Below are 144,179 nucleotides of genomic sequence, written 5' to 3' on the forward strand. Positions count from 1 at the left end.
GGAAGAGCCGTCTGGGAGTACAGCAAGAGGGCAAGACATGTAGTCTGTCACCATCTGACGGAACCGTTGCCTCCTGCTGACTGGAGCCGTCTGTGATGGTGTAGACTTTTGTGGGGGGCACAGAAAACTGTGCCACAGTTGGGCCATACTGGTCTTGCCTTGGGCAGAGGCACTGCTTCTGCTCCCTCTTTGTGCAGAGCCTCCACCACTGCCTGGACGCACTGAGCTGCTTTGGAATGCACTAGCAGCACTTCTCTCAGTTGGAATGGAGAAGATGATGGAATTGACCAGTGTGTCTTGGTACTCCCGCATTTTTCGCTCACGGTTCAACGGTGTGATGAGGCTTTCTACGTTGTCCCGGTAGCGAGGATCGAGGAGGGTGAACACCCAATAATCAGACATGTTGAGAATGTGGGCGATGCGGCGGTCGTTTCTCAGGCACTGCAGCATGTAATCCACCATGTGCTGCAGACTGCCAACTGCCCAAGAAACGCTGTCCCCTGCTGGAGGCGTGATCTCTGCCCGCTCGTCATCACCCCACCCTCGCTGTACACACTGAGTACTGGACAATTCGGTAACTCCCTCCTCTGGACGGACGTCTTCCTCCTCCATTGACTCCTCCTCATCCTCCTCACAAACTGTCCCCTGCCTAAGCGTTTGTGAGGAACCACGTGGCGCTGACTGTCCAGAAGATGATGGAAATGGTGAATCCTCATCCTCCACCTCTTCCACAACATCATCCCTTAGCGCTTGCAGTGATTTTTCAAGCAGGCAGATAAGGGGGACAGTCATGCTGACTAGTGCATCATCTGCACTCGCCATCCGCGTGGAATAATCAAAGGGACGCAAAACCTGGCAGACGTCATTCATAGTGGCCCACTCTGTGGTTGTGAAGTCTGTACGGCGCTGAGTGCGACTTCTTTGCGCCTGAAGCAGCTGGTACTCCATTACAGCTTGCTGATGCTCACACAACCGCTCCAACATATGTAACGTGGAATTCCACCTGGTAGGTAGGTCACATATGATGCGATGTTCCGGCAGGCGGTGTCGGCGCTGCAGAGCCGCAATGCGCGCTTTTGCCGTGCTGGAACGCCGCAAGTGAGCACACTCTAGGCGGACCTTGTGCAGCAGTGCATCAAGATCCGGATAGTCCCTCAAAAAGCTCTGCACGACCAAATTGAGCACATGTGCCAGACATGGGATGTGAGTGAGGTTGCCGAGGCCCAGAGCTGCCACCAGATTTCGGCCATTATCACACACTACCATGCCTGGCTGGAGATTCGCTGGCACAAACCACACATCGCTCTCCTGCTTGATGGCATTCCAGAGCTCCTGCGCTGTGTGGCTACGATTCCCCAAAAAAATTAATTTCAACACGGCCTGTTGACGTTTGGCCACGGCTGTGCTCATGTCGGTCGTAACAGGTACACGTTCATCACGGGTCCATGTGGAGGTGGACTGTGACGGCTCCTGCAGCGATGATTCTGAGGAACTGGTGTAAGAGGAGGAGTCAATGCGTACAGAATGGATTCCTACAATCCTTGGAGTGGGCAGGACACGTCCTGCGCCACTCGCACGGTCTGTACCCGGCTCAATGACATTAACCCAATGGGCAGTGAGGGAAAGGTATCGCCCCTGTCCATGTTGACTGGTCCACGCATCGGTGGTGAGGTGGACCTTGCTACTGACGGCGTTCAGTAGCGCGTGTTTTATGTGTCCCTCCACATGCTTGTGCAGGGCAGGGACGGCTTGCCTGCTGAAGTAAAAGCGGCTGGGCACATTGTACTGTGGGACTGCCAATGACATCAAGTCACGGAAGCTGTCAGTCTCCACCAGCCTGAATGACAGCATTTCCAGTGACAGAAGTTTGGCAATGCCTGCAGTCAGAGCCTGTGCTCGTGGGTGGTTTGACGAGAAAGGCCGCCTTTTCTCCCATGCCTGTACTACCGATGGCTGTAGACTGGGCTGGGAGTGTGTGGATGACTGGGAAAGTGGCGCTGCGGGTGGAATTACAGCGGGTCTCTGGACAACAGGGCCAGAGGTTCTTCCACGGCGATCCTGGGAGGAAGCCGAACCAGCTGCGTGTGAGCTAGAGGAAGAGGCAACACGAGCTGAAGAGGTGGTAGCTGCCGCTGTTGGTTGGCCTACCTCTTCAGTGTGTTTTTCTAACAACGCCGGGTGCCTGGTGCGCACATGTTTCCACATGTTGGAGGTATTGAGGCTGCTGACATTTCGACCTCTTTTGACTTTGTGATGACACACGTTGCATCTGACATAGCAAATGTCATCTGCAACTGTGTCAAAAAAGGACCAGGCACTGCAAGTCTTGGGAGCGCCCTTTTTGGCTTTTGGAAGAGACATGCTCCTAACGGGTGCCAAAGCGGAGGCTGCAGGATCCGCAGTCTTCCCCCTCCCTCTCCCTCTTTGGGCCGTACGGGGAATCTCTTCCTCAGAGCTGCTCCCACCACCTTCCTGTCCCTCACGCCAAGATGGGTCGAGGACCTCATCATCTACACTACCCTCTGCCCCCAACTGCTCCTCCTGGGTAGTCTCAGCAGCAGAGCACGCACCAGTAAGTGGCACCTGAGTGTCATCATCAGCTGATGCGGCCTGCGATGTGGTGACCGGAGACACTGGCCCACCCGCCTCTTCAGAGGAAGACAGAAAAAGCTGTTGGGCATCACTGCACCCTGCCTCTTCTTCCATTTCTCCAATGCTGCTTGGCTGGCCCCCTGTTTCCAAGCCAAGAGATTCAGAGAACAGAAGTAGAGACGGCTCCTGTCCTGGGCTCTCTGTCTGCCTGGGCAATTTGGCAGGTGGTGAAGAGACAGATGGCTGCTCTCCAGTGCTCTGTGTCTGAGAGGATGTGGCACTAATGGAAGTTGATGCATTAGCTGCCATCCATCCGACAACGGCTTCAATTTGGTCTTCACGCAGCAGCGGTGTACGGCGCTCTGACACAAAGCTGCGCATGAACGACTGTTGCCTGGTGAAAGTGGGTGCTGATGAGTCACCGGTGCCCGCAGCAGGCACAGAATCCCCACGTCCCCTCCCTGCTCCGCGCCCACGCCCACGTGCCTTACTCACTGCCTTCTTCATCTTGGTTGACTGATAAAGATAAGCAGAAAAGTACTAACGGATTTGTGTGCTTATTCCTGAGCAACTCCTCCTAACAGGTATAAGAAACACTAATTTTCTAAAGTGTGGACTAGACTTTAATATGAGCTAATGTGGCCTACACAAATGTAAAGTGGTGTAACTGGTGTGTTTGGTGAACTTTATTATTTATTTCTTTTTTGGGGGCTGAACTGACAACAGATAGAGCTGCAGTCACACAGAGACCGTGCAGACAGACGTAAACGGCGCTGCAAGGCCCAAAAACCCTCCTCTACTTTATCCTATGTAGTGTTTTTCCACAAATTAGCTGGAGACGGGTGGAAAGACACTAATAGGATTTTTTTAAATTAATTAGCAGCAGACTACACTACTTGAAAAAAAATAAAAATTGATTTGGCGGTATGACGCAGTGAACAACCCTGAGCTGCAGACAACCAGGCTACGGCTGCTCACAGACTACAGGGCGAGCTGCAGTCACACGGAGACCGTGCAGACAGCCGTAAACGGCGCTGCAAGGCCCAAAAACCCTCCTCTACTTTATCCTATGTAGTGTTTTTCCACAAATTAGCTGGAGACGGGTGGAAAGACACTAATAGGATTTTTTTAAATTAATTAGCAGCAGACTACACTACTTGAAAAAAAATAAAAATTGATTTGGCGGTATGACGCAGTGAACAACCCTGAGCTGCAGACAACCAGGCTACGGCTGCTCACAGACTACAGGGCGAGCTGCAGTCACACGGAGACCGTGCAGACAGCCGTAAACGGCGCTGCAAGGCCCAAAAACCCTCCTCTACTTTATCCTATGTAGTGTTTTTCCACAAATTAGCTGGAGACGGGTGGAAAGACACTAATAGGATTTTTTTAAATTAATTAGCAGCAGACTACACTACTTGAAAAAAAATAAAAATTGATTTGGCGGTATGACGCAGTGAACAACCCTGAGCTGCAGACAACCAGGCTACGGCTGCTCACAGACTACAGGGCGAGCTGCAGTCACACGGAGACCGTGCAGACAGCCGTAAACGGCGCTGCAAGGCCCAAAAACCCTCCTCTACTTTATCCTATGTAGTGTTTTTCCACAAATTAGCTGGAGACGGGTGGAAAGACACTAATAGGATTTTTTAAAATTAATTAGCAGCAGACTACACTACTTGAAAAAAAATTAAAATTGATTTGGCGGTATGACGCAGTGAACAACCCTGAGCTGCAGACAACCAGGCTACGGCTGCTCACAGACTACAGGGCGAGCTGCAGTCACACGGAGACCGTGCAGACAGCCGTAAACGGCGCTGCAAGGCCCAAAAACCCTCCTCTACTTTATCCTATGTAGTGTTTTTCCACAAATTAGCTGGAGACGGGTGGAAAGACACTAATAGGATTTTTTTAAATTAATTAGCAGCAGACTACACTACTTGAAAAAAAATTAAAATTGATTTGGCGGTATGACGCAGTGAACAACCCTGAGCTGCAGACAACCAGGCTACGGCTGCTCACAGACTACAGGGCGAGCTGCAGTCACACGGAGACCGTGCAGACAGCCGTAAACGGCGCTGCAAGGCCCAAAAACCCTCCTCTACTTTATCCTATGTAGTGTTTTTCCACAAATTAGCTGGAGACGGGTGGAAAGACACTAATAGGATTTTTTTAAATTAATTAGCAGCAGACTACACTACTTGAAAAAAAATAAAAATTGATTTGGCGGTATGACGCAGTGAACAACCCTGAGCTGCAGACAACCAGGCTACGGCTGCTCACAGACTACAGGGCGAGCTGCAGTCACACGGAGACCGTGCAGACAGCCGTAAACGGCGCTGCAAGGCCCAAAAACCCTCCTCTACTTTATCCTATGTAGTGTTTTTCCACAAATTAGCTGGAGACGGGTGGAAAGACACTAATAGGATTTTTTTAAATTAATTAGCAGCAGACTACACTACTTGAAAAAAAATAAAAATTGATTTGGCGGTATGACGCAGTGAACAACCCTGAGCTGCAGACAACCAGGCTACGGCTGCTCACAGACTACAGGGCGAGCTGCAGTCACACGGAGACCGTGCAGACAGCCGTAAACGGCGCTGCAAGGCCCAAAAACCCTCCTCTACTTTATCCTATGTAGTGTTTTTCCACAAATTAGCTGGAGACGGGTGGAAAGACACTAATAGGATTTTTTTAAATTAATTAGCAGCAGACTACACTACTTGAAAAAAAATTAAAATTGATTTGGCGGTATGACGCAGTGAACAACCCTGAGCTGCAGACAACCAGGCTACGGCTGCTCACAGACTACAGGGCGAGCTGCAGTCACACGGAGACCGTGCAGACAGCCGTAAACGGCGCTGCAAGGCCCAAAAACCCTCCTCTACTTTATCCTATGTAGTGTTTTTCCACAAATTAGCTGGAGACGGGTGGAAAGACACTAATAGGATTTTTTTAAATTAATTAGCAGCAGACTACACTACTTGAAAAAAAATTAAAATTGATTTGGCGGTATGACGCAGTGAACAACCCTGAGCTGCAGACAACCAGGCTACGGCTGCTCACAGACTACAGGGCGAGCTGCAGTCACACGGAGACCGTGCAGACAGCCGTAAACGGCGCTGCAAGGCCCAAAAACCCTCCTCTACTTTATCCTATGTAGTGTTTTTCCACAAATTAGCTGGAGACGGGTGGAAAGACACTAATAGGATTTTTTTGAATAAATTAGCAGCAGACTACACTACTTGAAAAAAAAAAAAAAAAAAAGAACAGTATGAGGCAATGAACCGCCCTCCCTGAACTGAATACAACCAGCTATGGATGGCCTATGTGGCTGCACTCAGACTAGAGAGTGGGCTGCACTCACACACACACACACACACACACAGACCTTGCAGATCGCTGTGAAAACAGCGCTACAAGGCAAAAGCAAGGTGAATAGTAGGTGAACACAGCGGTTGCTAAATTAGCCTTTGGAAAGCACAAAGAAGCAAATCGCTATCTCTAAACTGGCCCTCAGTCAGCAAACAGCGTCCTGTCACTAACTGAATTCACAGCAGAGTGATCGGAAAATGGCGCCAGCGACTTTTAAACTGCATCATGACATCATTTCAGCAGCCAATCACAGCCTTGCCAGTAGTTTCATGCCCTCCATGCTAAACAGGATGTGCCCACACTTGGAATCATTCTCATTGGCTGAATTTCTGAATTTTGAATCTTGGAACTTCCGATTCCGGTATCCGATACGCGGCAAGTATCGGAATACCGGTATCGGAATTCCGATACCGCAAGTATCGGCCGATACCCGATACTTGCGGTATCGGAATGCTCAACACTAGTTAGAAGTGTTTGTGTGTAAAATTTGGGAGCTGTAAGCATTAAATTAAAGGGTTAATTCACGGAAAAAAACTGGCGTGGGTTCCCGTGCAATTTTCTCCACAAGAGAGGGTAAACCAGTGACTGAAGGCAGATATTAATAGCCTAGAGAGGGACCATGGTTATTTCCCCCTCCCTGGCTAAAAACATCTGCCCCCAGCCACCCCAAAAAAGGCGCATCTGTAAGATGCGCCTATTGTGGCACTTAGCCTCTCTCTTCCCATTGCCCTGTGGCATTGGCATATGGGGTAATAAGGGGTTAATGTCACCTTACTATTGTAAGGTGACATTAAGCCTGGTTAATAATGGAGAGGTGTCAATAAGACACCTATCCATTATTAATCCAATAGTAGGAAAGGGTTAAAAATACACACACATTAAGAATAAAGTATTTTAATGAAAGAAAGAAACACCGCTCCCAGCTGTAAAAGACTGGGGAATGAATGTAATGCACCGAAGCTCCACCCCCTGGCGGCATTAACTCATTTGAACTGTAGCGTGGGAAAATATTCTGAAACTTTCCCACGCTACAGTTCATGCCGCCAGGGGGCGGTGCTTCGGTGATGGCACCGCTAGTCACCGTAGCTCCGTTCCCTGCATTTCATTAATTCCCAAGTCGATTCTCGCCCGTGTAAAACAGACCGATTTTTTATACGTTGTGTGTGACGCCCGCCTAAGGGTATGTGCACACGTTGAGTAAAATTTCTGTACCATTTCTGCATTTCTTGGCAGAAAAAACACAGCTGCAAAAACGTGCCTGTGTTTTTTATTGATTTGATTGAAGTCAATGGTGAAAAATGCAGGGCAAAAAAGCACAGAGAACTGAAATTCAACAGATTATTTTCTGCACCAAATCTGCAAATCAAAAATACTGAACATGTGCATGATACTGTACGTCAGATTTGTCATCCACTTTGCTGGCATCAAGTTTTGTAAAAAAATCCACACAGAAAAACGTGACAAAAATGCACCAAATCTGCAATGTGTGCACACAGATTAAAATTTTTAAGATGTTTTTTGAAGGTTATATACCAAAGAAATGAACTCCAGACCACGGAATAGTGTTCTATTAAATCGCTCAAAAGTGCCATTTCCCTGTGAGTGATATGGTGTTATTCGGGACCTTCAATCCCATACATCTAATAGAGCCTTTCGATTACTTTTCCTCGAAAGCATGCCCCTTTGTCAGAGTGAATTGTGCTCGGACATTCGTATACCTGAATGAAATGTCTATACATGACCCTTGCTGCTGTCTCTGCAGCTTGGTAACTGGTTGGTACAGCTAAATGAAACTTTAAAAAGTGATCTGTCATTACTAAACAGTACTGTAGCCCTTCTGTGGCAGGCCTGACCAGAAATAATCAACCATCAAGTTCTCCAGGGGTGCAGTTGACCTGATGACTTGAGTCTGCACTCTCTGCTCTGGTGTCTTCGCCAGCTCGCAAGCTCTGCATTGCTGGCAGACTCCTCTGACGATCTGCTCCAACTGAGGACAGTAGACAAATTGATGAATCCATTTGTAAGTTTTCTCTGAACCGAAATTGCCCTCCTTAGCCACACACTAAGGTAGGTTTCTAGAAATCACGACTTACCACTTCTTTTCTTTCTCTGATGGCAAATACACTGTCCGGTACATTACGCTATCTTCAAAATGGAGTTTTTGCCACTGATGCAGAATCTTCCAGCCATCTAAGGAGAATTCAGCCATCAATGAAGGCCATTCCCCTTCTAGTAGCCAGCTCTTGACCATCCGGATTACAGGGTCATTATATTACTCATTCCTGCACCCTTGCTCCTGGGCCAGCACCGCTCCCACACCTTGAAGACTTTCATCCATATACACAATGAATGCACACTCATATTGAGCATATGCCAACACCGGGGCACCACGAAGACATCACGTGCCTTAGATATTCGATTTCTGTATTAAACAAATGACACTTTTTAGGCTTCAACTTCAGACCATAGGCCTGCAGTTGGATAAGCACTTGTTGCAGTCTTCTTCATAGATGTTGATACAAGGTGAACGCATAAACGGTGATAGATAGATCAAAATTGATTCAAAATTCAACTCTCCCAAACAGTGTTCCATTAACCTCTGAAATGTCCCAAGTGCATTGGTGAGTCCAAAATGTATTATATTGAACTTGTACAGGCCCTTTGGTAAAAGGAAAGCTGTCTTGGACTTGTCTCTTTCAGCCACCAGAACCAGCCAGTAACCACTTGCCAAATCTAAGGTGGAGAAATACTTGGCCTGTCGAAGCGCCATCAGGGACTCTTGCACACTAGGCAAAGAGTAAGCATCTCGTATGGTGGCACTTTTCAACATACGATAATCAACACTGAATTTCAAGCTTCCGTCCTTCTTGTGGGCGAGCAATATTGGTGCAACCCATGGACTCTGACTCTCTCACACTACTCCACTACTCAGCATCTGTGATAGGATGGCTTTTACTTCCTATTAAAGGTTGGTGGAATTTGTTGATATCACTCATGGATTAGAAATGCATCTGCCGCCGGACTCTCGTGTTTAATCCAGGTCGTACATTCAAAATCATCTTCATTTCTTGGGAAAGCACCTTGGAACTCCCATAACAGATCTTCTATCAGATGAATTTGTACAGTGGAGAAGAGACTGGTGTCCAGTTGTATTATTTTGAGGAACTTCCGGCCAATCCAGGTTCCTGACCGTGAATCTCAACCCACCAGCACAATCTCAGACATTGGGATATTTCGACTCATGTATCTACTAGACAGCGCACGGTCTTGTCTTCAATCAGTATGTCCATCACTGGATTTCAGGACACCAGGTTCTTAGGGCATTTCAGGCCTTGCCTACATGGGGCATTTACTCCAGTGTGCCCTACCACTGGAGGTGATCCTTTTTTTTTAATGTCCTGGCTTGCACTCTACCAACCATTGTCTGAAAGGGGGGCAGTTCCGAGAGACATGCCCTCTTTTTCGGCACCTGCAACATATTGGGCCCCAGGGTAGAAAGCGTTCAGGTGTAGAGATGGGCGAACATGAACACCTACTGTTCGGGCACGGGCACCGAACACGGACTTCACCAGGAAGTCGGTGTTACTGTTCGTGCTCTGTCCCACGAGTGCGGGGTGTTTGTGCATGACAGTGCAGCACACACTGCTTCTGATCGGTGGTAAAATCATTACTGCCAGTCAGATGGCCGTGATTCCCATGCTGTCAAATGACAGCGTGAGCCCGCAACTATGATTGGAGGTATAAAGTTTACCTCTGGTCACTTGCGTGGGCTGGTAGGACTCCTGGTCCCATCAGCCTATGCCTACTGTCGCTAATAACAGCAAGAACAGGAGCGGGTGATGGGAGTATTTATCAGCCGGTGCCTACCCTCTAAATAAATAATAAAACAAATACAGGTTCTCTGTTAGCGTTAGCAAGGTTGGTTATCAAGAATAGAGGGTCCTCACATTTTTTTTATTATTATTTCCAGGGTTTGCACTACAATAGCAAGGTTGGAAATCAGTGCATTAAAGGGAACCTGTCACCCCCAAAATCGAAGGTGAGCTAAGCCCACCGGCATCAGGGGCTTATCTACAGCATTCTGGAATGCTGTAGATAAGCCCCCGATGTATCCTGAAAGATGAGAAAAAGAGGTTATATTATACTCACCCAGGGGGGGTCCCGCTGCGGTCCAGTCCGATGGGTGTTGCTGTCCGGTCCAGCGCCTCCCATCTTCTTGCAATGACGTCCTCTTCTTGTCTTAACGCTGCGGCTCCGGCGCAGGCGTACTTTGTCTGCCCTATTGAAGGCAGAGCAAAGTACTGCAGTGTGCAGGCGCCGGGAAAGGTCAGAGAGGCAGACAAAGTACGCCAGAGCGGAGCCGCAGCGTGAAGACAAAAAGAGAACATCATCGTAAGAAGATGGGAGGCCCTGGACCGGACCGCGACGCCCATCGGACCGGACCGCCCGCCCAGGTGAGTATAATCTAACCTCTTTTTCTCCTCTTTCAGGATACATCAAGGGCTTATCTACAGCATTCCAGAATGCTGTAGATAAGCCCCTGATGCTGGTGGGCATAGCTCACCTTCGATGTTGGGGGTGACAGGCTCCTCTTAATCTATTTCAGAGTGAAATAAAAGTACAGAGATGGAATAAAAATTATGTTGAGAAGAAATTGTCCCTATAATTGCTGATTGTATGGTAATTATGAGAAAGTATCATATCCATATCCTGCAAGGAAACAAAATTGTTTCACTTCACTTCTGTAGGTTTGAAGGGTTACATGGGGGGGTTGTTTCTGCATTCCACAGATTTCTTCTAGTTCTGTAAATATAAGTGTTAATTGTCAGGATTATTTTTAGTAAAGTCACCTAAGCATTGGTGGTAAAGCTGAGAATGTGCCATTTATGAAAACTCCGACACGGATTATAAATGTATCACTTACAATTATAGTTCCTTCCTTACATAGTGACTGCTATATTTCTTGCAACATTTTAAAGGATTTTTCATAATGTTAATACAAGTGGGTACTCAACAGAAACAGGAATCGTCTTCTGTAGTGCATGTAGCATGGGCTTTCACAGAGTTTTCCCAGAACCCTTTTAGCATGCCAGCCAACATTGTTGGGCAAGATTGCGTTTGGCTCCTATGATTTTTTTAATGAGCTGCACATTTGCTCATTCTTTCACCTATTTCATGATGGCTGAGTCACATGAACATGCTGCTATACATTTTTGCTTAGTTTTAGAAAAAAAGCGTTGTAAAATGTTGTTATGCTACAAACAGGGTCTACTAGAAAGCTGTCATAAATTAAAAATACATTTATTAATGGTTCTCCTAGTTTAAATGAGATGAAATGTCATTGGATGATCAACCTTGTTCCACACATCCTTCAACCGCTCAAACTGATCAAAATGTGATGAAATTTCATTAAGACATTCTGGAAGATAACCACCGAGTCATTGATGACCTCATGGAATTGACTGGGATTTCATGGAATTCCTGACAGTGAATTTTAATGAAGGAATTGGGCATAGAATGAGTTGCAGCAAAATTTGTGAGTTGCAACAACAGTTTTGCGAAGCATTTTTTTCCTAAAAGGTAACAAAACTTCATAGTTTCACATTGTTCCTATGAATCAGCCATTACAAAACAAGTGAAAGATTGAACAACACATTGAAATAAAAATTCACTGGAACCAATGCAACCTTCCCCCAACAAGGTTGATTGGCATACTGGCTCATAAGGGTTTCTCAAACATTCATATAGCAACAGTAGCCCATACTACAAGCATCCCAAAATAGAGTATTCTTGTTTCTTCCGGTTACCCTCTAGTATAGGTCCATATTGAGGGTCAACTATGTGGTCAACTAATGGGACTAAATGCTTCTAATTTGTATTATACATGTAACCACGTTGAGTGACCGATCCTGTGTGACATAACCATACACAATGTATATGAAAGATCAGCAGAGTCTCATATGCATGCGTAAGGTTAAAGGTAAGTAGCATTCAAATGTTGGACACATTCATTCATGCATTGGTTTTCCTTGTTCTTATTGGAATATGGACATTCTTCTTCACGATTCATGAAATCTATACTGTTGTCTGATACGTCAAAAGTACAGACATTTGATGACAACCACCACGTCTTAGTTAGATGCAGAAAAGGTGAGAGGATGGTTTCTACGTGTGGCACCCTCCATGAGGAAGTGTGATTGTGTGGAGGTACATTGCTGGTGACACTGCGAGTTATCCAAATTCAAGACACACTTACCCAGTATGAATAACACATTATTCTACAACAACATGCCTTCTCATCTGAATTTCACTTAGTGGGACCATCATTTGTGTTACAAAATTTACCAACCTTCCCCAGGTCCGATGTTATTGTTTGCAATGCTGACGTCACATTGACGTCACTGCAGCCAATCAGTGAGCTCAGTGGCTTGTGCCGTCTACGCACTCAGGTCATTGTTTGACTATAGTGCTGTCACTGTGACGTCAGCACTGCTGCTGACAACAACAGACATTGGTAGCCGAGACTCAGCACTAGGCCCATGTGGGGTGCATAAATCAGAGCTTTTTTTTTAAACAAATTGCCCCTTGTGTCAAGAATTTTCTGAAAGTGATGTTCGGATAAGATAGAATTTTGCTTATTCATTGGTTGCGTCATGGGGTTACCACAACAGTGAGGAACCAGAAGACCACAGCATCTGATTGCTCCTACTCCTGCGCTGAAAAGAAGCACTCCTTTTTAAATGGTGTTAATTTCTTCTGGCAGAACAGGGGTTAAACATCTGCCATGCTAGGAGATCTGGGAGTCTAAGCTCTTAGCTGAGCTCAGTTAGCCACCCCTTTCCCCTATATAATCTGGGTCCTGATTGAAACCCACATCAGAGCTAGCTTTTTCTGTAAGGCTTTGAGGAGAGTTGATTACATGAGAAGGCATTTGGTGGGTTTATCTGTGACTGATGCATTGTTTGTAAGTGTGATAATTCTCTTCTCTCCTTTTACTTTGGTTATTCCCAGTCAACCAGTCTTACAGTAGGTGCATTCCTCTGTTATATGTGAGTGAATATTTGTATGCCTGGTATTTTCAGTTTACCCTTGTTTGTGTTGCCTTGTGCGTCGGGTTGGTGTACTGCAGTGTAAAGTAGCGCCCCTCTTCCCTGGGTTGGGAAGAGAACAGACTGAGGGCTGATTCAGGAGATAAGGCAAGTGTGGCGGCCCGGGCATCTTCACCTTCAGAACTATCCTGGGGAATAGTCCGAGCTATGGCGCCCCCTAGTGGTAGGGTCAGTGTTATGGACCTGGTGGTTAGGTGCACCTGGAATGACCTGATGGTTAAACTAGAAGACAGGACAAGCTCTGGGAAGTGGGAACTCTGCTGACCGCAAATCCTAATCCTATAACACACACACTAATAGCTGTGGAGCGTACCTAACTCTCCCTAGACGCCTCTTCACAGCCTAAGAGCTAACTACCCCTAAAGATAGGAAAATAAGCCTTACCTTGCTTCAGAGAAATTCCCCAAAGGTAAAGGCAGCCCCCCACATATATTAACTGTGAGTTAAGAGGAAAGTCACAAACACAGGGATGAAACAGGTTTCAGCAAAGGAGGCCAGACTTACTAGATAGACTGAGGATAGGAAAGGGATCTATGCGGTCAGCACAAAAAACTACAAAAAGCCACGCAGAGTGTGCAAAAAGACCCCCGCACCGACTCACGGTGCGGAGGTGCCACTCTGCAACCCAGAGCTTCCAGCTAGCAAGGCAATATCATATTAGCAAGCTGGACTAGAACTTAGCAAGTACTAAGAAATATATTCAGTACACAATGAACAACAAATGAACTAGCAGGGACTTAGCTTCTGCTGGAGTAGACAGGTCATCAGAAAGATCCGAGAGAGATCTGAACCAGTTCTGATACATTGACAGCTGGCATGGAGTAACGATCTGAGTGGAGTTAAATAGATAAGCCAGCCTAGCCGCAAACGAGGGCAGCTGAGGAAACAACCTCAGAACCAGCAGTTCCACTCACAGCTACCAGAGGGAGTCCATGGACAGAACTCGCCGAAGTATCATTCATGACCACAGGAGGGAGTTCAAGAACGGAATTCACAACAGGTCAGGGAAGGAGCCCCTGGTCCCGGGTCATAACAGGTTGACTGTTGCCTATTTAGAAAGCTTGATATTAAGTAATGAATGTTACTATGAATGCTCACTAGCCGATTAGTCTAAATGTGCCATTAGTTATTTATTTATTTGACTAATCTGCAAAGAATATATAAATCTGTCAGAGCTCCTACACCAGGGTTTGTCTGATCTCTCTGTTCTCCCTTCCTTCAGTGTTACAGATAGCAGGAGGGATGAGACTGTACACTGATCTGAAGTGCAGAGGAGGGAAAAGAGAAGTTTTATGGAGAGCAGAAAAAACAGGCTATAGACAAGGAGGAAAGCACAAGAAGAGGAAATAAATGCTATTCTGGAACTGTGCTCCTGACACATGAAAGCAAGTGAAGTCAGCACCTGCCAGCATACACTCAGAGCTCTCATCCAGCATGTATTACTGAAAGAGACTATTTCACAAGAGAAAAATATGAATTGGATCAAAGTTCAGAATGTATATCAGAGTGTCTGAAAATGAATGAAGGAATGAAGATTGCAAACTAAAAATTATTACAAGTTTTTTAACTAAATGTAATCTTTAACATACAGCTCAGGCAATAATTAAGAGACCACTGCAAAATGTTCAGTTTGTCTGATTTTTCTCTTTATAAGTATATTTTTGAGTAAAATGTAAATTGTTCTTTTATTCTATAAACTTCTGACAACATGTCTCCGAATTTCCAAACAATAAATTTTGTATTTTTTTTCTGAAAAACAAAAATTGTCAAAATTAAAAAAACAAAACAATTGCTTTCAGACCTGAAATAATGCAAAGAAAACAAGTTCTTAATCATTTAGATACAACAATACTAATGTTTTAACTCAGGAAGAGTTTAGAAATCAATATTTTGTGGAATAACCATGAATTTGAATCACAGCTTTCCTGCGTCTTGGCATGCTTTGCATCAGTCTTGCACACTGCTTCTGGAGCAAAAATGTAATCAGGTCTTCTTTGTTTGATGGCTTGTGACTATCCATCATCCTCTTGATTACATTCCAGAAGTTTTCAATGGGGTTCAGGTCTGGAGATTGGGCTGCCCATGACAGGGTTTTGATGTGGTGGTCTCTTAATTTTTGCCAGAGATGTATGTAAAAAAAAATATATTAAATGTGTTTATGAGCATATTTCGAAACATCGGGCACCCAAAGAAAATGTCCTACGTTTATTTATAAAATAAACATATTACAGTTTACTAGCGGCTGATGTAGTTGTAAATTTGAGTAATGATATATTCTTTTTATTATTATTATTTATTTATATAGCACCATTAGTTCCATGGTGCTGTACATGAGAAACGGGTTATGTACAGAGTTATAGATATCGTTTACAGTAAACAAATTTACACTGAAAGACTGGTACAGACGGGAGAGGACCCTGTCCTTGTGGACTGACATTCTACTGCTAATCACGATAGGTAAAAAAAAATATATGGACTTCAAAATTAGGTAAGAACGCCACATGTCCCAGTATTCTAGGCAGCAACTATTCTGGTGACATCTAGAGCGACTCAAGTCAGGATAAAGAAAGAGGTGGGTGTTAATACTGGGATTCTGGTCTTCGTTAACCATGGAAGAAAAGTCACAACTATCAATGTCAATGTAAATTTCAATGATAGAGGTGGAAATTTAATCAAAACATATTGAATTTCGGCAATTAAATGTTTTTAAATAAAGTTTCTCATTTCCAAGTGATATGCTATTTAATATGAAGAACTATATGTCTTCTGTCAGTCTGACTTAATCAGAAATGATAATTCCAAGCAAAAAGAGTTAAATTCTGTTTTCTACAAAGGTCTTGCCACTGTATTTCATAGGAAATCCATTTTGGCATTCTCCCGCTCCGATTAGATATTGCATCCGAAAATGTTTCTGTATCCTGCAACATTACCTTTCTAGTATGAAGCCTTGCGGCCTATTCATTTCTCATCTGGTGATACTGCCACATCACTGGTAAAGCTATTATCATTTCATTATCATTCTCATCTTCCTGCCTCAGATTCAAATGGCTTCTGCAGAGATCTCCTGTAAACTTTCTTAGATGACATTAAATTAGAAAACAATAATGCTTTGAGTCTCAGGAAGAGTCAATCCCACCATTCAATTTATTTAAGGTGTTTTGGAGCGATTGGAATATATATACAGTACAGACCAAAAGTTTGGACACACCTTCTCATTTAAAGATTTTTCTGTATTTTCATGACTATGAAAATTATACATTCACACTGAAGGCATCAAAACTATGAATTAACACATGTGGAATTATATACTTAACAAAAAAGTGTGAAACAACTGAAAATATGTCTTATATTCTAGGTTCTTCAAAGTAGCCACATTTTCCTTTGATGACTGCTTTGCACACTCTTGGCATTCTCTTGATGAGCTTCAAGAGGTAGTCACCGGGAATGGTCTTCCAACAATCTTGAAGGAGTTCCCAGAGGTGCTTAGCACTTGTTGGCCCTTTTGCCTTCACTTTGCGGTCCAGCTCACTCCAAACCATCTCGATTGGGTTCAGGTCGGGTGACTGTGGAGGCCATGTCATCTGGCGTTGCACCCCATCACTCTCCTTCTTGGTCAAATAGCCCTTACACAGCCTGGAGGTGTGTTTGGGGTCATTGTCCTGTTGTCCCAATCAAAGCAAAAAGTGGCTACTTTGAAGAACCTAGAATATAAGACATAATTTCAGTTGTTTCACACTTTTTTGTTAAGTATATAATTCCACATGAGTTAATTCATAGTTTTGATGCCTTCAGTGTGAATGTACAATTTTCATAGTCATGAAAATACAGAAAAATCTTTAAATGAGAAAGTGTGTCCAAACTTTTGGTCTGTACTGTATATATATATATATATATATATATATATATATATATATATATATATATATATATATTTGATATCAACCAAACCAAAAAGGAAAAATTTAAGACACAAAATAGTGTCATTGTATATATTATTGGACCAAAAGAGCAGACACTCTAATTAGACTGCAACCTATGCGAGACATAGAGTACAAAGTCCGAATATATAGACAATATATCAATTTTTATCACAAAAATATAAACAATATTTCACATTTAGTAAAAAAGGCGAAAAAGTGGCGCACAGTGTCAAACAAGTTCCATTGCACAACAACCACAAAAATAGCGTATCAGGCATGGGATAAAAGGCGTGGAAATAATCCACTTCCTGCCGACTTCAACTCAAAAATATTGCACGAATCCGTTCATTCCTCAACCAAGAATCTGCAAAAACCCTAGTCCATGCCCTCATCATCTCTCGTCTTGACTACTGCAACCTCCTGCTCTGTGGCCTCCCCTCAAACACTCTCGCACCCCTCCAATCTATTCTAAACTCTGCTGCCCGACTAATCCACCTGTCCCCCCGCTATTCTCCGGCCTCTCCCCTCTGTCAATCCCTTCACTGGCTCCCCATTGCCCAGAGACTCCAGTACAAAACCCTAACCATGACGTACAAAGCCATCCACAACCTGTCTCCTCCTTACATCTGTGACCTCATCTCCCGGTACTTTCCTACACGCAACCTCCGATCCTCACAAGATCTCCTTCTCTACTCCCCTCTTATCTCCTCTTCCCACAATCGTATACAAGATTTCTCTCGCGTATCACCCCTACTCTGGAACCCTCTACCACAACACATCAGACTCTCGCCCACCATCGAAACCTTCAAAAAGAATCTGAAGACCCACCTCTTCCGACAAGCCTACAACCTGCAGTAACCACCGATCAACCAACCGCTGCACGATCAGCTCTATCCTCACCTACTGTATTCTCACCCATCCCTTGTAGATTGTGAGCCCTCGCGGGCAGGGTCCTCACTCCTCCTGTACCAGTTATGACTTGTATTGTTCAAGATTATTGTACTTGTTTTTATTATGTATACCCCTCCTCACTTGTAAAGCGCCATGGAATAAATGGCGCTATAACAATAAATAATAATAATAATAATAATACATAATAGCATGTCAGACAATGTACATTAGACAGCCACCAAAAGTCAGACAGTCAAAAGCCATTTGAATAACAAGCTATGGAATGTCTACATAGTCATAAGAGTATACCATAACGTAGTTAGACAAGAGGCAAAAATCCAAATATATCTCCATAGTAGAATCAGGCCATGGCAGCAAGAGGTAATCAAAAAGACGTCTCACCCATTATAACTAGTGATGAGCGAATATACTCGTTACTCAAGAATTCCCGAGCACGCTCGGGTGACCTCCGAGTATTTTTTAGTGCTCAGAGAATTAGTTTTCATCGCTGCAGCTGAATGATTTACATCTGTTAGCCAGCATAAGTACATGTGGGGGTTGCCTGGTTTCTAAGGAATCCCCACATGTAATCAAGCAGGCTATGAGATGTAAATCATTCAGCTGTGGTGAGGAAAATCTCCGAGCACTAAAAAGTACTCGGAGGTCACCTGTTATGATCCTTAGTGGCTGAGGATCACAGAATGAACTAGCTAAGTTACTGAACATAGAACGAGCTCTAGGGAGGTGGTAACTGGACTGACCGCAAAACCTGATCCTGACCAAACACACTGAAGGTAGCCGGTGAACGTGCCTAAATTCCTGGACGTCTCGACGCAGCCTGAGAAACTTGCTACCCCTATAGAGAAAGTAAGACCTCACTTGCCTCAGAGAAATGACCCCAAAGATATAGGAAGCCCCCAACAAATATTAACGGTGAGGTAAGGGGAAAATACAAAACGTAGAAATGAAAACAGATTCAGCAAATGAGGCCCACTAATACTAGATAGCAGAAGACAGGCAGGGAACTGTGCGGTCAGTAAAAAACCCTATACAAAATATCCACGCTTAGAATACAAGAACCCCCACACCAACTAACGGTGTGAGGGGAGAAACTCAGCCCCCTAGAGCTACCAGCAAGCAAGGAAATCACATATTAGCAAGCTGGACAAGGACAAGTAAATAACCAAGAAACATATTGAACACTAATGAGCAAAAAATAACCAAACAGAAAACTTAGCTTCTCTTGGAGAGACTGATAGTGAAGGAATTCAGGAGGATCAAGATAGCACTGAATACATCGACAGCAGGCAAACACTGAAAGCCCAGGTGAGCTAAATAGGAAACCAGCTAACAGATAACGAGACAGCTGATCCGCCTCAGACCTGCAGAAAGACACAAAGAGCCACCAGAGGGAGCCCAAAGACAGCACTCACACAGTACCACTTGTGACCACAAGAGGGAGCCCAAAAACAGAGTTCACAACAGTCACCCAAGCGTGCTCGGGAAATCTCGAGTAACGAGTATATTCGCTCATCACTAATTATAACCTGTGTGTGGTGAGGCAGTGGAACCAGCCCCAACGCGCGTTTCGTGTGGGCTTCCTTGGGGGGCCATTTTGTGGTTGTTGTGCAATGAAACTTGTTTGACATTGTGCGCCACTTTTTCCATCACCTTTTTTATTAAATGTGAAATATTGTTTATATTTTTGTAATAAAAATTTATATATTTAGACTTTGTACTCTATGTCACACACATATATATATATCTATACAGTATATATATATATATATATATATATATACTAGATGGAGGCCCAATGCTATCGCATTGCAGCATTGAGAATCTCTCCCCCCATGTGCTCACCCACCTATCCACTCTCTCTTTCCCCATGTGCTGACTTCTCCTGTCTGTGCTCTCTTCTTTGACCTGCCTACCCCATGTGCTATATGTATTATTTTTGTCACAGCGATGCTGTTGCTCTTCAAGAGTCTCATTTTCCCGCAGTTGTCTTCGACGTTGTGCCTTTGCTGCTTTCCTTTCATTGTCATTGGCGTTCTTTTTAGGAGGAGCCATGTTGACGTTGATGTTTGCTTTTTAAAGGGGTTTTCCCACGAACAAAAGTTCATTTAAAAAATTGTCTGTGTCTGACTGTGAACAGAACATACCACAGTTCCTGGGCAGGGGAGGAAGCAAAAGACAATACTGACAATACAGCAGGAGATCGCAGATGACGAAGAGTCCACTTCAAGGAAAAACTGTTGATCATTGGTCTGTGCAGGGCCGGTGCGGTTGAGAAGGCTTGTTTGAGGGAGCTGAAATCTGACTCGGCCTCAGGAGTTCAGTCCTTAGTTTTGGCACCTTTACAAGTCAAGGCAGTGAGTGGTCTTACCAAAGAGGAGAAGTGGGGGATAAATTGCCGATAATAGTTGTCGAATCCCAGGAACCGCTGAATGGCGTTGACCTTCTCTGGATCCATCTAGAGACCTGTATCGGAAATGATGTAGCCAAGAAAGGGTAAAGACCTCTGTTCAAACAGACATTTCTCAAACTTCTCATAGAGACGATTCTCCCTCAATCGTTGAAGAACAAGATGAACATTCCTCCTGTGACTTGGTAAGTTGGGAGAAAACACCAGGATGTCTTCCAGATACACCACCACACAAACATAGAGCAGGTCATGGAATATGTCATTGACAAACTCCTGGAAGATGGCGGATGCATTGCTTAACCCAAAGGGCATCACCTGATATTCATAGAAGGCGGTTTTTCACTCATCCCCAGATTGTATCCTGATGAGGTTGAAAGACCCATGGAGATCCAACTTGGTGAAAATCCTGGAACCTGGAAGACGATCAAAAAGGTCTGGAATTAAGGGAAGAGGGTATCTGTTCTTTACAGTTATTAGGTTGAGACCACGATAGTCAATGCACGGTTGAAAAAATCCATTTTTCTTCTTGACGAAGAAGAACCCAGCTCCAGCTGGAGAGGAGGACTTCTGGATAAATCCTCGAGCCAAATTCTCCTTGATGTAATCGGTCATGGCTTGAGTCTCAGTGGAAAAAAGAGGGTAGATCCTACCTCGAGGCTCAGTAGATCCAGGAATAAGATTGATGGGACAATCGCAAGACCTGTGAGGAGGAAGAGTCTCGGCTTCCTTCTTGTCGAACACATCTGCGAAAGACCAGTAGGCATGAGGTAACCCGGGTAAAGCTGCAGGAGGCCGTGGGATAGAACCAGGCCGAACTGGTTTGAGGCAGTGATGGTGACAGGACTGACTCCATTGAAGGACATCCCCAGACAGCCCATCCAGGACAGGTTCATGGAGGAGCAGCCATGGAAGACCTAGTAGAAATGGTGCTCCAATTTGAAGCTCCACCTCCTTGGTGATACCAAGAACGGGATCCTTCAGGGGTCTTCCGTCTATGGAGATAATGCCCCGGGACCGCTGCAGAGGAACGAATGGAATCCCGAACCGCCTGGCCACAGTTTGCTGAATGAAATTTCCACCAGACCCAGAGTCCAGATAGGCCATCTCGGAGAACTGCACCTTTCCGAAGATCACCTGTGTTATGTTGGGCTGGTGGTCAGGAGCACTAGAAATGAACAGACTGAGGATAGAAAAGGTATCTTTGCGGTCAGCATAAAAACTAACAAAAAACCACGCAGAGTGTGCAAAAGAAACCACCGCACCGACTCACGGCGCGGTGGTGCCACTCTGCATCCCAGAGCTTCCAGCTAACAAGATTAAATCATAATAGCAAGCTGGACAAAAACACAGTGGTAACAAATAAGCTAGCAAGGACTTACCTTTTGCTGAAGTAGACAGGTCATCTGAAAGATCCAAGAGAACTGAACCAGTACAAGGACATTGACAGCTGGCATCAAGTAACAATCTGAGTGGAGTTAAATAGAGCAGCCAGCCAAGACCAGAACGAGATCAGCTGGAGAAGGAATCTCAGAACCAGCAGCTCCACTCACAGCCACCAGAGGGAGTCCATGAACAGAACTCGCCGAAGTACCATTCATAACCACAGGAGGGAGCTCGAGAACAGAATTCACAACAGTACCCCCCCTTGAGGAGGGGTCACTGAACCCTCACCAGAGCCTCCACGCCACTCCGGACGAGCCAAATGAAAGGCACGAACAAGATCGGCAGCATGAACATCAGAGGCAACCACCCAGGAATTATCCTCCTGACCATAACCTTTCCACTTGACTAGGTACTGAAGTTTCCATCTCGAAATACGAGAATCCAAAATCTTCTCCACCACATACTCCAGCTCCCCCTCAACCAACATCGGGGCAGGAGGATCAACGGAGGGAACCATAGGAGCCACATATCTCCGCAGCAACGACCTATGGAACACATTATGGATGGCGAAAGAAGCTGGAAGGTCCAAACGAAATGACACAGGATTAATAATTTCAGAAATCTTATAAGGACCAATGAAACGAGGCTTAAACTTAGGAGACGAAACCTTCATAGGAACAAAACGAGACGACAACCAAACCAAATCCCCAACACGAAGTCGGGAACCAACACAGCGACGGCGGTTAGCGAAACGTTGAGCCTTCTCCTGGGACAATGTCAAATTGTCCACTACGTGAGTCCAAATTTGCTGCAACCTGTCCACCACAGAATCCACACCAGGACAGTCCGAAGGCTCAACCTGCCCTGAAGAAAAACGAGGGTGGAAACCAGAATTACAGAAAAAAGGCGAAACCAAAGTGGCCGAGCTAGCCCGATTATTAAGGGCGAACTCAGCCAAAGGCAAGAAGGACACCCAATCATCCTGATCAGCAGAAACAAAGCATCTCAGATATGTTTCCAAAGTCTGATTGGTTCGTTCGGTTTGGCCATTTGTCTGAGGATGGAAAGCTGAAGAAAAAGACAAATCAATGCCCATCTTAGCACAAAAGGACCGCCAAAATCTTGAAACAAACTGGGAACCTCTGTCCGACACGATGTTTTCCGGAATGACATGCAAACGAACCACATGCTGGAAAAACAATGGAACCATATCAGAGGAGGAAGGCAATTTAGGCAAAGGTACCAAATGGACCATCTTAGAGAAGCGATCACAAACCACCCAGATAACTGACATCCTCTGAGAGACAGGGAGATCTGAAATAAAATCCATGGAAATATGCGTCCAGGGCCTTTTCGGGACCGGCAAGGGCAAAAGCAACCCACTGGCATGAGAACAGCAGGGCTTAGCCCGAGCACAAGTCCCACAGGACTGCACAAAAAAACGCACATCTCGTGACAAGGAAGGCCACCAAAAGGATCTAGCCACCAAATCTCTGGTACCAAAGATTCCAGGATGACCAGCCAACACCAAACAATGAACCTCAGAGATAACTCTACTAGTCCATCTATCAGGGACAAACAGCTTCTCCGCTGGGCAACGATCAGGTCTATCAGCCTGAAACTCCTGCAGCACCCGCCGCAAATCAGGGGAGATGGCAGACAGAATTACCCCCTCTTTGAGAATACCAGCCAGCTCAGGAACTCCCGGAGAATCAGGCACAAAACTCCTTGAAAGGGCATCAGCCTTCACATTCTTAGAACCCGGAAGGTATGAAACCACAAAATTGAAGCGGGAGAAAAACAGCGACCATCGAGCCTGTCTAGGATTCAACCGCTTGGCAGACTCGAGATAAGTCAGATTCTTGTGATCCGTCAAGACCACCACGCGATGTTTGGCTCCCTCAAGCCAATGTCGCCACTCCTCAAACGCCCACTTCATAGCCAACAACTCTCGATTACCCACATCATAATTGCGCTCAGCAGGCGAAAACTTTCTAGAAAAGAAAGCACATGGTTTCATCACAGAGCCATCAGAACCTCTTTGAGACAAAACAGCCCCTGCTCCAATCTCAGAAGCATCCACCTCGACCTGAAACGGGAGCGAAACATCTGGCTGACACAACACAGGGGCAGAAGAAAAACGACGCTTCAGCTCCCGAAAAGCCTCAACGGCCGCAGAGGACCAATTGACCACATCAGCACCTTTCTTGGTTAAATCAGTCTATGGCTTAACAACACTAGAAAAATTAGCGATGAAGCGACGGTAAAAGTTAGCAAAGCCCAGAAATTTCTGAAGGCTCTTCACAGAAGTAGGCTGAGTCCAATCATAAATGGCCTGAACTCTAACAGGGTCCATCTCGATAGTAGAAGGGAAAAAATGAAGCCCAAAAATGAAACCTTCTGAACTCCAAAGAGACATTTAGACCCCTTCACAAACAAGGAATGAGCACGAAGGACCTGGAACACCATTCTGACCTGCTTCACATGAGACTCCCAATCGTCTGAAAAAAACAAAATATCATCCAAATATACAATCATGAATCTATCCAGGTACTTTCGGAAGATGTCATGCATAAAGGACTGAAACACAGATGGAGCATTAGAAAGCCCGAATGGCATCACAAGATATTCAAAATGGCCCTCGGGCGTATTAAATGCTGTTTTCCATTCGTCGCCCCATTTAATACGCACAAGATTATATGCCCCTCGAAGATCAATCTTGGTGAACCAGCTAGCTCCCTTAATCTGAGCAAACAAATCAGACAGTAGCGGCAAAGGGTACTGAAATTTAACGGTGATTTTATTAAGAAGGCGGTAATCTATACAAGGTCTCAGAGAACCATCCTTCTTGGCCACAAAAAAGAACCCTGCTCCCAACGGTAACGACGACGGGCGAATATGCCCTTTCTCCAAGGACTCCTTTATATAACTCCGCATTGCAGCGTGTTCTGGCACAGATAAATTGAACAGTCGGCCCTTCGGAAACTTACTACCAGGAATCAAATTAATAGCACAATCGCAATCCCTATGAGGAGGTAGGGCACTGGATTTGGGCTCATCAAATACATCCCGGTAATTTGACAAGAACTCAGGGACTTCAGAAGGATGGGAAGACGAAATAGACAACAATGGGACATCCCCATATACCCCTTGACAACCCCAACTGGATACAGACATTGATTTCCAATCCAATACAGGATTATGGACCTGTAGCCATGGTAAACCCAAAACGACCACATCATGCAGATTATGCAACACCAAAAAGCGAATATCCTCCTGATGTGCAGGAGCCATGCACATGGTCAATTGAGTCCAGTACTGAGGCTTATTCTTGGCCAAAGGTGTAGAAACAATCACTCTCAATGGAATAGGATACTGCAAGGGCTCCAAGAAAAAACCACAGCGCCTGGCAAACTCCAAGTCCATCAAATTCAGAGCAGCGCCTGAATCCACAAATGCCATAACAGAATAGGACGACAAAGAGCAAATCAGAGTAACGGACAAAAGAAATTTTGGCTGTACCGTACCAATGGTGGCAGACCTAGCGAACCGTTTAGTGCGCTTAGGACAATCAGAGATAGCATGAGTGGAGTCACCACAGTAAAAACACAGCCCATTCTGACGTCTGTATTCTTGCCGTTCAGCTCTGGTCAAGGTCCTATCACATTGCATAGGCTCAGGCTTCTGCTCAGAAAACACCGCCAAATGGTGCACATTTTTGCGCTCACGTAAGCGTCGATCGATCTGAATGGCCAAGGACATAGACTCATTCAGACCAGCAGGCGTGGGGAATCCCACCATAACATCCTTAAGGGCTTCAGAAAGACCCTTTCTGAAAATTGCCGCCAGGGCACACTCATTCCACTGAGTAAGTACAGACCACTTTCTGGACTTCTGACAATATACCTCCGCTTCATCCTGACCCTGACACAAAGCCAGCAAAATTTTCTCTGCCTGATCCATTGAATCTGGTTCATCATAAAGAAATCCAAGCGCCAGAAAAAACGCATCTACATTACGCAATGCAGGATCTCCTGGCGCAAGGGAAAATGCCCAGTCTTGAGGGTCGCCACGTAGCAAAGAAATAATGATTTTTACTTGCTGAATGGGGTTTCAAACACTTTGTGGGCCAGCTCTACTGTTATGTTGGGCTGGTGGTTAGGAGCACTAGAAATGACCAGATGAGCAAACTAGCAATACAGGACGAGCTCTGGGAAGTGGGAGCTCTGCTGACCGCACGCCCCAAGCCTATCACAACAACTAGAAATAGCCGTGGAGCGTTCCTGACTCGGCCTAGACGCCTCTTCACGGCCTAAGAGCTAACTACCCCTAAAGATAGAAAATACAGCCTACCTTGCCTCAGAGAAATTCCCCAAAGAAATAGGCAGCCCCCACATATATTGACTGTGAGTTAAGATGGAAGTCACAAACACAGGAATGAAATAGGTTTCAGCATAGGAGGCCAGACTTAACTAAACAGACTGAGGATAGAAAAGGTATCTTTGCGGTCAGCATAAAAACTAACAAAAAACCACGCAGAGTGTGCAAAAGAAACCACCGCACCGACTCACGGCGCGGTGGTGCCACTCTGCATCCCAGAGCTTCCAGCTAACAAGATTAAATCATAATAGCAAGCTGGACAAAAACACAGTGGTAACAAATAAACTAGCAAGGACTTAGCTTTTGCTGAAGTAGACAGGTCATCTGAAAGATCCAAGAGAACTGAACCAGTACAAGGACATTGACAGCTGGCATCAAGTAACGATCTGAGTGGAGTTAAATAGAGCAGCCAGCCAAGACCTGAACGAGATCAGCTGGAGAAGGAATCTCAGAACCAGCAGCTCCACTCACAGCCACCAGAGGGAGTCCATGAACAGAACTCGCCGAAGTACCATTCATAACCACAGGAGGGAGCTCGAGAACAGAATTCACAACACACCTGTATGGATATAGTTAGTGGAGGAGATGAATCATTCTCACCTAGGGAGGCCTTCCTTACTTGTTCTAGGTGGAAGAGTTCCGGCCTCTCAGTTCCACTGCATTGACCGGGAGCGGAGCATCCGCCATAACAATATGGATTCCTAGCGGGCATCTCCTCCTGCTGATTCCTTTTCACCTTTACGCGATCAAGCTCCATGGGTCCATCCCCTGAGACCAGAGCGTGACAAGGCGGAAACCGAGGTTTTGGAGAAGAAGATGCTGGATGTGAAAATTGCTTCTCAAGAATCCTCTTTCTGGAGCGCTCCTGAAGACGCAGGTCAATCCGAATGGCGAGGGATATGAGATCATCTAGTCTCGGATAGGTCCCTGACTGCCAATTCATCCTTGATTCTTCCAGATAACCCTCGCCGGAAGGCTCCGACCAGAGGCTCATTGGTCCACTAGAGCTCCGAAGCCAGGGTGCGGAAACGGATGGCATACTGACCGACCTAGAGAGCCCTGTTGCAAATTGAAGAGAGACTCCATGGCAGATGTGGCACGACCAGGCTCATCAAATATCTTGCGGAACGTGTCCATGAATACCTGCAGATCAGACACGATGGGATCATTCCGCTCCATTAGGGTGTTAAACCAGGCTAAAGCCTCCAGGTGAGAGGCAAGGAAAGCCACCTTGGCCATTTTAGTTGGGTATTGCAGAGGCAATAAACAAAAATGCAACAAGCATTGGTTGAGAAATCCTCTGCAGAACTTGAGGTCACCATCATAATGAGGAGGCTTACAGAGACGAGGACAGGGTCCCATAGTAGGCACAATAGTTGGATGTTGTATCTCAATCCAATCGAGAATCTGTGGAAATAGCTGAAAACTGCTGTTCACAAAAGATCTCCATCAAACCTCACTGAGCTCGAGCTGTTTGCCAAGGAAGAATGGGCAAGAATTTCAGTCTCTCGATGTACAAAACTGATAGAGACATACCCCAAGCGACTTGCAGCTGTAATCGCAGCAAAAGGTGGCGCAACAAAGTATTAAGTTAAAGGGGTCGAATAATATTGCACGCCCCACTTTTCAGTTTTTTAATTTCCACAAAAATTTAAAATAACCAATAAATTTCGTTCAACTTCACAATTGTGTTCCACTTGTTGTTGATTCTTCACCAAAAATTTACATTTGATATCTTTATGTTTGAAGCATATGGGGGCCGAATACTTTCGCAAGGCACTGTAGCACTTAGCAATTTCTGCATGGCAATAACTCTTTAAGGCCTGCTATTGGGGAGATGAGTAGGACATTTTCAATGAAATCTTGTAATGAAGGATGCAAATGAATGTCGTTCAATTATTCAATATCTATGAATTCACGATTGGTGTGGAATTAGTGATGTGTAAAGTAATTTTCGTGTAAGGCTAAGCCATTAATGTTACAGCTCCAGAGAACCCCTTTAAAGGGAAACTGACAGCTCGTTGATGCTCTGCCAACCATGGGCGGCATGAATCGGCAACCAGCTGTATTTTTTAACTCCGTCAGTCTCTGATCTATGCTGCCCGTGGTTCGAGCAATAACAATCTGCTGACAGGTTCTCAATAAGATGACTGTGGTTCCTTTGCCTCCAGGGCCCCTATTTGGCTGCACACGCTGCAGATATGCTCCTACCATGCGGTATATTTTATGTTTGCATCTCCAGCACTACACACAAGTCTATGAACTTTTCATCTATGTACAATTGGCTTCTACATTATAGACATTTATTATAATTATTTGGGCATAAATCTCAATGATTGACACTAACATTGAGCATTAATTATTTATTACAATCCGGTCTAGGGGGTTGACTTGGACATTTGTCATGAACCATTGACCTTGCCAATGATCTCTCAAATGCACCTACTTTCTTTTCCCTCTTTCGTAACATACAAGATGTGACACAGTAGCGAGAATATCTGCGCGAACATATTCTTCACACATTACATGCTCAAGTGCACCGACGCAATTAATCATCTCTTCTCCGCAGCCCCTCTTCTCTGCCTTTCTCCATCAGTGTACATCTACACAATAAGCTGCATTATTCAGATTTATATTAATAAGTTCATATCCTATTCATACAGGGGCAGCTCGATTAATACTGCAGAAGCCCCTCTGTAAATTCTGGTCTCCTCCTCTCCTTCCACGTGTTCTCTTAGGTATCACCCACCCTCCCATCACTCAACCACTGATTATCCTAGGCTCTCAGCTGCCGGGAGAAAGCTAGTGCAGATCAAGGCTTGTGTGTAATGCTCTGACCCCATCCATTGCACTAAGGATCTGCAGAGGAATAAGACCCTCCACGTACTGAAGCCAGAGGTAAGAATTCTGCCATACAATCATCTCTGCTCTCCTAGTATTTTATTATATTTTTCTTTTCATTTAATTCATACTATCCATCACAAAGTAACTCACTATATGACATCCTCAATGCATCATTTTGTAAAACATGAAATAAACATAGAACTCATTTTAAATTTAGCACATATCCGGCAATGTTAAAATTACCCTTTTTTATTTTTTGCTATTGTTGGAAAACTCTTCTGAAAATAAGCTTTTATCCACTGCACAATACAAAAGGTAGAGATGTAGCAGGGCTGAATGTGTCAGATAGCTTCCATGCACTTAGAAAATTCTTCATCCCAAATGATACAGCTCTGCTATATTTGTCGATGATACCATTTAGATCTCAAGGACAAATAAGGTGCACGAGGGTTCGTGATGGGACCAAATTGTAGTGCTGCGATTTTTTTTACTTTCGGGATTTGACCTCAAAGTGCCAAGAAGGAGAGGAAGAGTCTCATTTTTGACAATCAGCGATGTCTTATGATCCCTTTTTTTGGTAAATTATTTACAAATACTTGTCAGTGGAAATGGATGCCTTACAGGAAGCTTCTTGAAGTGATCCTATCTCCTCCATCCTGCTAATGGGTTTAATGTTAGACTCTATGAATCAATTACAAGCTCTTACCGGGAGTATGTATTCCCTCCTGACAATCAGATTACAAACAGCACAACATGTTGCCCAAACATCTTTTTCCCCTTCCATTATACCCACAACTAGAAACATGAACTTGGCAGGGATGAGAGGAGTAACTTTGACTATAAATGATTTACATCCAAGGAGTCTTATAAAGTGGCTTCCATCTGAGCGGAATAGAAGAGGGTGGATGTTCTGATAAACAGCAATCAACACTTAGGAAGGGACCATAGAGTGAAGGATCTCGTCTCCGAGCCTGGGAACCTGTGTTTCCTCTTGATAATCTCCCTAGTGTCAAGCTCATTACATACATCTCAGTAGGCTTTTTCTTCTTACTTGAAAATAGAGAATAGGCTTTTTTGAATTCTCCTAGTGTTCGGGATAATACTCACCCCATGTTCTCAGCTTTTTGTGCTCCTCTCCTGAAATTATTCAAGACAGATCTTTTGTATTAGTAGAAATCTCCGTAGAAAGGAATTGCTTCAATTAGAGAAGAAAGCCTGGCGGGATACTGTAACACTTGTACATATAAATCGAGCGCTCCGTCATCCACTGATGAAGTGGGATTGGGTTTATCCATACACAGATGAATAGTTATTTTGCCTTTTGTTAGTAGTGGGGTGCACGTGACTCGATGAAGCACGATATATCGTACCCTGGTACCGTACCCATGTGCTTTGTTGAAGAGCTATGACTTGATCTCCTTGTCGGAGAATGTTAGGTCTAATTAGCTTCCGCGGCAGTTTGCTTTGTTGTAATAGATTACTTTTATTGTCTTCCATGGACTCCCTACGGCAACAGAAAAAAATAGAGTTGAAGGGGAGGCATGTGCTCTGTATACCGCAGAATTTTTCTGCTGGGTCATTGAGGTCAAAAAGGTTCATACTGAAGATGCGAGAAGGGTTGACTCATCTTCTCCGGACTGGAATTTCTGGACTACTCTGAGTATTTTGTTTTTTAATCCAAGTTCTGAATTGATGATTTTATAGTTCAGGCTATATAAAAATGTGATTTATTGGTGGCAGAGGAATGAAATGTGAGGATTATTTCAGGTTATAAATGTATGAAAGTTATGGATAAATGGAATGATACCTTGAAATAAGTGGATTATGATCGATAGGAGAGTAAAGAATGTCCTAGAACAGGGGTTCTTAGTCTTTTTATGCTATGGAAGTCTGTAAGGTTAATGGAACTAATTTCAGAATAAGAATATTTAGTTATGAGTGTAAATTTATATCAGTTGTTTCTGTTGGTCATATGAGCAGCAAATATTGATGGCTTCCCACCGAAGATTACAGACCCTCCCCAAAGGACACATGTTAAAGGGAATCTGTCAGCAGGTTTTTTGCTATGTAATCTGAGCACAGCATGAGGTAGGGGTTAAAACACTGATTTCTTCCCTGTGTCACTTATCAAGCTGTGAGCTGTTGTTTACTTACAGTGAAGGTTTTATCACTAGGACATTATCACTGCTATGGCCAGCTGCCACTTGAGCACTGGTCTGACTCCGCCCCCTCCTGTGATAAGCAGCATACTGTCAGTAGACAATCTACACAGAGAGCCTGGTGTGGGTGGGGTTACCTTTCTCAGCTCTGCTCAATCCTAAATCTAAGAACTCTGATTGTGTCAAAACTGCTGCACCCAGTAAACTAAGTTATACATCACTGGAATCAGGGTCTCTTGTCTTACATCATGCTGTTCTCAGATGATGTACTAAAAACCTGCTCACAAATTCCTTTTAAGAGCCCTTTTCTAGTCTGACCTTAGCTGATAACATTTTATGATATGAGTTTCAAATTTGCCATACCTTGTCAGTCATTAGAATTAGATTTTCCACCTTTTCTAGTACAGTCTGTTTAACGTGAACCTGTCACTATGAAATGCAGTAAAACCTTCAGGCACTATGTTATAACATAGCGGAGGGGGAGCTGAGCAGATTGCTACATAGTTTGTGGATAAATATACAGTATAACCTGTATATTAATCATGGAAACCTCTGTTCTTTCTGGGGTTTTTAGTCCAGTGGGCGGTCCTATTATTGACTGATAGCTTCCTTTCTGCAATTGTGCATACAGAGATAGCTGTCAGTCACTGATAGGACCGCCCACTGGACCAAAAATCCCAATCAGAGCAGTGGATTAAATGAGTAAATCACAGGCTATACTGAATCTTTTCCCACAGAACTATATATCAATCTACTCTGCTCTGCCTGCTCTGACAGGTTTGACTGCGTTTAATGGTGACAAGTTCCCTTTAAACAGACTACCCGAAAATATGGGAAATCTAATTCTAATGACTGACAAAACCGATTTCCCTTGTTAATATATATTTGACAATTCATTTGATATGAATTTATCAACTTATGTATTGGATTTCTTAAAGTCTACTGCATACACTTTGGCATTGCTTATAAACAATTAAGCCATACATTTTTGTTTCCAACAAAATGCATAGGCAAAATCTTGTATCCTATAGCTAAAAAAAAATCACCATCTTAGTTAGGTTATAATAATTGATGGCTCGATATTACAAAATGAAGTCTTAAAGAGGAATCATCATTTTATTTATTTTCTCATAAATTAATAGTACACTTGAAAATATGCAACTTTGTAATCTATCAGAGAAGTCTGCTTCTTTCTCTTGTTGGTCTGATCTTTCTCAAAATTCTCAGTTCACAGGTAAAGGAGCATAGAGTATCCCATTACTAATATAGGAAATAACAATTGTTACTGAAAAGTTCTTTTGGATAAATGTATCTGTCATTTCAGGAGAACTTGCAGCAGAAGTTCTATCTCCGCCTCCAGCTCCTCCCTTCTCTCTCCATAGAATTCTAAAAGCACCAACTGTCATCTCCTATCTCAGTAATGGGAATATCTGTCTTCACCGAATACAGATCTTACAGAACTTACCCAAGAGTGTAAGATCAGTCCAGGAGGAAGCAGATTTCTCTGATGAGATATATTCTAAAGTTTCTTACTTTCATGTGTACTGGAAAAAAAAACAGTTACTCTTTCAGCGAAGAATTAGGTTAATTAGAAGGATCAAACATATTCTTATGGCCTCATTACACTAAAATGACTATACTCATAATGATATTGGTTGCAAACTTATATTCACTGATATCTGACACTATATTATGAACAAAGAGCCATTGATCTGAGCAAACCTTACAGTATTGCGGCAGATTTACAGTGTAAAATGCATTTATATAGTCTATAAAGCCCTCCATGTCCTGTAAATTAGTGATTGACCTTGATCTCCTCATATACACATATACCATATCATAGGATCATCCCTTTAAGAATTATTATGAATATTATAAATCAACATTGACAAAATGAAACCCTCCTAAATTCACCTACACAGAGAATCCCATTTCTTTTCCAGTGATTGTCAGGAGAGCCTGGATAATTTATAGATTTCAACCCGTGAAATATTTATTTCTTCATTGCTGATATATTGGATTGGCTCAGGGCCCTATGAATCCTTCCTTATACATTATATATAAATCATAATCAGCAGTTTAATACACTGCGTCAATAGTACGGGAACGCTGTACACATGAAGACTGCAAGGTGAACACAGCGGATGGAAAATTCAACGCAGCAATCAATTAAAGGGATCAATGTTGTCATACTATACACAGATCCTTGCATTGATTGAGTCCCATAGAAAATAAATGTATTTTTCTATCTCTAGAGAATTTTATTTTCTATTGGTTCATCAGTGCAAAAAGGATCGCAGATGGTAACATGTTTTTGAAGTCTCCTTGTTGGCAAATTTTTCGGTTCAGATGCCATTTATGCTACGGCTAAGTGCTCAGTGCCAGGTTCCTATATATTGTCATTATTTTCTCTACTTTTGGATCGACGAACTTTATTCAAAACATCTTGTGCAAAAACAATGTTCCTTCTACTTATTACTACTCCTTTCATCTACATTTCTTGGATTCTAAGTAGTGGACACGAGCCTGGAAAGCTTGGCTCGGAAAATGTTAGTACAGCTGGTGCTACTGCCACAGATTCCAGGAGAATGTGTTTAAAAGATAGAAGTGTTAGTGTTTATCTCTCATAGAGACACAAGAGAAATGGATTATTTTCCTTTTAAAGAGAACCTGTCATCAGGATTATCCATGTTAAACTAAAGGTTTGGGCATAATGACACTGCCATACTGATTTATTAGGTACCTGCAGTGTAGAAATCTGCAGCCTGGTCTTTGGTAAATTATCATTCGAAGTTTTGGATCCCTAAACTATTCGTGCATCGGGGCGGGACTGTGGGTAGGGTCTTCGGCACTGCCTCCTCCCCTGCACTGCTCCTAGTGTCTTTATCTTTTTCCCATTTAAATTTCACGCTGCCACCGTCCAAGCTGCAGGCAATGCTTGCGCAGATTGCTTTGGTGGTGGACTTCAGGAAAATGGCCCTGGTGGCGGCACACACGCAGATTTAGATCTCGGCTCAATGCATATGTGCATATGCTCAGCACCACCCTACATCTCCTCCCTGGTCTCAGTCTACCACCCTACCCGTGCCATCCATTCTGGTAGTGTCCTGAGGTTCACATCCTCAATAATTAGAACCTCCCACTCCAGTCTCCAAGACTTTTCCAGTGCTTCGTCAATTCTTTGGAATGCACTACCCAGGTTAATACGATTAATCCCCAATCCCCACAGTTTTAAGCGTGCCCTAAAAACGCATTTGTTCAGACTGGCCTACCGCCTCAACGCATTAACCTAACTATCTCTGGGTGGCCCATTCAAAATATTTTACCATAACCAGGTTCCTCGCATCATGTTCTCGCATGCTCTATACATTTAATAGCCCTCTGTGTCTGTACTGTTACATACTTAGGCTGATAACCGGTTCATGCAGCTTTACATGATAACCTGATTCTTATGTAGCGCCCCCACTGCCGCAGGGCCGAGGGGTACCCGGTACCGGGCCTCTGAGTCTCTGCTCTGGGGTTGTCATGGTGGCTGGACCCGGTCCGTGACCCTGCTGAGGGGCGTACAGTAATAGATGTGGTTGGTGGTAGTGGTGCGGTGTAGTGCCGGTCGCAGTTAATAACGAGGACACAAGGTTGCAGTCTCTTTACCTCTTTACTGAAGGCTTCTGGGTCCTCAGTCCGGAATACGGTTAACCGGGCTGCGCAAGTCCGGCCGGTCCGATGGCACCTCCAGAGTTCCCGTTGCAGGTGGAAATCTGTGCCTTCCTTCTAGCGCTTGTGTGTTGTGGTCCTCCCCTGCTGTGCTTACGGGATAGTACCCCACAACTGTTGTGTCTGTTTCTCGTGTTCCCTCACAACTCGATTCTGATGTTCTTCTTCTTCTCGCCCCCCAGATCTTATGGTAGGACGCACCCGTATGACGGGAAGGCTCGGAGCTCTTCCGGGACCCTAGAGTCGCCCCTCTCCAAAGGTTGCCCCCTATGTCTGCGTAGGTGATGTAGGTGAGACAGCCAGCCTATAGCTCTCTGCCCTGCCGTTGGTTTGAAGTAATGCTTAGAGCTCTGTACTTCCTCGGCGTTCCGGCCACCGGTTATTTACGCCTCAGTAGGATGTTGCCTCAGTCTAACAGCACGACTCCTACTGGTATGTCTCCCTGTTGCGTTGATCTCGTTTCTCACTCAGCACAATAAATCTCGCTTCTTATCCTTTCTTAGGGCACCGCCGCTATGAAGTGCAGGCGCGGTCCCGTAGCTTTCTCTCTGTTGCCAGGCCTCTGTCAGGATCCCACCCCTGACAGGGACCCTACCGAATCTTCCCCTACAACACCCTCTGCCACAAGGTGTTGCCTGGTTCCAACCCAGTCAGCGTTCTCTCTAACTTCCTGCCTAACCCCCAGTTTTACCAGACTGTGAGGAGTGGCCTAATGAATAGTACCCTTAGCTCCCCCTGGAGGCCAGACTGTGAAATGTATTGGTGTATGTGATACCTGGTCAGATGAACTCCTTCAGTGCCATTAGACGTACCATAGCCCCCCTTAGCGGCGGAGCCACAGTACTGCAACGACCAGGACTCTGGGGCGCTGCACTCCCCCCCGGTTAAATCCAGTACTCCTGGACTGGGAAGAAAACAACAATACATGTCAGCAAAAAGACATACAATTTTGAAAATGCAAGTACAAGTCAACTTTGTAACAGAGCTTCCCTTTATGGGAGGTGAGGACACTTGAACGTTACAAACATGGTTAAATACTTTTAAATAACTTTACTATAAATAACTTTTCTTACCCAACCAGGTATTCTACTGTGTGCAAATTCTGAACAATAATCCAACTTTGCCTTTAAGGACGTACTTGCTAAATCCACTAAAGACCTTCTTATATCACATATAAGGCTAATTAACTTTTATGCATTCTCCTACTTTACGTCTGCAGGACCGCCTGTCCTAACTGCTCCAGACCTACTGCCTCTCCTTTCTGTTACAGGACCGCTCCTTTCCGCCCGAGCCTACTGTCCTTCCACTACTATACACAGTATAGAACATATTTTTCTTTCAGTTTAAGATCACTGAGCCATCCCTATATGGCTCCTAAGAGGACTCACCACTAACCCCTACGGGTTCACTTCCTGTCCTCATTCTTCTATTAACATTATTGAACATTTCTTACAATCAACTAGTTGGTTACATTTAACTTTCACATATCAACATCATCAGTACTTTCTTTTCAAGACATTATTGCCATTCAACCATCTTAGGGCAACACTGTTCATAAGTGCAGGATGTGTACATCCCCTTTAAGAGGGGACCAAGTCTCTATGAGGTAGTGCAACTTTTCAAGCTGCAAGTCCGTATGCAGCAAGGACTCCAGTGCAGGTTCCAAGAACCGTATCTTCGCAAAGAGTCCGTCTTTTATGTAAAACCAGTAGAGAGCACCTTTAAGAAGGTGCAAACTATATACAAGGAGTTTGTATCATGCATTGTTCATGATTCAGCAGTTCTGGATAACTTGTGCAAAACGTAGAAAACAAACAAAAAGCAATAGGGATCCCAGGTCAACAAAGGGATCCCTTTAAGAATAACCCTAGACGGATTTTAGCAGCAAAATAGCAGAGAAAAACAATTAACTATTTACATTGGCAAAGTGTTCAGATATTTACTTAAACCAATCCGGGGGAAGCACCGGCGGAGGCAACCTCTTTGGATATTGCCCGCCGCCTGGTACTGCGTAAGGTGGAGCACTGTCCCATCTGGGGGTTTGTGTACCCACTGTCTTCAGTGCTGGAGCAGCAGAAGCACCACCCACCTGAGGAGGCGCCTCCTTGGCCACGATGGTGGTTGAAGTGACGATGCTGCACGTTGTGGTCTTGACCATAGTGCACGTTGGAGTGACCGCGGTGGTCCTGGTGGTGATCATGGGCTGGCCACATGGGGGCACCTTTGCTACAGGGGTCAGCTTCACTGGTACCTTAGTCGGGGGCATCACAGGGTTCTGCCTCTTGTGGACGTTCAGGGCAAACCACCCCTTTTCCCCAAAGTGTCTGGTGTAACTAACCCCGTCCCCCGGGTAGAGATCCCGGCCTGGGTGGCCCTCTCTGAGGTGCGACTCAACATCCCTCCGGTTTACAAACACCTCCGCATACAGGCCCGGCTCTTTAATGAAGCCCCAGCCTCCGCGGAGCTTGAAGGTGGTGATGATGCCCTGCCTGCGCGGGGCCTGGTGAGCGGTGGGGTCCTTGCGGGCCCGGTCCTTGACCGCCAGGTCTTTCTGATGGTAGGCCTCCAGCCCGGCCTGGTACGCCTTTTCCTTCTCCTCCCACTGCTGTTCCAGCTGGGCCTGGTATTCCTCCCAGCTCAGGGCCTGCACCATCTCTCCTTCCCGTGTCTTCACCCCGGGGAACCCCATGAGGTCGGATCCTGGGTTCACCCAGCGGCATACCGTGCGCTCCGCACGGGTCTCACACAACAGGGTGGTTGGCGCGATTGGGGCCTTCAGGCGGTGTTCCATGCCCGTTGCCTCCTCCCATGGTAACAGGCGTTGGAGTCTATGGGTCCCAGGGAGAGGGGGTGCCGCAACGGGGCCTATTAACAAGTCCTCTGCTGGCGGGACAGGGTCGACGGACTCACCAGCCAATGCAGGTTCCTCCTCCGCGGCAGGTTCCGCTGGCGGTGTCGGCGAGGGCCTCAGCAACAACTTCGGTAGTGGTACAGGATCCGATGTCAGAGGACCTCCTTCCGGCGCCACCTGGTGCGGAGCCTGGGCCTCCGCGTTTAGCTGAAGGAGCTGGTGGATCAGGTCTCCCATCTCAGCCTGCAACAGATCAGCACTGTCCGTGGAGAATTGGCTGCGGTACTCGTCCGGGTAGTTGGGGGAAACTTCTGCTTCCACCCCACATTCGGGTTCCGAGCTGCTGGCCATGGCGTCCTCCACGTGGGTCGCTTCCTGATCCTTTTCCCGCTCTCTCCTTCGTGGGCGGTTTCGTTTTCTCTGTTTCCGCCCACCATTGAGAATCAGGAGGCGGATCTCGGCTGCCGACGGACACGTCCTCACAGTGCAGAAATATTTAGACTGGGCGGCCATTGTCTTTCGCGCTCTCCAGCTTGTCTACGCCCACTCCACGCTCTTCTTCTTCTCCTGCGCTCTCCTCAGCGCTGTAATGGCGGCAGATTTTGGCGGCAAGTGGCACAGCACAGTCTTTGCAATAAGTCACAGTCCAAGTATAATAAATCACAGTTCCAAGGCACACATGACCTGATTCTTCAGGCTTAAGTAGATCCTGTTCGTGACGCCAAGTTGTAGCGCCCCCACTGCCGCAGGGCCGAGGGGTACCCGGTACCGGGCCTCTGAGTCTCTGCTCTGGGGTTGTCACGGTGGCTGGACCCGGTCCGTGACCCTGCTGAGGGGCGTACAGTAATAGATGTGGTTGGTGGTAGTGGTGCGGTGTAGTGCCGGTCGCAGTTAATAACGAGGACACAAGGTTGCAGTCTCTTTACCTCTTTACTGAAGGCTTCTGGGTCCTCAGTCCGGAATACGGATAACCGGGCTGCGCAAGTCCGGCCGGTCCGATGGCACCTCCAGAGTTCCCGTTGCAGGTGGAAATCTGTGCCTTCCTTCTAGCGCTTGTGTGTTGTGGTCCTCCCCTGCTGTGCTTACGGGATAGTACCCCACAACTGTTGTGTCTGTTTCTCGTGTTCCCTCACAACTCGATTCTGATGTTCTTCTTCTTCTCGCCCCCCAGATCTTATGGTAGGACGCACCCGTATGACGGGAAGGCTCGGAGCTCTTCCGGGACCCTAGAGTCGCCCTTCTCCAAAGGTTGCCCCCTATGTCTGCGTAGGTGATGTAGGTGAGACAGCCAGCCTATAGCTCTCTGCCCTGCCGTTGGTTTGAAGTAATGCTTAGAGCTCTGTACTTCCTCGGCGTTCCGGCCACCGGTTATTTACGCCTCAGTAGGATGTTGCCTCGGTCTAACAGCACGACTCCTACTGGTATGTCTCCCTGTTGCGTTGATCTCGTTTCTCACTCAGCACAATAAATCTCGCTTCTTATCCTTTCTTAGGGCACCGCCGCTATGAAGTGCAGGCGCGGTCCCGTAGCTTTCTCTCTGTTGCCAGGCCTCTGTCAGGATCCCACCCCTGACAGGGACCCTACCGAATCTTCCCCTACAACACCCTCTGCCACAAGGTGTTGCCTGGTTCCAACCCAGTCAGCGTTCTCTCTAACTTCCTGCCTAACCCCCAGTTTTACCAGACTGTGAGGAGTGGCCTAATGAATAGTACCCTTAGCTCCCCCTGGAGGCCAGACTGTGAAATGTATTGGTGTATGTGATACCTGATCAGATGAACTCCTTCAGTGCCATTAGACGTACCATAGCCCCCCTTAGCGGCAGAGCCACAGTACTGCAACGACCAGGACTCTGGGGCGCTGCACTTACACTATTGCTGGTCCAATTGTTACCATCCACCTTTCGTGCCTCCCCTTTTCCTCGTAGATTCAAAGCTTGCGAGCAGGGCCCTTATTCCTCTTGGTATCTGTTTTGATCTCTGTTTATTGTTATGCTGTAATGTCTATTGTCTGTACAAGTCCCCTCTAAAATGAAAATTGTTGTGCAATATGTCGGTGCTATAGAAATAAAATTATTATTATTATATGTGCCGCCACCAACCCCATTTTACTGAAGACCGCTGGAGGTCGATCAACTGATCTGCAATTAATCCTGAAGTACGCCACCAGATCAATATGAAAAGCGTCCCCCTTCAGCTAGGATGGTGTCAGTACCAAGTTTAAATGAGGAGAAAGATAAAGGCACCAGAGGCAGCGCAGGGGCAGAGCCGAAGACCCTACCCACAATCCGAACCAATTACAAAGAGTTTAGGAATCCAAAATTTCTAATGATGATTTAACAGAAACCAAGTTATCGATTTCTATTCTGAAAGTACTCATTATGCCCATTCCTTTAATTTAACATGGATAATCCTGATGACAGGTTCTCTTTAAAGAACATTCTCCATTTATTATACATGGATGAAGGCTTTCCTTAACTTGAAATATGAAGTTATTTGAGTGGCTGCTCAGAAATTGCCCATCTTTACATAATAGTGTTTCATTTATGGGTCTACCAAACAGTGGGTTGTAGGTCTGTAGCACCACCGGGTGATTACATGTAGCTGGCTCCAGGAAAGTTCATCTTCTTTGTTAAGGAGGTAAGAACTGGTTTAATGCCTTATTAGTTTTTAATCCAGGAAATATAAATATGATACGTACATCTGTTATACTGCATTGCGCTTAAATTATGCAGTTTTCACTAGATTGCAGGAAGTACACTCAGTGTGTGGTTGAAGCCACATGGTGTGAAAAGGGAGTCTGCTACAAAGTAGAAATGGACTAAAGGCCCAATACCCAATAGACTAATGTTGGCTGAACCTGCCGATATCGACAGTCTAATGCCTATGGGAGCACTGGCCAACAGATGGCCGGGAAACACGTCGATCAGGAATATCAAACTTTGGACTGGTTAATCTGCCAGCCAACATATCAGTCAGTGGCCTGCTCAAAGAGAGTGCAGAAACACTTGGTAGAGTAATATAGGAGAGGATGTGACACTAGTAGAGGAGGTCATAGGTGGTCATGTGCATGAGGCCTATGTTACTTAGGAGCATTTTTGAGCAATGTTTTACCTCACAGAAAGAAATCAGCTGCAGGCCTGCCACCAGGAATTTCAGGGCCCCTTACTGGCAACATTTTTGGGCCACCTTGAGACTCCGCCCACTCTCCACCCCCAGCTCCGCCTCCTCCCGTCGAACCTTCCACAGTTCCCCACCAATTCTTTGAAAAACTTCACGTTGGCACCACATCCTCACCAATCACACATTAACAGTTTCCATTGAACACCATATCACATACATAGCCATCAGCTTTTGTTTTGCTCTTTTAGGTATATTTTTCTTTTTTTTTTAAGGGAATGAGTCACATACATTTTTTAAAATTACCAATAATACAGCACACAAGGGACAATCGCTGCAACATCATGACCAGATCACATGTTGCCACCACATAGTGACCAAATATTACCACATACAAGGAACAAATACCACCACACCATGACTAGACCACATATTAAAACCACATGGTGACCGAATAATAGCACATACAGATTTTAACAAGTAACTGATAATTTTGAAAATGACTCATCAGTCCTGGTAGAGAAAGAAGCAGATTTCGCTGAACAGATATTTTACAACGTTTTTTATTTTCATATGTACTTTTGATTTATGAATTAATAAGTAAAATGACAATGACTAGAGATGGGTAAACCCGTGGATGTTCGGGTCCAGAGAGTTCAGCTGAACATTTTAAAAAAGTTCGATTTGGGTACCAGAACTGTACCCGAACTCGAACCCGGATCCCATTCAAATGAATGGGAGGCCCAAACATTGGGTATTTTCCACGCTGTCATCTGTGTGACAGAGCAAAAAACATCAACTCCGATCAGTGGTAAGTTTGTTACCACTGCGGTTCTCATGCTATCATACAGATGACAGCATGTGAGAGCCAACAGCTGTGACTGGCGGTAAAAAGGTTACCACCGGTCACAGGTGTCTGCTGATGAGAGTACTACTCCCATCATCCTACACCTGGTCACACTGATAGCAGCAAGAACAGGTCTACAATTATGGAAATATTCACAAGCCAGCACCTGTGCAATAAATAAATAAAAAAATGACTTGCTGTCTCCTCTATTTTTGAAAACCAGCACAGGCAAAACCTCTAGATACAGACTGCAGCCTTCAGCTGTCAGCTTTATCTTGGCTGATTATCAAAAATAGAGGGGTCCTCTGCTGTTTTTTTTTATTATTTAAATAAATAATTTAAAAAAAGGCTTGGGGTCCCCCCCTTTTTTGATAGCCAGCCAAGCTAAAGCAGACAGACAGCTGGGGGCTGGTATTTTCTGAAGTATTTTACTAACCCCATAGTAAGATTGTAATAAAGACAGAGTCCTTTATTTGAAATAAAACTCCCCACCGTCTTTTACCCATTTATTTAAAAAAGTTTTAAATAATAAAACACCATACTCCTCACCTGTCCAATGATAAGATAATCCATATCTGCCCCCCTGACGATCCGGATGGTTTGGAGAGCAGTCACATCAGTGATGTGACTACTCTCCACGCCAACTGTAACATACTGAGTAGAGCGTGAGAAGCTTTGCCTGTGACCGGTGGTAACCCCAATGACGTCACCGCCGTTCACAGGCAAGCAGCGCTTTTCACGCTCTGCTCAGTGTGTTCCAGCTAGCATGGAGAGCAGTCACATCTAACTAAAAAGAAACATAAAGAGACTGCTATACATTATGAAGATGGTTAAAGTTTCTCCTTTCTAATATTCCTCTCACTTCACCTGTTGTGCACAATCCTGGTACTCTCCTAAAGTACCATATTTTTCGGACTATAAGACACTTTTTCCCTAAAAAAATTGTGAGGAAAATGGGGGGGTGCGTCTTATAGTTCAAATGCAGGCTTACCGGCAGTGGTGTGGCGGCGACGGCAGAGGTGCAGGGATGATGAGGCATGGTGAGTGGTATGGTGTGAGCAGGGTCCCTTCCACAGGTGAGGTGATGCCGTGGCCCGGTATCCAAGGAGAGCAGCAGAGCCGGGTGAATCATGTCTTTCTCGGTGGCGGCAGCCATCTTCCTGAGGCCGCGCGTGCGCAGATTGAGTTCTCTGCTTCCTGGGGCTTCAGGAAAATTTGCTACAGGAGGCCGCGCGTGCGCAGATTGAGATTGCGGGGGGCCATTTTCCTGAAGCCGAGTTCGCAGATTGAGATCTCGGCTTCAGGAAAATGTCCGCCGTGATCTCCATCTGCGCACGCGCAGCCTCCTGCAGCCATTTTCCTGAAGCCCCGAGAAGCAGAGCACTCAATCTGCGCATGCTTGGCCTCAGGAAGATGGCCGCCGCCATGAGAATCCGGTGATTAACACAGCTAAGCAGGAAGGGACCCTGCTCAGGTGCACGCCGTACCGCCCACCGCTTCAGCATCACCGCACCTCTGCCAACACCATGCCTCCTGTGACCCTGCTCTGCCACTGCCAGCCCTCAGGTAAGATACCTTAAATTCATACAATAAGACGGACACCCATCTTGTAAACAATCTTTTTTTCTGCAATTTTCACCCCAAATTTGGGGTGCATCTTATGGTCCGGTGCGTCTTATAGTCTGAAAAATATGCTAACTGGCAGACTAATTGTATTGCAGCGGACTCGGGTATCAGTGAATCAGACAATGTATTCATTTATTATAATGTAATCTTGCACAATCCCCTCTCTACTGTACTTCCTCCCGATGCACATCTCCAGTCACTCACAACTTGATGAGGATCACTGGCCATGCCCCCAATGACATCACTGCAGAGCTGCTGGTTGAGCCAATCAAATCACAGAGAGGAAATCTTTGTGTTCTCTTCTTTAAACAGACTGTAGCAGGTAGTAAGGAGCTGGAAGTCGCATCAACATGTGACAACTCAGGAACAGTGCACAATTCTTCAGATAGTCTTTATAGTACTTTAATTATCAGTGTGCCCCAAAATCACCTTTATGCATATTTGTTTATATAATATATGCATAAAATGAAAGTTTAGGGAAAGTTTAGAAAATTAATTGTTAACAATCAGGCCCAAGACTTTTATTTTAGGACAACATTTGGTCTCTTAACAACCTTAGTAAATTACACAAGCCTATGTTGTAGTTTTGTGATAAAGAGCCATATATTAGAAACTACTGCATAAATCAATGCAGCTACACTACTGTCACTGTTAACAGCTGTGCCTTGAAAAAGCCAACACTGAGGAAAATCTAGAGCAGGGGTAGATGTTTTCTTATCATCTTAAGACTACACCTGAACATCCGCTTCAAGTATTGTCTTTCGGAATTTCTATGTAGAAGGTACCCCAAGAGGGTTGGTGGTTGGAGCTTGTAGGTTCAATCGCTAATGTTAATAAACTGGTTCACTTTCATCAGGATTGCTTGGCTGCTTTGTGATGAAGCTAAGAACCTTGGCTCACAGAGCGCTGAGACATTGGGGTATCTGATTCTCCTACCTTAGACTTCAGTAGCATTGATTTAATGAGGATGATCAGGTGTCTGGAAACTTTGGAAAGTGATTATGGCATTTTGGCAAGAAATGTAAGCAAATCAACATCATAGAAATAATTTATAATGAACACAAGGACAAGGCAAATGCTCTGTCACTGTCATTATTGGAGGAATACTACCTAAAGGGTTCAATGACTTCATATTCCACTGCAAATTTGTAAAAATAAAAACAACTTGAATCCAAGTGAACACCAAGAATGCACAATACATCCCCATTATGGAAACAAGACACATTACACCATTCTTTTGGTGGATGGGAATCAATCACCACTTAATTGTTAATTATATATGACACTTACAGTTGTGTGAAAAAGTGTTTGCCCCTTCCCGATTTCCTATTGTTTAGCATGTTTGTCACACGAAAAATGTTTCAGATCACCAAACAAATTTAAATATTAGACAAAGATAACACAAGTAAACACAAAATGCAGTTTTTAAATGAAGGTCTTTATTATTAAGGGAAACAGAAATGCAAAACTACAGGGTCCTGTGTAAAAATAATTCAATATATAGAGCATCAATATATATGAAGATGGATAGAAGAGAGACAGGTCGTACCGAGGCACCTCAAGCAAAGAGGTCCTCATTAGTCACTTGAGAACTAAGAGTAGCTTGGCGCGGCAGTACACCTCAACCCGTGCAGCTCTCTCAGGGGAAGACAAAGTCTCCTATAATCGTTTGCTGGATTGTCACGAGATGCAAGAGTGTTAACTGCAAGAGAAATTAAGAGTTATTAAATGTAGCTGAGAATTACGCATGCCTACTTAAAGCAAGATAAACCTTTGTGAAGAAACATGCTTATTATCTGACACACACAGTTCTTATCACGTTCAAGTTCTGTTAAACAAGTTTAATGTTGGACTCTGGTCTCCCTCAATTAGTTTTTTAACATCAGGTTATGATGACCTGCCCAATATAGCGGGAGCATGCAGTCTGTAAGGCGTATCACATAGGTAAGGCTACTTTCACACATCAGGTTTTTGCCATCAGGCACAATCTGGCAAGTTTGACAAAAAAGGATCCTTTTTTTTTCGCCAGATCCGTTTTTTTCTCATAGAGTTGTATTAGCGCCGGATTGCGCCTGATGGCTGCACGTTTCATCCGTCAGAAAAGCTGTTTCTGGCGGATGGAGAAAACATACAGAGGAACGTTTTTTCTGTCCTGCGAAAAACCGTCCAGCGACGGTTCCAGCGATAAACGGATGAAACTGAGATGTGAAATGATGAATCCGGCCTCCAAATCCAGTTTTCCATGCATTCTCCATACAAATCATGCACATTTTTCTGTTCTCTCTCTCAACTTTTTTCACCGGAACAGTAAACTCTATCCCTGGGTTAATAAAAAAAACGGATCCAGCAACAAAACTGCCTGACAGCAAAAAACTGATGTGTAAAAGTAGCCTAACAAGAGCACCCCCCGTTTTCATGTATTTTCATGTAATGTGCCAGGGCGTGAAATATGAGCCCCTCGCCCATAGCGACCACCCCGCTCCATGTAATATTAGTAGCTTAAACTGTATATGTTGGGAAATTGGGAGCCAATGAAGAGATTTGCAGAGGAGTGCTGAAGAGAAAGATGGAATAATCGGGCAGCAGAGTTAAGTGTGGACTGGAGAGGTGCGAGAGTGTTAGCAGGAAAGACACAGAGAAGGATATTGCTGAAGTTGAAGCAAGAGATGATTAAGGCATGCACTAACAGTTTAGTAAATTGAGGAATGGATAAATTCTGGAAATATTTTTGAGTTGGAGGGAACAGGATGTGGTAAACGCTTGGATGTGTGGTTTGAAGGCCATCAATGGATGTAGAAGCGTTGTACAGTAGTATCCCACATGAATGTGGAATGAGAGCTGTTGCCCATTTCTTACAAACAAGGGCAGTGGAATGTGCTGAGCACAATTCATTTATTGAAAATCTTCTCTTCTTTACTCTCACCCATAACTACTTCCTCTTCGATGGTAAATTCTTCCACCAGCTCAGTGGTACAGCAATGGGGAGCCCCTGTGCCCCCACATATGCTAATATCTTCCTGGGCTGGTGGGAGAAACCCTTATTTTTGGAGGAGAGTAGATGTGGAATTCATATATCAGCCTCTGGCCAGATATATTGATGACATTTTGGTGTTTTGGTCTGGCCCGGAGGCTGAATTCTGTCGTTTTGTTGAGAGTATTAATGTTAATACAATTAGTTTGAGATTTACATCGGAACATGACAATTGAAGTATTAATTTTCTGGACTTAACTATTGCCAAATAACCTGATGGTAGTATTAGTACCTGTACGTACCGAAAACCCACAGCCACCAACAATCTATTAAGATGGATAAGTCATCATCCTATCCCTCTTAAGAAGGGGATACCCAAGGGACAGTTTCTCCAAATTAGGAGGAACTGTTCTGATTTGGGTACCTTCAGGAGACAGGCTTCGGACCCCTATCAGAGGTTCAGGGCCAGGGGGTACCCATGCAGTAAATTGGATGGTTCATTAAGGGAGGCTTCATCCGCCGATAGACATTCTCTTCTTGTAAAAAATGTGCACGTACGGATGCTGATAAAAATATGGTTAGGCTTATTGGTACATTCGATGGACAAGCTGATAGAGTCTACCAAATTTTTAAAAAACATTGGGGGATTCTCTTGGCAGACCCCAATTTAAAAGATCTGGTGTCAGCAAAACTGAGCATCATGTACAGAAGGGGTAGGTCTATTGGGGATTGGCTAGTACATAGCCTTTATCAGAGGCCGATGAGGTTGGGAACTTGGTTGGACAGAAAACCCTTGGTTTTTTTTAAATGTGGCAATTGTTCCAGATGTGGGATGATGTCCCAGTGTAAGACCTTCTGCAGTGCTGCAAATGGCAGGATCTACACTATTAGAGACTTTGGAAACTGTAGGTCCTTGGAGCTGGTGTACAAGGCAACGTGCACCTGCTCCTTGGACTACGTTGGGAAGACCATAAGAGAATTGAGGGTGAAGGTGGGCGAGCATCTGGGTGACATTACGAATAAAAGGGATACACCGGTTGCTTGCCATATTAATGAGGTGCATGGCGGACGCCTAGGGGACATCACTAGTGTTGAGCGATACCTTCCGATATTTGAAAGTATCGGTATCGGATTGGATCGGCCGATATCCAAAAAATATCGGATATCGCAGATACCGATACCCGATACCAATACAAGTCAATGGGACACAAATATCGGAAGTGATCCTGGATGGTTCCCAGGGTCTGAAGGAGAGGAAACTCTCCTTCAGGCCCTGGGATCCATATTCATGTAAAAAATAAAGAATAAAAATAAAAAATATGGATATACTCACCCTCGGACGAGCCCTGGCTGTCACCGCTGCAACCGGCAGCCTCCGTTCCTAAGAATGCAGAGTGAAGGTCGCGTGACCGCTCATGTGACCGCTCACACGACCAATCACAAGCCGCGACGTCATCGCAGGTCCTACACTCACTGCATTCTTAGGAACGGAGGCTGCCGGTTGCACCGCTGAGGTCCAGGGTCTGTCGGAGGGGTGAGTATATCCATATTTTTTATTTTTATTCTTTATTTTTTACATGAATATGGATCCCAGGGCCTGAAGGAGAGTCTCCTCTCCTCCAGACCCTGGGAACCATATGCACCGCACACGCCTGGGAACTTATAGGAACTTCCGATTCCGATATCACAAAAATATCGGAACTCGGTATCGGAATTCCGATACAGCGAATATCGGCCGATACCCGATATTTGCAGTATCGGAATGCTCAACACTAGACATCACCTTCAATATGATCGAATTGGTCAGACCCAAGACTCGAGGGGGGGATCTTGATAAGATCATACAGAGAAGGGAGACAGAGTGGTTCTATAGGCTCCAATCCCTCTCCCACAGAGGGTTAAATAAATGCCTATCTTACAAATGTTTCATCTAATTGACAGTTGGATTTTCTAACCATATATATTTTTTGGCGCATTTTTGGAGTTTCTTGGCGCTAGTGCTCTATAAGCTTGTTTTGGGGTTATTAGTATTTATACTGCAAATACCTTTATGTGTTTCCTACATGTTCTACATTTGTGGAATTATATTGTTCAATTGAATTAAACTATTTTCTTCCTTTATATGACATCTGGCTCATAGTTACACTTTGCTATAGGTCTCTATAACTTAATTTATTAAGGAAAATGTTATTATTCATTTAATATGGAAAGTACTGTGTTGCAGTTATTCCCCTCTATTGATGCTCATTATGCCCCATGACTAGGTAGGCTTGGTATAGCCGCAGATAATGTTTTGCCGGCTGAAGCGCTACACCAGGTGGCAAGTCAATTGCATTAAGAAACTGGAGGCTAGGTATTAAGCGCTTCCAGTCATGCGCAGAATGGTGGAACGCATGTCAGACTTTTGTATCAAATGTCAGCAAGGTGGAACGCAAGATTCCACGGAGTAACCGGAAGCTAGGTATTAGGCGCTTCAGGTCATGCGCAGAGCAGTGGAACGCATGCCGGATTGATACATCAGATATCCGGTGTTAATGCTTAGTATCCTGGAACGCATTAGCTTCCGGCTGTATGGTGCTTCCATTTATGTATGGGACATAGGCTGCAGCAATATGAGGACCTGAAAATTAGGTATGTGACATATGTATTTAGATCTGTGTGTCCCGGTTTACTATTCTGATGCCTATTGTGGGGGCGGAGCATATCACTGCATTTACTAATTGATGGGGGTTATTTAAGGCCACCCAATCTTGACCATCGGTTATGCTTCATTCATCACGACATCCGGCATCTCTGATATTATTATTGTAAAGGCCTCCTGATGAACCGTGACAGCGGGGAAACGCGCTGGGGCACATCATGTGCACGATAAGTGACCCTTCTATTGAGGCATTTAGTTTTTCTGCTAACGCATTAACTATATTTGACCTATCATTTAGGAAACAATTATCAAGTGCCATTGTTGACATTTTTTGGAGCACAAGTCTCTGTATGAGATGATAATCTAACATTGTTACTATTTTTTTCATTTTTGGTCCACAATATACCTGCAAGCTCTCTGAATGCTTTTTTCTGTTTCTTCTTCTTTTCCCTATAGAATATTATTTTCCCACCTTTAATTATTAGGGCGGGATAGGGAAGTGAGGGATAGTCCTTGGTGAGTGGGGGTGCCAATTCGTCTTTTAGGGTGCCAACCTCCACAGCAAGGCAGGATTTGAGGTATATTGCAGGGTCACTGTAGGGCTTTTGTGGTTAGTTTTTTCCATTATGGTGATTTACCAATTTGTTCACCGGGTAGGTGTGTTTTAAAATTTTGATAATTAAAAAAGTATTTTTAAGGGAATATATGTTCACCTCTTGATTTGATTCTTTTACTTTATTCATGAAATTGGTACAAATAATTTTGGTTAGGGCAATTTCAGTGGAGTTGTGCGGATCAAAGCCAGATTATCTAATCTATTTAAATTTTTGGCAAAATTTGATTGATAGTGGTAAGGAACTACCAGTCAGATATCTATAAGCACACATGCACACTCTGCTACACATACTAAAGAGGAATCCGCAGGCCAAACCACAATTACGTCAGCATCTCCATGCTCACAACACAACATATGGACTTAAGATACAGGAACATTTTTTTTCAACACATCCAATTGTGGAAGTTATTATTATTCAAAGATCTATTGATTAAAATGTAAATTAAAATTAAGTTTGTTAGTGGGAAAACCCCTTTAAGACTAGTCTCACAACAGTGGCAGTGCCCATCAAAAAGAGTAAATGGCTGGCAAAACTCACACCTAAAAGAGTTAAGCGGAGTATGGTATGATGACGAGATGACCAACAATTATCCAAGAAAATCACTGGAACTCAAAGCTCAAGTGCTGCAAGGGGATGGGGAATATGTGTTATACTAGATAGCGGTACATGAGCCTGAGGTGTCAAGAACCACTGAGGCAACAATAAACCATTCTGCCTTGGCAAAAATATTTTCACTAAAAGTTGGGATACATGCAGAAAAAAATAGCCATGCTGGAAAAAGTACTAATGGCTGGTATCATCAGTTCATCACCTTAGTAAAGACTTTGGCAAAGTGCAGCCATTGGGTCACATGCGGCCCTTTGGCTGTTGTAGTGCAGCCCATGAGCCTCACTTCTATACCAGGAAAGATCTTTGAACAAATTATTAAACAGCATGTACTTAAGTACTTGGATAAGAATACACTAATTAAATAGAGCCAGCATGGGTTAGAAGCAAACAAGTCACGCCAGACTAATGTAATTTTCTTCTTTGATGGAATCACTGACTGGGTGAATTAGGGAAATACAGTAGATATAGCATATCTGGACTTCAGAAAAGCATTTGATAACGTATCTCCTACTATCCTTATTAAAAAAATGACCAAGTATGTAATTGAGAAGGTTACTGTTAGGTGGATTCATAACTGGCTCAGTGATTGTACTCAAAAAGAGGTAATAAATGGTTACACATTCAATTGGAAGAGTGTTTCAAGTCGGGTACCACAAGGCTCTGTCCTGGCTTGAGTGTTGTTCAACATTTTCATAAATGATCTACATCATGGAACTGAAGGTAAACTAATCAAATTTGCAGACAATGCAAAGATAGTGTTACGCATGTGGTTGTTGAACCACAGTCCCACGGTCTGGAGAGAACCTGGAAGGGCATAACTAAGCAAACACCTGTGTCTTCACTAGAGCCCCTGATGGTGTTGTTAGGCTTGAGCCCAGGTGGAAGGAAGGTGCTATTCCAGGACCTACCCCGGCATCTCCGGCAGCTGACCCCCAAAATTGAAAGGCAGTAGGACTGGCCAAGAACTAGAACACAGGGAAACGTACGGATGGTAGACAGAACAAGTATTGGATCAGGAATGTACAGGATTAGTTCAGAAAAACAGGAGGGCCTCAGGTACGGAATCACAGGTGCATGTTCAGACTGAACTGGTGAAGGTAGCTGTATAGTGCAAACAAGACAGATAAGGCTCAGGACTTGTTAGAGGCAGGACAAACTCAGGAACAGCATGCAGCAGGATAGACAGGGACCAGTTCAGATAGGGCAGGCAGGATTGGATGCATGCAGTATACACAGGCTCAGCTTCAGACAGAGCAAGCAGGAAGGACCAGGTCAGGTTCAGATAGAGCACACATACAGAGACCTTACAACTTGGTAGCAGAAAACAGACCGGATACTGAAGTTTGTAAGACATCTCCCAGTAGGAGGGGGTGCCTTAAATAGCAGATGCTTCCCAGACATAATGCATAACACAGTGCGGGGCGGGGATTCAGTAACAGGGTGGCCGCACTGCCCGCACAGGCGCAGACCGGAACCCGGCATCAGAGCTAGGACGGCCAATGCTCTATGCGCCTGCTCCAGGCAGAAGAGCAGAGCGCAGGCGCCGGATTTCGGACGAAAACAGCGCTGAGGGGGCGGCGACAATCGCCCCAGAAGAGATAACTGATGGCAGTTGGGCGCTTCAAAGAGGAGGCTTCAGACCTGCCTCCAGGTACAAAGATAGGTATTTGAGCAAAATTATAAATACCTTTATTGTGGGAATATCAGCAACAAAAACTAAAAGAGTCACCTTGTTAGACTGCAGCATTACTGCTGCACAAGGTGGCTCTTTTAGTTTATAACGGCTGGAGGGGGTGACAGTGGCCCTTTAAAGGATATGGGAATGTTTAGCTTGCAAAATAGAAGGCTAAGAGGAGACTTAATAGCTGTCTACAGATATCTGAAGGGATGTCACAGTGCAGAGGGATCATAGTTACATAGTTATTTAGGTTGAAGGAAGACTGTAAGTCCATCTAGTTCAACCCATAGCCTAACCTAACATGCCCTAACATGTTGATCCAGAGGAAGGCAAAAAAAAAACATGTGGCAAAGAGTAACTCCACCATGGGGAAAAAAATTCCTTCCCGACTCCACATACGGCAATCAGAATAGTTCCCTGGATCAACGCCTTATCAAGGAATCTAGTGTATATACCCTGTAACATTATACTTTTCCAGAAAGGCATCCAGTCCCCTCTTAAATTTAATTAATGAATCACTCATTACAACATCATACGGCAGAGAGTTCCATAGTCTCACTGCTCTTACAGTAAAGAATCCGCATCTGTTATGCTTAAACCTTCTTTCCTCCAGACGTAGAGGATGCCCCCTTGTCCCTGTCTCAGGTCTATGATTAAAAAGATCATCAGGAAGGTCTTTGTACTGTCCCCTCATATATTTATACATTAACATAAGATCACCCCTTAGTCTTCGTTTTTCCAAACTAAATAGCCCCAAGTGTAATAACCTATCTTGGTATTGCAGACCCCACAGTCCTCTAATAACCTTGTATGATAATAATCATCATTATTCTCATTTGCACATGGAAACACGATAAGCAATGGAATGAAACTGAAAGGGAGAAGATACAGATTAGATAGTAGAGAAAAAACTTTTTGACAGTGAGGGTGATCAACAGGGCCGGACTGGCCACTGTATTTGCCAGAGGGGCCGCTCCCTGCCGTGGGCCTCTCCCTCTGCAGGAGCACAATTGATGTGGTGACAGGAGCTGCTCAGGAGCAGGAGAAGGAGGTGTGGCCTCAAATGGTCTTTTCATGTGAGCAGGAGCAGTTCTCACTGTCCGGATAATTTACATACATACCTCTCCTGGAGTCCTGCAAGATCCACATCTTCACCACAGCTGCTGTCTGTAGCACCCAGCCAATGAAACCAAGCAGGGGAGCTACAGAAACCAATGAGAGGAGGTGGGCGGGGCCGGTGCTGTGAGGAGAAAAAGACTATGGAAGATCTAGCACTGAGCTCCTCCAATAGCAGCTGCAGCGTTTCCTCCTCTGCTGTATCAGTGCTGGAAGATGCAGGGCTTAGAGAGGGTCAGTGCTGGAGGATGCAGAGCTTAGAGAGGGTCAGTGCTGGAGGATGCAGGGCTTAGAGAGGGTCAGTGCTGGAGGATGCAGGGCTTAGAGAGGGTCAGTGCTGGAGGATGCAGGGCTGAGAGAGGGTCAGTGCTGGAGGATGCAGGGCTTAGAGAGGGTCAGTGCTGGAGGATGCAGGGCTTAGAGAGGGTCAGTGCTGGAGGATGCAGGGCTTAGAGAGGGTCAGTGCTGGAGGATGCAGGGCTTAGAGAGGGTCAGTGCTGGAGGATGCAGGGCTTAGAGAGGGTCAGTGCTGGAGGATGCAGGGCTTAGAGAGGGTCAGTGCTGGAGGATGCAGGGCTTAGAGAGGGTCAGTGCTGGAGGATGCAGGGCTTAGAGAGGGTCAGTGCTGGAGGATGCAGGGCTTAGAGAGGGTCAGTGCTGGAGGATGCAGGGCTTAGAGAGGGTCAGTGCTGGAGGATGCAGGGCTTAGAGAGGGTCAGTGCTGGAGGATGCAGGGCTTAGAGAGGGTCAGTGCTGGAGGATACAGGGCTGAGAGAGGGTCAGTGCTGGAGGATGAAGGGCTTAGAGAGGGTCAGTGCTGGAGGATGCAGGGCTTAGAGAGGGTCAGTGCTGGAGGATGCAGGGCTTAAGGCCCCGTCTCACTTAGCGATTTACCAACGATCACGACCAGCGATATGACCTGGCCGTGATCGTTGGTAAGTCGCTGTGTGGTCGCTGGGGAGCTGTCACACAGACCGCTCTCCCCAGCGACCAACGATCAGGGGAACGAGTTCGGCATCGTTGAAACTGTCTTCAACGATGCTGAAGTCCCCCTGCAGCACCCGGGTAACCAGGGTAAACATCGGGTTACTAAGCGCAGGGCCGCGCTTAGTAACCCGATGTTTACCCTGGTTACCAAAAAAAACAAACAGTACATACTCGCCTTTCGGTGTCCAGGTCCCTTGCCGTCTGCTTCCTGCTCTGACTGACTGAGCCGCCGTACAGTGAGAGCAGAGCGCAGCGGTGACGTCACTGCTGTGCTCTCACTTCTCACTGTACGGCCGGCAGTCAGTGAGAGCAGGAAGCAGACGGCAAGGGACCTGACGGACATCAGAAGGCGAGTATGTATTGTTTGGTTTTTTTTACATTTACGCTGGTAACCAGGGTAAACATCGGGTTACTAAGCGCGGCCCTGCGCTTAGTAACCCGATGTTTACCCTGGTTACCAGTGAAGACATCGCTGGATCGGTGTCACACACACCGATTCAGCAATGTCAGCGGGGCCTCAACGACCAAAAAAAGGTCCAGGCCATTCCGACACGACCAGCGATCTCGCAGCAGGGGCCTGATCGCTGGTACGTGTCACACATAGCGAGATCGCTATGGAGGTCGCTGTTGCGTCACAAAACTTGTGACTCAGCAGCGATCTCGCTAGCGATCTCGCTATGTGAGACGGGGCCTTAAGAGACGGTCAGTGCTGGAGGATGCAGGGCTTAGAGAGGGTCAGTGCTGGAGGATGCAGGGCTTAGAGAGGGTCAGTGCTGGAGGATGCAGGGCTTAGAGAGGGTCAGTGCTGGAGGATGCAGGGCTTAGAGAGGGTCAGTGCTGGAGGATGCAGGGCTTAGAGAGGGTCAGTGCTGGAGGATGCAGGGCTTAGAGAGGGTCAGTGCTGGAGGATGCAGGGCTTAGAGAGGGTCAGTGCTGGAGGATGCAGGGCTTAGAGAGGGTCAGTGCTGGAGGATGCAGGGCTTAGAGAGGGTCAGTGCTGGAGGATGCAGGGCTTAGAGAGGGTCAGTGCTGGAGGATGCAGGGCTTAGAGAGGGTCAGTGCTGGAGGATACAGGGCTGAGAGAGGGTCAGTGCTGGAGGATGAAGGGCTTAGAGAGGGTCAGTGCTGGAGGATGCAGGGCTTAGAGAGGATCAGTTCTGGAGGATGCAGGGCTTAGAGAGGGTCAGTGCTGGAGGATGCAGGGCTTAGAGAGAACCAGTGCTGGAGGATGCAGGGCTTAGAAAGGATCAGTGCTGGAGGATGCAGGGCTTAGAGAGGGTCAGTGCTGGAGGATGCAGGGCTTAGAGAGGATCAGTTCTGGAGGATGCAGGGCTTAGAGAGGGTCAGTGCTGGAGGATGCAGGGCTTAGAGAGAATCAGTGCTGGAGGATGCAGGGCTTAGAGAGGATCAGTGCTGGAGGATGCAGGGCTTAGAGAGGGTCAGTGCTGGAGGATGCAGGGCTTAGAGAGAATCAGTGCTGGAGGATGCAGGGCTTAGAGAGGGTCAGTGCTGGAGGATGCAGGGCTTAGAGAGGGTCAGTGCTGGAGGATGCAGGGCTTAGAGAGAATCAGTGCTGGAGGATGCAGGGCTTAAAGAGGGTCAGTGCTGGAGGATGCAGGGCTTAGAGAGGATCAGTGCTGGAGGATGCAGGGCTTAGAGAGGGTCAGTGCTGGAGGATGCAGAGCTTAGAGAGGGTCAGTGCTGGAGGATGCAGGGCTTAGAGAGAGTCAGTGCTGGAGGATGCAGGGCTTAGAGAGGGTCAGTGCTGGAGGATGCAGGGCTTAGAGAGGATCAGTGCAGGAGGATGCAGGGCTTAGAGAGGGTCAGTGCTGGAGGATGCAGGGCTTAGAGAAAATCAGTGCTGGAGGATGCAGGGCTTAGAGAGGATCAGTGCAGGAGGATGCAGGGCTTAGAGAGGGTCAGTGCTGGAGGATGCAGGGCTTAGAGAGAATCAGTGCTGGAGGATGCAGGGCTTAGAATGGATCAGTGCTGGAGGATGCAGGGCTTAGAGAGGGTCAGTGCTGGAGGATGCAGGGCTTAGAGAGAATCAGTGCTGGAGGATGCAGGGCTTAGAGAGAGTCAGTGCTGGAGAATGCAGGGCTTAGAGAGGGTCAGTGCTGGAGGATGCAGGGCTTGGAGAGGGTCAGTGCTGGAGGATGCAGGGCTTAGAGAGGGTCAGTGCTGGAGGATGCAGGGCTTAGAGAGGATCAGTGCTGGAGGATGCAGGGCTTAGAGAGGGTCAGTGCTGGAGGATGCAGGGCTTAGAGAGGGTCAGTGCTGGAGGATGAAGGGCTTAGAGAGGGTCAGTGCTGGAGGATGCAGGGCTTAGAGAGGATCAGTGCTGGAGGATGCAGGGCTTTGAGAGGGTCAGTGCTGGAGGATGCAGGGCTTAGAGAGAATCAGTGCTGGAGGATGCAGGGCTTAGAGAGGATCAGTGCTGGAGGATGCAGGGCTTAGAGAGGGTCAGTGCTGGAGGATGCAGGGCTTAGAGAGAATCAGTGCTGGAGGATGCAGGGCTTAGAGAGAGTCAGTGCTGGAGGATGCAGGGCTTAGAGAGGGTCAGTGCTGGAGGATGCAGGGCTTAGAGAGGATCAGTGCTGGAGGATGCAGGGCTTAGAGAGGGTCAGTGCTGGAGGATGCAGGGCTTAGAGAGAATCAGTGCTGGAGGATGCAGGGCTTAGAGAGAATCAGTGCTGGAGGATGCAGGGCTTAGAGAGGGTCAGTGCTGGAGGATGCAGGGCTTAGAAAGGGTCGGTGCTGGAGGATGCAGGGCTTAGAGAGGGTCAGTGCTGGAGGATGCAGGGCTTAGAGAGGGTCAGTGCTGGAGGATGCAGGGCTTAGAGAGGGTCAGTGCTGGAGGATGCAGGGCTTAGAGAGGGTCAGTGCTGGAGGATGCAGGGCTTAGAGAGGGTAGGGCTGGAGGATGCAGGGCTTAGAGAGGGTCAGTGCTGGATGATGCAGGGCTGAGAGAGGAGGACTCAGGCCCATATGTGCAACCACTGCCCTAGCAATGGACCTGAAATCCCCTGCTCCTAGGAAGTATCGTCAGATGAAGAAATCCAGCTGCCTGCAGAAAGGGGTGAGTATATAGGTGTATTGTGAATGTGTAAAGTGTGTATATGTGCAAGTCATGTGTCTGTAGTTTGAGTATATGTACATATATGTACTGTGTATACTGTATATATCTATATATGTATATATACTGTACATGCACCTTATGTGTCTGTATATGTAGTGTGTGTATGTATGTGTGTGTATATATATAAGCTTGAGAAAGGCTCAGTGTGAGCCGAAATGTCGCAGAGAAGTGGGTTTAATTAAACCATGCACTTTTTCACTTGAAAAGGATTTGGAGTGCTGCCTTCTTTTTTTCCAGTTGGTATGTATTTTGGGTAGATGAGCGGACCATTCTACCCAGGAGGCCAGGCACCCATCGGTGAGCATCGTGCTGTTCCATTTTCCTTAATCTATATATATATATACACAAACATACACTGTATATGTGTGTGCATGTACTGTAATGCTGCAGAATCACAACCCCCCAGGCTGCCCACCCTTAATTTCTGTAACTTGCATTTTACTGCCCTGTGTTCAAGTTTTATGGAAACAAAAGTCTATTTTTAAAGGGAACATGTCACGACTCACCAGTGTTTGAGACTTTCAACAAATGCCGCCACCTTTATCTCCTCTGTGCTGCATTACATCGACATGTATATTGACTCCTGACCCCTGTTTACCCCCAAACAAAACATTTGAGTTGCTCCCACACTTTATTTAACTGTGGCTGGTCGGGCGTCATCTCTGTGGTCTGTGCGCCTCTCTGCTCCTAAGTGTCGTCCTTCAGCTCTGATAAATATGGATGACATGTCATCCACATAGCACAACAAAATCTTACGCCTGCACAGTAGCATCGCCGTCCCGCGCACTTTCACCGGTGCTGGAATTACATCTTTTGTCACATATCCAATAATGTGCCTTGCTCCACCCACAGAGCAAAGTGGACGGGCCGCCGATGCTACTGCACAGGCGCAATGTTTTGTTGCACTATGTACAGTGGATGACGCAGGACGAGTCATCCACACCAATCAGAGCTGGAGGACGGTGATTAGGAGCAGGGAGGAGGCGCACACACCAGATGGATTTGGGGCTATACAGGGCTCAATATACACATTCGTGTAATGCAGCACAGAGCAGATAACAGTGGTGACATTTGTTGAGAGATTCAAAAACTGGTGAAAGGTTCCCTTTATATTGCTAAATAGCTTTAAACACTTTTTTTTTTTTCAATCTGCTTTTTTTGTGGGGTAGGTGGGGGGTCCTATGCCTCCATCTACCTTTTTCTTAAAATGACGCATCCTTTTAAAATGCAGCAATTTTCACATAATTTACAATTTTCGTGTGATTTGGTTTTGTTCTCATAGCGATACACCTGCCCTATTGAGGGCAGAGCAAAGTACTGCAGTGCGCAGGCGCCGGGCCTCTCTGACCTTTCCCGGCACCTGCGCACTGCAGGGAGATAAAGCAGGGAGATAAAGTACACCTGCGCCGGAGCCACGACAGGAAGCAAAGAAGAGGATGTCATTGCATGAAGATAGGAGGCGCCGGACCGGACCGCAACACCCATTGGACCAGACCGCATCGGGACCGCCCCTGGGTGAGTATAATCTAACTTGTTTTTCTTATCTTTCAGGTTACATGGGGGGCTTATCTACAGCATTACAGAAAGCTGTAGATAAGCCCCTGATGGTGGTGGCCGCAGCTTACAGGTCAAAATATGGGGTGACAGATTCCCTTTAAACTATCTAGAGAGCAAGATTACAGAAGTTACAAGATGTGGGCCTGTGTTCTTAAAAATGCCAGGGCTGAATTTCAGTCCCAGTCCGGCTCTGGTGATCAATGAGTGGAACAGGCTGCCACGTGAGGTGGTGGAGGCTGGACAGACATCTGTCTGAGATGGTTTTGTGAATCTTGCATTGAACAGGGGGTTAAACATGATAACTCTGGAGGTCCCTTTCAATTCAAACATTCTATGATTCTATGATCATACCAAGCATGAGACCTTTGTGGGGGACATAATACTGTGTAAGGGGGCTGTGTGGGGACATAGAACTATATACTGAGATTGTGTGGAGACATAATACTGTGTTGGGGGCTTGGTGGGGAGATCACACCACACTATTTTAGGGGACATCTTACTGTTATAGGGGCTTTATGGTGACATCATACTATGTGGGGACATCATACTGTATGTTGGGATTGTGAGGGCACTATATATTGTTGGCAGCTGTTGACCAAGGTACATAACCCTGGAAAGGTTGATTATCCATGACCTACCCTACGTCCCACTCCCACAAACAAAGGACAAATGCCATTTTCTTTGGATAATAACGGCCACAGCAGCCAATTTATTATTAAAAGACACTTGGTGAGGTCCTCAAAGCTACCAAAAGTCTGGTGATTTCCAGGGCATTGCCCTCCCCCCCCATTTTATTTTAGCTCAGGAGCACCGTGAGACCGAGGGAAGAGGTTTAATAAAATCTGGTGATTTTCCATGACAAAACTCACGACCATGTGATCCCGACATACCATTGCCGGGTGTTATCCAATTTCATGTTAATGTGATCCCGACATCCCATTGCCAGGTATTACCCAAATATCACCAGACCACCACCACATAACCATCCAATGAAGGGGATTTATGCCTTTCAAGAACCCCTACTTCCAAATTTTTACCAACTTCGAGGACCCATTAACGCCACAATATTAATGACTTAGTGTCGCAAGACCCTTCGACTCACAAAGAGTCATCTGACAGAGCTCAGGAGAGGAAAAAAAAAACCCTGTGGGGGGAAAACCTCCAGGGAACCATGGCTGACTAATTGCCCTTCCCCCGGGCCTAGAAGGTAACCTGCCATATTAAAACTTCATTTCTGTATTATTATCGACATGTTGACGCCGTCGATGATCGCCACTATGACCCGGACTTCCTCCTTCTCTTCTTCTCTTAGGGTGAATGGGTCTTGTTGTCCGGCTGTCCATGTTCAAAGAGAACTCCTCACCCCCGGCCAGTCCTTTTTAACCCTTTCCTTGAGACCCCTCCTCCTCTGGCCCAATGTAATTTCCTCCCTGCCCTCAAGCCAATGCCACCCCCCACTTTGCTCATCACCGACCCCTCCCCCTCGCCTCCCAGCTTCTCCCCATTGTCACTCAGTCCCTTCCAGTGTCATGCCCGCCTTCCTCTATCCCTGTGTGCGCGTTCGGCGGATACTATGACTGCATAAGAGGTGCTGTATGATTTTCTGCCTTATATAAATTCCAGTAGCAGTGAGTCACAGGACTTAATTCTGCTCAACATTAAGTGATAAAAATGAATATATAACAATAATAATAAGCAGAATTAAGTTAGGCCAGTTAGTGCGGCCCTCCAAAAAACAGTCCCTCTTGTGGCTCCTTGGAAAATGTAATTGCTCACCCCTGCCTTAATATAGTTCAATAGATTCAGAAACAAATCTATAATAATTCAGAATACCCCTCTGGAAACTGGAAAAAAAAGTATTTTGGAAATCGTGGATCTTTTGGATCTAGGATGTGTCAAAATTCTGCAAATTTATACATTGGCGAAAGATAAAAACAAAATATTCTAGAATTTCATTTTATTGATATTTGACAAAAATTACCACAAAGCAAAATGACATAATACACATCAGTTGGCACCTTCACCATGTTGTGCAGGACACCAGCTCTTTTATACCAGACAGGTTTCTACTTTACGCCCTGTGGTGCTTTCATTTTCTAAGTTCAAAATATGCATTATCAATATTAATGAGAACACGATGCCCAGAATCAAAGCCAGAGAGACAAAAAGTAAAATTGCTCCCATGCAGGGCTTTCTGGATGTCTCCATCTCCAAGATGGAGACTATTTATTTGAAGAAGGTAATTTTGCTCCACAGTAGAAGTATCTCGCTGAAGTTTCATTTGCCTTCACAGGTAATACTCTATCACACATGGATGTTGCTTGAACACAGTTTATTTTTGCAGTATTGTAAATGGATAATCGGCATTATCAAAGACCTGTCTATTCTGCACCTCGTATATTGTCTTATTTTGTTCTGTAGCTTTCTTCCTCATCAGTGACAATTCAGAAAATAAACAAGGATCCTTTTCTGTCTATGCTTTGGCCATGACAAATAAAGGGTCTGGCTTGGTTATTAATATAAGCCACCCCATTTTCAAAAAGCACTGATGATGAGCAGACATTGGAAATACTCCCTGGAAGTGGACTAGCCAGGACTTGCAATACTTTCTAAAGATCAGGGCACCTTTGTTAATAGAAATCCGTCAGTGGGATTTTTCTATGTAATCTGAGAACAGGATGATGTAGGAGCCAAGACCCCGATTCCAGCAATGTGTCACTTACTGGACTGTTTTTTGCCATTTCAATTAAATCATTGTTTAATCATCAGGAGATTATCACTAGACGACTAGGTGTCTTGAGCCATCTAGTCCTGCTGCTCTTTGTAAACCAATTGGAATCTTTCCATCAATAGAGGGTGTACACAGAAAACAACCAATCAGTGGTGTGGGCAGGGTTATACAAATGGATCGCCCCATAGGGCCGTGGGGTACTCGGTACCGGGTCCAGCATGGCAGTTTTTAAAGGGGAAGGTCACAGCAGCAGTGACCAGGCCCATGGCCCTGGGCGTCCATGTAAAATGATGAAATAAAGGGGAAAAATAAAGTTTATAATGGATTTGAGAAATTGTTCGTGATGCCACCCGTGGTGTTCGGCAATGGGATGGTGGCCGACGCTGCAGTTGTATGCCCTGGGGCGATTGTGGTGCAGCAAAGATGGTGCAGCTCTCCAAGGGTAGAGCGAGCCCCAGGGCAGTTGTAGGGTTAAGTGTTAAGATGGTAGTTGTGGTTATGCCAGGCAGGTGATGCAGGAATAACTCAAAGAACACAGCAAGGTGCAGCGTCCACTTTTACTTACAGTTCTCCAGTCCACAAACGCCAGCCGGATGCTGTGTTCTCCAGGTCAGTGGTCTGGCAAACTTCCTGGTAAGTTGGAATGCACCTTTCCAGGGCTCCTTTCTTATGCCTTTCTCTGGCCGTTTACTACGCTGGCTTCCACTTTTCCTGCCCAGCGTCTCACCCACAGTGTCCCAAGGCAGCAACCATGAACCTGGTCGGGCGACGTCCTCTGAGTCCCCTGGATTCTATCTGGCTGCCTTTTTGACGAGTTATAGGTGGATGTGGCTGTGACTACTACAGACGCCACAGCCTCTTGACTGCGACCTGGTCCCTCCATCCGACTACGGTTGGCGTGGATGTGGGCCCTATGGGTGACTTCTGCACTTCCCGTGCCCCTAGGACCCCTTCTGTCCTCCTGGGAGCTTTCTTCCATCTCTCCCTCACACTTCTCTCCTCAGCTTCCTTCTTCACTCCTCGCCCTTTGGTCTCCTAGGACCAACTGCTCTAGCACACACTGTCCTCCTGCCTTCTAAGCTCCTCCCTTTTTCCTACCTCCCACTCCCACCACTCAGTCCTATCCAGCCTGGGATGAGGCCATCCTCCCCAAGGGTACACCCAGGTGCCCCTACTGAAATCGTGTGTGTTGAGCGTGAGTGTTAGAGTCCTGGGAAGTGCCCCCCTCCTTACCTGAGAGTGGGATACCACACCTCTGGATGAGGTGCAGACCCTCAGGGGCATCACACAGAGCTCAGGAATCTGAGCTCTGCAACAGATAAAAAAAATTTTTTTTACAACTGCTGTAGCCAAGAAGCTACAGTGGCTTGTGAAAGTATTCACCCTCTTGGTGTTTTACCTATTTTGTTACATTACAACCTGTGTTTACATATTTTTGTAATTTGATTGGTCAATGATGCATCAGCACTAAATAGTCTAAGTTGATGATGTGAAGTGAGAAAAATAAGCATAAATTAATTTTATGGGATCAAATAACATAAAATTGGCATGTGCATATGTACAGTATTCACCCATTTTGCTATGAAGCCCCTAATAATTTCTGGTGCAAACAATTACCTTCATAAGTCATATGCTTAGCGAAAGTAAGCCCACTTTTGTGCAATCTAAGTGTCACACAGTCTGTCAGTATATACATTTTACCTTTTCTGAAAGGGCACAGAAGCTGCAGCACCATTAAGCAAGAGGCACCAATAACCGATCACCATGAAGGCCAAGGAGATCTCCAAACAGGTCAGGGACGAAGTTGTTGAAAGGTACAAGTCCAGGTTGGGTTATAAAAAATATCCCAATCTCTGATGATCCCCCGGATCCATAATCATCAAATGGAAAGAACATGGTACCACAGCAAACCTGCCAAGAGGAGGCCACCCACCAAAACTCTCAGCCCAGAGAGGCAGCACAGAGACCAAAGTTAACTCTGAAGGAGCTGCAAAGTTTCCAAGCTGAGACTGGAGTGTATTTGTCCATATGACCCCATAAGCCGTACACTCCATAGAGGTGGCCTTTATAGAAGAGTGGGTAGAAAAAAGCCTTTACTTACACACAAAAATTGTAAGGCTCCTTTTGAGTTTGCCAAAAGAAATGTTGGAGACTCCTCAAATGTATGGAGGAAGGTGCGGAGGTCAGATGACAATAAAATTGAACTTTTTCACTACCAAGGTAAACACTATTTGTGGCCCAAGAACACTATTATACACTACACAAGCAAACATCACAACTAGTGTTGAGCGATACCTTCCGATATGCATTGGTATCGGTATCGGATAGTATCGGCCGATACCGGCAAAATATCAGATCTCGCCGATACCGATACCCGATACCATTGCATTTCAATGGGACGCAAAGTATTGGAATGGTTCCCAGGGTCTGAAGGAGAGGAAACTCTCCTTCAGGCCCTGGGATCCATATTCATGTGTAAAATAAAGAATTAAAATAAAAAATATTGATATACTCACCCTCGGACGCGCCCTGGTACTAAACGGCAGCCTTCCTTCCTAAGGATGAGCGCGTGAATGACCTGTGGTGACGTCGCGGCTTGTCATTGGTCGCGAGCGGTCACATGGGCGGTCACAAGCCGCGACGTCATCTAAGGTCCTTCACGCGCTCATTCTTAGGAAGGAAGGCTGCCGGAAAGAAGCAGGGCGCGTCCGAGGGTGAGTATATTCCTATTAGGTATATACTCACCGTCGGACATGCCCTGCTTCTTTCCGGCAGCCTTCCTTCCTAAGAATGAGCGCGTGAAGGACCTTAGATGACGTCGCGGCTTGTGATTGGTCGCTTGACCGCCCATGTGACCGCTCACGCGACCAATCACAAGCCGCGACGTCATCGCAGGTCCTTCACGCGCTCATTCTTAGGAACGGAGGCTCCCGGTTACGGCGGTAAGGTCCAGGGGCCGCCGGAGAGGTGAGTATATCCATATATATATATATATATCCATATACTCACCTCTCTGGCGGCCCCTGGACCTTACCGCCGTAACCGGGAGCCTCCGTTCCTAAGAATGTGCGCGTGAAGGACCTGCGATGACGTCCCGGCTTGTGATTGGTCGCGTGAGCGGTCACATGAGCGCTCACGCGACCAATCAGAAGCCGCGACGTCATCGAAGGCCCTTCACGCGCTCATTCTTAGGAACGGAGGCTGCCGGTTACAGCGGTAAGATCCAGGGGCCGCCGGAGAGGTGAGTATAGCCATATTTTTTATTTTAATTCTTTATTTTACACATGAATATGGTTCCGATACCGATTCCCGATATCACAAAAGTATCGGAACTCGGTATCTGAATTCCGATACCGCAAGTATCGGCCGATACCCGATACTTGCGGTATCGGAATGCTCAACACTAATCACAACACATTATATGACAGAGTATATACAGAAGATGCAGGACAACATGCACATGCAACAGCCATTGACCACCACTCTTACAACAGCATGTGGACACTCTCCTTTAGCATGTTAGATTCGATAATGCTCATCTTTGGACATGTGGATTGGTTTGGACTTTCTGACACCACTTTTGGACTTCTTAATTGTGAGTTTATATGGTCTTGCTCAAAGACTTCTACTTGCTATTCCTATATAATTCATATAAAATGATGTTGTTATATTAAGAGATTTTAGCTGTTCAATGTGTAAGACTGTATCCTCATTAGTGGAGGAGTTTCATCATTTCCCTTCGGCTGACTTCACACATCCGTGTTTCACAATCCAGGTACAAGCCATGATTTACGGACTGGCTGTGGGTCTACTGACCTGAACTCAATACCCTCATACAGAAACAGTATATGAGGCTGTTGAAATCTGATCAGAAGTCCTGCTGTCACTCCATACATTGCGATCTGTACCTGGACCATGAAACACGAATGTGTGAGGCCGGCTTAAAGGAAAGTTCGCATCATAGCCTAAAAATCTCAAGCATATTGACCAACTGATCACTATATTTGCCACCACACTCAACAGTGCCCTAGATGGCCGTATTCTTCATCTATTTCTTATTCTGGCCTGGATTGGTGAATATTAACACTTGTAGCTGTCAACAGCCTATGAGGTCCATTCAGGAGGCCTCAAACCACTGACTAGGGAATACTAATTTGTATAACACATAAAAACAGCTAAACCAATGGGTTAAATGTTTGCAGTCTGGAAATGACCCACAGGACTAGGTTCTGGCCATGAAGAGAACGTCATGAAGAGCAGTACATTTAATTTCTTTTTAACCCCTGAAAGCAATTTACTTTAGATACTAGCAATGTAGTGCTATACTGTAGATTATGGAAAGTATTGCACATACAATGGAACTTGTGACAAATGTTTTACGTCATGATACATGATTGAAATATACAGGCGAGGCTATTCATGTGAGAAATTAATTTAACAAAGATTTCAGGACGAAAGATCAATCACAGTTTCAGTAAAAAAAGAAAAAAAACCCTTGTGTATCCTGCCATATGTGTAATGTATAATGTCAGAGTCGGCTCCAGAGATAAGTGGCGACAGAGTCCTAGTGGACCCACTTTGCTTTATTGCCTTCTAGGAGTGATAACTTTTTTGTTTGTTTAATGTAAGAGTTCCATCAGGGATTTTTGCTTTTCATTCTGTTTCTTTATTGTGGTACGAGCTGTAGTTTTTATCATTACTGTTTTGGCCTCCAAATGATTTTCTGGTATCTTTTTAGTTCATAAAGGGAGGCAAAGTGACCAGAAAACTGTGATTCTGCTATTTAGATTTTTGTTCCACTTCAGCTTTTGACAGCAATACCATATATTTATTTTATTTTTAGATTTTATTTATATTCTAAGAAAAAGGGGGTGATATGAACTTTATATATATATATATATATATATATATATATATATATATATATATATATATATATATATATATATAAAAAAAAAAACTATACACAACCTCAAGTAATAAAAGGAGGAAAGACGATATATTGAAAGTTTAAGATTACAAATCAAATCTTTATTATTATTAGAACATAGTAAAAAAGAAAAAATAATATTTTTTTAAATTCAGGCTATCGAACATGACAAAGCACGTTAGCATGGCATTAAAATGCTGAGATTGACCACAATTAAATGCACAGATATGACTATGCTGCTCACTCAAAAAAATAGAAAAAAAAAACAACATTTGCAGACTCCACTCAGAGTGTAAAAAGATGTGTATACGATATCTGTGTACTCTTTAAATTGCAAGGATACAAACTGTAAAAAGATCCACAGTATGAATATAAAGTGCAAAGTGCATATATAATGATGTGGACCACTAAGTTGCCATTGTAGACTTTTTTTTCAAGCAGTGTGACTTCTGACATCTGCAATCTATGGTGGCCTCCTGCAATAGACAATTGTTTATTTAGCCTTTGTGCACCACAGATCGCACGAGGGCACAAAGCAGCTAGTGTGGTAGTGTACAGTATATGACTGTTTTTCCACATAGACCAATGGGCGATGTCTGTGGTGGGAAATTAATTTTTCCAAGGGGCCACATGAGATGCTGTGACTGTTGCAGAGTGCCATACCAACAAGCCAAACTTAATTTTGCACATCATTATTGTTTTATATCAATAATGTCCACTACTAGGACAACCTCTTCTGGAACAAAATGTTTGGGCCTGATAAAATAATAAAGCCTATGCTCACCTCCCGTACCGACGCCGTTCCCACTGTGTCGGCACACCTTTTAGCGATGCTCGCGTGCGGTTGTTGTGACACGTCACGCCGCCACCCAATCAGCGCTGGCATCACCGTCCCCGACTCCTGTCGAATTGAGCAGGAAGCGGAAGTTTGAGATCAGCTGCAGCCCAGAATTCCTCTTCATTTTTGATTTATCCGAAGGCAGGGACAGTGACACCGGTGCTGATTGGGCGCCGGTGTCACATGTCACAATAACTGCACACGAGCCCCAGAAGACAGAGTGCCAACACTGCGGGAATGGTGCCAGCACGGGAGGTGAGTATAAGCTTTATTATTTTATGGGGGCCAAGCGTGGGGTATGAGATGAAATTGTCCAAATAGTGGACATCTTTAATTTTTTATCACTTAATGGTAAGCAAAACTAATCTAGTCCACTACTTGGACAACCCCTTCTCATTCCCTGCTCTTGGCCCCAGATAAAATATAAAAAAAAACTACACTTACCTTCCATGCGGTCCTGGGGCTCCCGTGCTGTTTGTTGTGACATGTGATCCCGGCACCCAATCAGTGCTAGCGTCACTGTTCCTGGCTCCTGTCGAATTGAACATGAAGAGGAAGTGAGAGAGCAGCTGCAGCCCGGACTTCATCTTCATGTTCGATTTATCCAAAGGCGGCGACAGTGACATCAGCGCTGATTGGGCGCGGGGGTCATGTTACAACAACCACACAAGAGCCCCAGGACCATGAGGGCTGATACTTCTGGAACGGCATTAGCACGGGAGGTGAATATAAGCTTTTTTTATTTTATCTGGACCAAACATTTAGATCAAGAAGGGGTTTTCCAATTAGTGGATAGCCCCTTTAAATCTGTTAACGAGTTAATAGTGCCAATACATATTACGTTAGTATTACTGTAACATGTATTCTTACCTGTAGCAGTGAATCAAAACAATATATTTTACTTCTTTTCTAATAAATGTGTATATAGAGCAGTAATCTATACTGCTCCTGTTCTTCAACACTTTTTGATCAACAGTTCTCAATACAATATTATGTCTCACAGTCCCCAGGCACAGTATGATGTCACTACACAGCCTCAGTACAAAATATTATGTCCCCATAGAGCCCCTTATGCAGAATGATATCCCCACACAGCCCTCTTACACAGTATTATGTTCCCATACAGCTACCCAATCAGAATGATGTCGCCACACAGCCCTCTTACACAGTATTATGTCCCCACACAGCCACCCAATCAGAATGATATCCCCACACTGCACCTTTACACCGTATTATGTCCCTATACAGCCACCCAATCAGAATGATGTCACCACACTGCACCTTTACACAGTATTATGTCCCCACACAGCCACCCAATCAGAATGATATCGACACAGCCCTCTTACACAGTATTATGTCCCCATACAGCCACCCAATCAGAATGATGTCGCCACACTGTACCTTTACACAGTATTATGTCCCCACACAGCCACCCAATCAGAATGATGTCGCCACACTGCTCCTTTACACAGTACTATGTCCCCATACAGCCACCCAATCAGAATGATGTCGCCACACTGCACCTTTACACAGTATTATGTCCCCATACAGCCACCCAATCAGAATGATGTCGCCACACTGCTCCTTTACAAAGTACTATGTCCCCATACAGCCACCCAATCAGAATGATGTCGCCACACTGCACCTTTACACAGTATTATGTCCCCACACAGCCACCCAATCAGAATGATATCGACACAGCCCTCTTACACAGTATCATGTCCCTACACAGCCACCCAATCAGAATGATGTCGCCACACTGCCCTTTTACACAGTATTATGTCCCTACACAGCAATCCACTCAGAATTTTATGCCCACTCAGCATCTTACACAACATTATATCCCACCTCATTCCCCCGCAGAATGTAAAAAATGAATCACAGTACACATTACTATAGTGTATGCAATGGATGGCAGCTCTGGCACCCATCATGACTCCCTCATATTTCAATATGGCCATCTGAACCTCGCCTTAGAAGGAATGATACAATCTAAGGCATGAATCCTATTCATATAAGGTCTAATTTATTTCTTATTATTATCTCTGCAATTATCAATGCTACATTAAACTACAACCTCCTTATCAGGAGCAGAGTTTATATTCAGTATCAGAACCATTATCGTTCAGACCCGTTCTGACTTCCATGTTCCATGTTCAGCCTGATGTAAGATTGTCTTTCTGCACATCTTTTAATTAATCATTTAAGATGAATTCCAAAGGGAATCTACTTGTCAGAAGCATAAATATCATCATATATCACCACCCTAACATACTAAACGCACCTTTGCCTTCATTTCTCCTCGAAAACTGCCATAGTAAATCCACTTGTATATTTCCATTTTTTTTTAAGATTTGTTTTGCAAAGGATGAAGAAAATCTTATTTTAATTTCTAAGTACTGTAGCATAGCGTCTACTACGTGTCTTGAGGAACACTCGCTTGGCAGCAGAATCAAAGCACTCGGGCACGGTTTTCTATCAAAAACAGTCTTTTCGGTTTATTTCACATAATGTAAACCACATCCACAGGAACTTGGTAACAGTTTGAACACAGTCTGCATATATTCATCTTTACCACAGTTCGTCTCTGACCCCGGTCAGCATTATACACGGTTTTCAGACCGTTACCCGTTGGCAACCTTTACGGGTTCCTGGACACCCCTTGGCCTCCGAGGTGCCCATACACAATGTCTCTCACTCTGACCCCGGTCAGTGTCACACGGTTCCTTCCCGTTACCTGTTGGTGCCGCACAGGTTTCCCGGATCCCTCTTCTCCACAGAGGTATCCATCAGACGTTTCTCACTCACACTGACTTCAGGTCAGTCCCAGGTCCTCAACACAGACCTCCTAGGTCTAAGGTCTCCAGGTGCTTTCAGGACGACTCCACTCACTGGAGCCTCCAACACCAACCGTCCGTGCTATGTCCAGCACGCAGGCACTCCAGCCTGGAATGGTCACTGTGTGCTTCCAGGACGTCTGTCCCCACCTGGGACCATCCAGCACACAGGCCACTTTGCAGTGTCCTGCCAGGACACACGGAAGTGTGTCCACCCTGACGGACACTTACTCACTAACACTCACACTCCACCATATGCTCCACACACCTCCTTTACATAGGTGTAACCACACCCAGGTACCTGTCACATGGCTAGTCAGGTGAACGTGACATCACCACAGGTCCTTGCACACCATATACATGCCTCAATGCATATCTCAAGGAGCACACACAGCGCCCCCTATCTGCCACAGGGGTCGCTATACCACAGTACATACAGCAGCCAGTTTATGAGACTTAGATACCATGGTCATTGTAGAATATTTGTATAATATAAGTTATTAATTAATCTGGGTCCATATATGCTCAGTTACCTAAGCTGTAATTGTAATATAGAACCAATTTAACGGATTACACCCAAAATGGCCCCCACTGAGAATGGGGCTCTGAAATGCCCCATTGGAATGAACCAATGGCCAAACTCACACACTATATACAGTTGTGCTCAAAAGTTTACATACCCCGGCAGAATATTTGCTTTCTTGGCCTTTTGTCGGAGAATATGAATGATAACACCAAAACTTTGTCTCCACTCATGGTTAGTGGTTGGGTGAAGCCATTTATTGTCAAACTACTGTGTTTTCTCTTTTTAAATCATGACAACCCAAAACATCCAAATGACCCTGATCAAAAGTTCACATACCCTGGTGATTTTGGCCTGATAACATGCACAGAAGTTGACACAAATGGATTTGAATGGCTACTAAAGGTAACATCCTCATCACCTGTGACCTTTGATAAATGTCAGGAAAAATGTTCAGGATGCAAAGAAAAACCCACGAATAACATCAGCTGAAATACAGGACTCTCTGAAAACTAGCGGTGTGGCTGTTTAAGATGCACAATAAGGAGGCACTTGAAGAAAAATGGGTTGCATGGCCAAGTCGCCAGAAGAAAATCATTGCTGCACAAAAATTCACAAATTATCTCGCCTATGATATGCAAAACAGCACAAGACAAGCCTCAAAACTTCTGGAACAAGGTAATTTGGAGTGATGAGACCAAAATTGAACTTTTTGGCCACAACCATAAACATTACATTTGGAGAGAGGTCAAAAAGGCCTATGATGAAAGGAACACCATTTCTACTGTAAAGCACGGAGGTGGATCGCTGATGTTTGGGGATGTGTGAGCTAGAAAGGCACAGGAAACTTGGTCAAAGTTGAAGGAAAGATAAATGCAGCACATTATCAGCAAATGCTGGAGGCAAATTTGCAATCATCAGCCCAGAAGTTGCGCATGGGACGTAATAGAACGTTCCAACATGACAACGATCCAAAACACAAGGCCAAGTCAACCAGTCATTGGCTAAAGCAGAACAGAGTGAAGGTTCTGGAGTGGCCATCACAGTTTCCTGACCTCAATATCATTGAGCCACTCTGGGGAGATCTCAAACCCACAGTTCATGCTAGACAGCCCAGGGAATTTACAGGAACTGGAGGCTTTTTGCAGGAAGAGAGGGCAGCTTTACCATCTGAGAAAATAAAGAACCTCATCCACAACTACCACAAAAGACTTCAAGCTGTCATTGATGTTAGAGGGGGCAATACATGGTATTAAGAAATGGGGTATGTGAACTTTTGATCAGGGCCATTTGGCTTTCTTCTGGCAAATCGGCCATGCAGCCCATTTTTCTTCAAGTGCCTCTTTATTGTGCATCTTGAAACAGCCACACCGCTAGTTTTCAGAGAGTCCTGTATTTCAGCTGATGTTATTTGCGGGGTTTTTCTTTGCATCCTGAACAAATTTTCCTGGCATAGGTCACAGGTGATGAGGATGTTACCTTTGGTAGCCATTCAAACCCATTTGTGTCAACTTCTGTGCATGTTATCAGGCCAAAATCACCAGGGTATGTAAACTTTTGATCCATATCATTGGATGTTTTGGGTTGTCTTTATGATTTAAAAAGAGAAAACACAGAAGTTTGACAATAAATGGCTTCACCCAACCACTAACCATGAGTGGAGAAAACGTTTTGGTGTTATCATTCATATTCTCTGAAAAAAGGCCAAGAAAGCAAAAATTATGCCGGGGTATGTAAACTTTTGAGCACAGCTGTATATCTATGGAGCTGCTGGGGTTAGCTGAGTACACCAATTGGATACCCCCGCAGTATTATTGACATTGATTACATATGATCGAATCGATTCATTGTTGTTCAAATTCCTGCTAAATTTTATTACATTCGCAGGTCTAAAACAATAAGATTGCATCAGCCTCAAAAGGCTGCCTTGCCTAGACAACCGCTCAGGCTTTCCCATAATACTTTGCAGCTATCACATCACATGGAATAGCACAACAAATCAGAAGAGACGATCAGTCTGTATAAAAGTAGAACCAAGGAATGCAGCATCCATTTTATGGTGATTTATGATAGTGAGGTAACGTTAGGGCTCAAGCTTAACAATAGAGACAGAAAGAGAAAGCCATATAACAATGAACAAATACTCAAGACAGTAATGTGTTAGATAAGTGCAGCAGTGGAGCACATGAGAGTAGTAGTGAGCAAATAACACAGATATTTAATTAACAACAGGAGAAAGAGACTGGAGAGGTGCCAGATTCAAGTTGATCATTGATAGGGAAGGTGCACACGTATTTTTGGTCCTAGTGTGATCTGAGAAAACATTGGAACGCAACCGGGCCACAGTATGATGACTCCTCAATACCCCTTCAAACAGTATATTGTTCCCCACATTGTCCTTGAAACAGTATAGTGACGCTCACACAGCCCTCCAGTCAATGAGTGTGTGGAATTCATCGGGCTGCACTCGGATGACATCTGAGTGCAGTCCGATTGCCGAGCACCTTCTCCTTACAGTTTGCTCTGATTCTCTCAAGCGAGAGAATAGGCTCGTACTTTGCTAACACTCTGATCAAACTCTGATCAGGGTTCAGAGTGTAATTTGCATAATCAACTGACCCTGCCCATACGGTGTAGCTGACAGTGGCTTAACTAGACTTCTAGGGCAACATTTGGACAAGGTTTTCACCCCCAACAGTATGTTATTATTATTATTTATTATTCTTATAGCGCCATTTATTCCATGGCGTGTTACATGAGAGGACCCTGCCTGCGAAGGCTCACAATCTACAAGGGATGGGTGAGGATACTGTAGGTGAGGATAGAGCTGGTCGTGCAGCGGTTTGGTCAATCGGTGGTTACTGCAGGTTGTAGGCTTGTTGGAAGAGGTAGGTCTTCAGGCTCTTTTTGAAGATTTCGATGGTAGGCGAGAGTCTGATACGTTGTGGTAGAGAGTTCCAGAGTAGGGGTGATATGCGAGAGAAATCTTGTATATGATTGTGGGAAGAGGAGATAAGAGGGGAGTAGAGAAGGAGATCTTGTGAGGATCGGAGGTTGCGTGCAGGAAAGTACCAGTAGACGAGGTCACAGATGTATGGAGGAGACAGGTTGTGGATGGCTTTGTATGTCATGGTTAGGCTTTTGTACTGGAGTCTCTGGGTAATGGGGAGCTAGTGAAGGGATTGACTTCTAAAAAAACAAAACAAATATAATTTATAAATCTGACAGCAATACAATAATTTTCTAAGTAATACTTATAAATAATATAATCAAAAAATTACCAAAAAGCAATTAATAACCACATACTATTTATGAGCCAAGTCTATTGTCTCAAGACCAATATACCCATAATACCACATATAAGAAACAAATAATCATGACCACCAAGGAGATGGTCACCAAATACCACCATACTGATCATTAATAAAACAAAACACAGTACTAATCCTCATATTACTCCCATGCCATAACCTTACATGCACAGCCATGTAGCAGGTACCTCACCAGGCAGACACCCCTACATTCCCAACAAAAGGGGGTCTCAGGGCTGCATGTGTCACAATTGTCTTTCATTGTAAACAATTTTTATGACAAACTGTTGGAAACTATTGCTATAGAGTAGTCATTTGAAATGTGAAATGTTTTAAAATGTGTAGCCAAATATGACACCTTCATGGCGCAACATTATGATCAGTTAGGCACAGCTGCGCATTTTATCTTCTTGTAAAATGCTGCAAGGGAAATGAACCTGTATCTTATCCATTGATATCATTATACCGTATGCATACAATATTTATCACTATTTGCCAAACAAATGAATTTTCACCCCAAAGCTGAAGAGTAGGGTTGAGCGAAACGGATCGGACGAATTAAAAAATCGCCGACTTTCGGCAAAGTCGGGTTTCATGAAACCCGACCCGATCCTAGTGTGGGATCGGCCATGAGGTCGCCGATCTGCGCGCAAAAGTCGCGTTTCATATGACGCTTTCAGCGCCATTTTTCAGCCACTGAAGGAGGACGCAGAGTGTGGGCAGAGTGATGACATAGGTCTCGGTCCCCACTATCTTAGAGAAGGGCATGACAGTGGTTGGCTTGCTTTCTGCGGCGTCACAGGGGCTATAAAGGGGCGTGCACGCCGACCGCTATCTTACTTCTGCCGATCTCAGCATAGGGAGAGGTTGCTGCAGCTTCGTCAGAAGAAGGGATATAGTTAGGGAGGGAAGATTAACCCCCAAACTGCTTGTGCTGTAGCGATTTCCACTGTCCAACACCACCTTTTTTTGCAGGGACAGTGGAGGCTATATTTTTGTGCATCAGCTCTGTAGCTTATTAGGCTGCCTTATAAGGCTCCCTGATAGCTGCATTGCTGTTTGCACGCTACTGTGCAAACCAACTGACTGCTTTTTTAAAAGCAATAATCCTGTTGCTCTTTCTGCAGTTATCTTGTTTATTTGTCCACACTTTTGTGTGCAGCAGTCCTTTTTATTGCTGCCATACTTGTCCTGAGATCATTGTAGGGAGATTGAAATTGTACTACAGTACTTGGATTTTTTCAGATATCTTCCAGCCACTTTCTGCCACTTACATTGTGTTGTGTTTAGTGTTGAGCGATACCTTCCGATATTTGAAAGTATCGGTATCGGATTGTATCGGCCGATATCCGAAAAATATCGGATATCGCCGATACCGATACCCGATACCAATAAAAGTCAATGGGACACAAATATCGGAAGTGATCCTGGATGGTTCCCAGGGTGTGAAGGAGAGAAAACTCTCCTTCAGGCCCTGGGATCCATATTCATGTGTAAAATAAAGAATAAAAATAAAAAATAGGGATATACTCACCCTCGGACGGGCCCTGGTTGTAACCGCTGCAACCGGCAGCCTCCGTTCCTAAGACTGAGCGAGAAGGACCTTCGATGACGTCACGGTCACGTGAGCGGTCACGTGAGCGGTTACGCGACCAATCACAAGACCGCGACGTCATCGCAGGTCCTTCACTTGCTCATTCTTAGGAACGGAGGCTGCCGGTTATTTTTTATTTTTATTCTTTATTTTACAAATGAATATGCATCCCGATCCCGATTCCCGATATCGCAAAAATATCGGAACTCGGTATCGGAATTCCGATACCGCAAATATCGGCCGATACCCGATACTTGCGGTATCGGAATGCTCAACACTAGTTGTGTTACACACTGGGCCTGAGTTGTGGTGCTGTCTCCCCCGAAAAAAAGGGAGATTCAAATTGTCACAAAGTGGATATACGTCAATTCTGTTAGTTTGTCGTATATCAGCCAGCCACGTTCTGCCACTTACATTGTGTTGTGTTATACACTGGGCCTGAGTTTTGGTTCAGTCTCACCAAAATAAAAAGGGAGATTTAAATTCTCAACAAGTTTATATACACCTTCTACCTTGTTTTACAGTACCATATAACGGTTGTTATTTTGGTAACATTTTCCCTAAAATGAGGAAGTCTGGTGGAAGAGGCCATGGGCGGTCGTTGCCAGCTGGTACTGATGGTGGTGGTGGTGGTGGAGCATCTGGTGGTAGTGGGAAAAGCAAATTAGCACCTAAGGCTGGAGGTGTTGAGTCAGCGTCATCATCTGGCTACACAAGGCCTCGAAGGCTCCCTTATCTTGGAGTAGGAAAACCGCTTTTAAAGCCGGAGCAGCAGGAAAAAGTTTTGTCTTTCCTTGCTGACTCAGCCTGTAGCTCTTTCGCCTGCACTTCAGAAAGTTCAAAATATAAGAGCAGCCAGTCGTCAGTGGATGCTCCTGGTCAGGAACAAGATGTTTCCTTGTGTCCTTCACCCAAACCAAAAGTGAAGGATGCGTCAGGCGACACCACAGGTTACTCCATGGAGCTCTTTACACATACCATGCCTGGGGTAGAAAGGGAAATTGTTAACTGCCCATTACAAGCTGAATCGGACATGGAGTGCACTGATGCACAGCCACAGCTAGATTATTATGCTGTTCTATTGACTCAGATCACTACATTGCCCTCGCAGTGTACTGAGCCAGAATCTGACCCTGATGAGACTATGGTGCCCATCCCGAACGCTATAGCACCTTACATGGTGACACAGAAGAAGGTGCACATGACATTGAAGAGGAGGTGACAGATGACCCAGTTGTTGACCCAGATTGGCAGCCATTGGGGGAAGAGGGTGCCACTGCCAGTAGCTCAGAAACGGAGGAGGATGATCCACAGCAGCCATCTACATCTCAACAGCTGTCATCTGGCAGGCGCGTATCAGGCCAAAAACGTGTGTCAAAAACAAAAACAGTTTTAGGACAGCGTGGCCATCCGGTGAAAGTAGCACAGCGTGCAATGCCTGAAAAGGTATTCGATAGTAGGAAGAGTGCAGTGTGGCAATTTTTTAACCAATATTTTTTTAATGCTTAAAGACCTTTAACAGAGGGAAGAATCTTCAAAATTTAAATACAATGTGCATGCGTAGACATTTAACCAGCATGCACTTGCAAGCCTGGACTAACTACCAAACGTCACGTACCGTTGGTGCACCTGCTCAGAATGAAGGTAGTCAGCAATGCTACATTGCTTCTGATGATAATGTGTGCAAACTGTAAAGCGCTGCGGAATATGTTAGCGCTATATAAAAATAAAGATTATTATTATTATTATTATTATTGCTTCCCTCACTGTAAGCCCACCGGTTAGGACACCACCAGCAGCAAATGTGGAGGTATCGTGCCAAGGCCAAAGCCGTCAGGGAATCACAAGGTTATTGGTAGGAAACACTGTATGTAGGCCAACATCAAGAATACCATCACTAACCCTCTCTCAATCCACCATGTCCACCACCACCACCACCGCTAGTTCCACCATATGCAGCTCTCCAGTCCAGCTCACCCTACAAGAGACTCTCGTTAGGAAAAGGAAGTACTCATCCTCTCATCCGTGTACACAGGGTTTGAACGCCCAAATTGCTATACTAATCTCGTTAGAGATGATGCCCTACCGGTTGGTTGAAAGCGAAGCTTTCAAAGACCTGATGGCCTACGCAGTACCACGCTATGACCTACCCAGTTGGCACTTCTTTGCGAGAAAAGCCATCCCAGCCCTCCACCAGCATGTCAAAGACCGCATTGTCCATGCACTGAGGCAATCAGTCAGTAGAAAGGTGCACCTCACAACAGATGCATGGACCAGTAGGCATGGCCAGGGACGTTACGTGTCCATCACGGCGCACTAGGTTAATGTGGTGGATGCAGGGTCCACTGGGGACAGCCATAGTGGGACAGTTCTCCCTAGCCCACGGTCTAGGAAACAATTGGCTGTAGGCGTTCGCCACCCCTCCTCCTCCTCCTCCAGAAGCGAAAGCTCGTCCACAGAGCGCAGTCGCACGACCACTCCATCCGCAGCTGCCAGTGTTGCACACGAGGTGTCCCATTATCGAACAGCTAGTGGTAAGCGTCAGCAGGCTGTGTTACAAATGAAGTGTTTGGGTGACGACAGACACACCGCGGAAGTACTGGCTGAGTACTTGCAGCAAGAAACTCAGTCATGGCTGGGCAGTGTACATTTTGAGGCAGGCAAGGTAGTCAGTGATAACGGAAGGAATTTTATGGCTGCCATAGCCCTTTCAGAACTGAAACACATACCTTGCCTGGCTCACACCTTGAACCTGGTGGTGCAGAGCTTCCTGAAAAATTATCCGAGGTTACCAGCCCTGCTCCTGAAGGTGCAAAGACTTTGCTCGCACATCCGCCGGTCGCCCGTACACTCCAGCCGTATGCTGAACCATCAGCGATCGCTGAATCTTCCCCAGCACCGCCTAATAATCGACGTTGCAACAAGGTGGAACAAGGTGGAACACGCTGCACATGCTTCAGAGGCTGTGCGAACAGAGGCGTGCTGTAATTTATTTGTGGGAGGATACACATACACGGGCAGGCACTTGGATGGCAGACATGGAGTTGTCTGGTGTGCAGTGGTCGAAGCTACAAGACCTCTCTCAACTCCTTCAGTGTTTTGAGGAATGCACACGGCTGGTAAGTGCAGAAGACGCCATCATAAGCATGAGCATCCCACTAATGCGTCTGCTGATGCAAAGTTGGCGCACATTAAGGAGCAGGCATCTGCAGCCGAAGAGGAGGGAAGCCTTGACGACAGTCAGCCATTGTCAGCTCAGGGAACTCTCCTGGACGAGGTGGCGGACGAAGAGGAGGAGGAAGAGGATGATGGAGATGAATATTTATGGGAGGAGGATGCTTCTCAGGGGGCAATAGAAACTGGTGGCGTTGCAAGGTCAGGTACAGGGTTTTTGCGGGACACAAGTGATGTTGATTTGCAAGAAAGTGCTCCTCAACCCAGCACAAGCAGTGGATTGACACCTGGGACATTGGCCCACATGGCTGAGTATGCCTTGCGTATCCTAAAAAGGGACCCCCGCATTATCAAAATGATGACCGATGACGATTACTGGTTGGCCTGCCTCCTGGATCCACGATATAAAGGAAAATTACAAAATATCATGCCACATGAGAACCTTGAGCAAATATTGGCTACCAAACAAGCAACTCTTGTAGACTGTTTGGTTCAGGCATTCCCATCACACAGTGGCGGTGATGGTTCTCACACGAGCCGTAGTGGGCAACATGGCAGAGGTGTTAGAGGTGCACAAATCCGAAGTGGCGTTGGACAGAGGGGTTTTATGACCAGGTTGTGGAGTGATTTCGCAACGACCGCTGACACGACAGGTACTGCTGTATCGATTCAAAGTGACAAGAGACAACATTTTTCCAGTATGGTTACGAACTACTTTTCCGCCCTTATTGATGTTCTCCCTCACAGGTCATTCCCCTTTGATTACTGGGCATCTAAAATAGACACCTGGCCTGAATTGGCAGAATATGCATTACAGGAGCTCGCATGCCCTGCTGCTAGTGTGCTATCAGAAAGAGTATTCAGTGCTGCTGGTTCAATACTGACCGAAAAAAGGATACGTCTGGCTACCCAAAATGTTGATGATCTAGCCTTCATTAAAATGAACCAATCATGGATTTCAAATTATTTGGCCCACCATCCCCTGCTGACATGTAGCTTGCCTGAAAAATATCTTGCTTTTGGCCTCCTCTTACTGACTTCTCCAATACCTCCATTTGCAGCTGCTGAATGTCCACCATAGGCCATTTTTATACCTCCCTAAATGGGCTGACTCCCCCCACAGGGCAGTGGTCACCACCTGGCGCAAGCACCTGTGCGAGTGCTGTTTGCCTTGACAGGTGGGTGTGCCCACTCTTGGGCGACGGCACTGGCACAGGGTCCCTCATAGTACAATGAAGTGTCTCTGACGGTGGTGGTGCACAACCAATGTCAGACACACCGTCGTAATGAGGGGCCCTGGGCCAGTACCGCCACCCACGAGAGAGTGTTCCCCCCAGCTCGAACAGTGCTCTACCACTTGCAATACTTACCTCTTCCTGCTCCACCACCGTGTAGTCTGTGCTGTTAAATCCTTCAATGGCACTGCCAATACAAATTTGTTGAAATGATAGATGATAGTAAAAATATACAGGGGCCCTGGCCTCCATTTAGACCAGTTAATACTTTGTGCCTACTACCACTGTCTGCTACTTAGCAGAGGAGCCCACCCCTGTACCTAGCTATGCCACCTGTTTATTTATGAAAAAAATTTTGGCAGACATTTAGCCTACTTACTTATTTGAGCCTACTCACTGTGTCAGCCTCTCCTTACAGTTGTCCTCCACTGAACAAGGCAATGCCGCCTGTTTAGTCCTGTTACCAATTTTGGCAGACATTTAGCCTACTTACTTATTTGAGCCTACTCACTGTGTCAGCCACTCCTTACAGTTGTCCTCCGCTGAACAAAGCAATGCCGCCTGTTTAGTCCTGTTACCAATTTTGAACTGCATTTAGCCTACTTACTTATTTGGGCCTACTCACTGTGTCAGCCTCTCATTACAGTTGTCCTCCACTGAACAAAGCAATGCCGCCTGTTTAGTCCTGTTACCAATTTTGAACTGCATTTAGCCTACTTACTTATTTGGGCCTACTCACTGTGTCAGCCTCTCATTACAGTTGTCCTCCGCTGAACAAAGCAATGCCGCCTGGTTAGTCCTGTTACCAATTTTGAACTGCATTTAGCCCACTTTATTATTTGGGCCTATATCTGTGTTTCCTCCTCATCCTGCCCATTGCCCTGCCACTGCTAGATGAGTCTGCTGGTACATTGACCCAGACCACTACATTTCCCTAGCACTCTACATAGCCAGAATCTGACCCTGCTGAAAGTCAGGTTCCCCTTCCCGCATACTATACCACCTTACACGGGAACAAAGAGGAAGGTGCAGATGAAAGTGCAGGTGGGAGGGCATACTCGTTGGCGACATCACTGGCACAGGGCCCCTCATAGTACGCAAAAGTGTCGCTGCCGGTGGGAGGCGCCACCCGCCGTCAAACACCGTCGTACTATGAGGGTCCCTGTGCCAGTGCCAATGCCAACGAGTGGGCCCCCCCTGCTTGCTCAGGATCACAGCACTTGCAAAGTTGAAATACTTACCTCTCCCTGCTCCACCGCCGTGACGTATTCCGCGTTTCCTGGGGCCACGAAAAACTTGAGCCAGCCCTACCCCCCCACAACTTTAGCCAAATGACCCCCAGTTTTAAATGCCTAACTATTATTATAAAGTAAATTAAGATTGACAAGCTTCAGTAATAAGAATTTATGTTTTTGGCATTAAAATGGGCACTGTAGGTGTTTTCCTGTCCTTCACTCACTGCCGACTTTGATTCCCCATTGACTTGCATTGGGTTTCGTGTTTCAGTCGGCCCCCCAACTTTACGCAATAATCGGCCGATTTCACCCTACTCGATCCGAAAAAAGTAAAAGTCGCTCAACTCTACTGAAGAGCATTATGGTCATGTGTGAATGAAGATTATACTGCCATCTACTGGGCAGTGTGGAAACTTCATGATAATTAATTCACAATTTTTTGTAGGACTAGTTGCAAAGAACTAAAAAGCATAAAAGTTTCTCAAATAAAAGAAAACAAGCAGCATTTTTTAATTTAGGTTGTTTATCAATAGATCTGTAATAGCCAGTTGAATGGGTTATATTCACATTAGTAATTAAAAGCTTATTACTCAATAATTATATGGGGTGAGCACATTCATTAGCTGTAGAATAACCAAATAGGTTAATTATAATAACTGGTATTTACCATTTAGAAATGCAAATTGTGTGTTTTATGCAAATGGCGAATATCGTTAATTTTAAATAAATGTCAACAAAATGTCAGTAAGCTCAGAATGTACAATGGTAGATACATAGATTAAAAATATTACACTTTGTCAGTTTTCATATATGAGGAAAATGATCCAATGTCACATGTCTGGGAATGACAGAAGTTTGCCGAACTTCAGGATTAGTAGATAATTTTAAGGTAAAATTAGAACTTTAATTAGATTAAAATTAGTGTTTTTAATCAATGGGATGACAATCAGGTGTGATTGTGTTACCCGTTTTATTTAAAGAACAGGGACCTACCAAAGTTTGATCTGCACAACGCATGTTTGTGGAAATGTATTATGACAGGAACAAAGGTGATTTCTAAGGACCTCAGAAGATCTGTTGATGCTCATCAGTCTGGAAAAGGTTAAAAAACTATTATAAAAAAAAGTTTCGACTCCATCAAACCACATTCAGATAGATTTTCTACAAATGAAGGAAATTTACAATCATTGTTACTCTCACAAGGAGTGGTTGACCAACATAAATCACTTGAAGAGCAAGTCATATAGCAATCTGCAAGATCACAAAGGAACTCAAGGTAACTTCTAAGCAACTAAAGGCATTTCTCACATTAAATAATGTTAATGATCTTGAATCCAACATCAGGAAGACACTGAACAACTAATGGTGTGTATGGCAAGATTGCATGGAGAAAACTTACCAAAAGAACATTGCTATCTGTCTACAGTTTGCTATCTGTCTACACCTGGACAACCAAGAAGGCTATTGGACTATGGCATACTGCCAATAGTGGCAGACCACATGGCAGCTATGGGGCCGTGAGTCGGTGGGGGCACTGTGCCAGCACTGACACCACGACCCCATTCAGCATCATACTTTCATTCTGGATGCAGACACAGTTGAAAACAATGATGGATCTGTGAACCATCAGATCTCTGCTCCATCATTCTGCCTGTGTGTCTGACATGACTACATTGTGCCAGCTGCGCTGAGCTTCAAAACACATGCTACAAAGACCAGAGCAGCAGGGGAGCAGGGAGAGGTTTATCTTTTTTTAAATCAATGAGTTCTTTGAGGGAGCCATTATACTGTGTGAATGGCTATATTGGGGGCAATTATAGCGCAGCGCCCCAGAGTCCTGGTCGTTGCAGTATTGTCGCTCTCCCACCAGGGGGAGTGATGGTACGTCTGATGGTACTAAAGGAGTTCACCTGACCAGGTATCACAGTCACACACTACACTTCACACTCCGGGTTCTATGTATTAGGCCACTCCTCACACTAGGGTAAAACTGGGGGCTGGATAGGAAGTTAGTCAGAAGCTGACTGGGTTTGACCCAGGGAAGACCTGTCAGGCAGACAGGGAGAGAAGAAGGAACATCTGAGCTGCAGACAGAAGTCCCTGCCAGGGGTGGGATCCTGACAGAGACTTAGCAAGAGATAGAACGTTACGGAGCTGCGCCTGCACCTCATTGCGGCAGCATCCTATGGAAGGACAAGAAGCGAAGTATATTCTGAAGTGAGAAACGAGATCACAGCACAAGGAGATAACACCAGGAGGAGTCCTGCCTTAAGATCGGCAACATCCTTCTGAGGCGCGTAGCCGGTGGCCGGAACACCGAGGGAGTAATAGGCTCTACGCATTACTTCAAACTACGGCAGGAGAGTTAATTCCAAGTTGGCTGCCCAACCTTTAACCTAATGAAGACAACGGAGGCAAATTGTGGGAGAGGGGCATCACTGGGGTCCCTATAAAATAGCTCCAGGCCTACCCCGTCATACGGGTCGTCCTATCCATACCATCTGGGGGACGGAGAGAAAGAACATCAGAAACATACACGACAGTTGTGAGGACTATCCCGTGGTGCTCAGCAGGGAGGTACTACAACACACAGGCGCTAGTAGGAAGGCTACTGATTTCCACCTGCAAAGGGAACTCTGGATGTGCCTTCGGACCGGCCGGACTCAGCCAGCCCTGTGAACGGTACTCTGGACTGAGGACGCTGAAGTCTTCAGTAAAAGGTAAAGAGACTGCAACCTTTGTGTTCTCGCTATTCATCGCACCTTACAACATCCACCATTACCACCTACTCATCAAGGGAAGCCCTGGGGACATACTTCACCTGTGGGAAGGTATACCATCTAGCTGCCATTCCATCACCCCAGCGGACCCCTAGCAGCGTCGGTCACCCTGACCGAATACCACAGGTGGCGTCACGAACACTTTACAAAATACAACCTTTAATTGGGCGCTCCTTAGCAGGGCCACGGACCGGGTCGGGCCACCGTGACATCCCCAGAACCGAGACAGAGGGACCCGGTACCGAGTACCCCACTGCCCTGCACCTGGGGGCGATCCAATACCATTTGAAGGGCTATCATACTATTTGAAGGGCTAAGTTGGGGCCATCATACTGTTTAGAGGGCTGTGTGGGGGCCACTATACTGTTTTAAAGACTATGTGGGGAACAATATACTGTTTGGAGGGCTATGTGGGGGCAATTATACTGTTTGGAGGGCTGTGTGAGGGTCACTATACTGTTTCAAGTACTATGTGGGGAACAATATACTGTTTGGAGGGCTATGTGGGAGGTATTGTACTGTTTGGAGAGCTATGCGAGAGGCCATCATACTGTTTGGAGGGCTATGTGGAAGCTCATTATACTGTTTAGAGCGTTTGTGGAGTACATCATTCTGTGTGTGGTTCATTATACTGTATGGAGGCTCATCATACAGTTTAGAAGGCTGTATGGGGGCCATCATATTGTGGGTCAGGGCCCGACTGGCCATCTGGCAAATGCCAGAAGGGCCTGTCTGGTCATGGGCTGCCTTGTCTGTTACGTTGTTAGCAGAATCTGTTTTCTCAAGACACCCATACTGTTAAGAGTTGTGATGGAGCACAAAGTCGCTGACTGTCACCCCAGCAGCCACGGGAATCATTAGAAATATTGGTCTTGTAGTAAATCTTCCTTTCCACCATCCAGGGTAATATTAGTAATATATGCCCATCTGGTGCTTGGGGACAGGGAACACCATGGGCCTGTGTGATTTTAAATGCCAGGGTTGAATTTCAGCCCCAGTCCGTACCTGTTGTGGGGGACCTCATACAATGTGGGAGGACTGGGAGAGGACCAGCCGAATGTGTGTGGGTGACTTCATACTGTGTGTGGGTGACTGTGGTGACCATCATCATGTGTTGGGGGGTCATCGTTAGGGCATGACATTGGGTTGGGCTCACTCTTGGGGTATAATACTTTAGAGAGGGCATACTGTGGGTTATTATTCTGTGTGCATGGAGGATACTGTAGCAGAATTCACTGTGGGGGTTATCATACTGTGTTTGGGGGGTAACTTTTGTTGGCATCATACTTTATGGGAGCAATGAAAGGTATATTTTAGTTTGTAGGAACACTATGGTGCTCCAAACCAAATTATTTTGTAAGGGCTGCAAAGCTGTGACATATATGCTCTTGTGTGATCCTGCTGAAGTTTTTTTTTGGGGGGAGAGGGGTGCAATTAGGACATTTGCTGTGAGACCCCTTGACTTCTATGTACTCCCCTACTATTGGAAAAATGATTCGAGAACAGATGAGACAAAAAAAAGCTTCTTGGTTTTAATGATAAGCGATATATTTGGAGAAAAACACTGCATTACAGCACAAATACCATCATACCATCTGTAACACATGGTGATGGTATCATGCAGAGTTTTTTAAAGCAATTTTTATGACTGCACAAATCAGTATGGCTGCCTTACCACGCATATTGTAGTACAGTAACTGTACTCTAGCTAGAATCTCCTCTAAGAAATAAGTACACCCTTAGTGTGCTACTAGTACTTAAAGATCAGAGTTGCCTTTCTAGCTGCATGGTCGAGCGCCTGTGCAGTTTGTAAACTGCACAGATGGAGTGTCCTTAAATACAGGTGAAAAGGCAGGACTGTGGTCCCTACTGAAGAATTAGCAAGGTCAAGCAGTCTGACTAATTTCCAAGTGAGTACGTCTCCACTCCACCCCTTCTGAAGATATGGTGCTGTGTTCACAGGTCAAACCTAGCATGGAGAAGTACAGTTCCAGAACAGAATATCAGGCTTCAGAATCGGTCTTCAATTTGCAATTTTTTTCCATGTGTCTGGACTCAGAACCAGGGAACTCTGCATGATAGCTAAGGAGAAAAATGTTGATTTAAGTCAGTCTTCCTGAAATGTTTGAGGTTTGTTGGATCAAATTTACATATGCACTGGTGGAGGCTGTGGAGGCCAATAGCTCTTGCCATGATCACCTAAAATTTCTCTGCATGAAGGATAACTTGAGATTCTAGGCATTTCTGGCCGACATACTGTCAGTCTTCAGGAGGTATCAGAAAGCACTTCAGTCAAATTCTGCCAATATTGTTGACATGGCTAGATTGACTGAATCTGTGAAGTCAAAAATATAATCTTTGCTTGAAGATCCCATCTTGGGAGGTTGGATATCGAAACTCGCAGAAAGCATTACTGTACTCCCATGTGATTTGAGACAGCTGAACGGTGTTGATCTGACTTCCTGATCTGGCTCCGGAACATCACAACCAAAAAGAAGTAAGGGTACCGTTACACAAAACGATTTACCAACGATCACGACCAGCGATACGACCTGGCCGTGATCGTTGGTAAGTCATTGTGTGGTCGCTGGGGAGCTGTCACACAGACAGCTCTCCAGCGACCAACGATGCCGAAGTCCCCGGGTAACCAGGGTAAACATCGGGTTACTAAGTGCAGGGCCACGCTTAGTAACCCAATGTTTACCCTGGTTACCAGCGTAAACGTAAAATAAAAAAAACACATACTCACATTCCGGTGCCCGGCGTCCGCTTCCCTGCACTCCTCCTGCATCCTGTGTAAGCGCCGGCCAAAGCAGAGCGGTGACGTCACCGCTGTGCTCTGTTTTCACTTTACGGCCGGCGCTCACAGTCAGTGCGGGAAGCAGACGGCCAGGGACCTGACGGACACCAGAATGTAAGTATGTACTGTTTGTTTTTTTTTACATTTATGATGGTAACCAGGGTAAACATCGGGTTACTAAGCGCGGCCCTGCACTTAGTAACCTGTTATGATCTCAATGGCAAGGGATCACAGAGATTAAGCAAAGTCTGCAAACATAAATACCAGCTCATAGGGAAGTGGTAACTAGGCTGACCATATAGTTGATCCTAGCACAAACACTAACAGTAGCCTTGGAACGTGCCTACGTTGATCCTAGACGTCTCGTGCCAGCCGGAGAACTAACTAACCCCATCAGGGAAAATAAGACCTCTCTTGCCTCCAGAGAAAAGACCCCAAAGAAATACAAGCCCCCAACAAATAATAACGGTGAGGCAAGAAGAAAAGACAAACGTAAGAATGAACTAGATTTTAGCAAAGAGAGGCCCACTGACTAAATAGCAGAAGATAGTAAGATGACTTATATGGTCAGCAAAAAACCCTGCAAAATATCCACGCTGAATATCCAAGAACCCCCAAACCGACTAACGGTGAGGGGGGAGAATATCAGCCCCCTAGAGCTTCCAGCGATATCAGGAATCACATTTTGTACAAGCTGGACAAAAATAAGAACAATGCAAATAAACAAAAGTAAGAAAGCAGGACTTAGCTTATCTTGCAAAGAACCAGGACCTGAAGACAGGAGCAAACAGAAATGAACTGATTACAACGATGCCAGGCACTGGACTGAGAATCCAGGAAGTTTAAATAGCAACACCCCAGGCCTAACGAAGCAGGTGAGTACAAACCTGGTAAAAGACAATCCAAGTGCCAAATCACTAGTGACCACAAGAGGGAGCCAAGAAGTATAGTTCACAACAGTACCCCCCCTTTAAGGAGGGGTCACCGAACCCTCACCAAGACCACCAGGGCGACCAGGATGAGCAGCGTGGAAGGCACGAACCAAATCGGCCGCATGAACATCAGAGGCGGCCACCCAGGAATTATCCTCCTGACCATAGCCCTTCCATTTGACCAAATACTGAAGCCTCCGTCTAGAAAGACGAGAATCCAAGATCTTCTCTACCACGTACTCCAACTCGCCCTCAACCAACACCGGAGCAGGAGGCTCAACAGCAGGAACCACAGGCACAATATACCGCTGCAACAAAGACCTATGGAACACGTTGTGAATGGCAAACGACACCGGAAGATCCAAACGAAAAGAAACCGGGTTAAGAACTTCCAAAATTTTATAAGGACCAATAAAGCGAGGCTTAAACTTAGGAGAGGAAACCTTCAGAGGGACATACCGAGAAGACAACCAAACCAAATCCCCAACACGAAGTCGGGGGCCCACACCGCGGCGGCGGTTGGCAAAACGCTGAGCCTTCTCCTGTGACAACTGTGAAGACTCAACATGACTCGAGGAGAAACGAGGATGAAAACCAGAGTTGCAGAAGAATGGCGAAACCAAAGTAGCGGAACTAGCCCGATTATTAAGGGCAAACTCCGCCAATGGCAAGAAGGTCACCCAATCATCCTGGTCCGCAGAAACAAAACATCTCAAATAAGCCTCCAGTGTCTGATTAGTTCGCTCCGTTTGACCATTAGTCTGAGGATGGAAGGCAGATGAAAACGACAAATCAATGCCCATTTTAGCACAAAAAGATCGCCAGAATCTGGACACAAACTGGGATCCTCTGTCGGACACGATAATCTCCGGAATGCCGTGCAAACGAACCACATTCTGAAAAAACAAAGGAACCAGATCGGAAGAGGAAGGCAACTTAGGCAAGGGTACCAAATGGACCATCTTGGAAAAACGATCACACACCACCCAGATGACAGACATTCCTTGAGACACCGGAAGATCAGAAATGAAATCCATGGAAATGTGTGTCCAAGGCCTCTTCGGGACGGGCAAGGGCAGAAGCAACCCGCTAGCACGAGAATAACAAGGCTTAGCCCGAGCACAAGTCCCACAGGACTGCACAAATGACCGCACATCCCGTGACAAGGAAGGCCACCAAAAGGACCTAGCCACCAAATCTCGGGTACCAAAAATTCCCGGATGCCCTGCCAACACCGAGGAATGAACCTCGGAAATGACTTTGCTGGTCCATTTATCAGGAACAAACAGTCTGTCGGGTGGACAAGAGTCAGGTCTACCAGCCTGAAATCTCTGCAACACACGTCGCAAATCAGGAGATATGGCCGACACGATTACTCCCTCTTTAAGAATACCAGCTGGCTCCGAGACTCCAGGAGAGTCAGGCACAAAGCTCCTAGAAAGAGCATCAGCCTTAACATTCTTCGAACCAGGCAGGTACGAGACCACAAAGTCAAAACCAGAGAAAAACAATGACCAACGAGCCTGTCTAGGATTCAGGCGCTTAGCAGACTCGAGATACATCAGATTTTTGTGATCAGTCAAGACCACCACACGATGCTTAGCACCCTCGAGCCAATGACGCCACTCCTCAAATGCCCACTTCATGGCCAACAACTCCCGATTACCAACATCATAGTTCCGCTCAGCAGGCGAAAACTTCCTAGAGAAAAAGGCACATGGTCTCATCACAGAGCAACCAGAGCCTCTCTGCGACAAAACAGCCCCAGCACCGATCTCAGAAGCATCCACTTCAACCTGAAAGGGAAGTGAGACATCAGGCTGGCACAAAACAGGCGCCGAAGTAAACCGGCGCTCCAGCTCCTGGAAGGCCTCCACGGCTGCAGGGTCCCAATTAGCCACATCAGAACCTTTCTTGGTCATATCCGTCAAAGGTTTAACAACGCTAGAAAAATTAGCGATAAAGCGACGGTAGAAATTAGCAAACCCCAAGAACTTCTGAAGACTCTTAACAGACGTGGGCTGAGTCCAATCATGAATAGCTCGGACCTTGACTGGGTCCGTCTCCACAGCAGAAGGGGAGAAAATAAAACCCAAAAAGGAAACCTTCTGCACTCCAAAGAGACACTTTGAGCCCTTCACAAACAAAGCATTATCACGCAAAACCTGAAACACCATCCTGACCTACTTTACATGAGAATCCCAATCATCCGAGAAAACCAGAATATCATCCAGATAAACAATCATAAATTTATCCAGATACTTCCGGAAGATATCATGCATAAAGGACTGAAACACTGAAGGAGCATTAGAGAGCCCAAAGGGCATCACCAAGTATTCAAAATGACCTTCGGGCGTATTGAATGCAGTTTTCCATTCATCTCCCTGCCTAATGCGCACAAGGTTGTACGCACCACGAAGATCTATCTTGGTGAACCACTTGGCACCCTTAGTCCGAGCAAACAAGTCTGACAATAGTGGCAAAGGATACTGAAACTTAACAGTGATTTTATTCAGAAGCTGATAGTCTATACAAGGTCTCAAAGACCCATCTTTCTTGGCCACAAAAAAGAATCCCGCACCAAGAGGGGAAGAGGATGGGCGAATATGCCCCTTCTCCAAAGACTCCTTGACATAAGAACGCATCGCGGCATGCTCGGGTACAGACAAATTAAATAATCGTCCCTTTAAATTTACTGCCAGGAATCAAATCTATAGCGCAGTCACAGTCCCTATGAGGAGGAAGATCACTGGACCTGGACTCACTGAATACATCCTGATAGTCACACAAATACTCAGGAACCTCTGAAGGAGTAGAAGTAGCAATAGACACCGGCGGAGAATCGTAATGAATTCCCTGACAACCCCAACTCGACACAGACATAGCCTTCCAATCCAAAACAGGATTATGGGTCTGTAACCATGGCAGACCTAACACGACCAAATCATTCATTTTATGCAGAACAAGAAAACGAATCACCTCCCGATGTTCAGGAGTCATGCACATGGTCACTTGTGTCCAAAACTGCGGTTTATTTTCCGCCAGTGGCGTAGCATCAATTCCTCTGAGAGGAATAGGAATTTTTAAAGGCTCCAGGACAAAACCGCAGCGCTTGGCAAACGACAAGTCCATAAGACTCAGGGCAGCACCTGAATCCACAAATGCCATAACAGGGTAGGAAAACAATGAACAAATTAAAGTCACAGACAAAATAAATTTAGGCTGCAAATTACCAATGGTGACAGGACTGATAACCTTGGTTAGGCGTTTAGAGCATGCTGATATAACATGTGTAGAATCACCACAGTAAAAACACAACCCATTCTGACGTCTATGATTTTGTCGTTCGGTTCTAGTCAGGATTCTGTCGCATTGCATTGAGACAGGTGTCCGTTCAGACAACACCGCGAGAGGATTAGCGGATTTGCGCTCCCGCAAACGCCGATCAATCTGAATAGCCAGCGCCATAGAATCATTCAGACTTGTAGGAATTGTAAAACCCACCATCACATTCTTAATGGCTTCAGAAAGGCCATTTCTGAAATTTGCGGCCAGAGCACATTCATTCCATTGAGTAAGCACGGACCATTTCCGAAATTTTTGGCAGTACACCTCAGCTTCATCCTGGCCCTGAGAGATAGCCAATAGAGCTTTTTCTGCCTGAATTTCAAGATTAGGCTCCTCATAAAGCAATCCGAGCGCCAGAAAAAATGCATCAACATCCGCCAATGCCGGATCTCCTGGCGCCAACGAGAAAGCCCAATCCTGAGGGCCGCCACGCAAAAAGGAGATAACAATTTTAACTTGCTGAGCTGAATCCCCAGACGAACGAGGTTTCAAAGATAGAAACAATTTACAATTATTCCTAAAATTCCCAAATTTAAATCGATCTCCAGAGAACAGCTCAGGAATAAGTATCTTAGGCTCAGACATAGGACTGCTAACAACAAAATCCTGAATGCTCTGCACTCGTGCAGCAAGCTGATCCACACTAGTAATCAAGGTCTGAACATTCATGTCTGCAGCAAGCTCACAGCCACTCTGAGAAAAAGGGGAAGGAAGAAAGAGGAGAAAAAAAAACAAAACTCAGAACTCCTTTTCTTTTAATCCCACTTCTGCAATGCATTAACTATTTAGGCCTGGCATACTGTTATGATCTCAATGGCAAGGGATCACAGAGATTAAGCAAAGTCTGCAAACATAAATACCAGCTCATAGGGAAGTGGTAACTAGGCTGACCATATAGCTGATCCTAGCACAAACACTAACAGTAGCCGGGGAACGTGCCTACGTTGATCCTAGACGTCTCGCGCCAGCCGGAGAACTAACTAACCCTATCAGGGAAAATAAGACCTCTCTTGCCTCCAGAGAAAAGACCCCAAAGAAATACAAGCCCCCAACAAATAATAACGGTGAGGCAAGAAGAAAAGACAAACGTAAGAATGAACTAGATTTTAGCAAAGAGAGGCCCACTGACTAAATAGCAGAAGATAGTAAGATGACTTATATGGTCAGCAAAAAACCCTGCAAAATATCCACGCTGAATATCCAAGAACCCCCAAACCGACTAACGGTGAGGGGGGAGAATATCAGCCCCCTAGAGCTTCCAGCGATATCAGGAATCACATTTTGTACAAGCTGGACAAAAATAAGAACAATGCAAATAAACAAAAGTAAGAAAGCAGGACTTAGCTTATCTTGCAAAGAACCAGGACCTGAAGACAGGAGCAAACAGAAATGAACTGATTACAACGATGCCAGGCACTGGACTGAGAATCCAGGAAGTTTAAATAGCAACACCCCAGGCCTAACGAAGCAGGTGAGTACAAACCTGGTAAAAGACAATCCAAGTGCCAAATCACTAGTGACCACAAGAGGGAGCCAAGAAGTATAGTTCACAACAGTAACCAAATGTTTACCCTGGTTAAAAGCGAACGCATCGTTGGATCGGTGCCACACACACCGATCCAGCGATGACAGCGGGAGATCCAGCGACGAAAGAAAGTTTCAAACGATCTGCTACGACGTACGATTCTCAGCAGGGTCCCTAATCACTGCTGCGTGTCAGACACAGCGATATCGTATGGATATCGCTGGAACGTCACGGATCGTACCGTCGTAGCGATCAAAGTGCCAATGTGAGACGGTACCCTAAGGGGCACAATCTCTATGTTACTGATAAGAGGGACTTAACCGCCATATTCGTGGAAGTGAAGGAGGGCTCCATAACTTCCTTAAGTTACCGTTTCTATCTAGATGAAAATATGATTGGCATTATGCAGCCATTTTGTGATCTGTCCAAGGGAGCAGATATAAAGGCTTTATTTAATACCATTGGCAGTAGTCTCGATCTATAAGAAATAGACTTGGATTATCGAGATCAAATATAGACATTCACCGCGGCAACATACTTGCAGAAAAAGTTAAATATTTTGCCTCTTCAGCCAACTCCAAAAATTGAGTAACTCTTTTTGGTTGTATCCTTGTGGCTAAGCCTCACAGTGCTGATGTGGAGCGGCTCTAGAGCTCAGATACCTCCTTGAAGAGCACAAAATGTGCCAGAAAGAGTACTGAAACCAAGATCCTTTATTTCTTTGTTCACTATAACACCTCTGACTGAATGGAATCCTCGGGAAGCAGTACTGTACTGGCTCCAGAAGTGTGAACGATGTGCCCGTGATCGTCCAAAGCTGTTACAAGAGTACTTCACTGGCATATTCAGCTGGGCTGAGAAATATCAAGGAGACAGCTCACAGGATGATAACACCACAAAAACAAAGAAAAAGACTTTCTAAGATACTGTTGGATGTTGCAAGTTAATTTTGCATAATTATTCCTCAATTATTTACATTACTTTGTACTTGTTTTCTGTCATTGTAACTGTAACTTATACTATACAAGTTTCCATGTATTAAAGGCTATGGCTTCCAACTTGGTATCGGTAGTTGTCTTTTAACTTTTATTACTGCACAAAATGTATTTATTACTGCATATATTTGGTTTATTACTGCACAAATTGTGTATTACTGCACACTACAAAATACTCTGGTATCATGGTTTGGGTCCCCTGTGTGTCTCATTCCTGGCCCCCTTGTGTCTCATCCCTGGTTTCCTTGTGTCTCATTCCTGGCCCCATGTGTCTCAATCCTGGCCCTATATGCCTCATTCCTGGCCCCATACATCTCCATCCTGCCCCAAGGCCCATAGGTTCTTCCATCCTGGACCCATGTGTTTCCATCCTGCCCTTAGACTCATTGTGATCTCCCATCACGGCCCCTTGTGTCTCCATCCTGCCCCCAGGCCCCACATGTCCTCCCATCTTGCCCCCAGGCTTCATATGATCTCTAGTGATGAGCGAGTGTACTCGTTGCTCGGGTTTTCCAGAGCACGCTTGGGTGGTCTCTGAGTATTTATGACTGCTCTAGTTTTCCTTGCCGCAGCTAAATGATTTGCTACTAGACAGCTTGATTACATGTGTGGATTCCCTAGCAACCAGGCAACCCCCACATGTATTCAGCCTGGCTAACAGCCGTAAATCATCCAGCTGCCGCAAGGAAAACTAAATCTCCGAGCAGTCATAAATACTCGGGAGACCACCAGAGCGTGCTCGGGAAAACCCGAGCAACGAGTGTACTCGCTCATCACTAATGATCTCCCATCCTGGCCCCATACAAGTAAAGTATCTCCTTACATGACCACGGTCCTGCAGCATCCTCTTCCTTATCCATTTGAGGTGGGGACATGCCAGCACATTGCAGTGGCGGTCATACACCAGCAACATCAGCTGCCGCCCTTTGAATGGCTGGTGGCTGTTAACTATTGCCGAGCAGAAAACCGGTGGCTTTTGTGCCCGGCAATAGATTTTAACTGAAAATGCGTCTGAGGACGTATGTTCAGTTACTGAACCTTCCAAATCGTGCCCCTGGGGTCTGGTTAGCAGAAGCAAAAAGAGGGAGGCCCGAACCAATCCCCCCTTCTTGCTTCTGCTGACCTGGCCCCATACTCTAGTAAGTCCAGTAATGCCCTGATGGCGGCAGTGGATTTCTCTGCTGCAGATGTAACCCCACCCACACCACTGATTCGCTGCTTTCTGTGTACACTGTGCATTGACAGAAAGCTGCTATTCTGTGGGGTTATGCAGAGCAGTTGACTAGGAGACAAGAGTCAACTAGTCCTGTAGTGGCAAGCTTCTGCTGATAAAACACTGATTTTATTCAAATACCAAGACACAGCTTAATTATTGTATTACATAGCAAATCCTACTGACAGATTCCCTTTAACTTAGGGGAGCTAGATTGCTAGATAGATAATATTTGTATGGTTAGCCCACTATATTTTTGCCTTCATAAAACTTAGAATTACAACAAAAAATATTTTTAAAGATAAAATTCAATCATGTGGAAATGGTGCCCTCAAAATAATTCCACCGAGAGTGGTCCCTACTAACTGTGTCAGACAGAACTTCACCGGATCCTAGAAAATATGTAAGCACAATGATTTGGACGTTGATTTAAAAACTTGTCTGCTCTGATTGGTCAATTTTTGGGGATCTACTACTAAGTTTATTTACACCAAATTGTTCTCTCTTGTTGATTATTCACTTCATTGTAATAAGGTGTAGAAGCAAAAATAGTGCTTGTTTGGTGAACCTCAAGCTAAAATTAGCTTTTATAAGGAGTATTTATTACTAAAATTGATACAAATTCATTAAAACTGTATTATATTTCATAGATAAAGTAATATTTTTTTCCATTTAGCACTGATGAGACCTGGTCAGTGGTCCTTGTTTTGTATTCTGGATTGTTGTGCTGCCATAGAAACTTTTATATAATGCCTTTAAAAGTGTAGAGAATTTTCAGGAAAGCAGACCCAAATAAAGTGTTAAAGTGGTAGGACCACGATAATAACCAGCTACCAGGTGATAGGTGTGTGATGACAGGGTGTCCGACTGCTGAGACCCCACCACCAATTTTAAAAATATGGTTTTAGAGTTCACCATTAAATGGCGTTCTCATCACCCATCATTATCACTGTGCTACTCTTTCTCCCGAACTTTAAATAAATAGGAAGTGTACATTCAGGACACCACTCCATTAAAATGGTTGACTTTAAAGTCAACTCTTGCAGCGGTCCCAGTAGTCGGACTATCATGATCAAACACTTATGACCCTTATCCCGTAGAAAACAGAAATTCTGTTAATATAGTGTAAGAATAGCAGGAACGTGGGATGCAGTGACGAGCAGGAGGCAGAGCAAGAGTTAAAGTGTTTATTACAAGGAATACTCCTCGCAGGGAGAGGAAGTGTTACGAGGGGAGTAAATCTGGGTATAGTGTCAGAGTGAGAACAAACGGTTATAAAACTGGTAAACTTATCAGTCTGATGGTTTCCGGGCGGTGCAAACTTGTAGTCCCAAGGTGACGCCGTACGAGACGCGTGAAGTCTCTGGCCTATTCCTGAAGGAAGTTGATGCACTGGCTTTTGACGGAAGCAACATATCCTGGCTCTCAGAGGCGAGGTTCTCGATTACCGGGCTGACGTACGTGGTGTGAAGCAGTCTCTGACACCACCGTAAAGCATCTAAGTTCAGAGGCGGTGGCCGGGGGGATAAAGCCACCCTACTCTGCTGCGTGCTGTCTTCCCGCCAAGTGTTCCACTTTCCTGTGCACACTGCCTTTTATCCCTGAGACGCCCCCTACAGTCAAGTGCAAAGGTCTGTCCGGGTCAGAAACCTTTCCCCCTGGCAACAATTGTGACAGCCCCGATAGCTCCGGAACTGACATGAGAGAAGTTTCACTGGCCCAGTCCATCTTCCTACAATAGCATAGCTTCATAATGAATTAGAAAATGAATGCAGCTTAGGTCTTCTACATATACAGTAGACCCATTTAGATGAGCCGATAATTGGAAATGAGAATTCCTATAAATGTTTCCTGATTAGCGGCCCATCCAAACAGCCAGCCAATCACCCCACGAATCGGTTGAACAAAATGCTCGTTAATCGGGTGCAATGATTTTTAAGCATGCATCATCCTGTGTAAATAATAGGGGTCCCAGTTTTTGTACAGATGTGCTGCTGATAAAATGATGTTCTGTGCTCATACAACATTCGTCTACATGCCTAAAGAAGCCATTACAGGGGATCTGTTAGTTGGATTGTCCCTCCTCAGTCGTATAGATGGGCATGAAAGTCATAGAAAGCTATTTAGAATGATACTTTGATATTTATGACCAAATGTCGTATTCCAGAATATGAATACGACATTTGGAATATGTAACTGAACTGCTAAGATCTATCGGCCGCACATAGATCTCCCTGAGAATCTGTCGCCAGAGCTTATTTTAAATAAAGCAGGGTCTTACCAGTGTGAAACATGTAATGACTGACAGTCTGCTCTCCTGATCTATATAACTCATAGTCGTAACTCACACTTTTATTTAAAAGAAGTTCTGCAGGCAAATTCTCAGGGAGATCTATGTCCAGCCCATAGATCTTAACAGCTCATTTACATGTAATAAAAATGTGTATTTCTCTAGAGTAAGACATCGGATTGCAGATATCAAAGTATCATTTTATTCAGCTTCCCATGACCTACATTCTCATATTAATGGATTAGGAAGGTTTATCCTACTGACAGATTCCCTTTAAATGTCCCTTAACTGACTTCCATGTAGATGATTGACAGTTGTTTAACTTCTGCAGTTGGCACATGTCAATATGCCCTATTGTTAGTGTCAGATTATAAAATGTCTGATCAAAGAAATTTTAATAAAATAATTAATATAGCTGAAACTTGTGTCATCCCATGCTTTATAGAGTGATAAACATTATATGCAGACCTGTGTCTACTACTATGTATGTTTTTTACTGCCCTTGTGCTATGTGAGCAAATACCTTTTGCAGCAAGGCATACTAATATACCAATCCCAACAAATATTGTAAATTTGTTATATTTTATGCTGACTGTAAAGTGAGAGGTTAGAATTCTGTGCACATGCACAGAACACACGGAGCCTTCATGCTGAATACTTAATTTGCTCGAGTGACAACTGATACAAAAGATGAGTTTGGCCTTTAGGCAATAAGCAATGAGATAGGTTTTCTATAATGAGGAAATTCAGCAGTCAGTGAACTCGGAGAGACCTGTGGAATGAAAGACAAATAACTCTGGAATTGTTTGTCAGGATGTCAGGGTATGCAAAACTGATAAATATAAACATTTCAAATGTTGTAAAGCATACAAAAAACTAAAATACAAAATGGCGTGCCAAGAAAAAAATAAAATTAATGGTAGGAAAAGTAGCTTCAAATTCACTCTATGCCAAGGTAAATGATTTAAAATTTAAAGTGAACAGGTAATTTCCAGAAAAATTATTTAACTGCAGATAAAGTGTTAATCTGCAGGTAAATCATGCCTGCCTTACTGGAGCAGGGGCTATGGGAAAAAAATGAACATACCGTATCTACACCTCCATTCATTAGGGCAGTACAGTAAGGACATGTAACTATAATGAATTGTGGGAGAGGACTATAAATTTAATGAATTGGGGGTAGCGGGAGGAACATGGTGAGGGGTTGAGGACACAGGAGAGTGACTTGTAATGAATTGGGGGAACGAGTACAGTGGATAATTACCGTAACTTATATTTTTATTGGGTGGGGAAAAGTGTCTAATTATAGTTAATGAAACCTCAGCTTCAGGTCTCTCATATTTGAAGGATGCATTCTCCCAACTGCAATTTTAAGATCTCTCTACAGGTGTTCAATGGGATGGAGATCCGGACTCATTACTGATCACATCAGAACTGTCCGGCACTTTGTTTCCATTCATTTCTGTGTGATTTTTGCCAGAGGCAGCAAAAGAACCCTAAAACATCTTTGAACCTCCACCATATTTGACTGTAGGCACTGTATTCTTTTCTTTGTAGCCCACATTCCATTTTCGATAAACAGTAGAATGATGTGCTTTACCAAAAACCTCTATGTTGGTTTCATTTGTCCACAGGATGCTTTTCCAGAAGGATTTTGTCTTACTCACAAAAATTTTGGCAAACTGCATTCTAGCTTTTTTATGTCTCTGTCAGCACGGAGGTCCTCCTGGGTCTCCTGCCAAAGCAATTCATTTCTTTTAAATGTCAATGGATTGTTTGCGCTGACACTGATGCACCCTGAGCCTGCAGGACAGCTTGAATTTCTTTGGAACTCGATTGGCACTGCTTATTCACATCTGGACTATCCTGCGTTGCAACTGTTCATCTATTTCTCTCTGTTGTCCACGTCCAGGAAGATTAGTTATAGTGCCATGGGTTGTAAACTTTTTGATTAGGTTGTGCACCGTGGACAAAGAAATATGCAGATCTCTGGAGATGGACTTGTAACCTTAAGATTGTTGATATTTTTCAACAATTTTGGTACTCAAGTCCTCAGACAATTCTCTCCTCTTTCAGTTCTCTATTCTTAGTGTGGCACACAAAGAGACACAATGCAAAGACTGAGTCAACTTTTCCCCTTTTTATCTGGTTTCAGGTGTAATTTTGATATTGCCCACACCAGTTACTTGCCACAGGTGAGTTTGAACAAACATCACATGCTTGAAACAAACGTTGTTTACCCACAATTTTTGCAATTTGCCAACAATTTTGTCCGGCCCATTTTTTCACTTTGTTGTGAAATGTTGTCCGTTTGCTGTTTTTTCGGTTTTATTTTTTTTTATTGCTCCATTGCACACAAATGAAATAAATATGCGTATAACAAAATGTGTAATTGCAGCAATTTTCTGGGAGAAATACTTAAATTTTCGGGAACAATTTCAAGAGTGTCAACACTTTCAGCCTGACTGTTCATGACCTTCTTTTCACGAGCACTGTGATCACTGCAGCAAACTCTGCAGTGACCGAGTGACACAGCTTTAAGTCATTCATATGAAGTTTGACAATAGCTCTAATCAGATAAGATGTCAGTAGTAATTTGCTGGATATAAAAATGTATCCTGTATCTGTACTGTATAGGGTCCCTTTACACAGACCAAATAATAGCACTAAACGACCACTAATCAGTGAACGTTTACTGATCAGTTGATGTTTAATAGCCTACTAACACAGACAGACTGCAGTAAATGATGCACACTGAGCTATCTAGATCACTCAGTGCACATAGGCTGCCATAGTTCTCAGTAGTGTGAATCTTGATTAAACAACAATACACAGCGAAGAATGATGATCACTTGTGGTGCGTTTTTCTTGTTCATTGGACGATCGGCAGAAACCTCAGTAAGAAACTCCCTTATTATGCATTTTCCATTCCTTAGTATACACTGTACTCTCTTATTTTATCTTGTTTATCACAACCTCATAGTATATAATGTCTTCTCTTATCATGTATACTGTATCACTTGCAAAAAGAACAAAAAATGTTCCAGCTTCTGGTAAAATTTTCAGAGTAATCTTTATTCCATCAGAAAACAATTTAAAAAAATGTGGTGGACAGGAACAAGAGCAAGCGACGCGTTTCGGACACGGTTGTTCTTTATCAAGCTTACTTTGCTGCAACATGAACGCATCTATAATATGCATTTAATTGTTTTATTGCTGATATAAATTAATTCATTAAAAAAAACTGTCACAAAATGGCATCAGCTGCGCCTGTGAAGTAGCATCTATCCGCGATCCGATAGATGCTACTGTGCAAGCGCTGCCGGCACCATCTTGTTAGAGAAAAAAAATTGTCTCCACTAAGATGGCGCTATATATATTATATATGTACACACTGTATATATGATTTTAATTCTCTTCATATGATTATGGGGTAAGCATCTCGACCGAGATTTACACTTAGACATAAGAATGTTAACTTTTTCTACTGCTGACTGTTGTATACATGCTCTGTGATATGTGCATCCTTCCTTTCAATGTTCGCAGTCCAAACTGAAGCCATCACCCGTTAAAATGTTACAAGAAGTTATTGCACTATTTTAAAAAAAAATTAAATATAGTGTGAGAAAAATAGAAAATACTCCAAATTGTTTTGAAAATCTGAAATATCTCAAAATGTATGCAACATAAAAAATATTTAAGGCCAATTTCTGAAACATTGTGAATTTAAAAAATAGGATACTCGTGGATGCAAAGTAGGACCAAAAACTGCCCACTTTTGTCCTGGTGACAGGAACTCTTTAAGTTACTAGTACAATTAATAACGCTTACTTTGCATTTTGAAATTACTTTTACTTATCTATTTCAGATTGACCTTCTGAAGAAGTCTGGAAACAATTCACGGAAAGGAATATTACTAGTAGTTTTCCAAGATGTCATAAATTGATCCCACCATAGATCTTTAAAAGGTGGACCACACTGCCCAAACCAAAATGTCAGGCCTTGGTCCTTCAGTCACTTTACCAGAAGAAACTGGGAATGGAACTTTTTTGGAACTGTTCCCTACCTCTCTGTCAACATCAGCGGATTCTTCATCATCAGCAGCAACCAACCGCTTATCAAACGTTTATGTGTATGTGTCCATCTTTCTTAGCCTCCTGGCTTTCCTTCTCTTGCTGCTGATCATTGCACTTCAGAGACTGAAAAATATTATCTCCTCTACATCCTCGTACCCAGAATATACAAGTGATGCTGGAAGCTCCTTCACTAATTTAGAAGTTTGTAGCATATCTTCCCAGAGGTCTTCTTTTTCTAACCTTTCTTCGTAGAAAGTGATCAAAGAGAATTACTAAAGACAGAAAACCTGGAAATATTGCATGTAGCTCACACCTTTGAAACTGAGTAGTCATCATCTCTTATTCTGTTTGAAATCATGCTACTTTTTAACTCAATTTTGCTTTTGTCATTTATCCGTTTCATCTGTTTTGTGCCCAATTTCACTCTACTTGAATGTTTCTCTTGTTAAATAAACCCATAAAGCAAATGTAATGCCTCTAATCAGGACTCTAACAGAGATCAAAGCCGCTTATACTATGGAGTCCTTAATCTAAACACCAAATTCAGCCTTTTACAGCTTGGTAGTTTGTATACTGTGCACGTCTGCGTCCTTACAAGGTTCTAGAACTAGAAAACTTGTTGCGAATAGCTGTAAACACTGTAAAAATATTGCAATTAGCGAATACTAATTAACCTATCAGTATGTTCTACGGAGTGTGAGAGTGTAAGAGCACTTAGTAGAAATCTATACAAACCTGAAATGAGAACATAAAAATCGTATGTAGAAAATCTCAATGTTCTTTACCGATGTGCATAACAAACCCGCACCTACATCACGGATGTGTTATACAGCCAGCATTTGCCTGTAACAGCTGCGACCGGAGCTAGCTCTGATCGCTGCTGTTTATCCATTTAACCACTACTGTCAAGCGGTATGTAAATGAACTGTTTCCAAAGCGTCTCCTATAGCACCTCTAAACACAATCGCAAGGTGTCGGTTGTTTGTCATGGTACCCTGCTGAGTGCCCCAATTACTGCCATCCAAGTCCCCTTATGGCTGGACTTTATAGAGAGCATCAATTTCACAATAAACTGCAGCACTGCAATAAATTAAATTATATAAGTAAATAATTATAATTAAATAATTTTAAATTATATATATGAATGAATATATATACATATATATATATATATATATACACACATATATACACAGTATATATATATATATTTATATATATATATATGCACACGCACACACATATATAACAGCTTGAAAATAAAAGTTAATAAGGAAATAATAGTAATATATTTGGTACTGTTGTATTCGTAAAAGACCAATCTATCAAATTTTCAAGTGAGTTAACCTGTATGGTAAATGCCTTAAAAGGAAAAAAGAAATAAAACTCTAGAATCGCAGTTTTTTTAGTTGCTGCAATAAAAAAAACTATCAAAGCGTTGTATGTACCTCAAAATGGTATCAATAAAAACTCCAGCTTGCTGCGCAAAAACAAGCGCTCACATGGCTATGTTTATGAAAAGATTAAATAGTTATGGCTCTTGGAAAAAGAGGACCTTGGTGGCATGGGATTAAAGTGAAGCTCAAGTACGAAGCCGTTTTAATATGACATTAAAGAGGTTGGCCACTTTTATAGCAAAATATTAGTGGTGCAAGTGTGGATCGGAGCTTGGGAAACAGTTTTTGGGGTAAATCACATGGATGCTGCTGGTATCATGAGCACTTTGACTTGCGGTGTTCGAGAACAGCAGTTTAGGACATTTTAGAAAGTAAGAAAACTCTATAAATAATGCAATATGAGCCTTTCCATATTATATTGCTGTCACTGAAATCACTACCTATACCAGATGGATTGATCAGGTTATATACCTGCAGCTGAGCAGCAACTGAACACGGGCACCTGCGATGTCAGTGTGTATTCTGTGAGCGGCACACTGACAGTCATAGTGACAGCTCTGGTTAGGAAGCATTCCCACAGTTCTTTGGGAAGTGGTAAAATTCTAGCAAATAAGCGAAATCCAGAATGTTTTGTGTTTTGCTACTTTTAACACATTTTATTGGAAAAAATATATATAGACGCAAATAGTAAAAACATAATTAATTACCTCCTACCCAGCAAAAATAAACACAAACAATTTATTAACAATGATTTGCGGATCACATTTCCAGTTTGTTAATATATGTCTTACAACTAGTGTTTAATGGTGTGGTTACACTGGCCGAGGTGCACAGAGCGATCAGTGATACAGTTGTTCTCTGCACATATACTGTCATGGCTCTCGGCAGCACATGTTAACACAAGACAATATGCTGCTGAGAATGATTATGTTTAATCAAACTTAAAAATCATTTCCTCTGAGGAATGAGCATTTCACTCATTCATTCCATGATTGGCAGCCTGTTTATACTTGCCAATTATCCAGAATTGGCCAGTCTTATAATCTTATAATCGGCTAATGTAAATGCATCCTAACTTGAATTTAAAGGGAATTTGCCACTAGGTTTTTGCTCCCTCATCTGAGAGCAGCTTCATGCAGGGGCAAAGACCTTAATTCTATAGATGTGTCACTTACTGGGCTGCTTGATGTCATTTTGATAAAATCACAGTTTTATCTGCTGCGAATCTAGTAGTTCTCTGAAGTCTGAGATCTGTATAACCCCGCCCACACCACGGATTGGCTGCCTTCTGCCTATGTACAATGTACACAGAAAGCTGACAATCTGTGTTGGGCTGGGGTTATACAGAACCCCTTTAGTGATAATCTCCTGCTCATAAAACTGTGATTTTATCAAGACTACACTAAGCAGCCCAGTAAGTGACACATTTCCGGAATCAGGGCCTCTGTTTCTACTTTATTCTACTGTCCGATTAGGTGTAAAATCCTGGTGACAGATTCCCTTTAAGAAGTACACATCCTAGAAAATGATAGAAGCAAATATCTCTGGACAGAACAGCCTGCCTCCTGCTCAGCTCCACCACATATGGAGCACGGAAGTAATCTTCTCGATACTTTTAAGACATATAAATATTAGTAGGTAACCTAAAAACTTGCCAACTAGTCTAAAACTTCAGTCTACACAAAGTCTACTTATTTTACTGTCACATTTTTTATGATATAGTCATTAAAAACCTCCTGACATAATGTGCTCTCTTGAAATAAATAGAGAAGTGTCTGAGTTAGACGAATGATGCGCTGTCCACACTGAACACACAGGGCCGTCTCGGAGACAGCTATCGATTTTTTACTCAACTCTCAAAGGCAGCGGCAATCACTTTTGAAGTTGGCCGGTGCACACTTGAAAGAGGATTGTCTATACGGAATATATGCAGCAACATCTCCTCACTGCCTGCCCCAAACCTTACTGGACTAGACAGGTGCATCGGTTTTGAAGGGTCATGATGACTAACGTTCCTTGAAAAAAACTTTGATGCAGCCTAAAGCCTGGGGAAAAATAGAGACTCGTGATTGGCCTCATCACACTTTGCTGATAATAAACAGTAGCATAATTAGTTATACTTCAGTGGGCAGCAAAGTACTGATAGTAGCATCATATATCAGATCCTCTGCACAACATAGGATCTCCATAGGGAATCAAAATAATAGGCAACACAGGCTTTTTAAAGGCGGGTTACAACTAGTGTTGAGTAGTGTTGAGCATTCCGATACCGCAAGTATCGGGTATCGGACGATATTTGCTGTATCGGAATTCCGATACCGAGTTCCGATATTTTTGCGATATCGGAAATCGGAATCGGAAGTGTGCGGTGCGTATGGTTCCCAGGGTCTGGAGGAGAGGAGACTCTCCTTCAGGCCCTGGGATCCATATTCATGTAAAAAATAAATAATAAAAATAAAAATATTGATATACTCACCCCTCCGGCGGACCCTGGACCTTAGCGATGTAACCGGCAGTCTCCGTTCCTAAGAATGAGTGAGTGTAGGGCCTGCGATGATGTCGCGGCTTGTGATTGATCGCGTGAGCGGTCACATGAGACCAATCACAAGCCGCGACGTCATCGAAGGTCCTTCACTCTGCATTCTTAGGGAACGGAGGCAGACGCTTGGACCGGTGAGAGCCGGGGCCGTCAGAGGGGTGAGTATATCAATATTTTTTACTTTTATTCTTTATTTTATACATGAATATGGATCCCAGGGCCTGAAGGAGAGTTTCCTCTCCTTCAGACCCTGGGAACCATTCCGATATTTTGTGTCCCATTGATACGCATTGGTATCGGGTATCGGTATCGGCGATATCCGATACTTTTTGGATATCGGCCGATCCAATCCGATACCGATACCTTTGCATATCGGAAGGTATTGCTCAACAATAGTTACAACATTTTTCAAATTTTCTATAACTTACTATGTGACACAAATACACAGTTTTCAAAATATATTTGCCAATTTTCTTCATGTTACTATATGACACATTGATTCAAGGGGTGGTTTAGACTAGTGTACAAGCCGATCTCAACCGCCAAGAAAGTCATGTCATGATGTAAGGACCAGAGGTCGCTCACATGTAATCTTCAGCTATCGCTATGATCAGTGCCGGATCTTGTTAACAAAAGGACGGATATCTAAATGATTTATCAGTAAGGATGTGAGTTATTGTTAATCAAGGGTCTTAGTGGTTCTTCCCGTAGACAAGCTTCATATCAGCACATACAATGACAGATGAAAGTATTCCAGTTATAATGTTTTTACCAGTTTTCACTTATTATCATGAGGAGAACATAATTTTACCTCTATACAAGTCACTAGTGCGACCACACTTAGAATACTGTGCACAGTTCTGGTCTCCGGTGTATAAGAAAGACATAGCTGAACTAGAGCGGGTGCAGAGAAGAGCGACCAAGGTTATTAGAGGACTGGGGGGTCTGCAATACCAAGATAGGTTATTACACTTGGGGCTATTTGGTTTGGAAAAACGAAGACTAAGGGGTGATCTTATTTTAATGTATAAATATATGAGGGGACAGTACAAAGACCTTTCTGATGATCTTTTTAATCATAGACCGGTGACAGGGACAAGGGGGCATCCTCTACGTCTGGAGGAAAAAAGGTTTAAGCATAATAACAGACGCGGATTCTTTACTGTAAGAGCAGTGAGACTATGGAACTCTCTCCCGTATGAGGTTGTAATGAGTGATTCATTACTTAAATTTAAGAGGGGGCTGGATACCTTTCTGGAAAAGTATAATGTTACAGGGTATATACACTAGATTCCTTGATAGGGCGTTGATCCAGGGAACCAGTCTGACTGCCGTATGTGGGGTCGGGAAGGAATTTTTTTCCCCAATGTGGAGCTTACTCTTTGCCACATGGTTTTTTTTTGCCTTCCTCTGGATCAACATGTTAGGGCATGTTAGGTTAGGCTATGGGTTGAACTAGATGGACTTAAAGTCTTCCTTCAACCTTAATAACTATGTAGTAAGTAGTAGATCTTGGGGGTCAAGCCACTCAGACCCCCACCAGTCACAAGAATGTTATTTTTTTTAAACCAGGTCTGCTTCCATATTATGCTGCCCTTACAGATATTAGTGATAGTTCTGCTTTATCTCTATGGCTGTGCAGTTGCTTCTCTTGTGGGTGGCGCAGTCCCACATTGTATTGAGCCTCCTGCTTCTAATTCCAAAAGCAGCTGCTGTGGCCCTAAGGGTACTGTCACACAGTGCCATTTTCATCGCTACGACAGTACGATTCGTGACGTTCTAGTGATATCGTTACGATATCGCAGTGTCTGACACGCAGCAGCGATCAGGGACCCTGCTGAGAATCGTACGTCGTAGCAGATCGTTTGGAACTTTCTTTCGTCGCTTGATCACCCGCTGACATCGCTGGATCGTTGTGTGTGACAGCGATCCAGCGATGTGTTCGCTTGTAACCAGGGTAAACATCGGGTAACTAAGCGCAGGGCCGCGCTTAGTAACCCGATGTTTACCCTGGTTACCAGCGTAAACGTAAAAAAAACAAACAGTACATACTCACATTCCGGTGTCTGTCCTCCGGCGTCTCAGCTTCTCTGCACTGTGAGCGCCGGCCAGACGGAAAGCGAGCACAGCGGTGACCTCACCGCTCTGCTTTCCGGCCGCTGTGCTTACACAGTGGAGAGAAGCAGAACGCCGGGGGACAGACACCGGAATGTAAGTATGTACTGTTTGTTTTTTTTTACGTTTACGCTGGTAACCAGGGTAAACATCGGGTTACTAAGCGCGGCCCTGCGCTTAGTAACCCGATGTTTACCCTGGTTACCCGGGGACTTCGGCATCGCTCCAGCGCTGTGATTGCAACGTGTGACCGCAGTCTACGACACTGGAGCGATAATCATACGACGCTGCGACGTCACGGATCGTGCCGTCGTAGCGATCAAAATGGCACTGTGTGACAGTACCCTAACACCTTAAGGTGGTCACAGACCAGAGTAGATTTATCAGGAAGCTTGAGTAATTGTTTTCTGACCACAAGTATGTGATTTGCATACATAAAGGGTTGTCCACTACTAGAAGAACCCTTTCTTAAACTAAATGCTCGGCACCGATAAAATAATAAAGCCTGTACTCCCCTCCCGTGCTGGCACTCGCTCTCCCTGGGGCTGTGATGCGGTGTTGTGGCGCCCAATCAGCGCTGGCGTCTCCGCCTTCGTACAAACCGAACATGAAGAGGAAGCCAGGGCTGCAGCTCATCCCGGACTTCCTCTTCATGTTCAGTTTGTCCGAAGGCGGAGACAGTGATGCCAGCACTGATTACGCGCCGGGCATCACGTGTCACCACTAGTGTTGAGCATTCCGATACCGCAAGTATCGGGTATCGGACGATATTTGCTGTATCGGAATTCCGATACCGAGATCCGATACTTTTGTGGTATCGGGTATCGGTATCGAAACAACATTAATGTAAAAATGTGTAAAAGAGAGAATTAAAATAAAAAATATTGCTATACTCACCTCTCCGACGCAGCCTGCACCTTACCGAGGGAAGCGGCAGCGTTCTTTGTTTAAAATTCGCGCTTTTCTTTCCTTACGTGAAGTCCCGGCTTTGTGATTGGTTGCGTCGCAGTCACATGGGCGACGCAACCAATCACAGCAAGCCGTGACGTAATTTCAGGTCCTTAAGGATTTTAAAATTACGTCCCGGCTTTGTGATTGGTTGCGTCGCAGTCACATGGGCGACGCAACCAATCACAAGCCGTGACGTCACGGGAGGCTGGACACGCGCGCATTTTAAAATGCGCGCTTGTCCAGCCTCCCGTGACGTCCCGGCTTGTGATTGGTTGCGTCGCGATCAACCAATCACAAGCCGGGAGGCTGGACACGCGCGCATTTTAAAATGCGCGCTTGTCCAACCTCCCGTGACGTCCCGGCTTGTGATTGGTTGCTTCGCGGTCAACCAATCACAAGCCGGGACGTAATTTTAAAATCCTTAAGGACCTGAAATTACGTCACGGCTTGCTGTGATTGGTTGCGTCGCCCATGTGACTGCGACGCAACCAATCACAAAGCCGGGACTTCACGTAAGGAAAGAAAAGCGTGAATTTTAAACAAAGAACGCTGCCGCTTCCCTCGGTAAGGTGCAGGCTGCGTCGGAGAGGTGAGTATAGCAATATTTTTTATTTTAATTCTCTCTTTTACACATTAATATGGATCCCAGGGCCTGAAGGAGAGTTTCCTCTCCTTCAGACCCTGAGAACCATCAGGAATACCGTCCGATACTTGAGTCCCATTGACTTGTATTGGTATCGGGTATCGGTATCGGATTGGATCCGATACTTTGCCGGTATCGGCCGATACTTTCCGATACCGATACTTTCAAGTATCGGACGGTATCGCTCAACACTAGTCACCACACATCACAGCCCTGGGGAAAGCGAGTGCTGCCACCGCTGGAACAGAGCCAGCACTGGAGGTGACTATAGGCTTTATTATTTTATCCGGCCAGAACATTTAGTTTGTGAAGGGGTTGTCCTAGTAGTGGACAACCCCTTTAAGCTTATGATTAGTAATATATTCATTAGGCACATATTAAACAAAGTCAACACAGACGTGGATAATCCATGTATATGTATGTGTGGCCAAAACTTGTCTCTCCACAAACATGCTTGTAGCAGTAAGAATCCAGAAACCAGGAGTTTTATGACAAAAACATAATTTTATTTAGAAATAACAAAGAAAATTAAGTGACATATAAGTGAATAAATCGTGAACAAAGATGACAAAAGACCATAGTAGAACACAGATATCCTGGCAACAAATGGTTGATAGCGCAATCAATGCAATGAATTTGATTAAACCTACCAAGGGCGGGCAAGAGCATTGACAATACAGATTGAGCATATAATAATGCTAAGTTACAATTGTCCAAACAGCTGCCATAAACGTAAGCCCCAACACATTGCTCCGACATTGTGCCAAAAAAGTGCTTGTGCATAATAAGGAGGTAGATTAAATTATTGCACCCTTACCCATATTGGCAAGAAGAGTGTCCCCAAGACCTGCACGGACCCCAACCCGTGTTTCACATATATAGTATATTGCTTCCTCGTGAGGGGGGTACAGAAAAAGGACTTTACACACATTTTTATGTGCTCAGCCCTATGATCACATGGTCACTATGGACCAATAGCAGCCGGTATACGGGTGCATGCGAACATCGCCATACACGCAACCCGCACATCCCACAGTAATCAGAGGAGGCCGCACGTAGCCGGGATGTGTGGGCACAGTCCCGGGTATGTGCAGACACCCATATGGACGTCGAAAGCGGACAGATGTACACTCACGTGCACACCACAGGCTATGACAAGTTAAATAGGTGAACACACAATATTGGTATAATGTAACAACAAACCAGTTCTCACCGCTCATTAATGCATATATATGACAACAATATATGTTCCAGGAGCTGTGAATTGAATGTCATGCCCTACAGCCCTCCAAATGCATCTATGTCAGAGGTAATCCATAGTCAGTCCAACATTCAAGAGATAGAATTAGTGGGTAAGAAGATACTTGAACTGTAGAAGGAGGAACAGCCAACACCATGAAAAAAGAAAAATAAAATATAAGTGAATAACACAAAAATAACCCAATTAAAAAAGAACATTTAAAAAAATGATAGATTTAAAGAAAGGAAGTGAAGCTCAAGGATTCATTTAACCCATTGGGGGTCATGGTTCCTTATTCAACATTCCATTTAGTTTCCCTTTGAGCCAGAATTTTCTTGATGTTACCCCCACGTAAACCCCCATGGATGGTGTTGATGCCACGAGCCATAAAAGTCTTGGGATTACTCCCGTGATAAATGTTAAAACGTTGTGGCACCGTCTTTAGTGTTGTAGTGTTGACCACTGTCTTCACTGCACCAAGGTCTCTCACATGCTCTCTGCCCCTTTTCCGTAATTCACTTGACGTATATTTTCCACAACCGCATGTTGCATAGTAGATAACATAGGAACTTCTGCACAAGATGTGGTGATTAATGGTATATTCACGTTCCTCAGAGGCAGAGGCAAAGGTAGTGCTGCGAGGGACATTGGTGCAGGCCAAACAGTGGCTGCATGGATAGCAACCATTAGTGGGTCCTTTTGGCCCAAAAAGGTTTGATTTTGGTGGAATATAGTGAACTTTTCACTTTAAGCTTATGATAAATTCAGAAAAACCCTTTATGGGTCAATTCACTATAGGTTATTGCTGACTTCATACAATCCTCTGTCATGATCTCTCCTTACACTGCCCACCAACACTTCACACAGTAATAATTAAATAGCAACTTGCTTCTCTGAACCCCTGGCAGTTATACATTAGGTTGATAGCTTCCACACTCGGCCATGTTCCTTAGAGCCATTCTGTAACCAACCCTTCCTACCTCTCAAGTTCCAGATCTTATACTACAGGGTTGAACCGTCAAGTCCTCACATGCCTCAGGGCAGCCAGTATTCCGCTACATATACAGCTTGCTGGCCACTTTCAAGCTAATGCGGAATATGGAAACCATCAAAAGGAACCTGAAGACCTCTTCGGACAAGCCTACAACCTGCAGTAACCACCGATCGACCAAACCACTGCACGACCAGCTCTACCCTCGCCTACTGTATCCTCACCCATCCCTTGTAGATTGAGAGCCCTCGCGGGCAGGGTCCTCTCTCCTCCTGTACCAGTCATGACTTGTATTGTTTAAGATTACTGCACTTGTCCTTTATTATGTATACCCCTCCTCACATGAAAAGTGCCATGGAATAAATGGCGCTATAACAATAAATAATAATAGTAATATCCCACAGTTTTTAGTAGACCCAGCTATTGCCATCCCAGGGTTATTATTTTCTGCAACTCAACCAATGTTCGCTCCCTATGTTTGACATCTCTCCCAAAGCTCCAGAAGACACCCCAATAACTGACTTCTATTAAAGTTTTAAAGTTGACAGCACACTCAGTCCCTTCCACTTAAAGGACAACCTTTATCACATCGTCCTGCAAGCTGTCCCACACCGACCGCTACACTATCCCAGACCACTACCCTGAAATAGCAACAGTTTTCCCAGTCAGCCTAAAGTCTGCTCCAATGACTTTCCTCAAGCCTTGATAATGTCTTGATTGTAGATCTGGCCTATGAAATCCCAAAATGCACATTAACCCCTTACCGACCTCCGCCGTGCTATTACAGCGGAGGTCGGATCCCCCGCTTTGATGTGGGCTCCGGCGGTGAGCCCGTATCAAAGCCGAGACATGTCAGCTGTTTTGAACAGCTGACATGTGCCCACAATAGCGGTGGGTGAAATCGCAATTCACCCGCCATTATTAACTAGTTAAATGCCGCAGTCAAATGCTGACAGCGGCATTTAACCGGCGCTTCCGGCCATCGGGCCGGAAATGAGCGCATCATCGACCCCCATCACATGATCGGGAGTCAGCGATGCGTCGGCATAGCAACCGGAGGTCTCCTTGAGACCTCTATGGTTACTGATGTCGGCTTGCTGTGAGCGCCACCCTGTGGTCGGTGCTCATAGCAAGCCTGTAATTCAGCTACATAGGAGCGATCTGATGATCACTGCTATGTAGCAGAGCCAATCAGGCTATGCCAGCTTCTAGCCTCCCATGGAGGCTATTGAAGCATGGCAAAAGTAAAAAAAAAAAGTTACAAAAAATATGAAAAAAAAATGAATAAATAAAAGTTTAAATCACCCCCCATTTCAAAATAAAACAATTAAAAAAAAATCAAACCTATATATATTTGGTATCGCCGAGTTCAGAAGCGCCCGATCTATCAATAAAAAAAAGCATTAATCTGATCGCTAAACAGCGTAGCGAGAAAATAATTCAAAACGCCAGAATTACGGTTTTTTGGTCGTCGCAAAATTGCATTAAAACGCAATAACGGGCGATCAAAAGAACGCATCTGCACCAAAGTGGTATCATTAAAAACATCAGCTCGGCATGCAAAAACACCGGATTACGTACCGGTAATGCTCTTTTATAGAGCCACGACAGCACCCACTGAGAGAGGGGATCCGCCCCTAGGAACAGGAAACCCTACGGAGAGATAAAAGGGGCGGTCCCCCTCGCTCCCACAGTTTGGGTTACAGAGATTGCGAGGAACCGCCCACCAGTTTTAGTAGGTCATTCTATATTAACATTTCATCTTTGACTTAATCATGTATATTTACAAGAACCAATCACCCTTATCAGTGCTCATATGCAAATTAATATATATAAGGGAGGGAAGTAAAGGGGTGCTGTCGTGGCTCTATAAAAGAGCATTACCGGTACGTAATCCGGTGTTTTCTCTTCGCCACGACAGCACCCACTGAGAGACTTTCAGAGATAGTTATTTGGGGGGGATTATCGTGTTAAGAACTGATCTACCGAAACACAAATCAGTGGAAGCAGATAGATCTAATCTATAGTGACTATAGAAGGTAACAGGCGAAGACCAGGTTGCGGCCTTACATATGAGTTCTATTGGAACCTCTGCTCGCTCTGCCCAGGATGATGCTATCGCTCGGGTTGAATGTGCCTTTACAGTCTCAGGTGGATCTTCCCCTTTAGATGAATAGGCCAGGTATATCGCCTCCCGAATCCATCGAGATAATGTGCCTTTTGTGACACCAGCTCCTTTCCTTTGACCCTGGAAGGAAACAAAGAGAGCCCTGCTCTTCCTCCAGGCGCTAGTCCTGTCTAAGTAAGTCATTACAGCCCTTTTCACATCTAAGGTATGGTATTTCTCCTCTTCCTGATTTGTAGGATTATCATAAAAAGTAGGAAGAAGAATTTCTTGAGATCTATGAAATTTAGTACACCTCTTAGGTAGGTAGGAAGGGTCTGTTTTCAGGACGATTCTATCTGGAAATATTGACAGAAAGGGAGGATCTACTGATAGTGCCTGCATGTCACTTACCCTTCTTGCCGATACTAATGCGACAAGAAGAGCAGTTTTGAGAGTAACGTGTTTAATGTGAGCTGAGTGTAGTGGCTCAAATGGGTGACCTGTCAAGGCTTCAAGGACTAGATTAACATCCCAAGGCGGTATGCGGGGAATCTGAACTGGTTCTGACCTCTGGCAGGCTGAAATAAATCTAGTTATCCACCTATCACCCGCTACATTGTGACTATACAATGCCCCTAGAGCAGAGACTTGTACTTTTAAGGTATTAACTGAAAGACCTAAGTCACGTCCTTTCTGGAGAAATTCTAAAATGTTAAGTATAGGAATTTCGTTTGACAAGGCCAATGGATAAAGACTTAGAAACTTCCTCCATATTCTTACATATATAGAAGTAGTGGATCTTTTCCTACTTAATAATAGAGTATTAATCACTTGATCAGAGAAACCCCTTAATTTCAACAATTGCCTCTCAAATTCCAGGCTGTCAACCGTAGACCCTTCACATGAGGGTGGTTGAATGGCCCCTGGAAGAGAAGATCCTGATCCTCTGGGAGAATCCATGGATCTGAGATGGACATAGCTCTGAGCAGGGAGAACCATGGTCTCTTTGGCCAAAATGGGGCAATCAGGATTATATTGGCTTTGTCCTCTCTTATCTTCCTGATTACTGTTGGTAGAAGTATCAGAGGAGGAAAGGCATACGCTTTCTGAAATGTCCATGGTACCTGGAGAGCATCGAGAAAATCGGGTTTGTCGGATTGGAACATTGAAGCGAACTTTTTTAATTGCCTGTTGTCTCTTGTAGCGAAGAGATCTACCTCTGGTAAACCCCATTTTACGGTTATCATTTTGAAGATTCGATGATTTAAAACCCACTCCCCTTGGTGGAGGGTATGGCGACTGAGGAAGTCCGCTTTTGAATTGTCCACTCCTCTGACATGTAGTGCTGATAGAGACAGTAGATGTTTCTCGGCTATAGTTAGGATGTCTTCGGCTATAGACATGAGTGTTCCTGATCTTGTTCCTCCTTGATGATTGATATACGCTACTGATGTCATGTTGTCTGACAGAATCCTTGTATGTGTTCCGTGTAGCTGCGGAAGGAATTCACAAAGAGCGTGATGGATAGCTTTCAGCTCTCTTATATTAGATGAGTCGTCTGACTCCGTAACCGACCATAGACCTTGGGCTACCTGATCTCTCATATGTGCTCCCCAACCACTAGGACTGGCATCCGTGAATATTGTGTTTGAAGGTTTAACTACCCAGGGGACCCCACTAACCAAGTGATCTGGTTCTAGCCACCAGGATAGAGATTTAATTACGTCTTCAGAAAGGGAAATTTTACCGTCTAGATGACCTTGTAATTTTATCTCCTCATGTAAAATTGCATATTGTAAACACCTTGAATGAAATTGGGCCCAAGGTACTGCTGGGATACATGACGTGAAGGAGCCAAGGAGGGACATGCCTTGTCTTAAAGATATTAGAGGTTTATCTATTACCGACTGTACCTTATTTCTTATTGTCAATTGCTTGGATTGTGGTAGGAAACATTTTTGGCTTATGGAGTCTATTATAATTCCCAAGAATGTTTGTCGAGTAGTTGGAAGAAGTCTAGACTTTTCCCAATTCACCAACCACCCTAGCCTCTGCAGGGACGAGACCATATTACACAATCGTTGGTGACATTGTGAAGGGGAACTTCCTACCACTAAAAGATCATCAAGGTACGGAATTATGAGGGTATCTTTTACTCTTAGGTATGACATTACTTCCGACATTAACTTAGTGAATACCCTTGGAGCTATTGATAGTCCAAAGGGCATTGCTGTATACTGAAAGTGTCGTATACGTCCATTCAACACAATCGCCACGCGGAGATATTGTTGATGTTCTATAAAAATTGGCAGATGGTAATACGCATCTTTTAGGTCGAGTACCGTCATAAAACAATGGGGAGACAACAGTTTTATGGTGGATCGGATAGACTCTATTTTAAAGGTTTGATTCTGCAAAAAGGTGTTCAATTTTTTAAGGTTCAATATGGTTCTGAAAGATCCATCTGGCTTTGGGATTAAAAATAGAGGGGAATAGAACCCCTTTTTTTGCTGAAGAAATGGGACTTCCACCAAAACCCCTTTGGCTAGAAGGTTCATTACCTCCTGCTCCAAAGCCTCCTGTTGTAACTGGGTTTTTAAAGAAGTCAATAGAAATGAGTCCGGCGGGACTCGGGAAAATTTTAATTTTAGGCCGAAGGTGATGATACTATTTGCCCAAATGTTCGAAGTTATTTTCTGCCATTGATCTGAGAAGGAAGACAATCTACCTCCGACAGGCAGATCTGTTCTAACGGGGTTTTTCCTCAGTTTTGTAAGGGCGCTTCCCAAAAAGTGCTCCTCTCTGTCTGGTGTCTCTAGTGGCCCAGCGATCTTGGTTCTTGAAATCCTTCCTCTTGTTAAACATGGGCTTTCGGAACGCCCTCCTATAAGATGGAAGGTAATTATTATTAGGGAAGCCCTTTTTCCTCTCCCCTGCTTTAGTCAGGATCTCGTCCAGCTTAGTACCAAATAGGTACTCACCCTGACATGGAAGACCACACAATTTGGATTTTGTCTGGGGATCGCCTTTCCAGCCCTTAAGCCACAGGGCTCTACGTGCTGCATTAGTCAGCCCCGCCGACTTGGCCGCTAAACGTATTGAGTCAGCAGATGAGTCTGCCAGGAAGGCTGTAGCACCCCTAATTAAAGGTATAGAGGCTCTCAACTTGTCTCTAGAGAGACCGTTTTTAAGTCCTTCTTCCAAGTCACTTAGCCAGACTAGCATGGACCTAGCGGTGCATGTAGCTGACACAGCCGGCTTTAGGGCTCCCGCACAAGATTCCCACGCTCTTTTAAGGAGAGAGTCGGCTTTGCGGTCCAGAGGATCTTGTAGTGAACCTGAATCCTCCACAGGTAGCAGGGATTTTTTAGATGTGGAAGCCACTGCTGCGTCTACTTTTGGGGCTTTTGACCAGGTCGAGAATTCCTCATCATTAAAGGGATAACGTCTCTTTGAAGATGGTGGTAATCCCTTCTGCCCCTGGTTTTCCCACTCTTTTTTAATTAAATTTTTTACTGCTGCTATCACCGGAAAGGAGGGTCTTTTCCTTTCGGACAGCCCAGCGAACATTATGTCCTGCTGTGTTTTAGGGGTCTTAGAATCCTCGATGCCCATAGTGTTACAGACGGATTTCACCAGGTTATCTATACTGTCGGTGGGGAAGCACGTATCTTGATCCTCATCCGAGGAAACATAATCCCTAGAAATATCCGAATCTGCATTCTCTAATTCGGAAGATTGGTCAGATATGGGTGAAACATACTCTCTTGTCCCCTTAGGGCGCGTTTCTTTTCCCGAACTATGCAGGGCTTGTAGTTCTTCTCTAATCAACACTCTAATGTCCTCAGATTTAACCGAGGCCTCTTCCCGTAAGGTGGAATCAATGCATGGTTTACAAAGTTTCTTTGTGTAACTATCCGGAAGGGGCTGAAGACATATCGCACACTGTTTGTGTTTCGTTTTTTCAGTACATTTTGCCTAGAGTGTTAGAGAAGAGGGGACAGCAATCAGCTTAATAGGGTAGATGTACACTCACCCCAGTGAAGCGTCTGTGAAGGTACCGGCTGACGAGGAGGAGACTGCAGAGGCTTGCTCTTTTTAGAAGATCCGCTCCGCTTGGAGCGGCTGCTGCTGCTGGTATGGCTGTGAGGAGTAGTTGCGGTGGCCTCAATAGAAGACATCGCAGGGTCCTGTGCCGAATCCATATTGGACGCCGGAGCGTTACTGCCGGCGTCCTTTTCACATGGGGGCCGCCATCTTCTTCCTGTTGAACCCGGAAGTGCTAATCACTTCCGGGTCGCGGCCATATTCCATATGCCCGCGCTGTCACCGGCACCAGCGCCGGCGCCGTCTCCTCCCTCTCCTCGGAAGCTTTTTAGCTTATACTTCTGGGGGGCATACTGGGGCTCCACGCCGTATAAGCGCTCGCCGAGGACGGCGCAGCGTTCCCCAACTACAGCGCTAACTGCCCGCAGACGTTCCGGATGAATTTCTGTGAGCCAGCACTCTCCAGCCCTGGCCTCACAGCGTCTGCCAGCAGAGGGGGGAAGCTGACACCAGGACCCCCGACGCTGCTTCCAGCTCTGGAGCCCTTGCCGTCCTCACAGGTAAACCGCGCAAGCGGCATCCAGGCTAGGCATCCTCTTCTCCATGGATTCCCATAGGAACAGGAAACCAAACTGTGGGAGCGAGGGGGACCGCCCCTTTTATCTCTCCGTAGGGTTTCCTGTTCCTAGGGGCGGATACCCTCTCTCAGTGGGTGCTGTCGTGGCGAAGAGAAAAATAAGCCCTCAACCGACCCCAGATCATGAAAAATGGAGACGCTACGGTTATCGGAAAATGGCGCAATTTTTTTTGGGGGGGGAATTTTTTTTTTACCACTTAGATAAAACGTAACCTAGACATGTTTGGTGTCTATGAGGTCGTAATGACCTGGACAATCAAAATTGCAGGTCGGTTTTAGCATTTAGTGAACCTAGCAAAAAACCCAAACAAAAAACAAGTGTGGGATTGCACTTTTTTTGCAATTTCACAGCACTTAGAATTTTTTTCCCGTTTTCTAGTTCACGACATGCTAAAACCAAATGATGTCGTTCAAAAGTGCAACTTGCCCCGCAAAAAACAAGCCCTCACATGGCCATATTAACGGAAAAATAAAAAAAGTTATGGCTCTGGGAAGAAGGGGAGCGAAAAATGAGAACCCAAAAACGGAAAAGGGCAAGGTCTTGAAGGGGTTAAGCGGGTTATAAAGCCTTAGGGTACAAGTCTGAAGTCATTTCATACTGTGCACTGTGAGAATTCTCCAGTGCACAGTGCATAAAAAAAGTTATGGCTCTGGGAAGAAGGGGAGCGAAAAACGAGAACCCAAAAACGGAAAAGGGCAAGGTCTTGAAGGGGCTAAGCGGGTTATAAAGCCTTAGGGTACAAGTCTGTAGTCATTTCATACTGTGCACTGTGAGAATTCTCCAGTGCTGGAATGACATGTCTATGACCGGAAGTATGCAATTTGCATACAAGTGGTCACATGTCAACTAGACATGCACAACCTCACTCAATGCAAGTGAATTGAGCGAGGCCGGACATGTCTAGTTGGTATGTGGCCAGAAGTATGCAAATCGCATATTTGCAGTCACATGATTGCCTGCTTCCAGCACTGGAACTGGAGAATCCTCACTGTGCAGTGGGTGCATGTTGAGGTTTCACAAGTCTGCAGTCATGCAGCATGACTTCAGACTTGTACCTCAAAGCCGGACAACCCCTTTAAGTGACTCACTATACAGTATTTCCACAGGTTATTTGCCGCTCACTTAGGTCTCAAGCCCACTCTCTCTTGTGATTAACAAGCCACCCTACCCTTCAGACAACCAACACTTTATAAATATCAAGCCAGCTTCCAGCACCTACAATAATGCCGGCAACTCCTGCTTCCTCTATAATGCTGACAGATTCTAGGACATATGATGGTGCATTTGTGTGCTGTAGTACATCACTCTACAGAATAATACGAAATAGCAAATTATACATTAACAAAAAAAAATACAAGACAAAAAGAAATCAGTCCTGTAAAACAAAAAGCTGAAACAGATTTCACTTTCTGGCTCATCAACAAATAAAGATTTGCTAATTTTATTAAGACATGCAGCTCTTCATGAATTGGATGCAGCTTACTGCACTCCAGCGGGCTGTTGATTCTGGACTTGAGTATAAAATGATTCTAAATTTTCCCCAGACTTTTATAAAGGGGTTGCCTTATCTTGCTTTTCAGGAGCGCACAAGTGGACAGGGCAGGGTGCTTGTTAATGATTGACATTTAGGACTAGTGGCATTGCAGCACCGCTGACCAGGACTATGCACTTTCTAATGCTCCAAGCAGAAGCAGTTTTGTCTCTGCAGCATCGGAGGAGCAGTGGCTTTGATCCAACCAGCTTCAGAGTAGCGCTTACAAGGTCTTTAGCAAAGAGCTTGTAAGTACTGCTCTCTTTTACTAGGATAGACTGCAGAGATGATCAGTAACCTAGGAAATGAGACACATCTTGTGAGCACAAATGATTTTTACTAAGAAGTAAATTGCAAAGTTGAAAGTTGCTTGCTTTTATAAACACATTGCAATTTTAACCATTAAAGTGCCTGAGAATAGCTCTATAAGGGTGAAGCAGTACACCTATTCTACCCTTCTTCAAGCTGCATTCACATTGCTCCATAATAAGGTATCCCAAAAAATGGACATTGGAGAGTCCATAAGGGTGAGGATACTGGGGAGCATACAAGAAGGACAATTAGTGCTCACAATAGTGTGCAGATGTCAGATGTCTGCTGGAGAACATGTGGGTAAGGGAGTGACAGCTGCAGCGAAGATTCCTGTTTATTATTTGATAACACTTCCTATATATTTAGACTTTCCGAGTTGCTACAGAGAAATGTCCTTGATATTCTTCAGAAGCATAATATTTGCCTGCACCAAAAAAATGTAGACAAGCATAAAAGCTGATGCCTTTCTAAGGAAGCAGCACTAAAGCTGCCAATAAAAGGAGCAGAAATGGCCTGATAAAATAAACCGTCATATAATGTTCGTGCTCTCACGGGCAGTGCACAGAAACATCAGGGGATGGGAAGCAAAAATACTTTCTGAAAGCTCTGTCATTATTTTTAGCATATCCTTTAAAGATGCACTATATGCATTGCTGACATTTATATTGAATTTATATGTTGTAAGGATAAAAGTACACAGTCAAGAGTGAGAAATCAGCAAATCTGTGACCTATGGGACTGCTTAGAATAGGATATACTGTATAACAGGAAAGCATATATACCATGCAGCAGGAGTGGGCAATTAATTTTCCAGAGGGTCCACATGAGAGCCCGTGACTGTTGTGGAGGGCTGAACCAATAGGCTGAATTAATATTAACATAATAATTATGATTATTATTTTAGATTAATATTCATTGTATCACTTAATATTAAGCAGAATTAAGTATGGTGACACCGCTATATACAGTATGAGCCCACACACATCCCCAATATGAAATATGAGTCTACACACAGTCCTCCTATATACAGTATGAGCCTTCATGTAATGAGGTGGCGGGGCCCCTCATAAGCCTCCTCTCTCCTGAATATTGAGCGCAAGTGTCACGTTTGGCTCCCTAACGTTTTATTAATGTAATGTGCAGTTTTCCAATGTTATTGTATGGTGTAATGTGCTGTACTATAATGTGATGTTTACTACTGTAAGATAATATGTATTCTTTAGCTCAGGGACAGAATGGGGTATTAAGGGTTAAACAGTTGGGAGGAGATGGGGGGGGGGGACAGTGCAAAGCCTACAGGATATAGGGAGAGGATTTCCAGCCTTTAGAGCAGAGCCCAGGCAGGCTTGCCCAGGGCGAGACATGCTACATAGCAAGGACATATGATTCCCCGGTCAGGGGGATAAAAGCTGCCCTAGCTTGATGGGCAACATGGATGGACTGGCTCTGTGGGTTCATCCAAAGGAGAAATACGCGGTTCGGGACCAGGATAGGAGCTAGTGGCGTGCAACATACTGAGGCCACAGGGAAAGGATAGGAAACATTGGCTTGTTTGTACCGTGTCACGGGTGTGACTGTTCAGCAAAGTTTTACCATTGGAACCGAACTGTGGCTTGTGGTGTTTCCTGAGATCTGGTCCCCTGCAACCGAAGTGAACGTGTGAGGAAGGTAACTGACTGTACTGCAGGACTGGGACTTCACTTGCCTTCCCATGTACAAGGTGCCGGGGAGCTGACTGTTGCTTAAGGGACTCGACCAAGACTACCACCCCATGCCGCCTTGTTACACTCACATAGCCTCTCTATATAGAGTATGAGCCCCACATAGCATATAAAGTATGAGTCTATACACAGTCCTCCTATATACAGTATGAGCATTGACGCATTGATAGCAACACCACAGAAGAAATGCTAGCACAGGCTTCCAGTATCTGTTGTTTTAAATGCTGCACATCTCATATTGTAAGGCAATTGTCTATGCTGTGAAGATACGAGATGTGCAGCATCTGAAACAACGGATACTTGAAGCCTGTGCTAGCATTTCTTCTGCGGTGTTGCTATCAGTGTGTCAAGAGTGGGAGTAGAGGGTTACATTGACAATCATCCAACACAATGGGCAGCACTTTGAACACATTTTATGAGCGGTCATAAACTTGTAAATAACTCATGAAAGAATAAAGTTACGCTAAAACCAAGCACACCATTGTTTTTCTTGTGAAATTCTCAATAAGTTTGATGTGTCACATGACTCTCTTCCCATTGGAAAAAATAAAGTTGGATCCAAAATTGATTACTTCAAAATGGCCGCTATGGTCGCCACCCATCTTGAAAAGTTTTCCCCCTCCCATATACTAATGTGCCACAAACAGGAAGTGGATATCACCAACCATTCCCATTTTATTTAGGTGTATACATATAAATAGCCCAGCCTGTACAGTATGAGCCCCCACATAGTATATAAAATATGAGTCTACACACAGTCCTCCTATATACAGTATGAGCCCACACACAGCCCCTGTATAAAATATGAGTCCATCCATAGTCCCCCTATATACAGTATGAGCCCTCACATAGCCTCTCTATATACAGTATTAGCCCTCATATAGCACCCTATATACAGTATGAGCCCTCATATAGTCTACTATATACAGTATGAGCCTGCTCATAGCCTTCTATATACAGTATGAGCTCTCACATAGCCCCCTATATAGGATGTATGAGCCCTGTATACACAGTTTGAGCCCCAACATGACCCCATTATATAGTATGAGCTCCCACATAGCCCCCTATACACAGTGTGAGCCCACAAAATGCCTCTCTATATACAATATAAGCCCCTATATACAGTATAAGACCTTACCTAGAACCATAAATACAATATGAGCTTTCACATAGTCCCCTATATACAGGCACATATTCACTTCGCTCCCGTTCCCTCGGAGCTCTGCTCTAGTCTTTGGTGCACTAACGCTCTGCAGAAGCGATGTTGTGTAGTTATCGTGTTTGCTGTCTCAGTCACACACGCTGATTAATGGAAGAAGGCTCCTTCCTCCACCAATGCAGTTACCGCTATCTGTATTCACTGGATCCTGAGGCTTCAGACAATGGTGATATAAGGATGGGGGCAGCGACGGACAGGGGGTGCACAAGGGCCTGGTGCGGCCTGTGGTCTACTGTTTTGGCTGGCGGACTGGACTGGAACAACCAAGAGGGCAGGATGCGGCTCACGGACCGCACTTTACCTGGTCCGCTGTATAGTAATGAGAAAGTTCTGAAAATGTGCTGTTTATGTTTTACATGCAAAATTGCAAAAAGTTAAAGAATTGATTTGTTTACGAATGTAGGAGAGCTGATTTACTCATTTCACTGTTTCTTTTCTGTAACTGTATGATTTAAAGAGTTATTCCCATAAATAAAAGTTATCAGCTATCCATAGGATCGATGAGGGCATGACTGCTGGGAAATGCCCAATCTGAGAATAAGCTGTACTTTTTAGAATGATGATCTATAAAAGGTATTTTCCAAATCTAAAGTGTTTTCTGGATTATCAAAGGGTTACTATGGCATTTCTTTTTATTGACATCAATGGCTAAAAACAAAATTTTAAATTCCTAAAAAATGGGATGTGATAAATAATCTTTGTTTTACTGTATGGTTTTAGATGCGGCTGCTGTACAGCTTGACACTGCAGTACCACATTAATAAGACACTAATGTTCTTTTACTCCAATGCTGTGAAGCAGTGACTATATTTCCTTCTCTGGAACTGCGAGCAATGCTGGCATATAACAGGGCACATTTCCAGATTTTTTTTCCATCCCACACACTTAAAGGGTTTGTCTCAAGTTGTGTCTTGACCAGCACACAGCTCTCCAGTCTCTTTAACCTTCTAGTTGCCTTGTGTGGTGGACTCTCATCCCCTTCTAGCTGCTACTATGACACATTAACAGTATATCATATTTACACTGTTATCACTATATTTGCATTCAGAGATAACAGTGCCTAAGTATGCACACAGCTCAAATTAGCAATGAAAAGAACTGCTGTGGAAATTGCAGATGGTGCAGATTATGGACACAGACCAGAGGATTGTGATTTTGCAGGACTGATAACAGATCAGGAGCTGTGAGAGAGAGGGAGGTAGATGAGCAGGTAATTGCTTTAAAGATAGACTGAATGGAGCTGACTGGGATCTTAGGAGTTAACTCCTCAGCTAGGATTGTAACTACTGTGCACACTCAGCCAGGCTCTGGTTATCGGTCTCCTTGGCAACAAGCTGTACACTATGTCAGATGAAAGCTCTCATAGCAGCAGAATGAAAACAGATTAAAAAAAAAGCAAGTCGATTACAAACTTACTTATTTTCATGCTATGTAACTAAATGAGACAACCCCGTTAAGGCCTGTTTAAGCAAAATAATAATTGGGAATTAACATTTGTTAAAATGCTCATTCACAGATTACACATTTTTTGGTGATATTTTATAGGTCTAAACAAGCCTTTCATTTTCATGGCCACATAACAGTTTGGGGCGGCAGGAGTAAATGAACATGGAGTGTTTTGGAGGCTGAAAATTCAGACAAGTTTTTCAAGTGGAACCCACTTCAAGAAATACTCTTATTTTTGTTTATTGGAAGCATTTTTTTCCCTGAAGAGGTTTTAAAGAGATGTTTGATGCATTTCTTCCACACAGTGTTTTGCAGCCTTTTTTCACTGAAACAAAAGTGACATGTCACTTCTTTATTTATAGATGAGAGGTTGTTTGTTTGTTTGTTTGTTTGTTTTAAACACTCAACAAACTCCTCATATGAGCAGAAAAGTGGATTTTATACTGGAATGGAAAGGAAGATGAAGGGTATACAAAGCCTAAGCATATTTGAAGGACGATTTCAAAAGTCTTCTAGAAAAACAGTAAACCTAGCTGTGAACTTGGCCTTAGGATATGTCAAGATGTCAGTTTTTTTTTTTTACACACAAAACTCCGGAAAGTTGTTTAAGCAATATCGCTTAAGGAAACGTTTGTTTTTGCCTTTTTTCTTTATTGCGCCATTTCATCCTTTCCTGTGTAAGAATCTAGCCTTTTAATGGCAAGACATGGGAACATAAAAATATTTGATGCCTATTCTACAATCTATATATATTAGTAATCATTATTGTATTATTAACAAGTGGAAATACAAGTACATCTCAATAAATTAGAATACCATCAAAAAGTTAATTTATTTCAGTTCTTCAATACAAAAAGTGATGATTATGGCTTACAGACAATGAAAACCCAAAAGTCATTATCTCAGTAAATTAGAATACTCTATAACACCAGCTTGAAAAATGATTTTAAAATCCAAAATGTTGGCCTACTGAAATGTATGTTCAGTAAATGCACTCAGTACTTGGTCGGGGCTCATTTTGCATCAATTACTGCATCAATGCAGCATGGCATGGAGGCGATCAGCAGGTGGCACTGCTGAGGTGTTATGGAAGCCCAGGTTGCTTTGATAGCATCTGCATTGTTGGGTCTGGTGTCTCTCATCTTCCTCTTGACAATACCCCATAGATTCTTTTTGGTGTTGAGGTCAGGCGAGTTTGCTGGCCAATCAAGCAGGGTGATACTGTGTTTTTAAACCAGGCATTGGTACTTTTGGCAATGTGGACAGGTGCCAAGTCCTGTTGAAGAATTAAATTTCCATCTCCATAAAGCTTGTTGACAGAGGGAAGCGTGAAGTCTCCTGGTAGACGGCTTCGCTGAATTTTGTCTTGATAAAACACAGTGGACCTACACCAGCAGAGGACATGGCTCCCCAAACCATCATTGTGGAAAGTTCACACTAGACCTCAAGCAGTCCACTCCTTGTGAATCTCCCCAAAATTTTTGAATGGCCTTTTCTTAACAATCTTTTCAAGGCAGTGGTTATCCCCGTTGCTTGTGCACCTTTTTCTACCACACGTTTTCCGTCCACTCAACTTTCCATTAATATGCTTGGATACAGCACTCTGTGAACAGCCAGCTTTTTTAGCAATGACTTTTTGTGGCTTACCCTCCTTGTGGAGTGTGTCAATGACTGCTTTCTGGACATGTCAAGTTTGCAGTCTTCCCCATGATTGTGGAGCCTACTGAAACAGACTAAGAGACTGTTTTTGGCTGTAAAGGCATAATCAACTTAAACTGAAATAAACACTTGAACTAGATCACTCTATTTGTAATGACTATATAATATTTGAGTTTTCTTTTTGCATTAAAGAAGTGAAATAAATTAACATTTTGATGATATTCTAATTTTTTGAGAAGCATTTGTATGATATATTTTATGCCCCAGGAAAGGTAAATAAGCAGCTCCGCAACATAAAACTGAAGAGAAGCACTATAGGTGCAAAGAATGCCCACAGCTACCTAAGACAAAACAGTCATGAGTCCCCCTTCCCACTCCTCCTAATCCCTACCAGGTTCAGATCACCAGCTGCTGAGTGGTTGCAGTGGTGATGTTCTGTCTGAGCTGGAAGATACAGCCTTAGCTATTTTTCTGGCTTGAACACAGCATGACCACTACACTGCAGCCATGGAGGAGCGGCAGGGGTGAAGTTCTTTAATTAGGGGAACAGACCCCACTAGACGTCACAGCACCCCTTGTAATATGAACTAAGCATAAACTGGCTCAACATCAATAAACCAGACAATAGGAACAGTTCAACTTGGCTTTACTTACAATCTTCCAGGATGGAGTCACTTGTACTTTTAACATTGCACAACTTTTCCAAAAGTGTGTACAGTTTCTATTCTCTCCACCTTTCGTGGCACGCATGAGCTCCTGTCGCAATTTATCACTGGACTTTTAACCATACTGTCAGTCCACATCATAAAGACCACTTCTCTGATTCTGAGGCTACATAATGCTACAGACCCCACAGATTTCAGCCCCATTTACACCTACTGACCCTGTCTACTTAATGAAAAACCGATACACCTATGATCCTGTAAAATAAATCAAAATAAGCCATTACCCAGCCCCAGATCCCAAAATATTAAAATGTCACCAGACTCTGAAAATGGCGACAAGCAAATTTTTTTTTCTAACAAATTTTAGAAAAAAATGTCACACTTAAATAAAAAAAACTATACATTTTTGGTGTTTGCATACTTGTACTGACCTGGAGAATTTTTTACCACTCAGTTTTACCATATAGCGAACATGGTAAATAAAAAGCCCCAAAAAACAATTGTGGAATTGCCCTTTTTTTTTTACAATTTAACCCCTTTCTGACATCTGACGCACTATCCCGTCAAGGTGGTATGGGCTCATATGACCACCAATGGGATAGTACATCACCACTGATCAGCCGCGCTCACGGGTGGAGCGTGGCCGATCGGGGCCGGGTGTCAGCTGACTATCAGCTGACATCTGGCACTATGTGCCAGGAGCGGTCACGGACCGTTCGTGGCACATTAACCCCCGGAATACTGCGAACAAACATGATTGCAGTGTTCCGGTGGCATAGGGAAGCATCGCGCAGGGAGGGGGCTCCCTGCGTGCTTCCCTGAGATCCTCGGAGCAACGCGATGTGATCGCGTTGCTCCGAGGTTCTCCTCCATCCTCCTCCCTGCAGGCCCCGGATCCAAGATGGCCGCGGCATCCGGGTCCTGCAGGGAGGGAGGTGGCTTACCGAGTGCCTGCTCAGAGCAGGCGCCAGCAAGCCTTCTGCAGTGCCTGTCAGATCGTTGATCTGACACAGTGCATTGCAAAGTGTCAGATCGCTATACAGTGATGTCCCACCCTGGGACAAAGTAAAGAAGTAAAAAAAAAATATTTACATGTGTAAAAAAAAAAAATCCTAAATAAAGAAAAAAAAAAATGTTGTTCCAATAAATTAATTTTTCTAACTAAATACAAAAAACAATAAAAGTACACATATTTAGTATCACCGCGTCCGTAATGACCCGACCTATAAAACTGTCCCACTAGTTAACCCCTTCAGTGAACACCGTAAAAAAAACGAGGCCGAACAAAATGTGGAAAAACACGATAAAAAAGACGGATATAAAAAAAACATGGTACCGCTGAAAACATCATCTTGTCCCGCAAAAAAACGAGCCACCATACAGCATTATCAGCGAAAAAGTCCTCAGAATAAAGAGATGCAAAATAATTATTTTTTATATAAAATAGTTTATCGTATAAAAGCGCCAAAACATAAAAAAATGATATGAATGAGGTATCGCTGTAATCGTACTGACCCAAAGAATAAAACTGCTTTATCAATTTTACTAAACGTGTAACGGTATAAATGCCCCCCAAAAGAAATTCATGAATTGCTGGTTTTTGGTCATTCTGCCTCACAAAAATCGGATTAAAAAGCGATCAAAAAAGTCACGTGCCCGAAAATGGTACCAATAAAATCGTCAACTCTTCCCGCAAAAAACAAGACCTTACATGAGTCTGTGGACCAAAATATGGAAAAATTATAGCTCAAAATGTTGAGACGCAAAAGCTATTTTTTGCAATAAAAAGTGTCTTTTAGTGTGTGACAGCTGCCAATCATAAAAATCTGCTAAAAAACCGCTATAAATAGTAAATCAAGCCCAGCACATTGCCTTTTAAAATAACAGTATCTTTATAATGCTCCTGAATAAAAATGTCTGCCCTATGCTGTTTCTATCAATAATTGGCTCTCACTGATCACTGCACAAAATATGACTCCCACATTGTCTTATGGTACATGGCTTCTCCACTGCCCTCTCCTATAAGATATTGCCTGTGCAGCGCCCCAGAGTCCTGGTCGTTGCAGTACTGTGGCTCCGCCACTAAGGGGAGCCATGGTGCGTTCGATGGCACTGAAGGAGTTCCTCCAATCAGGTATCACAGACACCAATATGTTTCACAGCTGGGCCTCCGGGGGGAGCTAAGGGTGCTATTCATTAGGCCACTCCCCACCATAGTGGGTAAACTGGGGGTCAGGCAGGAAGTTAGACAGAACGCTGACTGGATTGAACGAAGCAACACCTAGTGAGAGAGGGTGTTGTGGAGGAAGAGACAGTAGGGTCTCTGCCAGGGATGGGATCCTGGCAGAGGCTTGGCATTGAAAGAACGCAACGGGACCGTGCCTGCTCAGAATAGCGGCGGTGCCCTAAGAAAGGATTAGAAGCGAGATAGATTGTGCTGAGTGAGAAACGAAATCAAGCAGAAGGAGAATACCAGCAGGGGTTTTGTTGAAAGAGGCAGCACCTTGCTGAGGCGCATTACCGGTGGCCGGAACGCTGAGGGAGTGGAATAATATACAGCTTTAAGCCATACTCCAAACAGCGGCAGGACAGTCAGTCTCAGGCGGGCTGTCTACCACATATCACCTATGAAGTCTTGGGGGGCAATTGCGGGAGAGGGGCGTCTCTAGGGTCCCGGAAGAACTCCAGGCCTACCTGACAAACGGGTGCCGTTCTTACTGTAACATCAGGAAGGGACGGAAGATTAGCAGAAGATCAGTTAATCGAGTTGTGAGGGAACTTAAGAAACAGACACAACAGTTGTGGGGTACTTTCCGTAAGCACAGCAGGGAAGGACTACAACACATAGCGCTAAGAAGGAAGGCACTGATTTCCACCTGTGAGGAGAACTCTGGAGGTGCCATTGGACCGGCCGGACTTGCGCAGCCTGGTGGACCGGACTCCGGACTGAGGACCGAGAGATCTCCAGTAAAGAGGTAAAGAGACTGCAACCTGGTGTCCTCGTTATTTACCGCGACCTGCACCCCACAACTGCACCGCTACACCACCGTTAACAGCACCTATTTGCAACGGACGTCCCCCACTGACAGACAGGGCCACGGACCGGGTCTAGCCACCGTGACAACCCCAGGACTGAGATCCCAGAGGCCCGGCTCCGGGTACCCCTCGGCCCTGCGGCGGTGTGGGGGCGCTCCGCAATCTTGGCGTCACGAACAGGATCTACTTAAGCCTGAGGAATCAGGTCATGTGTGCCTTGGAACTGTGATTTGTTGTGCTTGGACTGTGCTTTATTACAAGGACTGTGTGTTGCCACTTGCCGCCAGAAGTTCCCGCCAAAACCGCCGCCATTACAGCGCTAAGGAGAGCGCAGGAGAAGAAGAAGGGCGTGGAAGTGGGCGTGAACAAGCTGAAGAGCGCGAAAGACAATGGCCGCCCAGTCTAAATATCTCGGCCCCTTGAGGACGTGTCCGTCAGCAGCCGAGATCCGCCTCCTGATCCTTAATGGTGGGCAGAGACAACGAAAACGAAACCGCCCACGAAGAAGAGAGCGGGAAAAGGACCAGGAAGAAGGAGCGAGCGACATGGAGGACGCCATGGCGAGCCGCCCGGAGCCGGAGCGTGGGGTCGGAGCAGAGGACTCCCCCAGCCACCCGGAGGGGCACCGCAACCAGGCCTCCACCGCTGATGCTGAATTCCTGCAGGCCGGAGTGGACGAGCTCAGCGACCGACCCCGGCGGACGCAGCTGAGCACCGAGGCCGGGTGGAAGAAGGCCATCATCAGGAGCCTCACCGGACATCTGTCGGCAGCCTCATCTGGTCCGGAGCAGGGGAGAAGTCCCAGCGCTCCGAAGCTGGAAAGCAAGGCCCTGCCGGAAAGCGAGGTGCTGCAAGCAGAGATGACAGCGTCGCAGAACAAGGCCCCGCAGCCAGCGTTCCAGACCCCAGCGGAGACGGAGCAGACCGGCACCGGAGGAACCGCATCTGAAGCAGGTAGGAAGAGCCACCCTGCCCTGACGACCGACACCACCCCAGCGACTGCTAGTGCCACAGCTGCTGACTCCGTTCCAGTGACTGATCTTGCAGCAGCCGCTGCCTCTGCTGCAGCAGATGCCCATACTCAAGCTGCGCAGACCTCCATCGCTGCGCATGATTTAATCGTACATGAAAGACGGATTAACGGCGTTTGTCCAACACTGGGTGTAACCCTGGACCTCACTTTGCCCAGGCCAAGAAGGGTTAAGTGCCAGGTGCAGCCCTGGAAGCCGTCCAACTAAGCCTCGGAAACCTGAAACTGTAAATAGTTAACTGTTTATTTCCTTGCTGTTTTGCTGCTAAAACCCGTCCTGGGTTAACTCTTAAAGGGATCCCTTTGTTTACCCGGGATCCCTATTGCTTTTTATTTTTGCTTTCACTTTCATTTTTGCTTTTTGTTCCACAATGTTATAAAAACTGCTGAATCATGAACAGTGCATGATTTGAACTTTCTTGTAAATAGTTTGCACCTTCTTAAAGGTGCTTCCTACTGGTTTTGTTTAAAGACATTTTGCGAAGATACCATTCCGGAGCCTTTGCATGGACTGGTAGGCTGAGAAGAAGAGCTACCTCAGAAAGACTTGATCTCCTCTTAAAGGGGAGGTTAGAATTGAACTTGAAAGTGATACTGTTTTGGAACAGTAATGTCATGATGATGCTTTGCAAGAAATGTAACCGTTTTACATGAAAAGTTATATGTGTTTAATATGTTTGAAATGTGAAGCTTGAATAATGTTCTTCAAAAGGAAAGATGCAGAAAGCCTGTTGAGGTAGACTAGAGTTCTGCATGGATAGAAACGTAAGAAAGTAATAATGAAGGTGAGGATAGAAGGTAAACCCTGCGTCCCCATAGAAAGTTAGTTCGTTACTAAGGACAGAAAGTAGACCCGTAGGGGTTAGTGAGTGAGTCCTTATAGGAGCCAGGCAGAGTGGGCTCCATGTTCTCAAACTGAAAGGAATGTTATGTCTATACTATGTATAGTAGAGAAAGGCAGTAGGCCCTGGCTGAACGGGGCGGTCCTGTAAAAGAAAGGAGAGGCAGTAGGTCTGGTGCCATAGGGACAGGCGGTCCTGCAGGTTCAAAAGTAGGAGAATGAAGAGTTACTTTGCCCTGTAATGTGATTATAGGAAGGCCTTTGATAAACTAAGAGTGTATGTTTCTTAAAGGCAATGTTAATTTATTGTTCCAGCATTTGCACTTAGTAGAATACCCGGTTGGGTAATGAGAGTAAATTGTAGCCTGTTGCTATGATATTTGATTATGTTTTGTAACGTTAAAGTGTCCTCACCTCCCATAAAGGGAAGCCTGTTCAAGTATGCTTATTGTTTGCACTCAACAAATTTGTATGTCTTTTTGCTAACCTGTATTGTTGTTTTCTTCCCAGTCCCGGAGTACTGTGTTTAACCAGGGGGGAGTGCAGCGCCCCAGAGTCCTGGTCATTGCAGTACTGTGGCTCCGCCACTAAGGGGAGCCATGGTGCGTTCGATGGCACTGAAGGAGTTCCTCCAATCAGGTATCACAGACACCAATATGTTTCACAGCTGGGCCTCCGGGGGGAGCTAAGGGTGCTATTCATTAGGCCACTCCCCACCATAGTGGGTAAACTGGGGGTCAGGCAGGAAGTTAGACAGAACGCTGACTGGATTGAACGAAGCAACACCTAGTGAGAGAGGGTGTTGTGGAGGAAGAGACAGTAGGGTCTCTGCCAGGGATGGGATCCTGGCAGAGGCTTGGCATTGAAAGAACGCAACGGGACCGTGCCTGCTCAGAATAGCGGCGGTGCCCTAAGAAAGGATTAGAAGCGAGATAGATTGTGCGGAGTGAGAAACGAAATCAAGCAGAAGGAGAATACCAGCAGGGGTTTTGTTGAAAGAGGCAGCTGTTGTGAATTTGCTTTTTGCTCCCTCTAGTGGTTACTAGTTTTTTGACTCTGGTTTTTCTGTCATTCCTTTTATCCGCACCTGGGTCGTTAGTTAGGGGTGTTGCTATATAAGCTCCCTGGACCTTCAGTTCTATGCCTGGCAACGTAGTTATCAGAGCTAGTCTGCTGTGCTCTTGTCTACTGATCCTGGTTCCAGTTATATCAGCTAAGTCTGCCTTTTGCTTTTTGCTATTTGTTTTGGTTTTGTATTTTTGTCCAGCTTGTTCCAAATCTATATCCATTCCTGACCTTTGCTGGAAGCTCTAGGGGGCTGGTGTTCTCCCCCCGGACCGTTAGACGGTTCGGGGGTTCTTGAATTTCCAGTGTGGATTTTGATAGGGTTTTTGTTGACCATATAAGTTACCTTTCTTTATTCTGCTATCAGTAAGCGGGCCTCTCTGTGCTAAACCTGGTTCATTTCTGTGTTTGTCATTTCCTCTTACCTCACCGTCATTATTTGTGGGGGGCTTCTATCCAGCTTTGGGGTCCCCTTCTCTGGAGGCAAGAAAGGTCTTTGTTTTCCTCTACTAGGGGTAGCTAGATTCTCCGGCTGGCGCGTGTCATCTAGAATCAACGTAGGAATGATCCCCGGCTACTTCTAGTGTTGGCGTTAGGAGTAGATATATGGTCAACCCAGTTACCACTGCCCTATGAGCTGGATTTTTGTATTCTGCAGACTTCCACGTTCCTCTGAGACCCTCGCCATTGGGGTCATAACAGTTTGCCAGGCCAGTATTAAATGTTTAATGCATTGCAGAAGAGGGATTATAAGAAAGAAGATTCTGAGTTGTTGTTTTTTTTTTCTTTCTCCTTTCCCTTTACCTCAGAGTGGCTATGCTTGCTGCAGACATGAATGTCCAGACCTTGATTACAAGTGTGGACCAGCTGGCTACTCGTGTGCAGGGCATACAAGACTATGTTATCAGAAATCCTAGGTCAGAACCTAAAATACCGATTCCTGAACTGTTTTCCGGAGACAGGTTTAAGTTTAGGAATTTCGTGAATAATTGTAAATTGTTTTTGTGCCTGAGACCCTGTTCATCTGGAGATTCTGCTCAGCAAGTAAAAATTGTTATTTCGTTCTTACGGGGCGACCCTCAGGATTGGGCTTTTTCGCTGGCGCCAGGAGATCCGGCATTGGCTGATCTTGATGCGTTTTTTCTGGCGCTTGGTTTACTTTATGAGGAACCCAATCTTGAGATTCAGGCAGAAAAGGCCTTGCTGGCTATGTCTCAGGGGCAGGACGAGGCTGAAGTGTATTGCCAAAAATTTCGGAAATGGTCCGTGCTGACACATTGGAACGAGTGTGCACTGGCCGCTAATTTTAGAAATGGCCTTTCTGAAGCCATTAAGAATGTTATGGTGGGTTTTCCCATTCCCACAGGTCTGAATGATACTATGGCACTGGCTATTCAAATTGACCGGCGGTTGCGGGAGCACAAAACCGCAAATTCCCTCATGGTGTTGTCTGAACAGACACCTAATTCGGTGCAATGTGATAAAAAAAACGCAAATTCCCTCATGGTGTTGTCTGAACAGACACCTGATTTAATGCAATGTGATAGAATCCTGACTAGAAATGAGCGGAAAATTCATAGACGCCGGAATGGCTTGTGCTACTACTGTGGTGATTCTACACATGTTATCTCAGCATGCTCTAAACGTATAGCTAAGGTTGTTAGTCCTGTCACCGTTGGTAATTTGCAACCTAAATTTATTCTGTCTGTAACTTTGATTTGCTCACTGTCATCTTATCCTGTCATGGCGTTTGTAGATTCAGGTGCTGCCCTGAGTCTCATGGATCTCTCATTTGCTAAGCGCTGTGGTTTTATTCTTGAACCATTAGAAAATCCTATTCCTCTTAGGGGTATTGATGCTACACCATTGGCAGCAAATAAACCGCAGTATTGGACACAGGTTACCATGTGCATGACTCCTGAACACCGCGAGGTGATACGTTTCCTGGTTTTACATAAGATGCATGATTTGGTTGTTTTAGGGCTGCCATGGTTACAGACCCATAATCCAGTCCTGGACTGGAAGGCTATGTCAGTCTCAAGTTGGGGCTGTCGTGGTATTCATGGGGATTCCCTGCCTGTGTCTATTGCTTCTTCTACGCCTTCGGAAGTTCCGGAGTATTTGTCTGATTATCAGGATGTCTTCAGTGAGTCTGAGTCCAGTGCACTACCTCCTCATAGGGACTGTGACTGTGCTATAGATTTGATCCCAGGCAGTAAATTTCCTAAGGGAAGACTGTTTAATCTGTCGGTACCTGAACATACCGCTATGCGTTCATATATCAAGGAGTCTCTGGAGAAAGGACATATTCGTCCGTCTTCTTCCCCTCTTGGTGCGGGATTCTTTTTTGTGGCAAAAAAGGACGGATCTTTGAGACCTTGTATTGATTATCGGCTTTTAAATAAGATCACTGTCAAATTTCAGTATCCTTTACCGCTGTTGTCTGACTTGTTTGCCCGGATTAAGGGTGCCAAGTGGTTCACCAAGATAGACCTTCGTGGTGCGTACAACCTTGTGCGCATTAAGCAAGGTGATGAATGGAAAACCGCATTCAATACGCCCGAGGGTCATTTTGAGTACTTGGTGATGCCTTTTGGGCTCTCCAATGCGCCTTCAGTTTTTCAGTCCTTTATGCATGACATTTTCCGGAAGTATCTGGATAAATTTTTGATTGTTTATCTGGATGATATTTTGGTTTTTTCTGATAATTGGGATTCGCATGTGGAGCAGGTCAGGTTGGTCTTTAAAATTTTGCGTGAAAATTCTTTGTTTGTCAAGGGCTCAAAGTGTCTCTTTGGTGTACAGAAGGTTCCCTTTTTGGGGTTCATTTTTTCCCCTTCTGCTGTGGAGATGGACCCAGTCAAGGTCCGAGCTATTCTTGATTGGACTCAGCCCTCGTCAGTTAAGAGTCTTCAGAAGTTCTTGGGCTTCGCTAACTTCTACCGTCGTTTTATCGCTAATTTTTCTAGCATTGTGAAACCTTTGACGGATATGACCAAGAAGGGCTCCGATGTAGCTAACTGGGCTCCTGCTGCCGTGGAGGCTTTCCAGGAGTTGAAACGCCGGTTTACTTCGGCGCCTGTTTTGTGCCAGCCTGACGTCTCACTTCCCTTTCAGGTTGAGGTGGATGCTTCGGAGATTGGGGCAGGGGCCGTTTTGTCGCAGAGAGGCCCTGGTTGCTCTGTTATGAAACCTTGTGCCTTTTTCTCTAGGAAGTTTTCGCCTGCCGAGCGAAATTATGATGTGGGCAATCGGGAGTTGTTGGCCATGAAATGGGCATTTGAGGAGTGGCGTCATTGGCTCGAGGGTGCTAAGCATCGTGTGGTGGTCTTGACTGATCACAAAAATCTGATGTATCTCGAGTCTGCTAAACGCCTTAATCCGAGACAGGCCCGCTGGTCATTGTTTTTCTCCCGCTTTGATTTTGTTGTCTCGTATTTACCAGGTTCAAAGAATGTGAAGGCCGATGCTCTTTCTAGGAGCTTTGTGCCTGATGCTCCTGGAGTCGCTGATCCTGTTGGTATTCTTAAAGATGGAGTTATCTTGTCAGCTATTTCTCCGGATCTGCGACGTGTGTTGCAGAGATTTCAGGCTGATAGGCCTGAGTCTTGTCCACCTGACAGACTGTTTGTCCCGGATAAGTGGACCAGCAGAGTCATTTCCGAGGTTCATTCCTCGGTGTTGGCAGGTCACCCGGGAATTTTTGGCACCAGAGATCTGGTGGCCAGGTCCTTTTGGTGGCCTTCCTTGTCAAGGGATGTGCGGTCATTTGTGCAGTCCTGTGGGACTTGTGCTCGAGCTAAGCCTTGCTGTTCTCGTGCCAGCGGTTTGCTCTTGCCCTTGCCTGTCCCGAAGAGACCTTGGACACATATCTCCATGGATTTCATTTCTGATCTTCCGCTATCTCAGGGCATGTCCGTTATCTGGGTGATATGTGATCGCTTCTCCAAGATGGTCCATTTGGTTCCTTTGCCTAAGCTGCCTTCCTCTTCCGATCTGGTTCCTGTGTTTTTTCAGAACGTGGTTCGTTTGCACGGCATCCCTGAGAATATTGTGTCAGACAGAGGATCCCAGTTCGTTTCCAGGTTCTGGCGATCCTTTTGTAGTAGGATGGGCATTGATTTGTCGTTTTCGTCTGCTTTCCATCCTCAGACTAATGGACAGACGGAGCGAACCAATCAGACTTTGGAGGCTTATTTGAGGTGTTTTGTCTCTGCTGATCAGGACGATTGGGTGACATTCTTGCCGTTGGCTGAGTTTGCCCTTAATAATCGGGCTAGTTCCGCCACCTTGGTTTCGCCTTTTTTCTGCAACTCTGGTTTCCATCCTCGCTTTTCTTCGGGTCATGTGGAGCCTTCTGACTGTCCTGGGGTGGATTCTGTGGTGGATAGGTTGCAGCAGATCTGGAATCATGTGGTGGACAACTTGAAGTTGTCACAGGAGAAGGCTCAGCGCTTTGCCAACCGCCGCCGCGGTGTGGGTCCCCGACTACGCGTTGGGGATTTGGTATGGCTTTCTTCCCGCTTTGTTCCTATGAAGGTCTCCTCTCCCAAATTTAAACCTCGTTTTATTGGGCCTTACAAGATATTGGAAATCCTTAATCCTGTATCTTTTCGTCTGGATCTTCCTGTGTCGTTTGCTATTCACAATGTATTTCATAGGTCCTTGTTGCGGCGGTACATTGTGCCTGTAGTTCCTTCTGCTGAGCCTCCTGCTCCGGTGTTGGTTGAGGGCGAGTTGGAGTACGTGGTGGAGAAGATCTTGGATTCTCGCCTCTCCAGGCGGAGGCTTCAGTACCTGGTCAAGTGGAAGGGCTATGGTCAGGAGGATAATTCCTGGGTGGTCTCCTCTGATGTTCATGCGGCCGATTTAGTTCGTGCCTTTCAAGCCGCTCATCCTGATCGCCCTGGTGGTCGTGGTGAGGGTTCGGTGACCCCTCACTAAGGGGGGGGTACTGTTGTGAATTTGCTTTTTGCTCCCTCTAGTGGTTACTAGTTTTTTGACTCTGGTTTTTCTGTCATTCCTTTTATCCGCACCTGGGTCGTTAGTTAGGGGTGTTGCTATATAAGCTCCCTGGACCTTCAGTTCTATGCCTGGCAACGTAGTTATCAGAGCTAGTCTGCTGTGCTCTTGTCTACTGATCCTGGTTCCAGTTATATCAGCTAAGTCTGCCTTTTGCTTTTTGCTATTTGTTTTGGTTTTGTATTTTTGTCCAGCTTGTTCCAAATCTATATCCTGACCTTTGCTGGAAGCTCTAGGGGGCTGGTGTTCTCCCCCCGGACCGTTAGACGGTTCGGGGGTTCTTGAATTTCCAGTGTGGATTTTGATAGGGTTTTTGTTGACCATATAAGTTACCTTTCTTTATTCTGCTATCAGTAAGCGGGCCTCTCTGTGCTAAACCTGGTTCATTTCTGTGTTTGTCATTTCCTCTTACCTCACCGTCATTATTTGTGGGGGGCTTCTATCCAGCTTTGGGGTCCCCTTCTCTGGAGGCAAGAAAGGTCTTTGTTTTCCTCTACTAGGGGTAGCTAGATTCTCCGGCTGGCGCGTGTCATCTAGAATCAACGTAGGAATGATCCCCGGCTACTTCTAGTGTTGGCGTTAGGAGTAGATATATGGTCAACCCAGTTACCACTGCCCTATGAGCTGGATTTTTGTATTCTGCAGACTTCCACGTTCCTCTGAGACCCTCGCCATTGGGGTCATAACAGGCAGCACCTTGCTGAGGCGCATTACCGGTGGCCGGAACGCCGAGGGAGTGGAATAATATACAGCTTTAAGCCATACTCCAAACAGCGGCAGGACAGTCAGTCTCAGGCGGGCTGTCTACCACATATCACCTATGAAGTCTTGGGGGGCAATTGCGGGAGAGGGGCGTCTCTAGGGTCCCGGAAGAACTCCAGGCCTACCTGACAAACGGGTGCCGTTCTTACTGTAACATCAGGAAGGGACGGAAGATTAGCAGAAGATCAGTTAATCGAGTTGTGAGGGAACTTAAGAAACAAACACAACAGTTGTGGGGTACTTTCCGTAAGCACAGCAGGGAAGGACTACAACACATAGCGCTAAGAAGGAAGGCACTGATTTCCACCTGTGAGGAGAACTCTGGAGGTGCCATTGGACCGGCCGGACTTGCGCAGCCTGGTGGACCGGACTCCGGACTGAGGACCGAGAGATCTCCAGTAAAGAGGTAAAGAGACTGCAACCTGGTGTCCTCGTTATTTACCGCGACCTGCACCCCACAACTGCACCGCTACACCACCGTTAACAGCACCTATTTGCAACGGACGTCCCCCACTGACAGACAGGGCCACGGACCGGGTCTAGCCACCGTGACAACCCCAGGACTGAGATCCCAGAGGCCCGGCTCCGGGTACCCCTTGGCCCTGTGGCGGTGTGGGGGCGCTCCGCACCTGTACACTGTTCGCCCTTATGGAAGATCCATAACCACCATTGTCTGCCCTTATTAGCAGGGCCAGCTCCACGTTTGTGTGGGTCCTAGGGTAAAGAGTCTCAACTTGCAGGACAAGTTGTACTTTTGAATAACATCATTTATTTTATCATGTGATGCACTGGAAAATGGGAAACAAAATTCCCGATGCGATTAACCCCTTTACCCCCAAGGATGGTTTGCACGTTAATGACCAGGCCAATTTTTACAATTCTGACCACTGTCCCTTTATGAGGTTATAACTCTGGAACGCTTCAACGGATCCTGATGATTCTGACACTGTTTTCTCGTGACATATTGTACTTCATGATAGTGGTAAAATTACTTTGATACTACCTGCGTTTAGTTGTGAAAAAAATGGAAATTTGGCGAAAATTTAGCAATTTTCCAACTTTGAATTTTATTCCCTTAAATCACAGAGATATATCACACAAAATACTTAATAAGTAACATTTCCCACATGTGTACTTTACATCAGCAGAATTTTGGAACCAACATTTTTTTGTTAGGGAGTTATAAGGGTTAAAAGTTGACCAGCAATTTCTCATTTTTACAACACCATTTTATTTAGGGACCACATCACATTTGAAGTCATTTTGATGGGTCTATATGACAGAAAATACCCAAGTGTGACACCATTCTAAAACCTGCACCCCTCAAGGTGCTCAAAACCACATTCAAGAAGTTTACAAACCCTTCAGGTGTTTCACAGGAATGTTTGGAATGTTTAATAAAAAATGAACATTTAACTTTTTTTCACAAAAAATTTACTTCAGCTCCAATTTGTTTTATTTTACCCAGGGTAACATGAGAAATTGGACCCCAATAGTTGTTGTACAATTTGTCCTGAGTACGCTGATACCCCATATGTGGGGGTAAACCACTGTTTGGGCACATGGCAGAGCTCGGAAGGGAAGGAGCACCGTTTGACTTTTCAATGCAAAATTGGCTGGAATTGAGATCGGATGCCAACACACCCCTAACCCTAATCCAAACCATATCCCTAACCACACCCCTAGCCCTGACACACCCCTAACCCTAATCCCAACCGTAAATGTAATCCAAACCCTAACTTTAGCCCTAACCCTAACTTTAGCCCCAACCCTAACCCTACCTTTAGCCCTAACCCTAACGGGAAAATGGAAATAAATACTTTTTTTTATTTTATTATTTTTCCCTAACTAAGGGGGTGATAATGGGGGGATGTACTGGAGAAGATGGATGTCTGCAGAGACGAACTGTGAATGTGAAAAGTCATCATGGCATTTGGATCAGATGGAGAACAAAAAAAAAAGAACAACTGCAATCAGAGAAGATGTCACCTATCAGGTACTAGGGTGTAAATGCTTTTGATACGGACTACGTCTCATCAGTACTGTGGTCCCTGTATGGTCTGTAGTTTGACAGCTAGTAACATCTCTCAGTATCTCTTTACCATTGTTAAGGACATTCTGAAAGTTGATGGATCATGAGATGAAATTGTACAAAATTTTTTACAAAAATCTGCTTTATGGAGAATACAAGAGCATATAGAGAAATTGCAACAGAGAACCAGAAAGTAGCAAAGTAATAAAAACAAACTTTATTGAATCATTATAAAAAGCATCAATGACTAGGGTGATGATATATGAGTGGCCAAAAAGTGGCACCGCAAAATAACAAGACCACAATTACTGTACACGCATACAATATAATATGCAGTAGATGTAAATCCAAGTATAAATATAGTAGGGCACGGGCAGGTGGCTACAAAAGCAAATAATACATAAACGATTTAAATGTAATTAGAATCATATAACTCTAAAGTGGCCACAAGCCAGTGTCCCAGTGGGTAAGTGCATACATGAACATCGTAAGATCCTGCAGGGATATATCTGTGAATAAAAAGAGAGGTTACCTTAGCCTGGCACTGTGGTGCCACCACCCCAACACGTGTTTCGGCTGGCATGCCTTCTTCTGGGGGAGTCATGGAGAATATGGATTATTTGCAAATTTTGCCCTCTGCTGCTCCCTACTTGCTGTCTGGTCCTCTGTCGTACCACATCTCCAGCCCGGTGTTTACTCTAAGAAAGAGCTTCTCGCTGCGAGCATGCCCTGGAGTTTGCTGAATGTGTTCCTGGGCCTACCCATGGCTGGAAGTCCTGAAGTAAAGTGAACACGACTTCCGTCACATACGTAGTTACCTCCAAGGCCATGCAATTGAGACATGGAGGACAGGACAACAGCAAGGGAGCAGCGGGATTGGCTGGAGAGGTGAGAAGTGAGGTGAGTATAACAATTTTTTTTTATATTTTTACATCTTACGTTTATTTTGCTGCCAAGGTCTGGAGAAACCCCAGAGCATAAGAACATCTCTACAAATTTCAAATCAGGTGAATTCGAATTTTGTCAGATCCGCCCATCTCTAGTACATATTCAATAAATGGATCTGTGTAATGAAAGTCAGGATAAGCTTTCAGAGCAAGAGTCAATCTTTGTAGCTGATCTGTAATCTGATCAGTTATGAGGATCAGTCTCCATTAAAGGAAACCTGTCAGCAGGATTGTGTATAGTAACTTACGCACAGTGTCAGGTCGGCGCCATTATACTGAATAAAATGATACCTTAGTTGATGAAATCCGTCCTGTGGTTGTGGTTTATTCTTTACTTTCAGTTTTGTGTTAATGAGATTTTTATTCAGTATCTAATGGTATTTATTATGCAAACTAGGGGGCAGGTCAGTGAGAGATCAGTGACCTGTCAGCATTCTGCATTATCTATAATATAACGCTGGGAGCATCACTCTGTCCGAAGCCTTTATAAACTGCGCAAGCGCCGGCGCAGTCTGGACCCCACAGAGTGACGCTCCCAGGAGATCGCGGTATGCGTAAGCACTGAACGCACACTGCGATCTCCAACGGAGAAGCAGGGACGAGCCAGGAGGGTGAGTATGCAATATTTACCTGTCCTCCGTTCCATCGATGTGCGCTGCTCTGTCCTCCACATCCTCTGCCTGTGACGTTCAGTTCAGAGGGCGCGATGACGCGCTTAATGCGCGCCGCCCTCTGACTGAACACTCACAGCCAGAGGATGTGGAGGATAGAGCAGCGCGCATCGATGGAACGGAGGACAGGTAAATATAGCAAGTGCCGGGGGCCTGAGCTAGCGGTGACTCTGGCACCTGACTCCCACAGCGCGCCGGTGTCCCCGCCTGCTCAGGCCCCCAGCACTTGGCGCCCAGCACAGCCACGCACTGCCGCCCGCACTCACCACAGCCACGCACAGCCGCCCGCACTCACCACAGCCACGCACAGCGGCCCGCACTCACCACAGCCGCCGGCACAGCGGCCCGCACTCACCACAGCCGCCGGCACAGCCGCCGGCACTCAGCACAGCCGCCGGCACTCAGCACAGCCACGCACAGCCGCCGGCACTCACCACAGCCACGCACAGCCGCCGGCACTCACCACAGCCACGCACAGCCGCCGGCACTCAGCACAGCCGCCCGCACTCAGCACAGCCACCCGCACTCAGCACAGCCACCCGCACTCAGCACAGCCACCCGCACTCAGCACAGCCACCCGCACTCAGCACAGCCACCCGCACTCAGCACAGCCACCCGCACTCAGCACAGCCGCACTCGGGCAGTAGAGCCGGAGAGAGAAAGATGGGAGCAACATACGGCAGAATGGAAACAGGAACAGGCAGAATGGGTGCAGCACATTACAACAGAATGGGGGCGCAGGATGAGAGCAGCATATGATAGAATGGGGGCGCGGGATGGGAGCAGCACATGACAGAATGGGGGCACGGGATGGGAGCAGCACATGACAGAATGATTGCGCACGATGGGAGCAGCACATGACAGAATGGGTGCGCACACATGACAGGATGGGGGTGTAGGATGGGAGCACATGACAGGATGGGGCGCAGGATGGGAGCACATGACAGGATTGGAGCAGCACATGACAGAATGGGGGCACACACATCACAGGATGGGGTTGTAGGATGGAGCAGCATATGACAGGATGGGGGCGCAGGATGGGAGAACATGACAGGATGGGGACGCAGGATGGAGCAGAACATGACAGGATGGGGGCGCAGGATGGAGCAGCACATGACAGGATGGGAGAGCAAGATGGGAGCAGCACATACCAGGATGGAGACCATATACCAATATAAATGCTCGCCACCCGGGCGTAGAACAGGTTCAATAGCTAGTGAATATATAATCAGAGCACCACATACACTAACCCCGCCTTAGGGCACGAGAATCTCATTAACACAAACCTGAAAATAAAGAATAAACAACAACCACAAGACGGATTTCATCAACCAAGCTATCATTTTATTCAGTATAACGGCGTTGACCTGACACTGTGTATAGGTTACTATGCCCAACCCTGCTGACAGGTTCACTTTAAGTGAGAAGTCCCTAATAGGGTATGTAAAATAAGTTTTCTTAAGGGTTTTTCCATGAACAAAGTACACTTTGCTAAAGAGATCTTGGAACAAAAATAAGTTCCATAATTGGATGTGTTAACCCCTTCACCACCGAAGCTTTTTTCGGTTTTGTGTTTTCATTTTTCGCTCCCCTTCATCCCAGAGCCATAACTTTTTTTATTTTTCTGTCAATATGGCCATGTGAGGGCTTGTTGTTTGCGGGACGAGTTGCACTTTTGAACAACACCATTGGTTTTACCATGTTGTGTACTAAAAAACATGGTGAAATTACAAAAAAAAGTGCAATCCCACACTTGTTTTTTGCTTGGCTTTTTTAATATGTTCTCTAAATGCTAAAACTGACCTGCCATTATGATTCTTCAAGTCATTACGAGTTCATAGACACCAAACATGTCTAGGGTCTGTTTTATCTAAGTGGTGAAAAAAATTCCGCGCTAAGATCTCATCTCCCTAGATCTTGGTGCCGAGAACTCCATCTGCGTATGCGCCACCCCACAACGGCCATTTTCCAAGAGTCCACCACACAGGAAACCATGGAACTGTGGAGGCCCTGGCCTTCTACAAAATGTCGGCAGAGCCCCCGCAGCACCAGACCCCCGCAGTGCCGGACACTACCTCATCGCAGCCTGCGGCCTGCAGCAATGGTTCTGGTAAGGTATATCCACATTGTAAGACGCACCCCCATTTTCCCCCCAAATTTAGGGGAAAAAAGTGCGTCTCATAATTCGAAAAATATGGTAGTTAATAGCGGCGGGTGGATTGTGATTCCACCCGCGGCTATTGGGGGCACATAACAGCTATTCAAAACAGCTGACATGTCCCTGGAAAGATGTGGGCTCACCACCGGAGCCCACACCAAAAAGAAGGATACCGACATCGGTGTACTATTACGCCCGATGTCGGTAAGGGGTTAAATAAAATATTCCTGTGCTGAGATAATCTTAGAAATGTGCCCCTGTTGTGTACTGTGTAATGACTGAGCCCGATTATGCAGGAACATGGTCTGATCATACCAAATCTCCTGGGCAGGGGGGGGGGGAAGCAAAAGCGTATACAGACATTATATCACTTATATCACGGGATCGCAGCTGTTTTCTGCGAGGTAAAACATTTCCTTGCATGTTTAAAAACTTCTTTTTACCTCACAGAAAGAATCATTTATTTGTGATCCCATG

General features: G+C 44.9%; 1 protein-coding gene across 1 annotated transcript; it reads left to right on the plus strand.

Annotated features, from left to right (window-relative positions):
* The first annotated feature begins 28,797 nt into the window (after positions 1-28,797).
* Positions 28,798-102,064, plus strand: SERTM1 (serine rich and transmembrane domain containing 1). Its single transcript, XM_077299820.1, has 2 exons — positions 28,798-28,976; positions 100,710-102,064. Exon 2 carries the CDS (start codon positions 100,834-100,836, stop codon positions 101,167-101,169), a length of 336 nt encoding a protein of 111 aa, XP_077155935.1. The 5' UTR covers positions 28,798-28,976; positions 100,710-100,833; the 3' UTR covers positions 101,170-102,064.
* The last annotated feature ends 42,115 nt before the right edge of the window (positions 102,065-144,179 follow it).

This window comes from Ranitomeya variabilis, chromosome 3 (genome assembly GCF_051348905.1).
Source record: "Ranitomeya variabilis isolate aRanVar5 chromosome 3, aRanVar5.hap1, whole genome shotgun sequence".
NCBI lineage: Eukaryota > Metazoa > Chordata > Amphibia > Anura > Dendrobatidae > Ranitomeya > Ranitomeya variabilis.

Coding starts and splice junctions, on each gene's coding strand:
- SERTM1 (XM_077299820.1), top strand. CDS start 100,834: ATGTCAGGCCTTGGTCCTTCAGTCACTTTACCAGAAGAAACTGGGAAT.